Raw genomic sequence first — 126826 nt, 5'->3', positions numbered from 1 at the left:
TGTCAGTGACAGAAAAAGAAAAGGTGATTTCAAGATGGAGAAAGAGATTAAAAAAACCTCACCCCCTCACTCTCTCACACACCCCCTCACTCTCTCACACACCCCCACATCCTGGACCTCAGGATTCCTCAGTGTCTCATCCTCACATTTCTCTGCTGGGATTCAAACACTTGGAGGTTTTCTTTCTTCTTTCTTCTACTTTTCATCAACAAATAAAACTGAATTAAACAACTGAAAGAAAGAAGAAGAAGAAGAAGAAGGTAAAGTTCCTCATGAGAAAGTCTGGGTTAGAGATTTTAATCTAAATCTAAAGAATTTTATTGTTAAACCTGCTTTTAAAAAATATTGTTTTTGAAAATATAAATATTGACATTTTTTTTGCGTCAGTCAGTAAAAATCTGGACAATTAGCTTGCTATGCTATTGTAGTAAGTAATGGGCATTGTGTGTTTGTAGGGGATGCAGTCTACACTCTACTGTTTTGGGATGGGTGTGGTTTTATTCACACTGGCTCCGCCCGCCACTGCATTTTCCCGTGGTGCCAGCCACACCTCCTGCCAGGAAATGATTCCCCACCACATCCGTGCACATCCCCAGGACCCGCCGCACAGCTACGTCACCCTGCGTGCCTCCGCCTCATCTTACCTGCCTGGACAGTTCATCACAGGTAGCTGTTTACTAACCCACCGTTAACTCATTAGCTAACCAGCTAACTAAGGCTGCATTTATGCTAATATACTTTAAAAAAGATCTTACCTATCACATGACCGTACAATATGCTGCTGTAAACAGGACACTCCTCCTTCTTGTGTCCTCAGTGACTGTCAGAAGCTCTCGGGACTTTATGGGTTTCCTGCTCCAGGCTCGCAGTGTGGGCAGAGCCGGAGCTGGAGTTGAGGCCAGGGCCAGCGATGAAGTTGGAGTAAGAGGAGGTTCCAGGTCCTCAAGAATTGGCCCAGTGCTGGTGGGTGGTTCCTGGACCTTCACTCCTCCCGGCACCCACACCCTGCGCTGCCTGTCAGAGGGCGACACCCTCACCCACTCTGACAAACAGCTGAAGAGGAACCTTTCGTTTGTGTGGAGAGCTCCTGACGTTCCCATGGGAGACATACGGTTCTAGTGAGTACGAGCCAAAAGTTGTGTTTTCACCGCAGGAACTAGTATAAGGCACTGGGAACTTTCCCAGGAACTATGTGCAGGAACTACGAACTAAATGGAAGTACCCATTTCTTTGGCCAAACAATGGAACAGTTGGGGCTGATTATTAAAATATATAACGTACTGTACCAAACCGAACCATTCATCAACACAAATGTCTTTGTTGTTCCAGCATCACGGTGGTTCAGTCATACTTTGTGTACTGGGCGGGGATCAAGTCTGAAGTGGTGCGTGATGGGAGTCAGAAACTGTGGAATGGGAGGAAAACCACAGAGAAAGATGGAGGAACATTTGCAGAGCAGGAAGATGAATGGACTGGTCCGACTGGTACGTAAACATGCACAAATACTGAATGTACTTTTTGCAGGAAGAGGAATTTACTGTAGTGGTTATAGATATCTGAAACCACAAAAAAGGAGGTTTGCCAAAGCCAGTCAAGTGTTGGGATTTACGCAACCCGAAGAACAGGGACTGCACAAAAAACGAGTGAGACAGTTGTACTACCCTGATTCAATTTCTCGTTGGTCACTTATTAGTTGTTGGCAGTTAACTCTAGCATTAACCCCAGGCAAATAATCATAAATAAATGACATACAAAAGATAATAATGATGCTAACTGCCCTCTGTAATGCAACAATACCTATTTTTTTTGCTACGACTACAGAACCCACAAGACCACAAAACAGCAGAACCCGAGGCTACGACTCTCTGGAAACAGTCATTCGCCAAGAGATTAAAAACTTGGCAACTTTGACGACCCTTGGAAATGAACTCTGGACCAATCAGACAGTCAGTGAAAGGAACAAGATGGCAACTTCAGGATCTCCTCATTTCACCACCAGTGGCAGCGCGACTTATAGCAATGCAGCATTAGGTACGACAGAAGAAGCAAGCGTAATTTATACCAAGGACCCCATAAGCACCTCTCTTTTTACGACTGACCGTCATCTTTCTACAGCGTCTTCCTTCTCAGCTGAAGAGGCAACAGAGATGCTACATGCTACTACTCTTTTACCAAACATCACAGATCCAAACGTCACTAATCCTCTTCCCCTGCTGCACTTCCTCACTTCCTTCACTCATGTAAAGGATATTAAGATGGAAAGCAAAGAGTCACAGGAAAAGTTACAGGACTCAGACTGGCCCACTGTTGCTCAAACAAAATATACAACATTTAACCCCCAAAGTACCACCTCATCTACACCTTTAAACAATCACAGTTTCCACCTTGTAAATCCCCTGAGAACCAGTACCCACAACCCCATAGAAATTATTCAGGATCACACTAATTCAGTTCAATTCAGGACCCAGACTAGTTCATTTCAGCCCTGGGGGACAAGCCTGACTCAGTCCCAAACACAGAACTCCCACGTAAAATCTTTGCATTACAAACACATTTCTTCACCCAAATATTTTCTCCCCACACAAATCGCCACATCCAAACCTCTCCCCTTGTCTGTAACAGGTACTCATGGGACCCTTCTCTTCTCTGCCACCTCTCCACCCAAACTCTTTTCCAAGTACAAAACCTTGTCCCACAATTCCACTCTCCACTCCCCTCAGACCTCTGCTCTGCCCCAAACAATTTCAACCCTTATTCCAGAACCCCCCAACCATAGGCTCCAACCAAACACCTCTGTGGGTGATGTAAACAAATCTCAACCTGAACCAAGTCAATCTGGACCAAGGCAAACCAGTCCACCATATCCTGAGCGTCAAACAACTGACTTCTTCAGGACTCTACCACAACCACAACCTGTAAGTATTCAAAATCCACCACCAACATCTACCTCCAATCAAACACTGAGATTTCTCCAGATAAAACAGCCTGAATCTTACTCACTACCTGAGTCTATGAGCTTCTCTCCCAAATCATGGTTCCAATCTACTTTACACACTGGTTCACCCCTGGCACATTCCTTTGAATGGAAGAAGACTGAACCCCCACAAACCCCTCCATCTTTGACTCATCTACAGTTCACAATACGTTATGGCCCAATCCTCGCAACAAATCAGGGTAAAGATGTCATGACTCATGATCCTCAAGCAAAGATCAAAACCATTTCCCCAATCTTTGCCATTTCCTCAACTACTGAACCAACATTTTCTGGCTCTACCCCTCAGTCTGCTCTTCACTCTTCATCCTCCACACTGGCATCAACACGTCCAACCTTGAAGCCAACATTTTTCACTTACTCCAGGTTCTCCTCCGGGAAGCGCCAACCCAAAACAACTCCTGCCCTTTCCGTTCCCCCCTCTCCTTTTCCGATCTCAGTTCCTCCTCATGTCCACCCAGTTAAACCTTCTTCTACTCATTCTGTGGCTTCCTCAAACTCTTCATCACCCTTTGTCTCGATTACCCCAGTCCCTTTATCTAATCCTCCCTCATCTCCTTCTAACTTTTCTAAGCTGATCACAGCTTCAACCTTTCCTTCTTCACCCTCTTTAGTTTCTACTGCGTCCATCCCTCCTACACCTCCTCTAGTTCCCACAACATCTTCTTACTCACTGGGTTCCTCATATTCCATTGACTCATCCGTCACCCCTTCATTTTCAGGGTCCCCTCTGTCGACCTCCCCTCACCTAGGACCCTCTCCAGCTCCCCTTCGCTCTCTCTACAACTCCCTCTTACCCTCTCCTTCCCCTATGCCCTCCCAGAAACTAACACAAGGTGAAAGTTCGAAGATCCAGAAGCACCTTGTCCCATCTGATCCTGAGGCCAACCTCACCCCACCAACACAAAGAACAGTTGTTCACCAAATCCCGGATCCCCATCCAAAGCTCGATCCAAATATCAAACTAAATCGAGGTGATGAGTTAAAACCAAACCACCCAAACACTGATACTAAACAAAAACATCCTTCTAATCCCTCTGGAACCCCAGACAAAGAAGGGAAGTATCCGGACATTATCCCCAGACACAGTGCCTGGGAGCTTGGCATGCTGCTGGGCTGCTCAGCTGGCTTAGGGATGGTGCTGGTGGTTGTGGTTCGGTACATGTACCGTCAGGCCTGCGGTAAACGGACGGGGGTGACTCTGAATGACAGGGAGAGAGAGTACGAGAGAGGGGAGAGAGGGCTGATCCACGTCCAGGAGTGTGGCGATTTGGTCAGAGTCCGGAGAATCCGGGAGAACAGTTTTGTGCTTCTGGCAGAGTACGATATTCTGGCATCACCTGGAGACTAAAATACTGGCAATGTATGCAAAGGTACAATTTCAGGTCCATAAACATTTATAGAACCGTTTATAAAGCTAAAAACATAGTAGCTATTTAGCCTAGCATTGTTTTTTAATTAGTTTCTACATGTGAGATTTTAAACATAAATAAATAAACTAATTAGTAGTATTGAGGCTAAATAAAACCACTGCCAAGTTAATATATTTCCTCCATAAACGTCATGTTTATGCTGTAGATATTGATTATCCTCAGAGGATTAACCATTTCTGCTCAGAAGCTTTAGGCTAACATTTAGCCCCATTAGGACGAAGCCTAATTAAGTTGGACTTCAAGTTCAGGCTAAATTATTTAGCTTTATGACAAACTTTTTATAAGACTATAGCATGCATGGGTTCATCTTTTTCTGTAACCTCAACAAATGTTTTAAAATGAAAATGTAAAGGAGCGTGTGGTGGACACTGTTTTGTGATTGCATGTAAAACCAGGACTTGTATGCTAATTTAGCATGCCGCAGCACCAGTTTAGCTCTGTTTTCTTAATTGTCTTGATGAACACCTGCTTTTGAAAATAAAGTATTTTTTCCACTCACGTTCAATACCTCTGCCGATGTTTTCATGGGCGTAAGCAACTTCCTGTCTGTAACACAAATAATTACACTTAAAATGAAAGAACTGTTATTAAAAGTGTCCATTACTTGTATTTTAAATAGATATACGTGTAATATTTTGTGTTTTCCACAAACGTATTCTGTAAATAGCAGGAAAATTCGACATGTTATCCAAACACAAGAAACACAAAAAACAGTGTTGTTTTTTTCTTTTCTTTTTGGTTTATTTTTTTTTAACTCATATAAGTATTTTTTAAATAAACACGTAGAAAAGTAGCACAAACCCCGCCCCCCCCCATCATTTTCTCAAAAATATATAATACCGGCTCATCAGAGACACTGTAAACAGAGACTGGCAGTAAAGTGGAAAACATCAATTCTTCGTCTGTGACAACATTTGAAATTCAAATTTATATTCAAATTGACATTAAACCCTTGGTCTTACCCCGACATTCCTGCCTGCTCTCTGAGGTCAGCTAATCAGCTGCTACCTAAATCTAAACTTTTCTGTCGCTGCACTGCATGTTAGACCACGCCCCTTCACTGTCCACTTTTAAAATGCATCTTAAAACCCATTTTTACTCTCTGGCTTTCGACCCAGTATGAGACATTGGTTTTTATCCCTTTTCTTGTTTGTTCTTAGGTGTTTTGTTTATCTCTGATGTGCAGCACTTTGTTTTAAAGAGATTCATCAACAAAGTCACGGAAACTGGAGATGCAAACGGGCTGAGACTCACACGACTCATTATCCAAATAACGCATAAATCACTTTTCTCTCTCAGACGACTTTCAAAAACCCACAACCAGAAGAATAAATGAAGATTTTAGCATTTTAACACCACACGTGTGCCAACTCAATAACCTCATCAAACGTCACCCGGTAAAGCTTTGGCGAGCTTTAGAAGACTGAGTGGAAGCTAACGCTGCCGCGTAAAATCTGCCGTGTGGGAACACCTATTGCAATCCTTCAGAGTACAATACCATCTGTGGGTTTGCCGTAATTTTTGAGCGTGTTAACGTGAATAAAAACTCAAAGAATTGGCATAGTTCTCAGTCAAGGGCTCTATAGCGCCCCGACAGGTGAAAACAGAGGCAAAACTTAATTCCACCGAATTTCCCGAAACTTGGTGGGAAGATGTTATAGACCGAGATGAACAAAAAAGTCGACTGTAACCATGGACTCAACTTGGCCATTTTGGAATCTTGGCTTCCATTTTGGTGATTTGCAGGGAGACATTGATCGTGACTGTGTGCAGTCCTAGTTATTTGTAAAAGACTTTTACAAATCCCGAAACAAAAGTACAAAAGCCTCAGGCCTTTACACAAAAGGAACGTACCAACTGCTGTGGAAGAGATAAAGTGAGCGTTCAATTCTTTTCTTCTTTTTTGTACAATGACACACTTGACAACAGACCGCCTGTATATTATTTTACAGAATGAGCTCATTCAGTGAACGTTGCGGGAAAAGTTAAAAAGTAAAAAGACGAAGTCAGTGGCTCATATTTTGAAAGCTGGGTTGAAAGGAAGTGGCCCTTCCTACATAAGCTTGGCTGAACGACTGTTAAAAGTGCACTCAGCTGGTCATCGGTTTGCGTCTCTTTTGTTTATATCGGAACAGAATCCGTGAAATTAAGTTTCGCATCTTCAAACTGAAAATTTGTCTCAAGCTTTTTAAAAGTGTAATAACGGTTTGCACGTCCAGGGCCACCTTAGGTGGAGGAGAAAACCAAACGCCCAGAGAAAAACTTAGTGAGCAACGACAAAATCAAGTGAGAAAACAGGCGACTCCGTGGCGGCAGGCAGAGAATGTTTGAATGTAACAGACGTGCTTATGTTTAAAATCGTACAGTTTTTAAGCGAGAGCAGAGCGTCGTCTGCGTACAGATTTACAAACATAACAGTACAAATGTGTCTTAAAGGTAGAACAGAGAATCATCTGCATACAGGTTGACATGTGTGTGTAGATGTTTCAGCCTCATGTGCAGTTTACGTCATATACAACAAACCTCGTATAAAAACATAGAAACACGTGAATTTGATCGGGACACAAACAATACGCTAGTAAAATAGCGTAAGAAAAACACCTGCTCAGCTCCAGGAAAAGTTCTGAAAGAGGAGGTTGTTTTTTGGCTCCTCTTGTAACTTCACTGTCTCCATGGATCACCTGTCAACTTAACTCCGCCCCCTCGTCACAGGAATGCTGTCGACAAACACAAACCTCGTTTCAGAGAGAGAGAAAAATCTAAAATGACTGTTAACAGTCAAGACTTCACGTTTTATTTTTGTAACTCGGGGTCCGACTTCCTGTTTCTGTTTCCTTCTCTTTTTTCTTACCAATGTCGCGCAAATACTCACGTAACTATTGTGGCAACCCTCTGCATTTTTTTGAGAATTTGACCATTCACTGCAAAACAGGAAGTGCCCCTATAACTTCGGCATACATTGACCGATCGCCACGAAACTTCATACACGACACAAGAGACCGATCCCGAACATGAACAGGATGTCAGCCATTTTGAATTTAGCCGCCATTTCGCCACGAAACAGCAAGTGACCTCTTATTTATTATCACACTTTGGTCAACTTGGTCGTTTTTAAACGTGCTAGAGAAATAAATTCAGATTGGAAGACTTCCTGAATAATTCCCGAAAAAGAGGTCTTAATCCCATGGAAAATTTCTGGACGTTTACTGGGGATTTCCCCCCGCCCTTTGTGACCCCGTGCCACGGAGGAGAAAAAAGTTTCTGACGGCACTTTTCATCCACATTCTCGTCTCGTTTTCGTTCCATTAAAAAATTCTTTCACTTAAACCGACGTTGACGCCTGACAGCACACGTGATACCTGATCCTGTCAGTGTCAACAAATACTGACAAAACCAGCAATTAACGCACAAAAATAACCTCAATAAATGTAAAAAGGACATTTAAAAAAAAAAAGAACTGGTCCCAGTAACTCTGCTTATAGATTCTCCGTAGAAAAATAAAACTCCTTTTAAATATAAAAGTGAAGATGACAGAAGAAGTTTTTGTTGATTTTTGAGAAGAGGAAAAATCAAGGCAACTGGACTCTCCATCACCACGCTGAGGTCTCTCCGTTGATTGATTGGTTTTTTTTGTTTGTTTTTTAAGGCACGTGTGACAAATGTGTCCCCTCCACCTTAAAATCTGCTCTGTCCCCGAATAAAAACACTGACGTTCCACCATGTCGTCGTCAGACCGGCTGAAGGGCCGACAGTTTCACCGCCTGAACGGAAACAGAGAAGAAGAAGAGCAGAGAGTGAGGTTTTAACAAAAACAACAGAGGAGGAGAAGAAGAAAAAGATGAAGAGGAGGAGAGATCACCAGCAATTAAACACCACAATCTCCACCCACTGGACCTGCTGATGCACAAACTATCATGTGGATTTAAGCCCCACCCCTTTTTCATTTTAATTCGTCGATTAAAAAAAAAAGCAAAATAATTTTTTGTTTTCAAATTACTTCAAATAAATAAAAAACTAATAAAGTGAAGACTCTTATTCTGAAGGTGTCTTTGACGTCTCTACTCACTCAGCAGTGTTGGAATGCGGCCCTATCTCAACAACAGACTAGACTGTAGGAGAGGAGACAAGGTGACGAGGTTAGGAGTGGAATGTGACCCGGCGGAGAAGAAGAAGAGGTGGAAGAAGAGGAGAGCGTGCGTGCATGAGTGTGTGTGTACCTTCTGTCGACCCGTCATCCAGCTGCGGATCGTCGGCACAAGGACGGAGCCGAGCAGAATCTGAGACGGGTGGTAGATGAGCAGCGGCACTGAGATGAGGGACAAGTGCTCGTAGCCCTCGAACACGATCTTCAGCATGGGGATACCTGCGGAGGAGGGGCGGGGGCGGGGTTAACGGAAGCGAAGATTCCACAATAAAAGCACGAGGAATAAACGCCGATATTTTCGGTTCATTAGTGTCCTGGGGGGACTGGAACGGCACTGACGTTAGTTAGCGTCCAGATTCACAGTTTCCAGGTCGCCAGTTGAGGGGAAACTTAAGGGAAACTTAAGTGGTATTTTAAAGACATCAATGAAACCATTATTTTATTTATGGTCGTTGTTATTTACGAAGATTTCTCTGAACTGGAAGCTAACTCGACTGCGATATATTTTGCTCGATCCCTAGTGATGGACTTCCTGCCAACATGGCGGCGTAAACGAGTCATATGACGTTGAAGAGGCAACTTTGTTTTCATTCAAAACATTGAAAATGGCTGCCGCTGAAATTACTGGAGGACCAAACAACGTTTGTTTGTTGCTTTAAGACACAGGTGCGTGTGTGCATGTGTGCGTGCGTGCGTGTGCGTGCATACCCAGAGTCAGTGACTTGTGTGTGGCGCAGAAGATCACGGCCACAGTGTCTGCAGGACTGAATCCTGAGCCCGACCTGCAGTGACAGAGCATGAACAGCAGGGGTCAGTGAACCTCCCTCACTCTTTCATCATTTATAACACGTTCATAATGACACGTTCATATCAATATGTCCATAACGTGTCCATATTAATGTGTTCATAATAACACGTTCATATCAACATGTTGACAGAAGTTTGTTTCTATAGCCCATTTATAAAATGCTGTTCAGACAAATAAACAAACAAAGGTAAGAGTTATAAGTAAAAACATGAAACGAGTCCATTAAAATGAGTCTAAACCTGCAAATTAAAACTAATCCGTGTTGTTAATGCAGCGAAGAGAAGAGATCAGAGATGTGGAACACACACAGATTTGAACTCACGTGGTAGAAAAGGCGAACGTGAGCAGCATGAAGCTGATCTGGATGCAGAAAACTGAAAAAGAACAAACAACACTTTCTGAGCAACTAAACGACATCTTTAACCGACACTAGTTTAAAGTGTTCATCTGTTTATTATATCCACATGACACTGTAGACTCAGATTCATATAATTTCTTCATAAAAAGCATCTCATTTTTTTAAGATTTCTGTTTGATTTCCTTTCAAATTCACAGGCCGATACGTCCGTACGCAGACGACACGCCGCTCTACATCCCAGATTTACCATCTTTACTTTAGTTAAGTCAGTGCTGAGAATCAGAGACAGAGAGTGGACTGGACTCACTGATGAGGACCACCAGCAGCAGACTGGTCGGATCCAGCTCGATGTTGGGATTACTGAACGTCTCGCAGAACGTGGTGTAGATGATCATGAGGAGGACGGCGCTGCTGACGGCGCCAAACGGCGGCTTCTTCCTCTCCAGGAACTCCCTGAGGAACCGTCGACAAACCTGCACACAGGTGTGAGGTTTACACGTGTGAACACACACACACACACACACACACACACACTGACACACACAGACACATGCCTACCTGACCCACAATCAGAGGCACCACGACAGTCATGAAGAGCTGAGAGAAGATGGAGGAGAAGGGAACAGAGGATGACGAGCCGAGCTGGAGGAGGAAGAGGAGAGCACAGATCAGTCGAGCACAAACTTTAAAGGGTCATTCCAGTGAGTCTTCAGTTACAGGATCTCAATATAAAGAATTGACTGTTGAGTTAAATGCTAATGTTTTGGAATGGAACTGTCTGTGACGTGAACTGTCCCTTTAAGACTGAAGAAGAATGAAGAATTCATAACAATAATAATGATACTGATAATCGTGATGAAGACAATGATAATAATAATAAAGACGACGACAGCAGGCAAACTTACAAACAGCAGCAGCAGAACTGGAGTCACCACGATTCCCTGCAAACACAAATACTGATGAGTCATTACATTCATGCTTTCATATTATTAACACGTTCATATTAATACGTTCATAATAACACGATCATATTAATACGTTCATAATAACACGATCATATTAATACGTTCATAATAACACGTTCATATTAACATGTTCATATTAACACGTTCATAATATGTTCATATTAACACGTTCATAATATGTTCATATTAACACGTTCATATTAACATGTTCAAAATAACATGTTCATATTAACACGTTCATAATAACATGTTCATATTAACACGTTCATAATAACACGTTCATAATAACACGTTCATATTAACATGTTCAAAATAACATGTTCATATTAACACGTTCATAAACACTGACTTTTAAACACCTTACCAAGAAGCTTCCAAACGCTGAGTTAAAGATGGCCGCAGCCTGAAAGAACACACACACACACACACACACACACACACGCACTTGTTACCGTGACAACACACTGCTGTGTGTTATTTGACATGACACCATGAATGAAACAGTGGAGGTTAACGACATGTGAACGTGTGAGTGTTACCTCGTTACCACCGACAGCCCTAGTGAGGATCACAGCGGAGGAGACTGGAGGAGGCATGCAGCTCACCGTCTGTAACCTAGGCAACCACAACAGTCAGGTAACTAATCGACCAGGTTGACAGGAACTAGTTAGAAACATGTCAACTAAGTAGACAGTGATGAATCAGCAGATTCATTCATATTTATCCTCTTTCCTCATCATTTATCTTGAATGCTATAACGCCCCCTTGTGAAGAGAAGAGGAAAGACACTTTGCAATGCTGCATTCAATGACATCACGGCAACTTGATTTACTGATAAATTTGCCTCTTTTTAAACAATTCTAATTCTAAAAAACATGTTTAATTTGACTTTTCCAACAGGAATCTGAAGTTTGTGAAACTCGCTCACTCTCCCACACCAAACCCCATAGAGAAAACTGGGGATTTTAGCTCGTGGGGACACAGGAGCTGCTGGTCTACTGCTGCCTCGTGTGGTCACTTTGTGTCACTGAGGTCAATCTGAATGAAGGATTTCAAACGCAGAATTCACAAAATAAGACATTTGAACTTAGTGATGGAGGCAGCAGTGGATCAATAACTCCTGTGTGCTGTGATGTTAAAATCACTGATTTTCTCTATGGGGTTTGGTGTGGGAGAGTGAGTGCTTTACAAACTTCAGTTTCCTCTTGGAAACGTCTGACTAACAGTGAGATGGAGTCAAATCCTCAGCAGCAGGGGGCGCTCACAACACAGTCTACGTGTCAGACAACTCACAGAACCACACTTTTAAAAACACACACACACAGAAGTGACTGTTGTAGCAGTGAATGTGGGTCTTTCAGTGCGTACCTGGACTCATTTTTCCAGGTACAGTGGAGTTACATAAAGGACGGCATTCACACACACACATGCGCACACACACACACACACGCACACACATATACACACAGACCCTTTGAGCAGCCATTGGTCGATGGGCGTCAGCTCCAGCACTCTGAGCAGCAGCCACACGGCCAGCGGGAAGAAAACCAGCGTGAACGACTGAACGAAGAGATGGAGGCGAAAGTGAAGCAACGCACTGGTCAACTCCTGCACAGAGAGAGAGAGAGAGAGAGAGAGAGAGAGAGGGAGAGGGAGAGACTGTGTCTCATGTCTAAAACAGGAGCTAAAATCAGCTGCAACCTCCTTGATTTCCACACTAGCGCCCTCTACAGCCACACGCCCGACTCACCTCCGTCCTCAGCGACAGGCCGCTGTTGAAGAAGATGAGCGAGACGGCAAAGTACGCGACGGTGACCTCTGGCCTCAGCGGACCTGAGAGAGAGAGAGGGAGAGAGAGGGAGAGAGAGGGAGAGAGAGGGAGAGAGAGGGAGAGAGAGAGAGAGAGAGAGAGAGAGAGAGGATAAACAAGTTTATTGACCATGTGAACAGTCCAGTCCAACTTGTTCTATGCTGAGTAAACATGGAAAAACATGGCATCAATAATCCACTTTGTGTGTGTGTGTGTGTGTGTTTTAACTCCATTTAAACCTGTAATTATTCATATTTAGCCACTTGAGAACACGTTCACATCTTTATCTCACTGTTAGACTTTTCCCCAACAGGAAGCAGAAGTTTGTAAACCACTCACTCTCCCACACCAAACCCTATAGAGAAAATCAGTGATTTTAGCTGGCCGGGACAAAGGAGCTGCTGGTCCACTGCTGCCTCGTGTGGTCACTTTGTGCCACTGCGGTCAATCTGAACAAAGGTTTCTGAATGCAGAATTTTACAAAAGAAGATATTTGAACTTAGTGCCGGAGGCAGCAGTGGATCAACAACTCCTGTGTGCTGTGATGCTAAAATCGATGATTTTCTCTATGGGGTTTGGTGTGTGAGAGTGAGTGGTTTACAAACTTCTGCTTCCTGTTGGAAAAGTCTGTCTAACAGTGAGATAACGTGTATTTTTGTGATTTTACATGCATTATAATTCATATAAAGTGACACTTGGGACATGTACATGTACATCAACTTACGCTCACAAAGTCTGTGGTTTACAGAGAGCACCTGAACGCAGCACAGACGTTGTCTTATCTCCACAGTAGCAGCTGTAGTTCACTTATCACTGTTATCACTGTTATCACTGACGATCAGCTGTTTTAATGTCAATGAGCTTCCACCTGAGCCAGGTGTGAGGCGCTCTCTGACGTCACAGGCGTGGGAAGTAAAGGTGAATTATTAGGACTAAATAAACAAACACGTAATTATGATGCATCGGTGGCGCGCACACGGGAGCGCGGAGTGTAGGAGCATTGTTGACATTAGTGTTACTGCAACGTGTCACTGAAGTGCCAGGTACACACACACACAAACACAGTAATAAAGAAAACTTAAAATACCTCTCATGGTGAGGAAACCCATTCACAAAACCTTGAATTTTACGCTCTTTCACGTTTTAGACCTGCGTACACGTCCACTGTGGCGTTAATTTAAACATTATCACGATGAACAGGATTCACTGTGTAATTCGGCATAGGTTACGAGCACCAGGTGTTTCGTATTTTCACACTTTTTGATTGATTTGCTCTCAGCTCCTACAGTCCATCGTGCCTGTTAAGGTTAGACAAACAGCGAACTGAAGTATGAAAGTGAGACTTTTATTTAAAGACAAACGCTCGCTGATCAAATGTCCCTCGTGCCGATTTGTTGTGTGACTCGTGGCGGTTATTTTAACGTCTAAAGTTTGACAGCGGGACTTTCTGTGCGAGGATGAGGGAAGAAGAAGAAAGATGGAAACCTCTTCTTAAGTCAGTGACTCAGGCTTCAGCATCTTTTGGTGGATTTTACAGCGGGGTCTGGTGACGTATCCGGCGGCTAAACTCTCTCACCTCCTTTGACACCGACGCTTGGCTGCAGTTTGGCCGATAAGATGACCAGCACGATCCCGATGATGAACCACTCCTTTCGTATCCTCGCCAGGAGGCCCATGTTCGAGCCCCGGGCTTCACCGGGTCACCCGCCGGCGTCCCCGTCACTCCAATCGGACACAAGTTTCACAGCCGCGCCGCTCTTCTCCTCCGGAGCTTGTGTCAGAAAACACGCAAACTGTAGCAGCGTAGTCGTTTCCGGTCACGTGGGTCATAGGGAAGCCGTAAAGATGAAAGTAAAGGCGCAACAAGGATTTAGCCCCAACTACGGTAATAAATACAACAGCAACAGCGACATACTATATTATAATGTACTGTACTATTACTATACTACACAATACTAAACTAGATTATAAGTTATATTTTTATTATATTAATACAGTTATTTAAACTTAATAACTGTATTTATTTATTATGGTTTTAACCAGAATAAATAAATTCAGTTATTAATTTTAAAGGAATTAATAGAACATTAATCTTTTTTGAAATAAAAGTGAAATAAAGAAAAGACAGATTTGAAACATTTGAGGTAAAAAATGCTTTTATTTTGACATCAGTGTTGTGCAGGTGCTGAACTCCCTGATCAGAGACTGAGGACGAGTACACGCCAGCCACACCTGAGGGGGGCGGAGCCACACACGAGAACAGAGGCGGTCGGTATTTGACGAGTCAGTTAAGAGAAGCACCACATGACGTTTAAATCCCAACGTACCTGAGCTTTCTGCAGCAGAGACACGTCTCCTGTCTCACAGGCGACTTCATACGACTGAAGGAAGAAGTGAGACGCTCTGCTGTACTCACCCTGAGACACAGAGAGACAGACAGACAGACAGACAGACACAGAGAGACATTCTTAAGAACACGTTCACATCTTAACTTCACTGTGAGACAGAGTTTTCCAACAGGAAACTGAAGTTTGTAAACCACTCACTCTCCCACACCAAACCCCATAGAGAAAACCAGTGATTTTAGCTGGCGGGGACTCGGGAGCTGCTGGTCTACTGCTGCCTCGTGTGGTCACTTTGTGTCACTGAAGTAAATCTAAACGAAGGTTTCTGAATGCCGAATTAGACAAAATAAGACATTTGAACATAGTGATGAAGGCAGCAGTGGATCAACAACTCCTGTGTGCTGTGATGTTAAATTGTTGTTTTTCTCGATGGGCTTTGGTGTGGCAGAGTAAGTGGTTTACAAACTTCAGTTTCCTGTTGGAAAAGTCTGTCTAAGCTGACATAGATGTTATTATATGTGTGTGTGTGTGTGTGTGTGTGTGCGTGTGTGTGCGTGTGTGTACCATAGTGTAGTAGAATTTGCCCACACACATGCAGGCGTCCACCAGGTTGTGTTTCACTCCACTTCTTTGAGTGACTTCGACAAACTTCTCCAGACACTGAACAGCTTCCTGTGTGTTTCCCTCACTGACACACACACACACACACACACACACACACACACACACACACGTTTACCTTAACCATAACCACAGTTCAAATCTTAGTCCAAAACTTGAACCAGTTCCTCAGAAAATTAGGTTCTGCCTCATTAGGACCAGGTTTTGGTCTCCATGTGTGTGTGTGTGTGTGTGTGTGTTGTACCTCTCCATAGACTTGGCCATAGCCTTGAATGCGTTTCCCAGTCCCTCTGTGTCCTGCAGCGACTCACACATCTGTGCACACGTGCTGAAAAACTGGACACACAGTTCAGCTGTTTTAAAACACGCACACACACACGCACACGCACACACGCGCGCACACACACACACACACAGGTACCTCTTTGGCTGTGTCGTGGTCTCCTGTGCTCTGGTAGGTCAGTCCAAGTCGATACGCAGCTGTCGCTTCAGTCTGTCTGTCCTCAGCTGAAACAAACAGGTAAACAAACAGGTAAACAAACAGGTAAACAAACAGGTAAACAAACAGGTAAACACGAGTGTCTGCACCTACACTCTGTGGCCACACGGTGGCTCCTGTGCAGCAGCCGCAGGGCGTCAGTGTAGTTCCGGGCCTCCAGTGGAGCGTCAGCGAGTCGGTCGTAGATTCTCCACAACGTCCCGCGCACCCGCAGCTGCAGGAGTCGCCCGGTCGAGTCCGACCAGCTGCTGCCCCCTTCAGTCTGTCTGAGGCACTGCTCTGCCTGCTGCCTCGCCTGCTCCAGCTCTCCTGCAACACACGCACACACAGAAGCGGTTCAAACACACGGGGATCTATGCCGAATTAAAGACAACATGTTGTTTGTTATGGAAAGATGTGAAATGGTGGTCTATTTATGTCAAATACACGCATGTAAGATGATTAATGCCAAATGTAGTCATTTTCTCAATGGAGTTTTGTTTATTTTTACAACAAAAACTGAAAATGGTGGACATGAGGGTTCAGTAGGGTTTGTGTGTGTGTGTGTGTGTGTGTGTGTGTGTGTGTGTGTGTGTGTGTGTCCACCTTGCTGCAGGTACAGCTCAGCCACACAGGCCCGGGCCTCGGCGGCTGCCCTGCAGTTCCCCGCTCGCTCTCCTCCTGCACAGCTGCGGAGGAAGTGCAAACTCAGGGACCGGTCCTCCGGCGCTGAGAAGTACTGACCCAGGACCAGACGCTGCTCACACACCACAGACCAGGAACCTACACACACACACACACACACACACACAGGAAACAGTATGAGGAAAATCCTGCATCATTCTCATTTTTTAAAATGTTAAATAACAAAACCCCATTGAGAAAATTCCTCACTTTTACATTAAACCATGATACAGACCTGTATATCATACAACCTGACCATCTTTTTACATCTGACCATAACAAATGACACGCTCTCTTTAAATCGGCATACATCCCATAAATGAGGCAGCATGTTTTGTTTTGTTTTTATCAGTTTTCATTACACATGTGTGTGTGTGTGTGTGTGTGTGTGTGTGTGTACCGCTGCGCTCAGCTTGCTCGGCCCGGCACAGGTGAAGCCTCATCGTCTCCAGTTTCTCTGGCTGAAACTGCTGAGCTGATCCTGGATCAGACTCCGCCCTCTTCTGTTGCTCCACCTGAAGCAGAGAGAAGAGCTCAGAGAACGACCTGAGAGAGAGAGGGGGAGGGAGGGAGGGGGAGAGAGAGAGAGAGAGAGAGCTGTGCTGTGATTGGTGGAGGCCGCAGATCAATGAAAGGTAAATGTCAATCACACACCTGTGAAAACCTTCCTGCAGCATCTTCACACACACACTCTGTTTGTGGCTGTTCCTGAACCTGCACGAGAGACAATGACATCAGTGTGACAGCAGGGGGCGCAGTGAGCCTGGAGTTTGACTTCAATATCATTTAATATCATTTAATTCTAAAAACAGCGTAAAAGTCTGAACTCACGTGGCAATTTCTTCTTTCGAGCTGATCTGAGGGAATTCATCCACGTTCTTCACCCTGCACACACACACACACACACACACACACACAGTGAGGTCACTCATAAACACAACACTTCACCCAGAGAACCAAACAAAAAACACTTAAACACACCTGTGTTGATCACCTGATCTCCACTTCCTGTTCCTGTTGCTGATGTTTGTGGTCGTCGTCGTTAATTCAGGCAGAAACGAGCGTCCTTGTCCTTGTCCTTGTCCTCGTCCTCGTCTGTGTCTCACAGCAGCGTCCATCCTCACCTGTCAATCACACTGAAGCACACACACACACACACACACACACACAGTTTTTAAAAAATAATAATCTCAATGACACAAACTCTGGTTTAAAAGTGAAAAAGTGTGAACTTTACCTTGAGCTGAGAAACCAAATCCTCTTCAACACAACAGCAGAGTTTTCCCGTCGCCACGGCGACGCAGGACAGGCCGCATTCCAACACTGAAGGGAGCTTCACTTCTCCCTCGCTGCTGCATACCATTCAGAATCAACTGTCCTTAATCTAATCTAATCTCATCTCTATAAATAATGTTGTATATTTGTCATATTTATGTGAGAATTTTCACTATTGTAAATTTTTATTTTGTCTCGTATAGTTTGTGGGTTTTATTTTGATTTACTTTCACAGTGTTATTGTGTAGGTTTTTATTGTTATTTTAAATTCATGCGTTATCGTACAGGACAAAAAAACCCATTTTCACTCAACTTAAAAAAGACACTTAAATATGTAATAAAACTTTGTTTGACATGTGCGATGGAAACTGTGGCTCTGAATGTTTCTGTCTTTCAAAGAGTTTGCTAATAAAGTTCTAATGAAGACGGTGGAAATGAACGACAGCTGTTTCCTCTGTCGCTCTCTCGCTTTGTTGTTGTCGTACAAATTAGCTGCCAGCGTCCAACGTTTGTCATTAACTCATTAACATTAACTGCTGGTTCCAAACTTGATAATAATGTGTTTAAAACTGAGACTGTTTGTTTTTCTCAGTTTGTTTATGTCGATGTTTAAACATCTGACAGCGACACAGTAGCATAAACACTAGCATGAGTGCTTACGTGTGTGTGTGTGTGTGTGTGTCACGTATGTGCATCAGTGATGTTCAGGGTTGACCTCTGACCTTCTTCAAGACCATGTCATTTTCATTGAAGTTAATCTGACTTTTGTTTTTCAACAGAGCTAAATTTAGTTTAAAAGATAAGTCAGTGTGTGTGTGTGTGTGTGTGTGTGTGTGTGTGTGTGTGTGTTAGACACAGAGATAAGCCTCTACGTGACTTCAGACACATGATATGATTCCACACACACACACACACACACGTAAAAAAATCTACGTCAGTTTTTTCCTAAAATCACTGATTTTGGTCTAGCTAATGTTAGCGAACACTAACAACACATCGATACATGCTGATGACATTACCTAACATCATTCGCTACGTGATTGCTAACGTTGGCTAACATTATTTAACCAGCAGCATCTCGTGGTTACGGTTAGCGAACATTACGTACGATAACAGCATGAAGAGTAACTTGTACATTAGCTCATTTTAATTCAGTTGCGCAACTAATGTTGTACTCAGCTAATAACATGACTAGCATCTTGTAGTTGTGTGCGTATCTGTTTTTAAAGACGGCAAATATTCAGTCAAATTTCAAGGTCGTAAATATTTCTTAAAGGCAGCACAAAATATTTACTATTAGCATAGAGCAGCACCTGTGGAGGTTAACATAAGCTAATATTACCTACAATCACAAGCTAAGCACATGACTAGCATCTTTAAGTGGCTAATTTTGGCTAGTTCTAATATCATAACATATTGATGACTAGCATTTTATAAGTGACTGATATGACCAGCTAACCAGCATCTGGTTAACTTTAGCTAATGTCAAACTAGTGGTGACAATTAGCCTCTCGCACATTGGTTAAGTTTAGCAAACCATAGCTTATGTTTTGGGATGCCCGTGTACGTGGCTACAAACAAAACTCAGATGTAGTTTTTTTCAAAACGTTATCGTGAACATCTACGTCACACCTTGAAAAAGCTATTTTTGCACCAGAAAACTAATCTCACTTTGAAAAATGAAAAGAAGAACAGCTCACGTTAACCAAAAATGTTCCGCTAAAACAATGATTTATGTGCAAATTCTACTGTAAACAACCATCAATTCAGCTTCATCAAGTGTCGCTTTTCCATGTTTTAAGGAACATCAAAGCACATTTGATTAAACTCCAGTGGCACCAACATTTAAAGACGTGGAACACTTTCATCTGATTGACTTCCTCGTTGGAAACACAGTGAAATGGAACAAGCGTCATAAACACCGTCTGTCCTCACTTGTCTTCAAACGCTCCAGTAAAGTCGAATTTGTCGTCGGAGCGCGGCGATAAATTTAACGGCTTCGACTTCCACGGCGCGGTTTTGACTTTTAATCAACGATCTCTTAAGTGGCGAGTTTTTATGTGTGAGACAGTAAAAGTTCAGAGACATTTCATGTCCCAGTGTTTACGACATGTTCCACTCTACATGAATTAAGAAGAAGAAGAAGAAGAAGAAGAAGTTTGTTTCTTCTCCTCTCTCATGAGCGTCATTGTTATCAGGAGGGAGGAGAGGAGACGAGGTGTGAGGAGACAGCTGAGGAGACATGGGGACGTCAGCGGGAGGAGGAGGCGGAGCAAAGGGAGGGAGGCGGTGAAGTAGAGGGGGCGTGCGAGCATGTGCAGCCATCAGAGAGAGAGAGAGAGAGAGAGAGAGCGTTAAAAGTGACCTGGACGCTGCAGGACATTCACTCGTCTTTGTCCCTGAAATTAAAAGCTTGGACATAATTTTATTTGACATGACAGAAAAACACAAACAGGTGAGTTTCTTTTTTTAAATCAAAATAATTTTATATATATATATGTGTATATATACTGTATATAATAATAACCTTTAACCTTTAACTGAGGATTTTATCACCAGAAACTGTAAATTAATTCATTTTAAACAAATAATAACATAGAACACCACGTAAACGAGCTATAATGAAAGGTTTTGCTACTGTAAACAATAGATAACAGATTTGCAAAAAATGATTATAAATATCAAAAAGGACAAAAAGACACACAAACTATAAAATGTTTTGTGTTTATTATGACATTTCAAGACGCTCAAACTCTTCTTTGTTGTAAAATAAAAATGAAATGATTCATTAAAAACTCAGGTGTACATAAATAAATGTAATATATATATATATGGTTTTTATTTTTTTCCTCAGAATTGCCTGAAAACCCCAAACAACTTCTCTGCTCTGACAACCTTGAGAACTTCTGGAGTCTCTAGAACTAGAAAGGGTTCTGGACTCAGAACAGGTTCCAAACAGGGTTAAAGAATCTCAGAGGGTTCTAGGATCATATCTGAAGTGGACTACAGTTTTCAGACTCTCACCAGACTCCAGGTTCTTATTCAGAATCATTGCACAGGATTCAGAAAGTTTCGCAAATCAGTTCTAAAGCAGGCACCCCAGTTTGCTCTAGACCTACAAAGGTTTCAGGACTAACAGAAGACTAAAATCAAACCCAGAGACTCAGAAAAGGTTTTAAAGGATCAGTTCTGAGGCAAATTTGGTCTATTCTGGACCTACAGTGGGTCCAGGGAAAGTTTTAGGACTTCATTTTTGGGGACAGAGCTGGAGATTCAGGAAAGGTCACTTGAATCCCTTCTTAAACAGATTTCTCATTGTAATCTAGACCTGTGGTGGGTTCAGGAACTATTCCAGGATTCTCAGTTGACTCCAGGTTGTTTTTCCGGGAATGGTTGCATAAGATTCAGAAAGCTTCGCAAATTGGTTCTAAAGCAGGCACCTCAGTTTGCTCTAGACCTAGAAAGAGTTCAAGAACAGGTCCAGGACTCATTGTAGACTCAAGGTAGTTTTTTTATCAGAAGGTCAAAGCCAGGGATTCAGAAAAGGTTTTAAGGAATCGCTTCTGAGGCATAATTCACAGTTTGTTCTGCACCTACATTAGGTTCGGGGATTGTTTTTGGACTTAACCTACACTCTGGATTCTTTTTGGGGTCATATCTGGAGATTCAGGAAAGGTTTCTAGAGCCTTTTCTAAAGGAGACTTCTCAGTTTGATCTAGACCTGTGGTGGGTTCAGGGATTGTTTTAGGTTGCTAGAATGAGACTCATGTTGGGTTCCAGGTCTGCATCCAAACATTGGATGGTTACCACGTCGCTGCTGCTTGTCTGGTGTTTAAATTTAATTCATCCAGCTGGTTGCCATGGTAACTTCTCATCTGAGTCATCTCTGTCAGACATGCCTGATTTCCATGGCACCTTTGCACCTTTGCACCCTGAACTCGAGCATCACATCCAGACCTCAGACCATGAAGATCCAAACCTGGTGCAAGAGACGATGAACAAGCCGGATTCCTCCCTGGATTCTCGCCTGGGAAAGTCCAAGCACTTGAGCAAGCTCAAACACATGAAACACGACAGAAATCCCCAGTCGTCTTCCTCCAACTCGTCAACGAAAGGTCATACGCACACGCCATCGCCCCCTAGCTGCACTCAGGAGATGTCCATAAAAACTGCCTTCAAGTACATCAACACGGTGATGAGCTGCGTGATCTTTGCCGTGGGAATGATCGGAAATGCCACACTGCTCAGGATCATCTGCCGAAATAAAAGCATGAGGAACGGACCCAACGCCCTCATAGCCAGCCTCGCACTGGGAGACCTGATATACATCGCCATTGACATACCCATCACCATCTACAAGGTATGTTCTCATCACGGCGCGGTGTAAGACCTTCAGTTTCCTGATGGAAAACGTATTCTACGTATTTTAACCCATACAAACAAACTCAATCAACCTAAATAATGACATCATGATGAAGCTCACAGAGGCGATGGTTCTCAAATGTTCTTCCTCTGGTGTCATGAGTGCTTCACTCAGAAGGTTGAGTGTCACACTGATAACAGAACTAAAATATCCCAAGGAGATAAAAACCACACACACACACTCCACCAACAACAAGGTTTTATCAGAACAACATATCACCATGTGTGTCTGTGTGTGCAGCTCCTGGCGATGCGGTGGCCATTTGCCGACAGCACCTTTGGTCTGTTCCTCTGCAAACTGTTCCCCTTCCTGCAGAAGGCGTCAGTCGGCATCACCGTCCTCAACCTGTGCGCTCTGAGTGTGGACAGGTAATATACACTAACCCCAACATCAAGCTCAAGGGACTTTCAGACAGGAAGTGGTGAGCGTTGGCCACGAGGTTGAGGATAATGGCAAATGCAGGTTAAACAGAAAAACACTCGGGAACACCCAGAACTGATCAGTCATCTTTCATAGAGATTTACATGAACATAGTCTCATCCTTTGGCCTTCGAGGACTTAAAAACCTGCAACACCTTGTACTCAGGTATCGCGCGGTGGTGTCCTGGTCTCGGGTCCAAGGGACGGGCGTTCCCATGGTAACAGCGGTGGAGATCGTGGTGATCTGGCTGCTGTCCGCCGCGCTCGCCGTGCCAGAGGCCGTTGGTTTCGACATGGTCAGCTTCGAGTACAAGAACGAGACGTTAAGGACCTGCATGCTGCAGCACCCGACGACAGCGTTTATGACTGTGAGTGTGCTTGTTTACAGTCGATAATATTTAAAACAGCAAGGGCTCTCATTTGATTTGTAAATTGTCATATGATGTACTGACCCACGGTAGAATTCTCTTAAAATATCAACATGTCTTCTCTCTGTAATACAGTTAAACAGTTCATCAATCCAATCAGTGAAGAAGCAGACGGTGCTGGTTGAGTCTGGTTCTCTGTGGGTGGGGGGTTTGGTGGATTGTTTTGGTTTGACAGGGCGCGGTGTCTTCATCTCTGTTTACAACATCATTTCCTGTTGATGTCCCAGTAGTTCATGACTGACGTAAACAAAGTAAGTCCAGGAAATGGAAAGTGAATCTGGGTCAGCTGACCTGCTGTAGATCTTTAGATGATCTGATTATGATCCAGGGAGTCGAGGTGGTTCTGGATGTGGAAAGTTAGAATAAAACAGGAGACAATGAATGAATGAATGGTCCTCGGCCATTACAGTCTTGGTGTCAGGTTCACTTTGATTGTGGTCTTGACTACAACACTAGTTTTCTTTGTGGTTAAAAATGTTCCTGAATGATCTGATCTTCTTTGTGGTCCAGTTCTACCGTGATGCCAAGGACTGGTGGTTGTTTGGCTTCTACTTCTGCGTTCCTCTGGCGTGCTCTGTCATCTTCTACGGCCTTATGACCTGCGAGATGCTACGACACCAGAGAGGAAGTCTGAGGATCTCACTGAGCGAACACCTGAAACAGGTACACACAAATGTACATACAATGTATATATATACAGTATATATATATATATGTATATATATATACACAATTGGTATACACTCATCTAATCTGAATACTACTGAAACAACTTTTCTGCTAAATTAGCTTCTCTAACTAGTGTTTCTACACATGTAATCTCTCAAATGTAACATGTTAGTTAGCAACCGTGTACACTGATCTATATTTTCCAAGATGCGATATCCTTAATTGTCCAAGCTAATTGGTGAATGAGCTAATTAGCATTGCAGTGGACAGTTTGGAAGCTAAATTTAAGCGAAAACAGATAAAACAAAAAGGGTTTAATTCAAGAACCAGACATTTTCTGCTACATTAGCTTCTCTATCTAACAACATTTCAGTAGTTCTTTGGGTTTATTTTTTTTTCACTCACCACTGGGATTATTTTATATTCTTATACATATAATCTGTTACTATGCAACCCTGAACCCCAATCTATATTTTTCAAGATGAGACACAAGCTAATTAGTGAATGATCTGATTAGCATAATTTAAACTGGATTAAATTAAAAAATGTAATCCAAGAACCCAATTTTTTCTGCTACATTAGCTTCTCTCGCTAACAACATTTAAGTGTTTCTATAGGTTTATTTTTGACACAGCTAGTGGACAGAATAATTCTGTGTTAGCGTTAGCTCGCTGTACTTAAAAAACAAAGTGACAGACAGTTTACATGATACTACGTGAGCTACAGCTAAGAAGCTAACTGTGTGTTTGCAGCGTAGAGAAGTGGCCAAAGCTGTTTTCAGTCTGGTGCTCATCTTCGCCCTCTGCTGGTTTCCGCTGCACCTGAGTCGCCTGCTGAAGAGAACCATCTACAAATCCCATGATGCTCGGCGCTGCGACTTGTTAAAGTAGGTGCACAGATTAGCATTAGACTGTTTGACGGTGCATTTTCGCCATAGCTTCACTGTAACAAACGTCGTGTTTTTTTTGTCGCAGTTTCCTGCTGGTGTTGGACTACTTCAGCATCAACATGGCCACCGTCAACTCCTGCATCAACCCCATAATCCTCTACTTTGTCTCCAAGAAGTTCAAAAACTGCTTCAAGGTAAAAGTTTTCCCCGAGTCACTGTGACATCACAGCGAGGTCACGGGGTCAGAGGGCGCGAGACAGAGATAACATTAGATAACAGATGTGTGTGTGTGAGAGAGAGAGGAGACTGAAATATCTGGAGACTTTTGATAAATGAAGTGAGCAGTGACATGTTGCTTTAAAGGGGCATTCCACCGTTTTCACTCTTAAAGCTCAGCTAGGCGAGTTAAAGGTTCGTTTACTCAGTGTTTGCTGACAGAAGTGGTCAAAGCAGTTGTTTTGGGTGAAAGTGAATCATTCAAACGATGTGTTCACAGAATGGTTCAGTACTTCTGCCTCGGTCTGACACAGTCACTGAACTGAAACACCACTGAACGTGGTCATGATTGGGCTCACGATCGTCAGCTGTCGCTAAATACACCAGATTCCTGTTAAATGTTGACATTTTAGACATTTCCTTTGCTCTTGACTCTTCAGTGACGACACTCTCTGACCAATCAGTGGGCGGCAGTATGTTGACGTAACGTTTTAGTATCAGCTCAGCTAGCATCGTGACTTAAATATTGTGATAATATTGAATTGTGACTTAAATATCGCAATGATATCGTATTGTGACTTCAAAATCACAATAATATCACACTGTGACTTAAAAATCATGATGATATCGCATTGTGACTTGAATATCGTGATGATATTACTTTGTGACTTAAATATCATGATAATATCGCAGCATGACTTGAATATCATGATGATATCGCATTGTGACTTAAATATCGCAATGATATCGCACTGTGACTTAAATATCATGATAATATCACATCATGACTTGAATATCGTGACATCGCATTGCGACTTAAATATTGTGATGATATCGCATTGTGACTTAAATATAGCAATGATATCGCATCATGACTTGAATATCGTGACATCACATTGCGACTTAAATATTGTGATGATATCGCAATGTGACTTAAATATCGCAATGATATCGCACTCTGACTTAAATATCGTGATGATATCGCAATGTGACTTAAATATCGTGATGATATCGCATTGTGAATTAAATATTGTGATAATATCGTATTGTGACTTAAATATCGTGATAATGTCTCTGGCCATGTGACGTCTAACACTTTTTCGGAAAAAAAAAATCGCTAACTCGTCTGTTAGCTAAATTTTTTTTCTCCATGTAGCGTTTAAGCTATACACATAATAAACGTGATAAAACTTGCGAACTGGATCATTTGCGTCGTGTGATCTGATTGACGTTAGCAGAGACACAACGCAGTCCCACAATGCACTTCTTCTGCAACATGTGACACTGGCTCCAGAAACACCGTGTATGTTTGAGTTGGATGTTATGAGTGCAAGCTAGAGAATTGCATTATGGGATATGTAGGCTGTGGCATCTATTTAGCTCTTACTGATATAAGATTGTATTTGTTATTGTTTGGATTTAGCACTTTTTTTTATTGAGTGAGAGATCAGTGGAGTTCCCCTTTAATCTGACTCACCCACTGCCCCCCCTCCCCCTCTCTCTCTCTCTACAGTCCTGTCTGTGTTGTTGGTGTCACTCTGGCTTTCTCTCTAACAGTATGATGCCTCTTCACCATGGGACGAGTCAGCAGTACAAACACACTGACCACTGAGAGAGAGAGAGAGAGAGAGAGAGAGAGAGAGAGAGAGAGAGAGAGAGAGAGAGCGTCATCAACCCTGTAATATTTAGTATTTATTGTGTTTCATTTGTTTCAAGTCATTTATTATTAATGACATATAGAAACACATATAAATGTGAACTCATGACTTATTTTTGTATATAAAGTGTTTTCCTGCCTCTCCATCTGAGACTCACCAGCGCCCTCCAGAGGCAGATTGCCTTCATTAAACTCACTGTATGGAACCTAATGAGTATTCTGTTGTTGTTGTTGTAACTGTAAACATTAATAAAGTTAAAGAAAAGTCAGTGGGATTCACCCTCTGAGCACCAGCAGTATCACTACAAATGTTTTTGGTTTTTCCTCAATTGTTTTTTATTTTTATGTGATTACACATTAATGTTGATCAGTAAAATCCTGTTCTCAAAGCGTTTTAGAGTCTGTTTTTGTGTTGCTTGTGAATGTTTTTATTTGCTTTCCTGCCACGATTAAAAGCTGATGCTGCTGCAGATGATCTACCTAATAATAATAATAATAATAATAATAACAATAATACAATGACTTTATAAGAACATGTATCACGTCTTTATCTCACTGTTAGACAGACTTTTCCAACAGGAAACTGAAGTTTGTAAACCACTCACTCTCCCAAATCAAACCTCATAGAGAAATCAGTGATTTTAACATCACAGCACACAGGAGTTGTGGATCCACTGCTGCCTCCATCACTAAGTCCAAATGTCTTATTCTGTGATTTCGGCATCTGAAAAAATGTATTTGGATTTACCTCAGTGACACAAGAGAGTCTAGATTCTCTCCCGATAACTAAGGCACGTGATCACCGGAAACGCGGGAGCACGGGAGGGCGCGCGGACAGAACCGTCGTGTCTCCCGAACACGGAGAGTTTAACGTGATCACGCCCCTTTTTTACACAAGTTAAACTTTAACGAGAATCAACACAGAACCTAACATTACGATTATTTTCAGGTTGTTTTGTTTGTTTTTAAAAACATGGCTTTTATTTTGAAAGTGTCTTCGACTTTCCTGTGAAAGTGAAAGTTAGAATTGATCGAAGAAGAACAAAGGTGACGCACAACTTAACTGTGCGCGAAGAAGGCAGGAAAAAACACGATCTTTCAGGTAAAAACTAAAGGAAAAGTTAAAATCTGCGGGTGTTTATTATTTCCCCGCGCGCGCGGTGGGTTTGTGTTTGTGTGTTCGTGTGTCTGTTGTGCGTATGTTTGTGTGTGCGCTCAGTTAGTTTGCTGCGACACAACATCAGTCAGACATTTTGAAAAATTGTGGCTAAAACTTTTTTATCCATTTAACATCGATATATTGAATAAACACACACACACACAGACAGACAGATTTATGTGTGTGTCTAAGGAGAGATTCACACACACACACACACACACACACACATACACATATGTCCGCGCGCGTCCCTGGTCTCCCCTATCTTCTGAGGAAGTTGCATGTGAAATGCAGCGCGTGGTTATTAATGTCGCAGGGCGTCGGTCGCGTCTGGAGGACAAAGGTCCTGTTTCTAATTTAACTGCAGTTTGTGCACAAAGTCGTTTAAATGCTATTTTAACAGCAAACTGAGTCTAAAAAAAATCACTCACTCACAGGACATTTTCTGTCCCTGTTATGTTTCAAATGAAAAGAAATAAAGTCCACACAGACATTTTCAGGCTTTTCTGTGCGCCAAATGTTCTGTTACATGCTCGATACGGAAAAGCGTTAGAAATGTTTGAAAGAAAGAAAACAAATATGAAACAGCATGAATTCTGAGATGAAAGTCGAATTCTGACTTTAATCGCTGATTCCGATTAAAAATATCAGAATTCCGATTTTTAATCCCAAAATTCGAGAGGGGTCCAGCTGCAGACCTGCACTGTCAGGACCCTTCGTTGCAGACCTGCACTGTGAGGTCTCCTGCACTGTCAGGACCGGAAGTTGATTCGAAGCCTTTCAAAATAAAAGCGAGCATACCGGAAGCATACATTCAAAATAAAAGCGAGCATACTTGAAGCACGTATTTTTCATTCCCCATGTGAAGTGTGAAGGCGACGAGGTGAATTTTAATCTCAGAATGAATTTTTTTCTCTCTCAGAATTTCGACTTTCTGACTTTAATTTTTTTTACTGTATGCCTCAAAGGTTCCAAAATAAGAGCACACATTCATTGACAGTTCTTATTTCCATGGTGTTGTTCTTGATTTTAAGATAACCTTTAATAATAAGTTCTTCTATAAATAATAATACAAATATAGAACATTTACTGAAGACACTGAAGCAAAAATATTTTTATGATGACTCTGTTTCTGTTGTTTCTGTTGGAGATTAAGAGATAAAAGTTTTACGTATTTATAATAAAACATTAGTTTGCTCGATAAAAGTCTAATTTTCATTTTTCTAGTTTCTGTGATGAAGAAATATTTTCGAACCTGTTTTTTCAAATTTTAAAAAAATTTTATGGACTGAAAACATGTAACATGTAAAAATTAATGTGTGATGATTGAATTCATGTCTAAATGTTTGTGATTCAGCTGCAGAAATGAGCGCCAGGAGAAAGAGGAAGACATCGTGCGACAGCGCGGCATCTGAGCCAGCGACTCGGTAAACAAACCATTTAAAATAATAAATAAATAAATAAATAAATAAGTGTAGAAATTTAACATAAAGAAAGTCAACAAAAATCCACAAAAACTGTGATTTATTTATTTAATTAATAAAATAAATAAATAAATAAACAAATCTTTATTACTACTTGTAATTTATTTGGTAATTTTGTGGCTTTTTAAAAAATTATAAAAATAATACTTATTTTTTATTTTACAGTTTTTTTTATTAATAAGTTGCTTAATTTTGTTTCTACAAGATTTGTGTCACTTTCTTAAAATAAAAACAAAATCCATTCCAGCTGGTTTACACTGCCCCCATGTGGCAAAAAAAGTTTTACACTGAATTAGTAATTTTTACTGTTGACTCATTCATTCATATTATGAATGTTCATGTCCACTGCAGCTTAGAATTTTTTTTAAAGAAAACTCAAGAAAAATTGTTACTGTTTTTCTAATTCTGTGTTTTTTTGTTTTGAAAAAAAGGTGTTATTGTAATGTTTGTTTAATTGTTTTAAGTTAATGTAAAAGTATAAAATCTCTGACAGCTCACGGAGGAAAGAAGATGAGTCCGTGTTTCCCAGTGGTGACTCGTTGAAGAGCAACGCGTCCATGCACATGCCACCTAAATTCAGTGCTGAGAAACCAGAGAGGTAACCGAGGTTTACGCTTTGTTGTTCTGTAGATTACGTTTTTTTAATCGACATGATTCTACAATTCTGTGTTCACAATGGAGACTAAATATCACGTTGTCTTCATGTAGAGACAAAGTTCCAGGTATCAAACAACTTCTATTAAATCCAGAATGAAAACGAAATAAATAATATTTACAAATGTTTTGACTAAATATTCCAGGAACTTTAGGTACAAGAACATTCCCAAAGTAGCTACGAAGTCTCCTTCAGATTGTTGGATTCCTTCATGAACGCGAGGACAACTAATGTTTGTGAACACTGCCCCCAAGTCCAAAATACTGAGATCCCACTGACTCACCGTTTGTGCTGTTGATGTGTTACAGTTCACAGAGTGGTGACTCGTTGAAGAGCAACGCATCCATGCACATGCCACCTAAATTCAGTGCTGAGAAACCAGAGAGGTAACATTTACGCTTTGTTGTTCTGTAGATTACGTTTCCTTTAATCAACACAATTATTCAATTGAATATCAACACAACTGTGCTTAAAGTTAACGGGGGAGACTAAATATCAACTAATGTTAGGTTAACTTCTTGTGTACACTGCCCCTGGGTGGCTAAAATATTGAGATACCACTGACTCACCGTTTGTGTTGTTGATGTGTTACAGTTCACAGACGAGTGCCGCCGAGTCCGTGTTTCCCAGTGGTGACTCGTTGAAGAGCGACGCATCCATGCACATGCCACCTAAATTCAGTGCTGAGAAACCAGAGAGGTAACTTGATATTTAACAGGTTTACCATTAAAATGAGCAACAAATGAGAAAAATGTTTCCATTTCCCCACTGTATTTTCTGCTAATAATGCTATTTGCTGACTCATTTAGCTACTGTGGTTAGCCTTTTTGACCCTTGTTCTGGTAGCACTTTGTTTATCTGATTAAACGAAATATATTGAGGAAATAGAATCTACCATGTGATTCCAGAGATTTCTCAAAAAGTTTTGGATGAAGTTGCTACATCACTGGTTGTATTACTTACAGTGACCTGCAGGGGGAGCAACTCAGCCGTTCAGTGGGCAGTGAGAATTTGGAGGATCCAGTTCTCTTAACCTGGGATGAGTCAGATTCTGGTAAATACAAATATGTACCTATGTTGCTACATTTTGCTACTACATGAATTTTTAAGGACAACTTATTCTGAAAATAAAGGCCTTTGCACACCAACACAAATAAATTGGTGGTAAATTTGACAAAATTGTGAAGAAAAATTTAGGTGAATTTTAAAAATTGTGAACAAATTTAAGGTGGATTTCACAAACTGACTAACAGATTGTAAGAGGATTTCTCTAAATTGTTCGCACAAGTACCAAGAGTGCAATGGCTAACACTTCATTTTGGCACAAAGGGCAGTTACATTTTTGATATTTTTGTTTTAGATGTTAACTCTGTCTGAAGGGCCAAAATGAATTCAAATTTCACACCTATTTTTCTAAGTTTAAAGATAAAGAGTTTAGTTTGCCTGTGATTTACCACGTTCTTGCCAAACTTATGTTAATAATTATGTGGAATTTATTTGTTTCTTACAGTGGGCAATTTTCTTTCAAAGATAAAGCATCTTTTTAAAGACGAAATGAAAAAGAAATTTACGACGACATCTGAAGGTAACGGTGACCACTGGAGCTCCCTTGACAAAATCTACACAGAACTTCACATCATACCTGGAGAGAGTGAAGAGCCACTTGGAGAACACGAGTTCAGTCATCTTGAACGTAAACTGAAAGTATCGAAATCGTGTAAAATCACCCTCAACAATATCTTCAGACCTTTGCATGGGCAAGAAAAAGGCCAAACAGTAGTTCTGACGAAGGGCAACGCTGGCATTGGAAAGTCTTTTTCTGTGCAGAAATTCATTCTTGATTGGGCCAAGGGGGACGCTAACAAGGATTTAGATTTTGTCTTCTATCTTCCTTTCCGAGAGATCAATTTGTGTACAGATATGAAAAGCTTGCACATGCTCCTGACAGAGTTCCACCCTGCGCTCAACAATTTAAAAAATCCAGAGCATTATGCCAAAGCAAAGATTGCAGTGATCCTGGACGGTCTGGATGAGAGCAGACTAGACTTGGAGTTTGAGAACATAAAGAAGATCACATCTCTCAGTGAAGTAACACACCTAAAAGTTGTCCTTGCAAATCTAATCCAGAAAAACCTTCTTCCTGAGGCAAATATCTGGATAACTTCCCGGGCATCAGCAGCCAGTCAGATCCCCACGAAGTATGTCCACATGGTAACAGAGATTAGAGGCTTCAACGACGCACAAAAAAAGGAATATTTCAAGAAGAGATTTAGTGCTAACTTGAGTCTTGCTGGTAGGATCACTTCACACATTGAGTCTTCACATAGTCTCGACATTATGTGCCAGATCCCGATCTTCTGCTGGATTTCTGCCATTTTATTTCAGGACGTTTTTGACGGAGACAAGAATGTTGAAGTTCCTCAAACTCTAACAGAGATGATGGCACATTACCTGTTTGTTCAGTCAAAACGCAGAAGCACGAAATATGACACAATGGCTGCAAAGAAGGAAGTGAACTTTCTGGAGACTCAGAGAGAGTTTCTTTTGAAACTCGGCAAACTGGCATTTGTTCATCTGCAGAGGAACAGCCTGATTTTCTACGAGGAAGACCTGGAAGACTGTGGCATCGATCTAGCAGAAGCATCCATCTATTCTGGGTTTTGCACTACAGTTCTTCGGGAAGAAAATGTTTTTTCTCAGAGAAAAGTTTTCTTCTTTGTTCATCTGACCATACAAGAGTTCTTTGCAGCAATGTATGTGTATGACTTTCTCACCACCAAGAAAACAACGGAGCTCAATACAACGGAGCTTGGCAAATTTCTCCAACTGGAGGACAAAGACTACACTGTGCTCGAGCTTCTAAAACTCACAGTTGAGACTGTGTTGAAGAAGGGGAAAGGCCACCTGACGTACTTCTTGCAATTCCTCCTTGGCCTCATGGTTGAAGCCAATCGGAGAGTCCTTCAGTATCTTCTAAAAAGTCCAGACACAAGCCAAGATGTCGAGAAGAAAATCTTGACTTACCTCAAATCCATCCGGAGAAAGACTCTCTCTCCAGACAACAGCATCACCCTCTTCAGGATAATGGTGGAGATGAGAGACCAGAAAGTCAAAGATGAGATTCAGGAATATCTGAAGACAAAAGATTTTGAAATCAAGTTGACTCTCCTGCATTGCTCTGCACTGGCCTTCATGCTGCAGGTATCCAAGAGTGATCTGGACATACTGGATTTAAAGAGTTACAACACATCAGAGGAGGGCAGAAGGAGGCTGATACCGGCAATGAGGAGCAGCAAAAAGGCCATGTAAGTTTATTAAAGGGTAACCGTGACATCAAAGTTTAGTGGCAGTTTAGAAGAAGAGATGGACCAACCTGAGACACAGCAGAAATAAGAGCTTGAAATAAGTCTTCCCTCGCCCTTTTCTCCATTCAGTCATCTAAGTGAACAGGTGGCACACCTGATGCTGCCAACACCATATCTCAATGGTTTTAAGAACTCGTCTTATTGGTCAACATCTAAGTATCAGTGAACTTGTGTGGAAGTTGGCACAGTGATTAGCAACCGTTATCTCATAGGAAGAAGGTCCCAAATGCAAACACTGGTCCTTCCCAAGTTCTTTCTGTGTCGAGTTTGTATGTTCTCGTCTCGCCTCGCTCTTACTCCCATGGTGAAAACATGTTAAGGTAACACTCCTGAACAAGGCTCTGACGTTCAGTCTGGAGATGGTCCTCAGGTGCTGCTCACTGCTTCTAGGTCTAGGAAGGTTCCTAGTTGAGGATGTACAAACGCAGGGGACAAGTTTTCCCAGAGGGAAACATTCGCTCTTTTTATCACATAGAAAATAAAATGATCTCGGTATTTGTTGTAACATTCTTGGGCTGCGACAACCCTCTGAAGGTCCATCGCTGAGATTGGGTAGTCAGTAAGTTAGTGATGGGGATGACTCCTTCCTGTTTATCCTTCATACTCATCGATGTATGTCTTTAAATAGTAAAGACACATCTTAATAAATAAAAAATAGCACATCTGTCTTCATCATATCGTAAACCTGTTTTCCACCTCTAGACTAGCGGACTGCGACGTGACGACAGAATGGGTTGAACACATGGTCTTTAGTCTCAAGTTTCCCAGCTCACCACTAAGAGCTCTGGACTTGAGCAACAATGACCTGCATGATTTAGGAGTAGAGCAACTCTGCCAAGGACTGTCCAGTCACTGCTGTCGATTGAAGATACTGAGGTAATGCCAACATGCTTAGTCAGTGTTTCCCAAAGTTTCTTTGTGTGAACCCACTTTTCATAGATGGCGTTTACTTAAATGTCATGAACATGTTTTTGTTGCCTCTTGAAATAATAGCTGCAGTTGCTGCCGATTGACCAAAGTTCTACACTTCCTCAGGTTATCAGGTTGTCTCGTCACAGAGAACGGCTGTTCTTTTCTGGCCTCGGCTCTGACTTCCAACCCTTCTCATCTGAGTGAACTGGACCTGAGCTACAATCATCCAGGAGACTCAGGGATCAATCTTCTCATTGAGCTGAAGAACGACCCACAGTTCCAGCTCAGCAAGCTCAAGTAAATATAATCTTAGTTGTGTTTAAGATGGTCACCAGCTGTGGAATCTCTCTGTGCTTGGTGTGAGGAGTGGCAGTTTGTCAGACTTTATCAAACCAGCCAGTTTGTCTTCATTCTTAAAGTCTGTCGTAAAACACTCACAAGCAGGATCTGTCTTCTGACACTTTGTTTTGCTTGCCCCAAGTTTGTCTTCAGGTGTGGATTTAACTCTTTTTTTGCACAGTAGTGTCACTGGACCGACAGTAGTACCAGTAGACCTTGAGGGGCAGTTATGAGCCGGATTTGCTTAGCCTTCATCCACATTAAATACATTAACTCTGCTTCAGATCTGCTACTTGACAATTTGGGATTACAAATTCTTAAAACGGATACGTTTCAAAACACTGCAAGTCCACTTCGTCGTCAATCCCATAAATTAAATCCCAACAACTACAGACTCTTAAAAACAGCGATTGAAATTACAGATTCGCTGAGAATCTGAGATTCACTGAGAACTGCACCTACTGTTTGTTAAAGTATCATCAAGACTTTAATCCTTTAATCCTCCAACAGTGTTGACCATTGTGGAAGTCTGCAGATGCAACCAGGATTCAAGAAATGTAAGTTTCTTTTAAAGCCCTGAACATTTTACTGAAGGTTCAATGACATTGGCAGTTCCATCATTTCTCCACTGACTACCAATGAAGAAGTGGTACCAATTTAGTAGCGTTTGTGGACACCCATCCATAGTCTGAGTTGCATTTGGTTTCCTTAGTCAATTTATTTGAGCCAGCAGTGGCCATATGTTGTGATATTTGATTGTGGTCTTGAATTGTTGTCTTTTCTTACGTCCAGATGCCTGTGAACTCAGTTTGGACCCTCAAACAGCTCATAAGAACCTCCTGCTTTCCAAAAGCAACAGACAGGTGACCTGGGTGACAGAGGAGCAGTCATATCCTGATTATCCAGAGAGGTTTGATCAGTTTCCGCAGGTGCTGTGTCTGCAGGGTCTGAATGGACGCTACTACTGGGAGGTCCAAGTGTCAGAGCCCTTCAACGTTGGAGTAACGTACACAACCATTGGGAGGAAGGGAGACATGGACGACTGCAAGCTGGGCTTGAGCGAAAATTCTTGGAGTCTGAGTTGTTCCAGTAATGGTTGTTTTATTCTGCACTCCAACACAAAAATCAGTGTCGCCTCCCTGTGCCAGCGCTCCACTCGGGTGGGGGTGTATCTGGATTGGTCGACTGGAACTCTGTCCTTCTACAGAGTCACCTCCGACAAACGGGTTCACCTCCACACCTTCAGGGAAACGTTCACTGAGCCACTCTATCCTGCAGTGGAGCTTTCAGCCGCCCAATCTTCTGCATTTTTTTGTAAACTACAGTAATCTCACTTCCAGTATGTTCACATACAGTGGGTACGGAAAGTATTCAGACCCCTTTAAATTTTTCACTCTTTTTTTCATTGCAGCCATTTGCTAAAATCAAAAAAGTTCATTTTATTTCTCATTAATGTACACTCAGCACCACATCTTGACAGAAAAAAAACAGAAATGTAGAAATTTTTGCAAATTTATCAAAAAAGAAAAACTGAAATATCACATGGTCATAAGTATTCAGACCCTTTGCTGTGACACTCATATTTAACTCACATGCTGTCCATTTTTCTGATTCTCCTTGAGATGGTTCTGCTCCTTCATTGGAGTCCAGCTGTGTTTAATTAAACTGATTGGACTTGGTTAGGAAAGGCACACACCTGTCTATATAAGACCTTACAGCTCACAATGCAAATAAGAATCATGAGGTCGAAGGAACTGCCCAAGGAGCTCAGAGACAGAATTGTGGCAAGGCACAGATCTGGCCAAGGCTACAAAATAATTTCTGCAGCACTCAATGTTCCTAAGAGCACAGTGGCCTCCATAATCCTTAAATGGAAGAAGTTTGGATTGACCAGAACTCTTCCTAGACCTGGTCGTCCAGCCAAACTTAGCAATCGTGGGAGAAGAGCCTTGGTGAGAGAGTTAAAGAAGAACCCAAAGATCACTGTGGCTGAGCTCCAGAGATGCAGTAGGGAGATGGGAGAAAGTTCCACAAAGTCAACTATCACTGCAGCCCTCCACCAGTCGGGGCTTTATGGCAGAGTGGCCCGACGGAAGCCTCTCCTCAGTGCAAGACATATGAAAGCCTGCACAAGAGTTTGCCAAAAAACACATGAAGGACTCCCAGACTATGAGAAATAAGATTCTCTGGTCTGATGAGACCAAGATTGAACTTTTTGGCGTTATTCTAAGCGGTATGTGTGGAGAAAACCAAGCACTGCTCATCACCTGCCCAATACAATCCCAACAGTGAAGCATGGTGGTGGCAGCATCATGCTATGGGGCTGTTTTTCAGCTGCAGGGACAGGACGACTTGTTGCAATTGAAGGAAAGATGAATGTGGCCAAGTAAAGAGATATCCTGGAAGAAAACCTCTTCCAGAGTGCTCAGGACCTCAGACTGTGCCGAAGGTTCACCTTCCAACAAGACAATAACCCTAAGCACACAGCTAAAATAACGAAGGAGTGGCTTCGGAACAACTCTGTGACCATTCTTGACTGGCCCAGCCAGAGCCCTGACCTAAACCAATTGAGCATCTCTGGAGAGACCTGAAAATGGCTGTCCACCAACGTTCACCATCCAACCTGACAGAACTGGAGAGGATCTGCAAGGAAGAATGGCAGAGGATCCCCAAATCCAGGTGTGAAAAACTTGTTGCTTCATTACCAAGAAGACTCATGGCTGTACTAGCTCAAAAGGGTGCTTCTACTCAATACTGAGCAAAGGGTCTGAATACTTTATGACCATGTGATATTTCAGTTTTTCTTTTTTAATAAATTTGCAAATATTTCTACATTTCTCTTTTCTTTCTGTCAAGATGGGCTGCTGATTGTACATTAATGAGAAATAAAATGAACTTTTTTGATTTTAGCAAATGGCTGCAATGAAACAAAGAGTGAAAAATTTAAAGGGGTCTGAATACTTTCCGTACCCACTGTATGCTGTGGTTCTATGCAATTAGATTTGTGTCAATGTTTTCAAAGTACATTTGTTCTTTGTGCCATGTTTTTTTTGTTTGTGGGCGGGCCTTAGGAAGAGTTTTGGATATTTTACATCTAAGGTAAAGTATTTCAGCTAAAAGCTAATATGTTCACGGTGACAGTGCTATTAGCGGAAGTAAATGTATGAATCTTTTTCATGTAAACATGCAGACATTTACTAATTAGCTTCAACACAAAGCTGACGATGAAGTGTACAGTAATTGCTGAGTCATTTCACCAAAATGTCAATGTCATGGTTGCACAAGGCAACAAATCAGTCTGCAAATTATCTACTGCATGCTACATGTAAAAGCTAACAAAAGCATTTTAACTATTACGATACACTTTTGAGCTAAAGGTATATGTCACTCATGTTAGCGCATTTAGCCTTATAGTGTTCTATAACTCGTAACAAGTTGTGGTATATTTTACATCTAAACCAATTTGTAAGTATTTCAGCTAAATGCCAACATGTTCACAATGACTGCTGTTTAGAGGGAGTAAAACGTTTGAATCTTTTATTGCGTACATATGCAGACATTTGCTAATTAGATTTGACACATTACATTACATGTCATTTGGCAGACGCTTTTATCCAAAGCGACTTACAATAAGTGCATTTAAACATTTGGGTACAAACAAGAACTAGAAGTAAGTGCTTCATATCAGCCAAACTATAAAGTGCTAATCATAAGTGCGATGTATAAGTGTTTTTTTTGTTTTTTTTTTGTCCTCGCCGCCGTTGTCTTAGTCGAGTTAGAGTCAAAGAAATGTGTTTTTAGTCGGCTCCCCATCAACATGCTGTCCAGATGTTGATGGGGAGCTCGTTTAACCTTTTGTACAGTAATTGATGAGTCATTTCACAAAAATGTCAATGTCAAGACGACAAATCAGAAGATCATCCTCTGGAGACCATGTTTAAACCACACTCACTGTTTGCTAGCATAGCTAAAACTAGATATGCTAACAACATTTAAATATTATATAGTTCCAACAAAGGCCAACATGAGTGAAAAATATTTTGAGATTCTTACGAAATCTTATTTGTAACATGTTGTGGTATATTTTACATCTAATGTAACATGCAGTATTTAAGCTAAAAGCTAATATGACCGTGGTGTTGAGCCTGTAAATATGCTGACGTTTGCTAATTAGCTTTAACCCAAAGCTGACGATAGAACGCACAGTAATTGGCCGCTCAGGACGACAAATCAGTTGGCAAATCAGATGAAAATCATCTTTGTCCTCTGGAGACGAGGTCTGAACCAAAAATGAGTTGCTTCTAATGCAGCTATAGTTATTAGCTATTGTCCAGGAACAAGTCTCCTGAGGGGCAATTTGAGGGCTCTGTGGTGTAATGTGGATGGATCAGTCTGTTGCTGAATGAGCAGATGATGTACTAACTCTCAGCTAGTTGCTAAAGCATAAGCATCATAGTCAAAACTTTATACACATAACGTTCTGAAACGCACAGTTAACATAATGTAGATTAACAACTTTAATGAAAACTCACCCCAGAAGAAGATCGGAGGTGTCCAATTATTCTCAAGTCCTGCCACTCTGTAGTCCGCTAAATAATCCATCCATTTCTTGTGCATAAACTCTTGAGAAAGCTACTTTTTCCGCTAGCATAGCAGGAGTGAGATAGGCGGTGGCGCGACCAGAAGCCTCTGTCATCGTTAAGAAGTACAGTCAAGATTTAGTCTTCTGCAATGAGTTTGTCCTCGTCCGTCTTCATTCGACAGTGAAAACATGTGCAGCTTCTCGAAGCAGCAGTAACCGTGAGGAGCCTGAAGTAGCCACGTGTTTCATCTGCGACGTGCAACAAAAGTACTGGAATAGCCAACGAAATTCAAACCTTCAACATGTTCAGCTGAATTTGGTCATTATTGGGTTTATTCACATTTATGAAATATTCAATATTTGTGTGTGTATTTTCCAACACATACACTTAACACTTATTCACGTAATTTTAGTCTGTTTGTACTTTTTCCAGCTGTTTTCTCTGTACTACTTTTTGCTTTTCACATTGCATAATACTCTCTTGTAATAAACATTAAAAAAATAAAAAATAAAACTGCAAACTTCTGTTGGCACTCATCTACTTTGAATTGTCTGTATTATTATAATTATTATTATTATAATCGTTATTATGCTTCGTTGGTTTTGCCGACAGTGGAGGGCGGGGGTCGACAGCTGGGACTCGATGCTGCCAGGCTGCCCCGCCCCCAACCAACAACATGAAAGGAGGAAGGGGCGGGGCCTTGTCATCGGGATACAACTGGAACTGAGACAAAAATGTCAAATTTATTCACTAAATATTCAGTTTCACCTTTAAAATGATTTTTGATTTTTTTCACAAATTTAGCAGCTAAAGTTAGCACATGAATAAAAGTTAAAAACATAAAGCTTATATTTAGTGACATTTTATGAACCAAATGACTAAAAGTCAGACAATGAAATGATGAGGGAAGTTTTTAGGTGGAAAATAGAGTTTTCTCATACTTTTTCTCAGAGAATTCAGACATTTTGAAGCAATTTTATAAAAGAAAAAGAAACTACTAAAATAACTGCCAACATTTTTGATGATTAAATAAATAAAACCAGTTTCTGTGACTTCTCAGCTTCTTAAATGCTCCATATAACAAAGAAATCATTCAAACTCAATCATTGACAAACATTTTACGACCAAACTGTTCCTGCAACCAATAATTATTTTCACAATCTACACATTTGTAACACGTACTGTCCTTTAGTTTGATAAGCAATTTAAAACATAAGATAAATAGCAGTTCCGCCCACTTTTTTCCCACTTGGCCAAATGAAGAATTAATTTGAAACCAAATTTGGCAGTGTAGGGCTTTTATTTTCGAGGGAAGTGAGTTAGACGTCGACTTTTTGTTAATTTTATTTTTTGTCTTTGATCCACTGTCTGATGATCAGATAACGTCTCTGGAAATGAGTCCAAAAATCCGAAAAATAATTTTTGGGGGCCCCAAAAAAAGTCTCCTGCAACCCTTGTGTGGGGCCCGGACCCAGTGTTTGAGAACCGCTGTTCTCTGTATATGTGTAACAGTCAAAAAAACCTGAGTGATTTAAAATTCAGTGACGGACAAAAGAGCTAGAGAGAAAGAGAGAGAGGGGGGAGGAGGGGTGAAGAGCCTCTCTCTCTGCTGCAGCGGCCATGCTGCTCGCTCTCTCTCCCTCTCTCTCTCCCTCTGTCTCCTCCTCCGCCGGTGTGAACCGCCTGCTGCAGCCGCCGGTGCATCGCTGCATCCCGGGTTAGCGGAGTAGGTCGGACCGGGTTTGCGGGGAGCAGTTCTGTGCGGGGTCCTGCGGTTCCGGTTCAGTCCGACGCCAGCAGGGAGGAGCAGAGGAAGAAGAGAAAAGAAAGGAAAAGACTCCATAGCAACAAACCGGTTTCACGGCGTTATCGGTAGGTGCCTCCCTCTCTCTGTGTGTGCGTGCGCGTGTGTGTGCGCGTGGACTGATGGATGGAGTCAGTTCATCCATGATGAGCTGCAGTGGAACGTGAACGACGCATTTTTATTGTGATGCTTTTCAATTTCATTGTAAATCAATGAGCCTCGTCTTTATCTCTTTGGTTCTGCACGGATTTTTATTTATGTTTTATCTATTATTATTTTTTATTGATTCATAATTACACACACACACACACACACACACCATGTAAGATTACTACATAAATAAATAAACAAATAAATACTGCCGGTTCAGTAAGTGTGGTTGTATGTACTGACAGTGAGGACTGCGCTGTGCAGCGCCCCCTGCTGCTAAGAACCAGACTGAGACATAAAGGTTCATGCTCTGTGAAAACACAGCTGCCAGCAAGGAAACGAGAAAGATAAAAATATTAAAAGAAAAGAACAAACGGTTCACCGAAATGAACTTAAGTTTGTAAACCACTCACTCTCCCACACCAAACCCCGTGAGCTAAAATCACTGATTTAGTGGACACAGGAGCTGCTGGTCTGCTGCTGCCTCGTGTGGTCACTTTGTGTCACTGAGGTGAATCTGAATTAAGGATTTCAAATGTCGAAATGACAAAAGAAGACATTTGAACTTAGTGATGGAGGCAGCAGTGGATCAACAACTCCTGTGTGCTGTGATGTTAAAATCACTGATTTTCTCTCTGGGGTTTGGTGTGGGAGAGTGAGTGGTTTACAAACTTCAGTTTCCTGTTGGAAAAGTCTGTCTCACAGTGAGATAAAGATGTGAACATGTCGTAGCCTTAAAATCACTACCATTTTATCAGCCAAGTCTTGGTTTTCTGTCGTATTTGTTTGGCAGTAAATTAGTCGTACACGTAGTATTGTTTAATTTTTAACCGTCGACATGTCGCTACACTGTTATGCAAAATACCAGGTAGCCCGAAGTACGTTTGCATTTCCAACTTCACAACTGAAACTGGGGGTAACATCATTTCTGAGTTCCGATGTAAATGGAACACAGCATATGTATTGGTACAGTACAGCAGCCCCACCCCCTTTCTCTGAATTCTCCACTGTGCTCATCATATGTGAATACCAAACTCCCAAAAATGTCCATGTCTGAAAATGACTGTTGTCTTTTCTTTTTTTTTTGGCAGGGATTAAGGGATGTTAAAGTATTATTAAGGATTATCGGGACGGCACAGCTGGACTGCAGGAACTCATCATGACCGTTCCAGGTCGGGTCGGGTCAATCCTGTACCTTCAGTAATTTTTAATCAGTTTAACCGTTTCTGGATTGTGTCCATTCACAGTCATCACAGAGATAATTTCATGATATCACTTCCGTTGTGTGTGAAATTAAGTTTTAGGAGTGTACAATTTGATATGACCTAGGAACAAGTAAGGTCAAATTGGGGTAAACCTTTTGGGTGTATCCCATTTCTGCAACTGTTCTTCATACAGACCAACTGAACCAAGCGTCTTCACAAGTCTATATGTAGGACAGTATTGGAATTACAGTTGGACTTCAAAGGCTAGCAGTTTTATAAAAGGACTGCTGGTTCTACACCAATCTCTGGTTTGGGGGAAGGACTCCCAATAGACAAGCCAGAAACCAAGGACAAATAAAAAATTTTTACCGTTGGAAGATGAATCTTATGTAGCAGATACTCTTGGATTAAACTTCTGGACCGGTCTTTACCATGTCTCTGAGCAAGACCCTCGAGCTGGAGCACTTTGATGAACGGAACAAGATCCGCCGCGGACGCTCCACCCGGCCCAAGAGAGATGACTCGACAGGCAGTGGCGGAGGTTCAGGTCCCAGCTCCAGGGGTAGTAGTCTGGTTCCAAGCCCCGCCCACAGCGCCAACTGCAGCTACTACCGGACCCGAACACTGCAGACGCTCACCTCGGAGAAACGGGCCAAAAAGGTCAGATTCTACCGCAACGGAGACCGGTACTTCAAGGGTCTGGTGTATGCCATTTCCAGTGACCGCTTTCGCTCCTACGATGCGCTGCTGATGGAGCTGACACGCTCATTGGCTGATAACCTTCATTTGCCGCAAGGAGTGCGCACAATCTACACCATAGATGGCAGCAAAAGGATCAGCACTATGGACGAACTGGTGGAAGGTAACACCCGCTTCTCTCTGTTCACTCAGGCTTCTTCACGGTTGATTTAATTTCTACTTTGAACAAAAATAAAATTTGAAGAGTTGACTCATGTGATGGGATTTAGAGATGGCACTTAAAATGCTTTCCGTCAACTAAGTCAGGGAACTCTGGACGAGTAAGTTTGATTGCTAATGTTAATGGGACGAAGGGTCACTTGCCGTCCATCCATCCATCTCCTACCACTTTATCCTCCACATGAGGGTCACGGGGGTGCTGTGCCAATCTCAGCTGACATAGGGCGATAGGCGGAGTCACAACCTAGACAGATCCCCTGACCTTTGAAACTAATTCTGGCTTCCATATGTTTGAAGATAAAGTGCATTGATTACTCCCAGGGTTTGGACTTTCTTCATGTTAGGTAACTGGCTTTAGCTTCGTGTTCAGGTGCTACCTTAACTTAAAAGTCCCGCTCACCAACCAGAAAAAACATTTGGCAACAGAAGTAGCCGCCAAGGACTGTCATCCGAGCCTCGACCAGGCGACCCTCGAAAGGCTGACATCCAGACTCCCCTGTCCGATGGGCCTTACAGCTGTGAGCCGCTCGAATCAGACATGACCGAGGGAGCTGTAGCATTGTTCTCCTCTTCTTTGGTTGAAATGTGTCCTATTCCCTGCGTCCAGACTTGTACCACCACCCGATGGTGAAGTGGGATACTACAGGCCCCTTACGCACGAGTCTACCAGAGAATCGTATGTTGGGATTGTGAGGTTTCACACTGTGTCCGTGTAAAAAGGTAAATTCGTTAGTAGCAGGAACTAATAATTAGCGTGTTTAAACCATGGATTTCGCTTTTCGTGCCACTTTATTTGTTTTATAAAAGCAAATAAATTTTTTCTGTCACGTTTGACATGATGTAGCATCAGTTTGTGGAAATCTGGACAAACCAAACAAGAATAAGGACACTGATTCTTTAAATCCCTTGATATTTCTCACCGCAAATTATGTCACACATACAAACCGACCTCTTTACGTTACGTTAAAAGGGTCAATTATCGGACTGTCGCCTCGTCCATCGACCACGTCAATCGTCCTTTAACGTCCTCACTGTCTTCTTCCTCTGTCTGAATTATTTATTACTGTGTACATCAACAGCAGAGGCGTCGTAATCGCCACACAGGGACCAAAATGTGGGACACAGATTTTTGTGTACAGGGAAAAAAAAAGAGAAGATCGAATTACTTAACGTTTAAGGAAGTAAAAACAACAAAGACGTTTCACATTAAAATTTGACATTAGTCTGGAGTCTGCTCTTCCTCTTTGGTCTGGAACAGCTGAGTAACATTAGTGATCATCAGTATTGATCTGTGACCGGCTGTAATGTCAGGAAGCTGTAACGCGCTGATGCCGTACGATGACTGATGACGGACAACTCCTCATCCATGCCTCTGTTTTTTGGGACGGAAGCTTTTAACTGTCGTTATTTAATGACCTGATTCTCAGTGATTTTAGTCCCGTCTGAATGTCAGTAATCATTACCGGATGACGTCAGTAAAGATTACGGCGGTAAAAAGGTCCCGAACAATTACTCCAGGTAATATATAATATATGTATATATATGTAATAATAAACCGGCAATAAATATGTACGTTAATATTCCAAGTAGTTTACAAGTATTTTTTTGTGGATTTTCAAGCATGGATCGAGGCGATATGTCGATGGCGCACGTGGCGACAGGAAGTGGTGGCGGCGCAAAAATTCAGTTGTTTGTGCGTAGCCTGGTCGGGGATCATCGGGTTCGCTTGCCCTCCAGTATCAGGGCCCTTGTTGGCGCCCTGGGTTACTGGGTTACAGCAAGCCATAAAAATCTAAATAAATCCAGACGGCCTGATTATCTTCACGATAGTTGCTTTATCTATTGATTAATTTTAAAATAATTTACTCCTTAAAAAAGCAGGAACATGTGATGGACAGTATTTTTTTGTGTGTCTTTGTATTTGAATAAAACTGAGCAGCTGGTTTGAATTGCAAAGTGAAAGTCAGCAGGTGGGCGGAGTCAAGAGACAAGGTCAAACACACAGTGTGTGTGTGTGTGTGTGAGTGAGTGACACAGGTGCAGAGTGTGTGTGTGTGTGTGTGTGTGTGAGACTCAGGCCCGTTTTTAACCATATAAGGTAAAACAGCCGACGCTGCACTTGTGATAGGCTGAAAAATTAGTGGATTAATCAGGTTAACTGACCTGCAGCTGTCTTTTATAATCAAATATTAACTCAAAAATATCCATTTTTTTCCCCATTTGATGCATTTCTTTGTCTTATTTGTCAAATTCATGATATTTCTCATGTTTCGTTAGACGTTAACTGTCATTTTAGAGAGAGTTCATGGGAAAAAAAGGTTTAAAATTAAAAATGACAAAATAAGTCAAAGTGTTTTTGGAGAAATAGTAGCCTAGATTATTTTGTTCAATAAAATGTCAGAACATGGACATCTCAAATATCTGGTTTTATCCACGAACAGAAAATGATCCAGTTGTAAGATTTCTTTGTTAAATGGAGCAAAGAAAACTGAAAATATTCACATTTAAGAAGCTGAAAAATCGTTTGAACTCGACTCAGTTCCTGATGTGTTCTATTCTGATATCATACGTACAGTTTTTTTAAAAATCGCATATTCTGCGACTCTCTCTCTGTGCAGGCGAGTGTTACGTCTGTGCGTCTAACGAACCGTACCGCAAGGTCGACTACACCAAGATCTCCGTTCCGAGCTGGAAGCCCGGAGCCGGAGCCGGGGCCGGTGCCGGTGCGGCGAGCTCCACCCGCTGCACCACCACAGTGTCCACCGGGGTGTCGGCGGGCAGCGGTGGCACCACAAGTGTCGGCAGCAGCGGGGGCACCGGCACTGGCACCGGCGGCTCCAGGGAACGTCCCGAAAGCCGCGAGGGCAGAGAGAGCAAGGACTTCATCAAGCCCAAGCTGGTGACGGTGATTCGCAGCGGCGTGAAGCCGCGCAAGGCGGTGAGGATCCTGCTGAACAAGAAGACGGCGCACTCCTTCGAGCAGGTGCTCGCCGACATCACCGAGGCCATCAAGCTGGACTCCGGCGCCGTGAAGCGGTTGTACACGCTGGACGGAAAACAGGTGAGGTCCCGTTTGTTGTAAATCATCGGGACACACTTTTTTAAAGACAACGGTATTGCACCGTGACCCACATTGCAATGCACAGTAAATCGCAAATGTTTGCATAACTTAGCGACTAATTTACACTCATGAAGTTTGATAACTGACTTAAACTTAAACACAGAACTCCCAAAAGATCTCCTGTGACCCAAGTGTGGGTCCCGACCCAGGCTTTGGGAACCACTGTGTTAAATCATCAGGAAATGTATATTACTCCATGCTCACAAAAGGCTTTTATTTTGAAGGAGGCTCGTCGTATTGGAGGCTTTTATTCTCAAATGTGTCGTTGTTTTCGGACTCAGTCTGAATGAGTGTGTGAGGTTTCCATGTTAACCACACACTGCTGCAGTGTCCATTTGCGTGTGTGTGTGTGTAAGTAAACATCGTGATGGGGTTTCTGTTGCTTAATGTGGCTGCACAAACTGAAAAGATGAGAGGACACACACACATTTCACTGAGAGTGTGTGTGTGTGTGTGTGGTAGAGAAGAATGACGGTGAAATGGGAAAAGTGCAAGAGAGAAAAAAGTAAAAAGAAGAATTAACTAAAAAGAAGGAAGTTTCATGTTTGTGTGTTTGTGTGTGTGTAGTTGACTTGTCTGCAGGATTTCTTTGGCGATGACGACGTGTTCATGGCGTGCGGCCCGGAGAAGTTCCGTTACGCTCAGGACGACTTTGTGCTCACACACACTAACAAAACACAGGCTTTTGTCAGCGGTGAGACAAACACACACACACACACACACACACACGCACGCTCGCACACAGACACACAAGAGTCAAACATGGTTGTTTTCTCTCTCTCTCTCTGCAGAGTGTCGGGCTAAATCTCGCTCTGCTGCTCCACCCATGAAAACTACACCTCCCAAGATTCCGAGCGGTTCTGGTTTCTGCTCCTCAAAGACGCCGCCTAAAGGCCCGACCAGGACAAAGTCTCCTGGTCCAGGTGAAAACCAACAGGAAACCAAGAGGGAGCAAATAGAAACACTAACAAACAACCATCCCTTTAACCCCGAGTCATGTGACTGTGGACTCTTGGTCACATGACCTGACTGAACCTGAAGAGAGTCAGTAAACACAGAATCAGTCACAGAAAACAGTTCTACTGAAACCTGATGATCCTGAGAGTTACTTCACCCACCTCCATGACACCATAGACCATCCCTTTAACCCCGAGTCATGTGACCGTGGACTCTCGGTCACAAGACCTGACTGAACCTGAAGAGAGTCAGTAAACACAGAATCAGTCACAGAAAACAGTTCTACTGAAACCTGATGATCCTGAGAGTTACTTCACCCACCTCCATGACACCATAGACCATCCCTTTAACCCCGAGTCATGTGACTGTGGACTCTCGGTCACATGACCTGACTGAACCTGAAGAGAGTCAGTAAACACAGAATCAGTCACAGAAAACAGTTCTACTGAAACCTGATGATCCTGAGAGTTACTTCACCCACCTCCATGACACCATAGACACAATAAACCTAAACAAACTACCACAAAAATGTTATACAAATGATAACCCTAACCATGAGAAGTTAAAGTATATAACAGTAAACTATAACAAATTGCAACATCCGACTCTAAACTGTGATAAACTACAATGAGAGTATATTTAAAAAAAATTACAGTAAACAAAATACTTTTTTTAAAACACAGTAAACTACCAGACACCTCAGGAAACTACAATGAATAATCTTTTATTTTCCAGATTTGCATCTTAAGCTTTTTTTTACGTCTCTGTTCTCTCGTCTGCAGCCAATGAGGCGTCAGGATCACAGTCAGGTGGGAAGTCCACCAGGTCAAGCCCCTCCCCCACCAGCCCTGGGAGCCGACGCAGCCTCAAGGTTTCAACGATAATCGATTGATTAATTGATTGATTTTATTTAAACAGTTTTCTCCGCCTCATTTTCAAATCTGTTTTGTTTTCTCGCAGATTTCTCCTCGCAGGACATCGTCCACTGACGTGAACGGAGACGCCGAGCAGCTGGACGAGGACACCACTGTCGAAGGTGTGTGTGATCTTATTTAAAGGTGGATTTTAAATAAGTTAACGAGAGAACTTCAAATGTAGTGTTTTTCGCCTCAGCGCTGAACGGCTAAAAAAAATCTAGCAAAGCTAAAAACTCAGGTGTTGTCCACACACACTGTAGTACATATGCCAGGCCTGTGTGTGGTGCTGTAAAGCTGCCACAGAAGAACATCATGTATGACATCATCATTTCCCAAAACTAGCATATTTTTGGCTCCGTATGGATAAAAAGTCGGAAACTTTTACGTTTTCTCCTCAACTTATTCTCATGAGTACAAACCTGGAATATCCTTGATCCGCAGGGGAAACTACAAGTGCAGTTAAATACAATAAACTACAACTGCAGTAAACTACAATAAACTGCCACAAACTGCAATAAACTACAAGTGCAGTTAACTACAATAGACTACAACTATAGTTAACTACAATAAAGTGCAATTGTAGTTAACTACAATAAACTGCAGTTAACTACAATAAACTGCCACAAACTACAATAAACTACAACTACAGTAAACTACAACTGCAGTTAACTACAATAAACTTCCACAAACTACAATAAACTACATTTCACTGCAGTAAACTACAAAGACCTGAAATAAACTACACCAAAGTTGTAAATTAAAATTAACGACAACAAACTTCAAAGTAATTGATTATTAAAAGTAAATGACAATAAACTACCGCAAAGTTCAATTGTAAAAGTAGAACAAAAACACTTTGCGCTGTGTAGGAACTCAAGACGACAACGTCATCGTTTTACGATCGAGTTGTGAAAAATGCCAATGTAGCATTTTTTTTTTTTTTGATTTTTATGAAATGTTTTACGCCCAAACACTAGCGTGTTTTTATGGCTCCAAAAACGCTGATTTCCGTGTGGATAAAAAAGTCGCAAATTAATGCGAATTCTCCAAAAATCTCTTGTCTTCTTTTTATCGTCAGTTAACGGAAATCGATCGGTCTCTTCATCCATCATCAACGACAAGTACAAAGTCGGGAAGGTGATCGGAGATGGAAACTTCGCGGTTGTGAAGGAGTGCGTGGAGAGGTGAGCGAGAAAGTGTTTGTTTTTTTCAGACATAAATAGAATATTTGGGGAAACTGATTATTGATTAGATTGATTAGTGATGTCTGCGTTTTGATTGACAGGTCGACGGGTCAAGAGTTTGCGCTGAAGATCATCGACAAAGCTCGGTGCTGTGGGAAGGTAAAGCTAACGTTTACCGTTGCTATCCTACTGTAGCTTCACTGTTACCGTGTGTGACTCTGTGTGTGTGTGTGTGTGTGTGTGTAGGAGCACCTGATAGAGAACGAGGTGGCCGTGCTGCGGCGAGTCCGACACCCGAGCATCATCCAGCTCATCGAGGTGGACGACACGCCCACTCAGCTCTTCCTGGTTATGGAGCTCGTCAAGGTGCTTTGTCGTCATCATCATCATCGTCCTGTTTGTTTCTTCCGTTATATTGCATGTGTAACGCGTGTCTCTTCCACCAGGGTGGCGACCTCTTTGACGCCATCACCTCGTCCACCAAGTACAGCGAGCGCGACGCCAGCGCCATGATCTTCAACCTGGCCGGAGCCGTGAAGTATCTGCACCGCATGAATATCGTCCACCGAGACATCAAACCAGAGAACCTGCTGGTACACACACACACACACACAAACACGTTCACGTCTTTATCTCACTGTTAGAGTTTGTAAACGACTCACTCTCCCACACCAAACCCCATAGAGAAAATCAGGAGTTGTTGATCCACTGCTGCCTCCATCACTAAGTTCAAATGTTTTATTTTGTGATTTCGGCATTTGAAATCCTTTGTTCAGATTTACTTCAGTGACACAAAGTGACCACACGAGGCAGCAGTAGACCAGCAGCTCCTGTGTCCCCGTCAGCTAAAATCACTGATTTTCGAAGTATTTGTACCCTGCAGGTGTGTAGTTGAAGTATTTTTGAAGTGTCTGTACTCTGCAGGTGTGTAGTTGAAGTATTTTTGAAGTGTCTGTACTCTTCAGGTTTGTGAATATCCAGACGGCACGAAGTCTCTGAAGTTGGGTGATTTTGGTTTGGCGACGGTGGTGGAGGGGCCGCTCTACACGGTTTGTGGCACGCCCACGTACGTCGCCCCGGAGATTATCGCAGAGACCGGGTGAGAAGACTATTCAGCGCGTGTTTGTGTGTTTGATATTTATTCAATTATACGTAACACTAACGGCTTCTCTGTGTAGCTACGGTCTAAAGGTAGACATCTGGGCCGCGGGAGTGATCGCCTACATCCTGCTGTGTGGATTCCCTCCTTTCAGAAGGTCAGTGAACGCAACCTTTTCCCTGTAATCAATAATGAAAAAGAGAACACTCACACTGTGTTGTTTTTCCTCTTCCTCAGTGAGAACAATGTGCAGGAGGAGCTTTTCGACCAGATCCTCAGAGGGAAGCTGGAGTTTCCATCTCCAGACTGGGATGCCGTCAGTCTGCCTGCTAAGGTAACACTCGATATACACGTGAAGTTAAGTCTAAATTACATATTTCAAATGCCGAAATCACCAACTAACACATTTGAACTTAGTGATAGAGGCAACAGTGGATCAACAACTCCTGTGTGCTGTTATGTTAAAATCACTGATTTTCTCTATGGGGTTTGGTGTGGGAGAGTGAGTGGTTTACAAACAGTTATATGAAGGCGTGAAACATGGTCTTAAGACATTGTAGACTTTAGTTTAGATAGATTCAGGTAAGAAAAAACAAACCTAAACTATCCCTTCAAGACAGAACGTTTATTCAAATTTAAAGTAATTACTTGACAATAATCCATACATCCATGATTACACTGCAAACAGGAAGTCACTGTCCCCGATGTGTCCAAAAATGTAAACAAATAAATGACTGATAACACTAACAGCAGCCACGTTACTGCAGGCTGGTAACTTGTCACATGACCTGCTCCTCAGATGCTGATTAGTCAGATGCTGCAGGTGAATGTGGACGCTCGTTTCACCGCAGAGGAGGTCCTGTCACATCCCTGGGTGACGGTGAGCAAGTGTACACATACACATACACACACCAGAATAACCATTTAAATACAACCAGAAGGAAGTGAAAATCAACATTAAAGCAGAAGTCACTTAGTTTCTATGCTAAATGCCTGTGTTTGCGTTCAGGATGAAGCTCCCGTTGACTCCACCACTGTGAGCAGCACTGAAGACCAGAGCAGTGCAGACGCACTGGAACCAGAACACGACGACTCACCGATACTGGAGACCAAACAAGTTCCCTCACCTCTGGTCTGAAACGCCACCCCCGCCCCTCCCCCCTTTATCACCGGGAAACTTAACACAACAATTCATAAATAAATAAAATAAGATATGGAAGCTACATGTCCGGTCCAAGACAAAACATAGTTTCACCTACTGGGGATTCTTCTACAAGAGACCGAACCAGTTCCCTCACCTCTGGTTTGAAACACAGTCCCCTTCCTCATCTGGAAACTGGATACAATGCAATTAATTTTACCTGCAAACCAAGAGAGTTCAATCAAAACATCCTGTTTTCATCTTTTGGAAACAAAAATGACCATGAGGTCCAAGACAGAACATGGTTTCACTAACTGGAAACCAACAAAGTTCTCTGAAATCTGATCTAAAAGACACCAGAAACAAGAATTCTCTCCATGATTTTTGACCATTAAAACAACTCCCACGGTCTTCTTCTGAAAACCTTCTTCTTCTAAGGACCCAACCCGTTTCTACGTTTTTGATCAAGAACACGTCCGTTTAAACCAATGGAAACCAAACTTAGTTTGGAAGGACAGCCTCACCTTCTAAGTTCCTGTTTTTTTCCCTTTAATGAATTCGGGTTCATGAAACCCATTTTATGAACCAAGTTCCATCACCCATCATCAAGAATTTCTAGAACTTCTATTGTATTGGTTCTATTCAACATCAAATTGGGCTCCCACTCTGGTCTAGAACAGGTCACACTTTGTTGAACGGAAACCAAATAGGTTCCCCTTAAATCTGTTCCAGAGAACCTTCAGTATCTTTAACTAGCAACCATGAAATCTCCGACACCTCCCGTCCAGTTTCATCTAATTTTCTCGATTTACTGGAAACCAAACACGTTATCTGGCCTCCAGTCCAGAACCTTTTTAGTAGCTTCTGCTCAAAAGCATTCCTTGGTCTTCAAAGGAAAATCCACTTTACCTTCTGGAAACTGGACAGATCTCATCACCATGCTGTTTGCAGAAGAAAACAACTCAAGTTCCTCTAGTGTTATTGGTTGTGCGAGACACGAAATTAAGTTTCATCACCACTGAATGGAGGATGTTTAACGACATCAACACTGGAACACCATGAAGGTGCTAATGGACTGGTTCACCACCCAGAGATTCATGGGCCGTCATCAAATAGAACTTTCCGAACCTCTGATCGGAATGACTCAAAAAGTTCTGGAGACCATTTTCATGTGGTTTAACACAGGTGATTCAGTTATAGGACACTCCCTCTGGTTCAGGGATTGGATTCTTGGTAGTCCCTGCCTCTCTGCAACCAGGATGTCTTCCATTTATCTGGGAAACGTCCCATTTCTCCTGCCTTCACCTTCCTGCTCTCCTCCTACTGCCTGAAGGACGTTTCTTCTTCTTCTTCTTGGCGTCCACTAATAGGAGGAGACGTTCAATTACTGTGCCTGTTTACGCTGCTGATAAAATCCTCCCCCTCATGTCCCAAATCTCTGCGCTCCTCAGAACCTAGAACGTCTCATTTACTGTCCACATTCAAGTGGCTCGTTGTTTTGTCTATGTCCGTATGACATTTGGGCAAATTTGGGCAGTATTATGAAGACAGGAAGAAATTGAGAGTTTAGCTAATCCCCTAAAAACAATGTGTAACGATAGCGTAGTCGGACATTCTGTCCCTGAAATTGAAATTGCATAATTTGCTTGCTAGAGTTAACAATTTTTTATCGCATCTTGGCTCCTTGGATCTTCCCATACAGTTATTTTGTTTTATTTACTAAAATCTGGCTAAATACAAAAAGCGACAAATTAACATTTGGAAAAAAACAACAAGCCTTCTTGACAAAACAGGCTTCAACGTGGGATCTAAATTTAACAGAAAGACGGCCAAAACGTGTCATTTTCCATCTGCAGTATGAATGAGCTAACCGAGCTAGCTAAACTACAACCTGCAGCGTATGGAGGAGAAACACACTGTATATACTGTAAATATAATTGTCTGTTGTTGTACGTCTGTGTGAGTCAGTTGTGATGTCCGAAAAATAGTAGCAGAAAACAAAAAAACACAAAATAAATAAATCTCATCGTAGACGCTAGGAGTTAGCACAAAAAAAACCGAAACCTAGTTTTTCCCCTAAAAAAACCCACTATTAAATCTTAAAGTGAAAAAAATATATTCCAAGTTGCTATGGAGATATTTTCACACGGCTAGCTATCAATTCAAATATATATTTAAGCAAAAAAAAAAGGGGGCAGAAAAACAGGTTTCTGAAAGGTGTTGACAAGCGCTAACGAAAGAGTTCGTAGCTATGGCGGACATCTTTCTTTACGCGGTCTAGTGTCTGAGACGAGACATAGTGGGCTCACCCACCAATCACATCGCTCCATCCGCACGCCATCATTCATGCCGTCTGTTGATGTTACGTCAAACCCCGCCGTCCACAAAAATCACGTCCCCACACACGTGAACTGTCTCAGTGACGGCGAACTCCCAGATTTACGAATAATACCAACATAGTTTACGAGTAATTGAGGCAAGATTCTGGCAGACCACAGTTTGAGAGGATTAGTTGTTGATTACAGGGTTTTGAGGGTAAATGTGTGCTTGTATACAGATGATGCGACGCTGTTATTTATGTTTCGCCAAAACGGGTGCTTTTTTCAAATACAGTTTTTCATTTCCAAATAGAAATAGAAATTACCACAAGTGGGATAAAAGACCTAAATACACAGAAATAACTCTTTTAACTCATTATTTTGCAAAAATAAACAGGATCTTTGTTGAGAAACAGTTAAGTTGTGCGAGAACGCAATTTTTATGGTGGCAAAGTGTGTGTGCGTGCATTTGTAAATAAGTGTGTGTGGTTGACTTGCATATTATGAACGTGTGAGTATCAATGTGTGTGTGTGTTTACATTAATAGGGGGGTGGGGTCAAACAAAACAAACTTGAAACGTGTCAGTCGTCTTCGGGATAATGGTGTTGAGCTGACACAGTGTTGTGACCTCACTATGACCTTTCCATGGCCTTTACCTTTGACCCGAGCCACTGGTGAGGAGACGGCAGGAGGGCGGAGCTTAGTGAGCCGTTACAAAATTGTGTGAAAATAAGAAAAAAAATGACGTAAGTAAAATTTACGTCGGTGACCCAAACCGTTGCATGTTGTCAAAAAGTTTAGTCTTTCGCCGGGGTGTCAAAACAATGTCACAAGTTCAACCTTCAAAATAAAAGTGTTATGGTTGTAGCCGTTGTAGCATGGCTACACGTTGGCCCTTCCCGCTAACCTGAAGTGGCTGCCAACTAACAGTAACTACGGCAACTGCTGACCAAACTCGAAGCCCCTCCCTCTCCTCTGAAATCACCGGTGTGGAAATATTTTGCGTTTCTCCCGTGAGTTTTGTCAAAGCACAGGACGTAGACGTAACCACGACAACAACGCCGTTAACACAGGCAACTCTTCATAAACGTCCTAAAAATTAAAGTCATGCTAAAGCGATAATAAGCGCTACAGACGTGTTTGTAGCATCAGTCATGTGACCTTATTCCCCCCCCACCCTCGTGAAGAACTGCAGCTCAACTCTTCGTACCAGTGGCTCGACCTCTGACCTTCTATGCCTGCTATGAACCCAGTCGTCTTAATTATTTTCTCTTTGCTTTAAAAACCAAACGCAGCCTTCTTCTTCTTCTCTTCTGTTGATGCTGAGCAGCCTCACTCTGGGTCAACGTGCGCCTGAACGCAACATTCTGTAAACACGAGGTGCATTCAATGTCCAGACAAAAATAAATAAACAGAAAAGTTTCTTCAGGTTGAAGAACTTTTCTGTCTGACTCTGCCTGACTCAGATGCGATGTTTCTATTTTCCAACTAAAGACTCAAAGTTATCGACCCGGGGCGGCTGCAATGGTTCGGCCCTTTGAGTGTGAGAGTGTGTGTGTGTGTGTGTGTGAGACCATTTCACATCATGCCTCATTTTAGACCAGAGGTCTCAAACTCGTGGACCTCGGGCCACATTTAGCCTGCCATTCGATTTTATGCGGCGATTTATGTTTCGAACAATGTGTCATTCCATATCAGCACAAACAGAAATGGCCCTGGCCCTGGCCCTACTGGCCAGACGAGATGTTCACTGGCCCCCATGGTCATTTTAGTTTGAGGCCCCTGATTTAGACAGAAACTGATTTCTATAAAGTGCAGTAGTTGAGTTAAGACTTTAAACACGACTGGTTTTCCTAAAATGGAATCTCTTTATTTAATTGAAATGATTTAACATTAAAGACAATCCGTTTTATTTAATGTCGAACCCTGACCTTTGACCCTGGCAGCTAAAAATAACAAAAAACAAAACAATCTTCATTGAATAAATCCTGGCGTACTTTTTATTTTTGGTTGTTTTTTCTCTCTCTGTGGGATGATTTTAGGAAAACTAGGAAAACACGTCTCAGCGTGGACGGAGACAACGGTGTTTTGAGGACACGTTGTTGCCCACGGCAACGCTGATGTGTAACGTGAAGTGTGTCGATTTGAAACATGTATGTTTGTTGGGGACAAAAAAACAAAACAAACGATTGTTTGTATCATGAAAAGACTGAAAATAAAATGGATGCAGTGGCATCATGTGACCCTGCGGTGTCGGTGTTGTTGTCGCGTATTTGTTCTTTTAAAACACAACAAAGGTTTCCGAAACAATTTAAAAGTAATTTATAGCCATTTTATAACAGTAAAGTTAGTACTTGCAGCTACATTCAGCCCGCTTAATACCGAAGGTTGTTTTTTGCTAATATAGCGATGCGTTAAGGGTTCCAAGATGGCTGCCATTCCTACAGACTCTGCTACATTTACCTTTCACAGTAAACCAAGTCGTACAAATGGTATTCTTTAATTTTTAACCTTGAAAAATTGTTGCTATGCTATTTCTGTGCACAAACCCCCACGTGTAGAGCGTCATTAGCAACCGGTATTGCCAACAATAGCTAACCCGAGATATGTTTATATTTCCGACAAATGTAAAATAAGTTTTGTGCAATGATTTTTTTTTTTAATTCTGACAAAATTTTAGTTTCTGGAAGTTGTGAGAAGATGTTGATAGCAGATAGCATGTGGCTAACGTAATGCAAAAAATATATAAACATGCGGTGGAAAAATGAAGGCAGTAAGGAAAACCTTCTGAAGATATCCGTAATAATTACAAACTCTTAACGACTTAAACTACAATATATAACATAAAAATTCAAAAAATAAACTTCCATTAGCTCCTCCCACAGCAATCACCATCACCATTTAATAACTTTCAGACACTTACCTCTTACGATGTTTTTCTAATACAACATGAGGGGGCGCTCACATGGACTCACTTCGTACACATTTGCGGGCATATTCTGATTTTTAAAAATGATGAAAAAACTGGTTTAATATGAAATGATGAACATTTTATTTGGATTAAAAACTTGGGAATGTTTGGTTACACGTGAAAAACACACAGTTCCAGAGACGCCTCCGACACCACGTTAGCGAAAAAGTGACTGAAATTTTCAAAAATACAAACGAGAATAAATAACTGAATAAGGGCGAGTATAAGAGAACACTGACCTTAGTGTTTTATCTTCAGTCAAAGTAAAAATGGAGAAGATGAAGTGTTTGTGAACGCGAAGCAGGAGAGAGAAACGTCGCAAATAAATAGCAATAAATCGGATTTAGGCGACTTTAATTTTAAAGTTTGCAAAAAAATCCGTCATCAGTCTGTGGCTCACTTTGTATCAGTCATTAATTGATGCAAATTGTAACAAAAACCTATTGCTAATGTGTTTATTTTCGGGTGCTTTTTTCACACTCTTTTTTCACCACTTTTCCTGCAATGAAATTAGGTTAAAAGTCGACGTCAAGTTATTTAACAAAATAAAAAGAAAATTGTGCGCTGCAGAGTTGAAAAAAACAAAACAGCCAATGTCCCGATATTATATCGAGAATTTGGGCAGTGTCCGTATGGGGGCGGGACTGAAACTGAAGTTTATGTAAGTTAACGTTAGATTAGCATTAGCACATGGTGTCAGTTTTAATCTGGGAAAAAATAAACTAAATAAATAGGGATTAAAATGCCCCACATTTTGAAAAACGCGCACTGCCATGAAAGGAAATTTACGACTTTCTGTGAAATGATAAAAAAACCAAACACTTTTGTAGTGATGATTCAAACTGTGACTCAGCAGAATTAAAGGTTCATTACGTCGAGTGTGAATCTGCTGAGCTCAGCAGCTTCTGTTTCGACGCAGCGAGCTACGAAGAGCTGAAGTCGCAGAGTAAAAGCCGCTCATGCACCCCACTGAGAACTCCAACTCAAGTGTCCAACGTAGACAAACAGAAGAGTCCCCACTGCGACATCCACCGAAATGTCCCGTTGAAGTGTTCCACTTAAACATCCCGATCAAATATTCCACAGAAATGTCCCGCTCAGGCGTCCAACTGTTCCGTCCCACACATGTCCTACAGAAACGTCCCATTGAGAAATCCTGCTCAAATGTTCCGTTTCGTATTCCCACTCAAACGTCCCACTCAGATGATCAATTGAAACGTCCCACTTAGATGTCCTATAGACACGTTCTGCTCAGACATTCTGTTGGAACGTCCCTCTCAGATGTTCCACTGAAACATCTTGAAAGGACAATCTGTTGAAATGTCCTGCTCAGATGTCCCATTAAAACTTCTTGGACATTCCATTGAAATGTCTTACTTAGATGTCCCGCGTCCCACTGAAATGTCCCGCTCAACCGTCTTTATATTAAATCCTGTCATAACAAGTTTGTGGAGAAAAGAGTTCAAGATCTTCATGGTTTCAAAAAATCCACTGAAATCCACTTCCACGAAGGAAAAGATTGCAACGTCCGACACTGAGCGTTTTGTTAATCCCATCAGACATCTTTTTTGTTTCTGAAGTCAGGAATAAAACAAAAAACAGAAGCAAACCAAACAAACCAAGCTGCTTTTGTTACGTTTAAAATACTTTTAGACGGCCGTTATTTGTCATTTTCTCGTCAGAGAAGAGAAACGTAGTTTTTGGGGACGATCCCACGTCTCCCTCCCACAACTCCCACAATCCACTGCTCATTCACAGCCTCCACCTCAGTGATGATGTCACCCACCTGCAGGACGAGAGACGGGCGGGCGTTTAAAAACATGTCACCTGATCAAGTGACCACCGACGTCCTCGTGAATCTCGCTCACCTTCAGCATGATCTCGTCCTCGCTCTCCGCCACAAAGTCAAACAACGCCTTCGCCGCTCCTTTAGCCGCCACCCCAGCCGTCTGCTGCTGCTCTGTGATTGGCCGAGCTGCAAAAGAGGAAGAGGAAGTCATGGTTTAATCTGCCAATGAATCATCAAATGTAATCTCCCTGCGTGTGTATGTGTGTGTGTGTGTTACCCTGGCAGGGTTGTGTGAAGGCGGCAGGGTAAAGCCCCTCCCTCCCCTCCAGTCTTCCTCTCCTCCACTCTGCGTCAACGCGCTCTGTCACCAGGATCAGCGCCCCCTTGTGGAAGGACAGGTCGTCCACCGCCTGACCGGGGAAGTCAAACAGAGCCACCTCCCACTCCTCTGTCTACACACACACAAAATCAACAACTGCATGTGATTAAAAGTCAGATGAGGTCACGTGACCGTCACTGAAACAGACTAGTTCCTGTTACCACTTGACAAAAACAAAAAATAACATTAAAAAAAGAAAAACAACATGAAATACTTTAAGAAGAATCACAATTTAATTATTTAAGTGTTTTGAAAAAAAGGTTTACACAGAAAGTAGTCAAAAAAAACAGGTTGAAAGTAAGTAGTGTGTATTAAGAAAATAAATGTATTTAGGCGTTTTACAAAAGAAGAAGAAAACAAAACGTGCATTTTATTCTTCACTGAAGCAGAGCCTGCCCTCTGGTGGTGGGAGATAAGAATGCGGCGCTCACTCACCTGCAAATCCTGTGGCGTCTTCAGTGCTGTTTTTAAGACGACAAAAACAAAAAAGACACAGAGTTCACAGTGAATGCAACGCAAGTAGCTGCTAACTGTGTAAATTTGCACAATTCTACATGTTACGTTTGGTGAAAATGAACCTTTAACAGGAACAAAAGGTAAAGAGGAAAGTTTGTTCCTAAAACAAGCAGAAACCAGTTCAAAAACAAACAACACTGTTTAGTTAGTTACATATGTTAGTGTAGATATGATCTCATCAGACTTACATAAGACACTTAATACTATAAATCAATAAACTTGAGTAAACATACAGTAGAAATCTTTAACTCACCAGAAGACGTTTCTGTCACCGTCGTATCCAGCGCTGTTTTTGTCGTTTCCTCGGGCGACGTCACCGACTGAGGTGGCGGCGGCGGCTCCGTGACCTCAGTGAAGTTCAGCGGGAATATCCCTACTCGCCCGTGGATCTGGCCCCGCCCCCACTCCTGCCCCATGAGCTCGAGGAGAGCGATGACGTCGCCCTGGGAGAAGGTGAGCTCGTCCTCCTCCTCCCCCTCGTAGTCGAAGAGGGCAACGCAGCGCGGGCCGCTGCGACAGAAACACGGAACACGGGCGTCGTTAGAGGAGGCTGTTGTTTATTTAGTGTGTATGTGTGTGTGCGTGCATGTGTGTGTGTGTGTGTCAGACCTGACAGGAGCAGCATCTGGTTGTTCTTTCTGCTCAGGAGGCTGCACAGGCAGGATGGACTGAAAGAGGGGGAAAAAAAAAAATAAAAGGCAAAGGAAAAACATGGCTGCCTGCAGGGACACGAGAGAAAAATGCTGATTTTAACGAAAATCGAAAGTCAGTTAGATTTTCGTGAAACGTGTCTTCAGTTACACAGACTTTCAAAATAGGAAACTGAAGTTTTTTAAACCACTCACTCTCCCACACCAAACCCCATAGAGAAAATCAGTGATTTTAACATCACAGCACACAGGAGATTGTTGATCCACTGCTGCCTCCATCACTAAATCCAAATGTCTTATTGCATTAGTTCAGTGTTTGAAATCCTTCATTCAGGTTTATTTCAGTGACACAAAGTGACCACACGAGGCAGCAGTAGACCAGCAGCTCCTGTGTCCCCGCCAGCTAAAACCACTGATTTTCTCTATGGGGTTTGGTGTGGGAGAGTGAGTGGTTTACAAACTTCACTTTCCTGTTGGAAAAGTCTGTGTAACACTGAGATGAAGACGTCAACAGGTTCTTAAGATATCCACCATAAACAGCCTTTATTTTATAATCTGCACCTGGTGTGACATTATTCTAAGGTTTATGAAGCGTCTCGTTACCTGAGACTGTGATAGGTCGAGGTTCAGGTCCAGGCTGGGTTTACCCTCGCAGTCCTGGTGGACACCTGGCTCTGGCTGCGTGTCCATGGCCAGGAGACACTGAGACAAGCTGGTGACAGGAGAGGCGGGGGTTTGATCCTCTGGAGGTGCAGGACTGGGGTCGTCCAGTACGATCAGGACTTCCTGCTTCTATGGCACAAATTTTGAAACAACACAAAGTCAGACCTCAAATGTCTGATCTGTGTGTGTGTCTGTGTGTGTGTGTGTGTGTTTACCGTGTAGCTGCTGTAAAGTGGATGTCCAGGTTTTGGTCTCGGGGGCAGAGGTGGTCCTTTCTTTGGGACTCTTTGTTGCTGATTGGCTGTTACAGACGTGGGATGAGGAGGAGTCTGTGAGGGTGAACACTGACTGGCTGGTGACACTCCAGGGGCGGGGCTAGCCACGGAAGGCGGCGGAGCCGAGGTGGAGGTGGAGGTGACGGCTGGAGGTGGAGGTCGCTCTGGAATGGATTTGATCGGTGGAGGGCGAAGGGGGAGGAGCTTAACACTAGACGGCCTGAAGAAGATGGCGGAGCATGAGTCAGCATTTTCAACAGCAGGTCAACAGGTAATTTGAACTGTGAAGTGTTTTTAAGGTTAAAGTTTTTTATTTTTTCATTATTTTTCATTAGCCCATGACATTATTTTATCTGCCAAAGAAGGCACTAAGAAAAGACTGGTTTAACTTGCTTAAATTTAAACCTTTATTCAAATCTGAAGCTTATTAAAGTGTCAGACTCTGCTGAACATCGCTCCACTTCAGCTCACAGCTGACGGTGGTTTATCTCATCAGTGGGAGTCATGAAATCTCTGTCTTACCGTGGAGGAAGAGGAGGGTCAGCGCTGGAACTCTCTGCTTTGACTGATATCACCGGGTTCTTCCTCTGAGCTGGAGCTGGAGGTTTGGCCGGAGCTGGAGCAGCAGGTTTCAGGGTCACGGGTCCTGCAGGTTTGGCCGGAAGTGGGTTTGGATCTGGAGACGTTTGGGAAGGAGCTCCAGTGGGTTTGGGAGCCAGAGTCGGAGCTGCAGACGGAGGCGGAGCCGATTTTAGTCAATTCAGATTAAATGAAAAGCAAAATTTTTAGTGATAAATCAATCAAATCGACTTATAAATTAAAATCTCATAATGGCAGCTTTAATAAGCTGCTGTTTGAATCATGTTGCATCATGGGAAACAGCACTTGTATACACACACAGTGGGGGTCATTTTCTTTGCACACAATCACAGCACTTGTTTTTCACAATGCCGGGGTTGCACGTACGCGTGCACACACACACGCTTCAAATGTTTGCATATTTCAGCCACTTCACAAGGGAGATTTGCATCTCTAAGCTTTCAAACACTCCCTTGTACGACAGCTACATCCAGCTTAGTCCTCACACACACACAGACACACACACACACTCACCACTGGCTCTGCGTGGTGAGGTCACAGCAGCCGGTTTGGTCGCGACACTGAGACGAACACTTCCTTCTCTCACTGAAACAGTCAGAAGAAATGACAAGTCGTCGAATGTTTCCCAGCATGCTTTGTTGATATGCGACGGACTTACCCAACAAAATCTATGTCAGCTTAAGTCTATGACGTCTTATCTCACTGTTAGACAGATTTTTCCAACAGTAAACTGATGTTTGTAAACCACTCACTCTCCCACACCAAACCCCAGAGAGAAAATTAGCGATTTTAGCTCACAGGGACACAGGAGCGGCTGCTCTACTGCTGCCTCTTGTGGTCACTTTGTGTCACTGAAGTGAATCGGATTGCAGGATTTCAAAAGCCGAATTCACTGAAATAAAACAATGGAACTCAGTGATGGAGGCAGCAGTGGATCAACAGCTCCTGTGTGCTGTGATGTTAAAATCACTGATTTTCTCTATGGGGTTTGGTGTGGGAGAGTGAGTGGTTTCCTGTTGTTCTGATTTACTGATAAAACTAAATGAACAAATGGTGAAAATGAAGGTGCTTAAAAGACAAATATTAATCGATTGGAAGACACTGACCAGTTTGATTGGCAGTTGCCTGCGTCTCATCAGCCGGAGGCTCCGCCTTCGCTCTGCTGCTGACCTCCACTGAGGGTCGTGGGGGAAGGGTCGGGGAGCTTTTATCCAGGTTTCCTCTGGGGGCGACCGCGGGTCTGGGAGGAAGTCTGGGGTTTGTAGTGGATGAGGAGGAGGAAGACACTTCACTGAGGGAGTGGGTGAGTTTTGGTGGAGGGGGCCTGGGAGCGGGGAGAGGGGCGGAGACAGACGGCAGGAGTGTTTCGGTGGGGGACTGCGGCTTCGGTGCGAGTGTGGGTTTTTCGGCAGTCCTGACCAGCTGTGGTTCGGCCTCCGCTGACCCTGCGTCTTCCCAGAAAACTTTGCTGGACGGTTTTGGAGCTTGTGGGAAGTTCTTGGGCTTCGGTGCGACGGTGGGCGGGGCCGATTTGGCCTGTTGTCCCTGGAGACGAGGGCGTGGCCGGGGTTCGGGTCTCTTTGTCACGGCGTCTTTGCCGTCAGCGTCGCCACAGCTTTCATTGGCCACCTGCTGCTCGAAGGCTTGTATCCTCTCTTTCAGAGCCGCCATGTCCTCGCCGTCTTCCTCCTCTTCTTCCTCGCTCTCTGATTGGCCGCTGCTGCCGCTGTGGCATTCGGGGAAGCCCCAGTCGTCGGAGCTGAAGGCCTCAAGCAGCTCCTGCAGGTACTTCCCCTGACTGACTCCTCCTCTGGTGGCAGGTTCGGCTACAGCGCGGGCTGCTAACGTGGCCAAACCGTCATCACGCAGTTTCACCAAAGTCTGGACTTGGACTTCGCCGCCACTGACTGGCTGGAGGTTGAGCTTAGAGCGAGGGCGTGGTCTAGGGCGCCCCAAGCCGGCAGCAGGGTGAGGAGCTAGTGAGCGCTTGGTGTGAGAGCAGGTGGACGGAGTCAAACGTGAGAACAGGTCTGCGTCACTGCTGACGGAGGCGAGTGCTGATAGGCTGGTGGTGATGTCATCAGTGTGAGACGATGTGGGCGGGGAGGGGAAAGACGGTCGCGGCGGTCTCACCGGTCGCCTCACTACAACAACAACAACAATTATTTACAAGCAAACATAAATCATGAACGTGACAAACGCTGAGCGGCACTTACGCTGCACGCCGTCGTCTCCAGGGGCCGGAGCGGAGCCTGTGTCCGTCTGTGTGGCAATGGTTATAGTGGACGTGGGACGTGACGAGGAAGAGGAGGAGCAAGAGGAGGAAGAGGAGGAGGAGAAGGAGGAAGAGGGCGGCGGCAGCGACGGGGGCAGGAGAACCTGCTCCTGTGTCTTCTCTCTGATTACCTCCTCATAGGAAGGAGGAGGCTGAGAAACAGCGAAACCATCATTAACACACGATACAGACAACAAAAGGGGATTTTCAGCCACTAAACTAAATAATCTCTAATAAAATCCACATCACTTTAAGTCTAAGATATCTACAGAACATGTTCGCGTCTTTATCTTTGGTGTGGGAGAGTGAGTGGTTTACAAACTTCAGTTTCCTGTTGGAAAAGTCCGTCTAACAGTGATATAAAGTTGTGAACGTGTTCTTAAGATATCGTAGACTTAAACTGACGCAGATTTTTATTCCATCCGTCTGTGTATGAGAAGAGCATTTGCACCAACGTTTTGGAATAGTCGTCACACGTCAGCTGATCACCTGTATGGCCGGAGGGATGGTGGATCCCCAGATCTGTGCGGCGGGAGGAGGGGGAGGCGGGAATCCTCCAGAGGCTCCGGGGAACCAGGACACGGAGGTCAGAGGCTCTGCAGACAGGATGGTGATCTCTGGTCGCCTGGCAACAGGTGGCGACAACAGGAAGTCATGAAAAAACGCACATATTCAGATTCACAATAAGACACATCGTCATAATAATAATAACAACGATAATAATAATTATAATAATAATGATATTACATAACATAAACATACAGAAAATGTCAAAATTCACAGGGAAAAGGAGCAAAAACAAATGTACATGTACTTATAATTTGAATAATTAGTATAATTTGAACTTTTTTTAGTTTGTTTTTAAATAATACAATTACTTTTTAAGTATAAAACAGACTAAGCAGCGTCTCTCACCTCCTGTCTCTGTCCCGCTCTCGGTCTCTTTCTCTGGACGTCTCTGAGACAGACGTGGGCCTGGTGGACGCTGACACACAGACACAGACAAACGTCAGACAGACAGATGGACGCAGTCTCTTCCATTTAAAAGTGTCTTATGGTCAATTTATGTCAAACAACAGGTTTAAGCGGAAGAATTCGTCCAATTCAGGATTTTATTTGAACTCTGAAGTCGAGAAAACATAAATGAACTAAAGTAGAGAAGGAAAAAGTCTTTAATTATCGGACTATTATATGTTTAAATATGTTTAGTGTACATGTGATGTAGCACACACACACTTACACACATATATATATATATATATATATATATATATATATATATATATATATATATATATATATATATGTATATATATATATATACACACACATAAATATACACATATGTAACTCTTTAAAAACTGCTATTAGTGCACTAAAATCATATTCCCATGGTGCTGTTGTTGTTTTGTAATGTTATAGAAATATAATGAAATAAGTCCATAAATAAATAAATAATTGAAAACGTAAATACAGCGACGGAAAAAGAAAAGCACACAAATAATAAATAATAAATAAGAGCAAATAACCACCAAAATATGACAATGTCAAGCTGCAGTCCAATATATAATATATATAATGCTTTATTTACATTAATTAAAGTGTATTTTTTTCGTAAAATATGATAAAACAGAGAGAATACGACGCACTAGTTCTAACATATAATTCACATTGAAGCAACACATGAATAATAACATAATTAACTGTGTTTGTCAACAGATTTTTTTGGATTAAGATTCATTTCACATGTAAGGACTTACACAAAACACTCGATTGATTGATTATGTAAATAGTTGGTGACTAAAAAAGTGTTTTTTTATATATTTTCAAAGGTCGACCTTCGACCTCCAACACACACAGATTTTTTTTATGTCCAGAATGAAAGATTGAAAGACGACGAGACTCACTTCTTTTGATGACCGCTCTGATGGACGACAGTGGACCTTGACTGAGGAAAAAAGAAGAGAAGAGGAAACCATGAGTCACTTTGTCTAACCTCGTACATCCCTCTCTCTCTCTCTCTCTCAGGGATAAACACAGCTCGCTCGTCCGTCCGTTTGTCCTTCCCTGTCCACTCAGCTACATTTACGATGTCTTTTTCTCTTTGTTTTCAGTTTAAGAGACGACGAATAAAGCTACAGTTTTGGACGATGTGAACTTTTTCTGATCGTCCTGGAGCAAAAAAAAGACGAAACTGACTCAGGAATTTTTTCCTCTTTCGCTCACACACACACACACACACACACACACACACACACACACAGACACACACACCATGACTCAACCCTCCAAACTCACTGATGGAAAAACAACACTCCCTCATTTTTATTTTCTGTCCTCTCACTGTAAAAAAAACTGTGATAATAATAATAAAACACATTTGTACTGCACCGGTGACTTCACAGTTAAATCTCCTTGGTCATTTTTATAAAGTTGCTGAGTCATCAAAGAAAAAAAAAAAAAAAAGTTTCCAGCATCTCGTTTAATCACATGACGGCATTTTTTCAGGCGTGCCGCGACACATGTGGCACCAACTCCAGAAGCAGCAGTTTGTTTCACTTAATCTGACATTTACTGTCTTAAACGAGTGATTTGTTGTTTTGGTCCATAAAATGTCAGTGTTTTGCGCTTCCTTAAACATACAAAAAAAAAGGAACTTTTTAAAAGCTACTGTACATAAGGAGTCAGCCAACAAAATCTGCATCAGTTAAAGTCTACGATGCCTTAAGAGTATGTTCACATCTTTATCTCCCTGTTAGACAGACTTTTCCAACAGGAAACAGTGTGTAAACCACTCACTCCCCCACACCAAACCCCATAGAGAAAATCTGTGATTTTAGCTCACGGGGACACAGGAGCTGCTGGTCTGCTGCTGCCTCGTGTGGTCACTTTGTGTCACTAAAATAAATCTGAATGAAGGATTTCATTGGGTTTGGTGTGGGAGAGTGAGTGGTTTACAAACTTCAGTTTCCCTGTTTTCTGCTAAAATGCAGAAAACTCCTCACCAAACTGAGACTCCCCTTTCCTAATAAAACACACACACACACAGTCTTTAAACCCTTTGACTTCTTAGGCTGGTTGCCATGCCAACCAGCTGGCAGCCCAAATACTTTCAGGAGTGTGTCAGACTCTGAGACCTGAGGAAGTGAAAAGGCTGAGAGGACACAAAGGAAAGATTTTTTTTTTTAAATGAAAACAGTCCAGATCAGAGAGTCTACAAAAACCATATGGTTACATGTGGGTCACATCAAACATGCAACTCCTGCTACAAATTATTCATCGTACTCAAAGACAAAGACTGAACCCACTCTCTGACAAGCTTCGGTTCTAAAAACACACCACTGTTGCTATGGGGGTGTGTTTTAGTGTGGACAAACATATATATGAGACTTTTGTTTTGAAAACCACACGGTTGCGTTTTAGTGTGTAAAGTCACACTTTTATTTTGTTTAATTGTGAACCAACAGAGCCCGAGTCATTTATTTTGAAAACTACAGTGTTATGTATTATTGTGGATAATCATAATTTTAAACGTGACTTTAATTTTGAAAACTGCTGCGCCGGTTTTAGTGTAAACCAACAGAAAACGGAGACATTTATTTTGAAAACTACAGTGTTGTGTATTAGTGTGGATTAACAGAAATTAATACTTTAATTTTGAAGTTTTAATTTTGAGTTTTGTTCATTGCTGTTCTTCATTAAGGGGATTATCTGTTACTAAGCAACCGACTGCTTCCCGTTTACACAGGGTGGACCTGGCCATGTGACGTGTGTTTTCAGGCGTGTTAGTGTGGATGCAGCAGCAGCAAAATAAATAAAAAAAGTGTCTCACCTGAGACGATGCTCTGGTTTACGTCTGCCGGGACGACCTGCGGAGAGAAATCACGATTAACACTTCTGATCCACTGACACAGACAACACCGCCACCTATAGAGGCTAAATGGGATTAAAACACAGAAAGCAGAAGATCTCAGTCCACACTATTGTGAAGATCAAAAAAAAAAATCTGGACGACAGGACTGTGCGTGAGGACTCACAGGACTTGTTTCCTTTTCTTCCTCCCTTTCACACTGATAAACCGCGTCGGCTCGACTTCCTGAAGAGTTTCGCAAAAACTAAAAGTTTTGGAAACTTAATCTGCCAACACTTCTTTTCCTCCTTTCTCCAGATGAAATGAAAACCTCTTTTCTTTCCCCTTCTTCTCCCCTTTTTTCCCTTCTCTGGACGTCACAAAGCCCCGCCCACCTGCTTCCTAAATGGTGGAGAGCTCACACAGTGCCGGGCTGTGATTGGCCGCTGTGGTGTTTCTGCTGGAGTCATCAGCAGTTTGATCACTTCCAGATGTTTGAGCTGCAGCAGGACGAGAGAGCTGCGTTCAAACACGCCGACGCACGACTCAGCAAAAACTCGCTGCTGCTCGTCGTCTGTGGTTCAGAGGTCAGAGGTCAAAGGGATACGAACATGGACAGGAAAACTAAAGCTTCCCACGACAACGTCTAACAGCTGCCACCGCCTGTGGAGCCAGGACTCCAGGAGGCACTACTTCCTGCTCATGACGTCATGCCAATGAATACATGGAGTTGTGTTTAAGTGTTGACAAACAGTCACCAAGACTTTTATTTTGAAAACAGTGTGGTTGTGTTTAAGAGTAGAAATCCAAACGTTTATTTTGTTTCACTGCGGACCAGAAACTGAGACTTTTATTGAGAAAATATTTTCAGTGTGACTGAACAGACTTTTGTTTTTAAAAACATGGGTTGCTTGTTTGTGTTGACTAACAGAACCCGACACATTCATTTTGAAAACCATAGGTTTCTTGTTAGTGTGGACCAACGCACTGAGACGTTTATTTTGAAAGCTAGAGGTTGTGTTTTTGTGTGGACCAACAGAAACTGAGACATTTATTTTGAAAACCACAGGTTGCTTGTTAGTGTGAACCAACAGAAACATAGACATTTATTTTGAAAACAACTACCAGTTGCAATTTAGTGTGGACCAATGAAACTAAGACATTTATTTAGAAAGCTGTGGGTTGCTTGTTAGTGTGGCCCAACAGAAAACTGAGACATTTATTTAGAAAGCTGTCTTTTGCTTGTTGGTAAGGATCAAGAAGAAACTGACACATTTATTTTGAAAACCACAGTTAGCTTGTTTGTGTGGACCAACAGAAACCGAGACATTTATTTTGAAAAATTACCCTAACCCTAACCCTGAAAAAAAGGTTTTGTTTGGATAAACAAAAAGTGGCCATTTTATTCTGAAAACTGCCGTGATGGGTTTCATGTGCTCAATGCTTGGTGTGGAAAATCTTGCGACATTTTGAATGATGCAGCTGCCTTTCATAAACATAAGCAGACTGTGGAGGAACTAATGAACCTCAGACACCAGAAAAATTCATCTTAGACTTTTAACAGTCGTTAAATCCACACACACAGAGCAGGAATGTTGTAAACCAACACGAGAATCTAAGATTCTCAATCTAATCTGACTCTGTTTCTGCTGCTCCTCAGTTTGTTTCAGTCACACACGCCGAGTTTCTGACACGTTTAACTTTAAATGATTTAAAAACACAATGGCTCAGCTCTTGTTGCCATGGTGACTCTCTGAGACACTTCCCTTTCTGGTGAACCGCAACCTGATATCACCTGTGTTTTACTTCCTGTCTTCTGTCCACGAATGTTTTCAAATGTCTTGTTTTTGTACACAAACACAAAATTCATCAGTTTTTAATGATTTCTTTGTTTTATGGAGCAAAGAAACCAGAAAATATTTAAACTATTTTTACTTTAAACTATATTTAAGAAGCTGAAAAATCACAGAAACTAGAAAATATTTAAACTATTAAAAAAAGCACTCAATAAGTTGATTTTGTAATTGATTATTAATCAATTTAATAGTTGCAGCCCTGTTTTTTTTTTTTTACTCCATATAACAAATAAATCGTGAAAACATCATAATTTCCTGAACCAAACAACTCATCGATTCATCGGACAGATGAACCGATTATGATAGAAATCGTTAGTTTCAGCCCTGACGATGAATAGTTAAATAATTCTGTGAACCTAAAGTGAACACTTGAGTCATCAAGTTGACAAACATCTTCAGACTGGGATGCTGTAACGTTTCCAAAGATATAAGCGGTGATTAAGGTGAGGATGTCTCCTCGATGACTGCTGTCAAATTATATGCTTGTCTCGTTCACACACACACACACACACACAATTATAACCAGTGTTTCCCCGACGTTTAACTAATGGCTTTAAGGCTTGGCACAGGCCTGCACCATTACAGCCAAGACGGGATGTGTTTCTGTGTGTGTGAAAGAGAACTTTGACCCAAATGATGACATATTCGCCTGTTGATGCATGAATTTATGGCTTCAGGTTTCAGAGGGTTACACCCACCCACCCACACACAGGTTTTTGCACAAACTGAAACTAGTCGAAAACTAGAATTAGGTTCATAAAACACACAAAAATCATAGTATCTGAATAAATCAAATCGCCATTGGGAGCTGGGACCAAGATAAAAACTGATTTTAGCCACTCAACTAAAAACTCAGCTCATAAAATCTATGTCAGTTAAAGTCATTGATGTCTTTATCTCACTGTTCACGTCTTTATCTCACTGTTAGACAGACTTTTCCGACAGGAAACTGAAGTTTGTAAACCACTCACTCTCCCACACCAAACCCCATAGAGAAAATCAGCGATTTAAGCTCGTGGGGACACAGGAGCTGCTGGTTACTTTGTGTCACTGAATTTTAATGAAGGTTTTCAAAAGCTGAAGTCATAAAATAAGACATTTGAACTTAGTGATGAAGGCAGCAGTGGATCCACAACTCCTGTGTGCTGTGATGCTAAAGTCACTGATTTTCTGAGCGAATGGTTTACAAACTTGACTTTCGCTCCTCATTTTGAGACTTTGACTAATCACAGAGCGGTTCAGAGAGAGAGAGTGCCACCTATTGGTTGTTCTACTAAGTCTGCAATATCTTAAAAATATGTTTGACGTTTTCCAACAGGAAACTGAAGTTTGTAAACCATTCACTCTCCCACACCAAAGTCCTTGGAGAAAATCAGTTACTTTAGCTTGCAGGGACACAGGAACTGCTGGTCCACTGCTGCCTCGTGTGGTCAGTTTAGGGAGCTCAATAAAATAAACTGTAAAACAACTATTTATTATCAAACTGACTGACTAATCCACCAATCTTGTCGTACTTTCACCTGAAATTTTAACAATTCGATTTGGCTTCTTAATGCTACACCAAACCCCCTTTAAAATTGTAGCATGTTAAAATGTAAACGCTAACCCCAACTCACACATGTGATTTATTTCTATATAAACAACACAGACTTGATGGTTAAGTGACAAATTTATACTCGGCACACAGAAAAGTAAATTTGACGTGTATTTTAAGTCCAGCCTGTTCAAAAGTTTTATCAGCACAGTGTTAGATTTGACAGGGATGCTACAAATTCCACAGAGCAGGAGGATCCTGGAGGATTATCCCTCTCTGATTTAGTGGATTATCCAAATATAAATAAGAGCAATCCATTGCATTATTGCAGTAAATGTAAAAAAATATGCTTTTGGTGGATTAATAAAGAAAAATAGTTTGTTCTGTTGCTAAACAGGACTTGAGTAAACATTACTCAGTGATGCAACGTTACAAACATAGTGTTTTTAGTGGAAAACAGGATCATAATAAAGTGTGATTGTCCTGGACTGACAGGAAAAATGCAGGCTCCCCCTGGTGGCACCTTAAAATAAACCACCAGATACGAACTAAGCATAATTTTCAAGTAACTCTCAAGTGCAGTATTTACGAATTTTCCCTGTTCATGAATATCAGAAACAGAAACTCACAATTACAATCATATACTGTCCCAGGAATATTCCTGATGTTATGTTTTACGGGAAAGTTTCAAGGTCGTAAAACATTTTCTTGCTAAATAAAAAGTCTGCCAGTAGGGGGCGATAGTTACAAGTCATTAAGTTTCGGTGAAAGGCCCTTGTTTGCATTAAAAACGTGCAATTTGACACGTGACATCTTCATTTTTCACCACTTATTACTTACTATTATCAATTTCAGCTGGAGTCCGTGTGAAAAAATGTATGATTTTAGTTAATTGTGGGGTTTTATTTTACCTCCGGAGGTACGGGGCTGCCGCCGGACCACTTGTTCCCGGGTGTCCCTCATGTTTTCCTCCTCTTCCTCGGACCGAGCCTCGGCCATGTCGCTGCTCCTTCTTCGCGTTTGTCCCGGTTTGTCGGGTAAAACGAGCTGGGTCAACACTCCTCCTCCTGCTGCTGCTGCTGCTGTTGTCTCGTCGCTAACATCCACCACTACCACCACAACAACAACATTAGCTCCGCGACCCGCGACAAGTTCACCCGATACACCGTCAACTTCCTTCGCAGGCCGAAGTCGAGTCCCGGCTCGGACACACACTCCGGCGTCGTGTTCGGCAGCGACGGCGGCGTTGACCTCTTTAAAAGCCGCTGTTTGTGTAAAACAAAGCGTGAAACTGGGCAGAGTTTTGGCTGGAGTTTCCCTGTCCTTCCTCCGCCTCCTCTACTCTACCCGGCCGCGGCGCGAGCTCAGCTGCTGCACGCGCACCGGCCCCGTGACGTCACGGACTGGGAGAAAAAGGGAGCGCGAGCAGACAAAAAAGAAGGAAAAGTAAAATGGAGGGAAAAACAATTAGCATAGCAAACAAAAGCGTGTCAAATTACCACAATGACAGATAACAGTTTGCTATAAAGCGCTAGATCAATATTTGTGCGTTAGAAGGTCAAATAAATGACGCAAAATGACAGTAAAGAGAGATAAATGACCAGAAAGTCACAACATACTCATAAAGACATGTTTAACAATCACAAAATTCACAAAACATAAAAAAACCCACCTTAAATCTGATCAAATTAATAGATTAACATGATAACAGTTTAGTTTAAAGCGCTATATAAATCTTTCATGTGAAACAGTCAAATAAATGTCCAAAAATGATGCTAACAAGGCAAAATGACAGTCAAGAGACATGGATGACCAGAAAGGCACAACATAATCATAAAGAGATGCTAAACTATCACAAACAAACAAACTACCTTAAATCTAACAAGATCATGTTTGTGATTGAAAAAGAGACAGTTATTTACAGGTATATCATGCTAAACAACCTCAAATAGACTGAAAATGAGAGGAAATGTGACACTAAATGACCTTGTGTATAATGACAAAATAGAGACAAACATTTTAAGAACATAACATAAGAAAAATGACATAAAATACAATGACAAAATTGCCAAAACAAACCAAAACAAAAAAGTTTCAAAACAAAAATGAACAGAAATATGACACATTACGGTCACACAGAGGTTAAATATCCACAAAAATGTGCAGTGGTGACTAAATGATGGCGTTTATTACATGTGTAGAACAGAATAAAGCCAAAGAAACCATGACGAGACAAAAATAAAGTGATTACAGAGAGTGGGTCACGATGAAGATGAAGACACTGTGCTGTAAACAGTTATTAACATGTCGAGACTCGCAGACGATGTCATCTATAAATAAAATATGTGATTTTCTTTATTTGTGCTTCATTTCAACATGTTTTCATCTTGATAAAGCAGAGTAAAAAAAATCCCTCTTGAGTTTGTTCCTAAAACAGGATTTGACTGATTTCTCACTTCACAAAAAACCCAAAACACTCATATGTAGTTTCACTGTTTTGCCACTAGAGAGCAGCACTGGTGTTTCTATCTGAGCAGGAGCGGGTGAGACAATCCACCACTGACCTCTGGTGGATAACGTCTGACATTGAAAACAAAAACGTAATTGCTGTAGTCCCCCTTTTTTCATATTAATCAACACAACACCCCATTAAGAAAATAACACGTTTTAATAATACCCGTCCCAGAGACACATATATCACATCATGTGGACACTATTTTTTTAAGTTTTGAAATACAAAGTGACGTGTTGTCTACAATTTGGCATACATTACTGACACCAGGTTGTATGTGTTTAAGTGGAAACTCTATTTGAATTAATTCGAAATTAATTAAGCACGAAATATTATGTACTGATGTACTTTAAGTGTCTATCTCTCTTGCTCTCTCTCCGTCTCTCTTCGGGGCGTGTTTTATTATCCTTGTGGGCGGGGCTTCAGTGTTACCTAGCAGCCAGCAGGAGTGATTGACAGCTGAGCGGATTAAATCCTCAGTGAGTCTCAGCTCAGTCTGGACAGGAACAGCTGAGCTCTGGACAGAAACCTCGGGATTTTATCTTTGTTTGTTTGTTTATGTTTATTTTTTGTTTATCCGTTTATTTCTTAGATTGACAGAGTTTTGGAGCCACTTTGTTATTGGGGTTTTCATGGAAGAAGAAGCGACAATAAAAGAGACAGAGAGTCCAGGAAAGTGTGTTTTTATCTAAGGAGGAGCTCACTGCAGGTGCAGGTCAGTCCATTATTTATCTGTGTTTGTGTATGTGTGTATACTTTATATATCTGTGTATATAAAGTAATATAACATGAGTAAAAATAATTATATTACACTTTATACATTAAATATAAAATAAGAATAAAAAAACATTTTACAAGTGTGCGATGGTGCATTCAAGTGTATTTCAGGACAAAATTGTTGTCGATATGACTTTAAATAGATCAAATTTTCAATCAAATAAAACTTCATTGCCCCTTGCGGCTGGAGAAAGTCCACCCCTTCACGTTAGCAAATAAAATATGTGTCAAACTGTAAATAACAAACTTTCATATGATTTTATTGACTTTTTCCCTCAAAAAACATTGAATTTATTTGGGTTTACGGATGTTTCTTTTGAGAAGATGAGACATTTGAGGTGATTTAATGACAAACGAGGTGTTTGAAGTGTGTTTGTATTCATGGAAAAACAACAACTGTCGACTTCATCTTCTCTGTGAGGGAAAACGAACAGCTGGTTAAAGAGCAAAGATTAGAGAAGCTATGAGAACAAAGCAACTGTGTCAACAAACAAAAAACGACGTCCAGAGCCTTTCGTCCAAAACAGACTGCTCTTCGTCATCATCTTCATTATCATCGTCATCATCATCAGGGTTTAAATTAAACCACAATCAGATAAAATGAAAAAAAAATAAATAGGTCAGTAGTGTGTGTGTGTGTGTGTTTAATCCTTGGTTTGTGTGATGGCATGTGACATATCACACAAGTGTGGGGACATTAAATCAAGTGACTCACTCTAATCTATAATCTAATCTAATCTATAAACCTTATGTCGTCTTAAATCTATGGTACCAGACTTTTCCAACAGGAACCGTTTATGTAAACCGCTCACTCTCCCACACCAAACCCCATAGAGAAAATCAGTGATTTTAACATCACAGCACACAGGAGTCGTTGATCCAGTGTGTGAAGTGTTATTTTTGTTAATTTGGTTTTTGAAATCCTTTGATCAGATTGACCTCAGTGACACAAAGTGACCACACAAGGCAGCAGTAGACCAGCAGCTCCTGTGTCCCCGTGAGTTAAAGTCACTGATTTTCTCTATGGGGTTTGGTGTGGGAGAGTGAGCGGTTTACAAACGGTTCCATTCCTACTTTTCGGCAGGTGTTTGTCCCTAACACTGTCCCCATTTAATTGTTGTTTTGAAGATTTGTCCTTAAATGTAGCCAATGACAAACACACACACACACAGACACAGACACATACACACTTGTTGATGGAGGTTTGGGATTAACATCTGTGTCTCATAAACACACAAATCTGTCCTTCACCATCTGGGCATCTAATCTCTCTCTGTCTGTCTCTCTCACTCTCTCTCTCTGTCTGTCTGTCTGTCTGTCTCTCTCTCTCTCTCTCTCTCTCAGGACAACAGTCGACAGGCTCGCTTGTCCATGTGGTCTCCACAGCAGCACAGTGGTACGTACAGTATAGTGGTCATTTCCCTGGGAATTCCTGGAATGTCCTGGAACGCCCTGGGTGCAACTCAGACATACTCGGACCACACTTCCTGTTTCCTCATAGCCACTGACGACCCTCACTTCCTGTTTGGTCCGTTGGCTGTTAATGCTACGTCGGAGATAAAACAGAGACAGAGAAGAGTTTCCTTCTGTTCTCTGGTCACTGAACAACAAGCTCAGGAAACTTTATTTTTTGGCCTGACTCACACATCATGTTTTATGGTGGGCGGGGCTGACACCTGCTGCTGTAGGTGGCTATCGAAAGTTAGCACAGCAGTGTTTGCGTGGCCTTCACCACTGCCAGGATGACGGCCTGGTCCCAGGGCGCTGTTTACTGTCTCTGCTCCTTCCTCACCATGTGAACCTCTGACAGAAGTGTCCTCTCTGTGCGCCCCCTGCAGGCCAGCAGCTGCCCGCTGAACCCAGGGAAGGGGGTGTGATCCTGGGGTGAGAGCAGCAGCGGACGTCCTCTCCCTCCACACACTGAAGTGGAACATGCTGTAGCCACATAACAGCTGGTCAAGATGATGGCCTCAGTGGTTGTCGGGGGCAACCGGAAGACGTCTCTCACACTGAGAGGAGTGGACCCGGAGACCTGCATGATCGTGTTCAAGAACCACTGGGCTCAGGTAATACATGAATGAATGAATGAATGTGCAATCCATCCACACAATTAAGTAAGTGTTTGCCCAATCAATCACCGGACATTATGTTGGTTTGTTGGTTGGTCTGTCGGTCAATCAACCAACCAAAAGATCAACTAGCCAATCGAAGAATAGATCAACCAACCAACTAATCAGTAACCATCCAACCAATTACCTGATGAACCAACAACCAACCAATAGACCAACCAACCAGCCAGCTAGCCAACAGAACAACCAGCCAAACAACCAACCGACTAACAGTTAAAAAAAAAAACCAACCAACCAATTAACCAACCAATAGAAACACCAGCCAACCACCCAACAGAAGAACCAGACAGGCAACCCTCCCACAGAGAAAACACTTCACTGTCGTTTTTTCATCCGATGTTCTATTTGTCCTTTCTGTCTCTCAATCACTTCAGTTTGTCCCTTTTCCCTCATAATGAATTGGCAGACAACGCCTGTGTGTGTGTTCCTAATCCAGACTTTGGCTCTCAAACATAGAATCCATTTAGAACAAACTTCTCTCTTGCTCTCTCTCTCTCTACACCCGCCAAGAAAACCAACACACACTTTGTACAAGAGTATTGTGTGTGTGTGGTCATCTCAGAGGTCAAAGGTTAACAGAAGTCCAGACAGTGCATTGCATCTTTGTCCTTTCATTCATGTATTCACCTTCCTAGAATTAGGAGCAGCAGGCAGCCACTGAGCAGCGCCTGGGGAGCAATGAGAGTTGGGTACCTAACTCAGGGGTACCCCACACCTTGTGGGGACTCAAACCGAGAACCCCCAAGTTACAAGCCAAGTTCCCTTTCCAGTATTTATATAATTAGACATTACAGAAATCAAATGTCAATCCAAATTTTAGACAAAAGTGTTCCATGAATTGATTTGTCAACCACAAACCCTCTGTGAATGTTCTCCCTGTCACCATTTTCCCCAAAGACTATTCTTCCAATCAACCAACCAACCAACCAGTCAGCCAGTCAGCCAACCAACAGAACAACCTGCCAACCGATTAACAGATCAACCAGCCAATTAACCGACCAAAAAAACAACCAACCAACCAACCAAACAAACAACCAACCAGCATCCAACCAACCAATAGAACAACCAACCAACCAAACAACAGACCAACCAGCCAGCCAACCTAAGGATACCTAAAACTTTCTACAAATTGATTGGATGCTGTTCCCGACAGGAGCTTCTTCTTCTGCCAACACAACCACAACAGCTCAAACCAGAGTCACATGATGTCTTCAACTCTGGCTTTGGCTCCTCCCACCCTGACAATCTAACAATTTCATCCTGTCTATTTACTTCCTAGTCCATGTATTGTTCAAAACTGTCAGGAACCTCAAACTGCAGAACCATTTTCTGGTTTCCTTAAAAGGCAGATGATTGGCTTCTGGGAGAAAGGGGTGGGACATGTGATGTCTACATGGACTTTCCCTTCAAAGTAAAGTAAGTGGTCTCTCTCTCTACATCCTTCTTTTGTGCAGGTGGTAAAGATCCTGGAGAAACACGAGCCAGGTCGTAGCAGCACCGGCGCGTTGAGTTTTCTCTCTGGTCATGGTGGTTCCGGAGCCTTACGCCTCGGTCCAATCCCGGCAGATGAAGCCAGTGCCGTCCAGAACTACGTGGAACACATACTATTCCTGCTGATGGAGGAAGAGGCGGGGAAAGGTTAGCTCGCAATAAAACCAAACAAACTCCAGAATTCTTCAAGGTGCCACAGAGTCTGACATGTCCTGGTTTCAGGAGGAGCCATGGGTCCAATCCTGGAGTTTGTGGTTCTGGAGGGTGTGATGGAGAGGCTGTTCCTGTGGAGCCTGAGGAGGCAATTCACCGAGGACATGAAGCTGGAGCAGCTCAGGATGTACCAGATGCTTCTGTCTCAGGCCAAACAGCCTCTGCTGCATCATAAACCGGTTCTCCGGCCTCTCATGATGCTGCTCGCCTCGTGTGCCGGACCTGGAACCGGTGAGGAGCCAGGGACGATGAACCCTCCGCTAGGTTTAAGGGGTTCACGGAGAAGTGTTTTCATGCTGCGTTTCCTCGGCAGATAGTGGCGGTGTGGTGGAGGCGGAGCTTGTCCTCTTGCTGTACCAGCTGTGCGTTGCTCTGGTCAAAGATTCATCAGTGCTCGAACTGTTTTTCCACACGAGTGAAGACCAGGGAGCCGCCAACTTCCTCCTCTTCTCCCTGCTCATACCATACACACACAGGTACACACACACACAAGTGTATATATACACACACGCACACACAGGTGTATATACTTAATACTTAATAAGTATTCACACAGTTAAACACACAGATACATACTCATGTACTTATACACACAGTGTATGTTAATGTATACGTACTGTATGTGTTTGTGTGTGTGTGTCTCAGACAGGGTTCAGTGGGTCAACAGGCCAGAGACGCTCTGCTGCTCATCATGTCTCTGTCTGCGTCTGAGCCTCGAGTCGCTCAACACATCAGTGAGAACACGTACTTCTGTCCTGTAAGTACACACACGCACGCACACACACATGCACACGCATGCACACACACTGATGTCACTCATATTTTTATGAATCAGATCTGTGTTTAAATAATTCTAATAAGTCCTTCCTTCCATTCATTGAAATCTCATTATCACAGTTATGTAATACACTAATGAGCTCATACTTTTCCTCAGGGACTGTGTGTGTGTGTGTGTTTGTGTGTGTGTAATGACCTGTTAGCATATGCTATCTGCACACAAAAATATTAGGGAAAATGGTTGAAAAACATTATTCAAAAAATATAAATAGAAACACAACATTAACACAATAACGTTGTTGGTGTTGGCCATTTTGGCTCCATCACTGCCAGTTACTGCTTTGTTCAGGTAAAAGACCAGGCATGAGCCATGTGTGTGTGTGTGTGTGTGTGTGTGTGTGTGTGTGAGATTTAAACTCATGTGACCTCACTCTGACCTCAATCTCTCCGCACAAGGCAGATTAGTAAATCAGTGTGAGATTGGCTCGAACACAAAAGGGATTAGTAAATCTGCACGTGATTGGTATTGTCGTTGTGGAGACATGCAGATGTTGACCATCACAGAGACTCTTGCGGACATTTAAAGACACTTCATGACATAAAAGACTCTCAGAGACTCCGATATTCAAGACTCTACAAGACTTACATGTTTTTAGAGTCTTCGAGACCTCCAAAACTCAAGACCAAAGACTCTTGCAGACATTTAAAGACACTTCACGACCTAATAGAAACTCGGAGACTCTTCAGGACATATCTTCCTTAAAGATTCTCCAAGACCCTTTTAGACAGAATACTTTTCAAGACTCCCCGAGACCTTTGAAACTCTTCAATACCCTAAAAGTCTCTTCCATATTTACATATTTGACAGGAGCATTAACTGTTGTGAATGTGCTGTGTACAGGTGTTGGCCACAGGTCTCTCTGGTCTGTACTCGTCTCTTCCTGCCAGGCTCCGGGTTTACAGTGAAGACTGGCATTGCCTGGAGCAGGCCGACTGGCAGCAGGTAACCATGACGACCACAAATTTTTTGAAAAAAAAAAAAAAAAGATTTATCTTTTCAAATTCAACGATATTTGGACAAATAACGTCACTGTCACCTCGTGTTCGGGGGTCCACAGGTTCCGGCTCTCGTCCACTTCCTGCATTCACTGGACTTCTGTAGTGCCGTTACCAGGGTAATGTAAACATACAGGCTTTGAACAAAGGCACAGCCAATGAAAACAAACTAGTGTTGCTTTATCTGTGTCTTGCAGGTCGCTCATCCCTCCGTCCGCTCTCAGTTGCTGGGTTACATCTACAATGGCTTCCTAGTTCCGGTCCTGGCTCCTGCTCTGCACAAGGTACTGAACGACACCTCTGTGTTCACTGATAACATGTGTTCATGCGTTCAGACATGCACAAAGGGCTGTACGTGAGAGCGCTAATGTGAGCTCCACCCATTCTTCTCCTGCCAGATACTGTAGTGTCCGAGTGAGTTCCAGAGCTCTTGTGGCTGCACTTCTCACCGGAATGTTCAGAAAATTCTTCTTGTTTATGTTATGAACATGTCGAAACCAAGGCTGCGGTTATCACGTGTAAACATTAAACATTACTATCATGCGTGTATCGACGTTCTTTGGCGTGCTCAGCTGACGGTGGAGGAGGTGATGACCACGACGGCGTACCTGGACTTGTTCCTGCGCTCCATCTTTGAGCCCGCCCTCCTCCAGATCTTCCTGTCCTTCATCCTGCTGCACACGCACGACAGTGTGCAGATCCTTGACACACTGGTCAGCCGGGTCAACACACCTTTCCAGGTAACACACACACACACACACACACACTGAAGGCTGATGTCATTATTCCATATTTGATGAAGTAAGACAGACGTTTTGTATGTCCATCAGTTGGGTACGGTGTCACTGGCCCTGTTCAGGACTCTGATTGGTCTCTTCTGTGAGGACGTCATGCTGCAGCTCGTCTTCAGGTCAGATTTGAACTGATTTTGGTCACACTGATGCTAGCTGCTATGATGTCATCTTTATCCGTTTTATAGTTTGGTACAGTACGGCACGTATTTTCTTGCGTTCTTGAGTACCTGAAATAACCAGCCCCAACCGTTCCATTCTTTGGCACCCTTCCCTTGTGGTACCAAAGTAGAAGGTGCGGTCACGGCAGAAAAACGTCACTCCCTTATTCCTTTATTGCCCACAGTCTAAATAAAGAGCTGCTGGATGTCCTCTATTGTTCTCAGTGCCCGACCATGCCAAACATTTGTGTCCTCAGGTACCTTATTCCGTGCAGCCATCTGACCAGGAAGCAGCTCTCATCCTTAAAACAGAGGGACTGCCACGCCTCCAGCGCCACCTCCTTCCTGCTCCTCATGCCCTCCTGGTGCCCCGTGAACCTCCACAACACAAACTCCCACTCTGAGCACATCCACTGGGCCAAAGGAGCAGGTGAGGACACCTGAGACACCTGTACCTTAAAACCTTCACGTGTACACGTACCAACTTATCTTCTTCGTTTGTGTTAGACCTGTCTGTATCGGACAGCATCGGTTACTGGCGCGGGTCGGACTTCCTGATGGATGTGAACTACCTCCACTACCTCTTTGATGCCCGACAGGCCATTTCCACTTCTCACAGGTCAGTGTGTCTGATATTTAAAGATCAAATCAGGGAAGGAACTTTGCAATAAAGTGGTTCTTCTGGCCACTGAAGAAGGATTATGTCCAATAACGTCAATACTGTCCATGTACCACACCATGTACCTTATCTTAGCTTTGTCCTCCAATCTCGGCACAAAAGGTGAGGTCACACCCTGCAAAGTTAGCCAGTCCATCACAGGGCCACATAGAGACACAACAACACTCAGCACTCACACCTGCGGTCAATTTAGAGTGTCCAATTTGCCTAATCACCCAAGTTTTTGGACTGTGGGAGGAAACCGGGGAGAACATGCAAACTCCATGCAGAAAGGCCCTTGTTCTGACCGGGTCAGGAACCCGGGGTATTCTTGCTGCAAAGGCAAGAGTGCTAACCACTTCACAAGCCGTACAGCCCTCTAGTATTTCATTTGTCCAACTTCTGTATGTGTGATGAGTTTTGTTTGTTTCTCGCAGGGCATGTCGGCTCTGGTCAGCCCCGTACGACGGGATCAACCCTTCGCCTGAGGGATCCCGATCAGACACACCTGGGGGTGACATAAAAGACGGCGAAGAAGAAGAAGACGGCGAAGAAGAAGAAGAAATCATACAGCAAGTCACAAGTCTTCCGTCCTTGGCCATCTCGCCGACCCCCTCTTCTTCAGACAAACAGACAGGAACAGTCAGTTCTGCCCTGGAGTTGGAGTGGGATGATGACATTTTTGCAGATGATGAACCTTCTTCATCAGCGACCACAAACTCGGGGCTCGCAAATGGCGGCGTGACTGTGGGTGCATGTGTGCCGGTGCCTGCTCCTCCTCTACCTCCTCAGCACATCCAGGAGATGAGACGCAGTGCAATCAAGTTGGTGAACGGTTCATACGTAGAGGAATCAGAGTTTCAGGACGACGTTCTGGTCTACGATCTTGTCGCCCAGAAGGACACAAAGGCAGCCATTTTGGAGCGAATCATGGCAGCGAATCAACGCCGAAGCATCAAATATGGCCACAGAGCATCCATGACAATGACGTCGACAGTTGCGGCGATGTTAGCAAAGAGCAGGGGCGAATATCACGGAAAGGAGGTGGAGGAGGAAGATGAGAAGAACAGGTCGGATGTGCGAGGAGAGCAGGAAAGACAAGCCTTCACCAGTGGATTCAACAAAAACAGTCACATCGTCGAGGAATGTGATAACGCTGAGGACGAGCAATCATCTCAGAAAAGCTGCAGCCTGAATAACTTCACGACTGTCAATCACACAAAACAACAAAAACAACATCTGACACCATCCCACCCACTGACAAACACGTTACCCAGCAGCCACAAAGAAGCTGAGCAACGTTCTACTTTCCTTTCTGAAACCACTGCGAGGTCTCTCAGTCTGCCCGACAACAACGGCTTCCTGTCTCAGTACCACGAGCTCATGCTCTCTCTTGGGGCTGAGCCAGACTTTGACGACATCACCGACAACATCAGCACATTCAGGAGGCGGGTCCGAGCCCTCAGGCAGAAACTGGAGGAGGAAGACGACGAGGGGCTTGGAGAAGAGTCATTCTTTAGCTCCTCCTTGGATGACAGCGAGGAGGAAGAGGAGGAGGAGAAAGAAGGAGAGGAGACGAGGAGATATGGAGTTCCTTTTACAGGTTTGTTTCTGTTCACAAATGAAGTGATTTAAGAAGCTTTGAGGGGGAAAAATTCCTGAGAAAAACCATTAAGAGGTTTTTCTTGCATCAGCGCTCTGATACCAGTATAACATGGCCTTTAATGTCCAAGCTACAGCTGGAGAACAAGGGTTCTTTTAGAGGACAGTCTTACATTAGAGAGTTTATGATGCCACAACACATTATCATGATTATTTTCACAATGAATGTCAGAACCTCAAAAAGAAACCAGAAAATATTCACATTTAAGAAGCTGAAAAATCACACATACATTACACTAAAACATTTATCACGTATTAAACCAAGCACATGTTCATTCGCACACTCTGACCTATGGTTTTCCGATGGTGTCTAAGGTCCCTTCATCAGTGTCCTGTTGTCCCGCCTGGAGAACCTTCTGGAAAACTCCATCGCCGTGAACCTGCTGGTCACAGGGATCCTGGCCCAGCTGGCGTCGTACCCACAACCTTTGCTGCGGTCATTCCTGCTCGGCACGGACACAAAACACAACCAGACCAACGTACGCACGCTGTATCAGGTAATCACGTTTACCTAATCTTACTTCTTATTTGTCAAAGAGAGCTTCGTTCACTTACTTATTTATTTTTGTCTGTGTAGGTGTTGGTGTCGGTTCATGATCAGATTGAGCGCTACGTGGCGTCCAGACCAGAATACCCAGGTCTGGTCGCTCAGGCCTGGAGGTTCTTGTTGGCCAAAGACCAGGACAGCAAGTTTAGAGGTTAATGAACTCAAAAACCAAGCTAAACTAGGTGGTACGAGTGGGTGCCGCCCGCCACTGCAGGCGGAGCTAACTGCTACGCTAACAGATGAGTCAGCAGATTTGTTGTTTGGTGTTAAAACCCGAAAAATGGCACCCTCTGCTGGACCATGTGTCCATCACTTTAGGTTGTACATTTCAAGCTTTAACAGGTTTTTATAGGTTATAGTTTGGACGAATAAATACATTTGGGAAGCTTCTGCTAAAGGAGCAAGAACAGGGAACAGTTTCTTCTTAACAGTATTTCTTGTGATATAATGACAAAGGCGTAAGTCCACCCTAAATCTTTTTTTAAGAAAAGTTTAGATGGAATTTCAGATGATCTGGCAACTATACAACAAGCAGTTTTGTCGTCATATTACTAAAGTGGCAGCAGATTTACAAGCTAGTTTGCATATTCTCTCTCTTAAAACACAAAGACTTTGTACTTTCTCATGATTTACCTTTAGTATCACGTGTCCTCATGTCCCGCAGAGTCCCTGGAGTCTCAGGGCGGCGCCAGCGTTGTCCCCCAGGAGCCTCGTCTTCCCAACGGCTCTGTGAGGAACTGTGTGGCCCCGCCTCCTGTCAGCGCTCTGCCGCCGTGCCCTGCGATCCCACCGCAAGCCAAGAGCCGAGTGTTCGCCATCGTCCTGTATGCCGAGTTTCTCAAAGAGCTCGCCGCCGTTGCCCAGGAGCACAGCGTCGCTCTGGACTGTTCTGAAAACCAGAGGCCCTGAAAAACAACAGCACTAAACACAAATAATCTGATTCACCGACCAGATTATGGAGGGTCTTTGCATAGATTTGTACAGTACATATATATATATTCCTGGCTGCACTTGAATATTTCCATTGTATTTATGTTAACGAAAGTTATTTGTCTACACATTTGTCGGGTCAGTGCAAATAGTTTTCTACACTTTATTTCTTTAATCTTTAAAAAATAAAATACCCGATGATGTTAATGGTCTTAAACCATATTCCGACGGGATTAGTTTTACATGGAGAGGTGAAGGTAAAGCGTCTCAGGTCAGTGTGTTTATGTTGACGTTAAAAGTCAGATTTTAGTCAAAGACGAAGACAATAATTCGGTCACGTAAACACTTCAGTCTGATTATAATCAAGCTAGTCTTAGTCGGACTAACATACCTGGATGATGTGAGTCATAGTCCGATTAATATTTTAAAGACCATACGTTAAAACCAGCACATAAAACACAGTCATGGAGAAGTTTCATTCTCATTTTTGGAATCATTTTCAACTTCCTCTTAGTTTTCTTTTGCCAACTGTTTCAAAAATAAAAAAACAAACAATAATCTATCACGTTACACACCACAGTCAATATTATACAATGTAACATTTTTCCCTCGTTAATCTGTCGTGTCATATCGTTGCCTTACATCGACCAGTGACAATCAGACACTCAAATGTTTCTTCCATTGAAAATATCTGATTTATTGTTGTTTATTGTTATCACGTGTAAATCATGTGACTTGTCTTATTTGTGGTGCGTTCAGGTCAAATATGAAACATGGTACACTGTTGTGGTTTGGTTTTTTTAAGAAAAATGTGTTGTATAAATAAATCGTGACCTTTGACCTACAGTGGATCAGAGTCTGCGATCTTCACTTCCTACGTTTCATGTCAACAACCAAAGCCAGGCCTCGGGGTCACGCAGTGCTGCCACCCGCCGGTAAATCTCTACTCAGACATACCTTATGTAGATTATTGTTAAAGTCCAAACCTGCAGCTGCAGCCATGAAGATCTACCTCCACAGACATGAAGAACATGTTGTGAGGCTCCTGCAGCAGAGGAGAACCTGAGGAGAACCTAAGGGGGACCCGACTTTACAGCTGATTTCACGTTGACTGCTCTGAGCGTGAAGCTGCGTTCCTCCCCAGTTCCTGAATCTGAGCTTCATGATGTGAGCTGACACAGTAGGTGTGGTGGTGACGTCTGCGCCTCTGTCTGTGGTTTGCTGGTTCCTGTCTCTGTGCATACAGTGGCGACACATGATAGAAAGATAACGGAGACCTGCTCCCGTCAGCTGGAGAACCTGAAGCCAGTGGTCTGGATTTTGGAGGAGCAGATGGAGATGATGGTGATGATGAAGGTCTACCTGCTGCTGTGGACTCTGCTGGGTGAGTGTGTGGAGAGACAAAAACAGCTGTGCTTTAAATGTATGGGGGGTTGGAGTTGGCACCTGTCTCCATGATATTATCATAAATGTGTTTTTTTTTTTTTGCTGATTCATCTAAAGCCACGTGTTTTAAACAGTTACCAAACCGATGCTAAATATGGATAACTTGAGTTTCCCAAAGGTCTCAGGAGAAGGAACTGAATGTTGTCCCACTTCTTTGATGTCCTACCTACTTCCTGTCACCGTGAGTCACTTCCCCTCTCTGTAGGCAAAACCTGTCCAGTGGTCTGTGACCTTTATGGCACATCGCGTCTCTATTGTTGTTACTGACGTTGGAGTTTTGAATCGTTTTCTTGTTCGAACCATGGCCTGCTAGAAAAACCAGCATACTCCAGCATATTGCTGGTCTACACTGGTCCACCAGCATCATTATGCTGGTCTATGCTGGTCCATGCTGGTCTATGCAGGTCCACGAGCATAAAACCAGCATAGACCAGCAGAAACCAGCATAGACAAGCATGGAAACTATGCTAGTTAGTGATTTAGCTATAACGTTAACACAGCCATGTAGTCTAGGTGATGTAAGGCGTATACTGACTACAAAAAAAGTCAAGATTTTTTGAATTAATATGCACAAACACTGTTTTTGTGAATACAGTGTAATGAAATTCTTTAATGTGAGCTCTGTTTTTTTTTAGGTTATCGTGCCGATGATTTGGCAACCCATACCAAATATTCTTAAGCTGATCTTAATCAAATAAAGAATCTGTCAAATGAGGAAGAACTGGACAAAATGTAAGAGCGTCAGTGCGGATCAGTCCCCAGCTTAAAAGCATTGTTTTAGCTTGTTACTCGTAATTTAAGCTTCTTTTAGATTTAGAATCAGACTTTTATTTTCTTCTGCCAACTTTCTCTTTAATTTGAGGCACAAACATTTAGAAGATTGGTCCAGAAATTAGGCTTATTTTACTTTCCTGAAATTAATGCTCAAACATGGAAACACGGTGAAATGAAACAGAAGCACAAAGTATCTTTGACAACCTGACCCTGAATCTATAACCACTTTAGGGGACAACGAGTCAGCAGAAAAAAACCCCAGCTGCAACCACAAGGTGTTATTTTCTTCTACAAAGGTCTGCTGGATAGCATTAGCACTGCTAGCACCTGTCTCTATCGGTACTCGATCTGCCTTCCTGTTTTTACCACTCCACTCTTGATCACACCTCACCACGTCATTAACTCTAACCACCGTGAAGTTTTTTTGGAAACTGGAACGCAGAGTTTCTTCTTCTGGACGAGAATGAGGAGCTCGACGCAAGGCCAACAGCAACAGGAAGTTCACATTTGATCCCTGTTTCTGTTTTGCCGCCTTACATTGGCCACAGCGCGGCAGTCTGGACATGTTGTGAACATAAGGACACAAATGTGTTGCAGATGTTGCTCCAGACTTTTTAATCCAAGCGAGGCTATAGATGAATGCCACAGTTAAACCTCAGGAACTTCAGGCCAGACTCCACCTCTTGCCACAAGGTTCTGGAAATGTTCCAGAAGCAGGGTTCCCACACGTTTTTACACATTTCCAAAACATCCATGACTCAGCTTTAGTAAGACAACAAAGGTTGACCCCGATAGTGACTTTAGGGCCCATATAGGTAACTTGGAATGTCTTTATTTGTCATTCCAAAAACTACACATAATTACAAACACCCTTGCCTTTAGCTTAGCATCCTATACGCGGGATATCCAGGAATTACTAACCACGTACTTCGAGAAGAAGGACTGTATTGATTAAAATTGAAGATAATCTGTGTTGTTTTGATTTGGAAAATGTAAAAATTGGTGACTTTTACTGACCCGTAGGTGCGGTCATCGCTTTACCAACGAGTGGCGGCAATATCGAAATGGACGATGAGGATCTTTCACTAGATGGCAGCGGTGACTCGGGGTCGTCTTCGTTGTCTTTCGCAGGTGAAACTGTGTTGTCCTGCACTCACATACTGTAGCGCTAACTTGCTAATGCTAACTATCAAGTCGCAAGTTTGCTCGCATGAACGTTTGCGTCGAACGCCGTCGCAAATTGTGCAGATTTCAGGGTGATGCGTGGAGTTTAAATGTTTATTGTGAATGCTAACTTTTACTTTCTTAACCCTGCTTTTATTCTGAAATGTTACTTGAACGTCGTTTTGAAACCGTGAAGCTGAATTTTTCCCCCGTTCTCTCTCTCTCTACCAACAGCCAACACCACCAGTGCCTCCTCAGCTCTCATCGGCGCCCCCTATCTGGTCTACGTTCCCTTGGTTTTGTACATGTCGGCGCACTGAAGACATTTGTGTCACCTGTGTTGTGACTTTGTTTGTCTTCAAATAATAATTGTTGTTGTTTTTTTAACTCCAGTTACTGTGGATTTGACCGTTTGCAGACGATGTAACGTGTTATCTGTCAATAAAACTGTTAAAAAAGTGAAGAGTGTCTGGAAACCTGTGCACAAATGAGTAAACACTGATCCCACCTTTTGCTGTGACTTCTTTTGTCCAAATATCAGCTTTAAAATAAGTGAAATTTCAAGTTTCACACACAGAGCAACACACATTCATATCACCTGTTGGTTTGTGAGCTGCCATTTCAAAACCTCCAGTTTGGTATGTTGTCTGCGGCCATCTTGGATCTTAGTCACCATATTTGAAAGAGTGTGTGGAAGTGTTTTAGCCCCACCCAACAAATTTACAAATCTGACATCATGTTCATGTTCAGTTTGTTGTTATACACTACTTTGCCACTAGATGTCACTAAATCCTCCTCATTCTGAGGATTTTCCCTCTCTTTGCCAATGAATAAATAAATTATATATATATAATTTATTTATTCAAAGGAATATATGTATATATACATATATACATCCATACATATATACACATATATACATACATATATATCTATATCTATATATGTATATATATATATCTATATATATATATATGTGTGTATATATACATATACACTGCCTGGCCAAAAAAAAAGTCGCCACCTAAAAAAAAGGGTCACATAGTTGGACCGCCTTTAGCTTTGATTACGGCACTCATTCACTGTGGCATTGTTTCCATAAGCTACTGCAATGTCACAAGATTTATTTCCGTCCAGTGTTGCATTCATTTTTCACCAAGATCTTGTATTGATGATGGGAGAGTCAGACCACTGAGCAAAGCCTTCTCCAGCACATCCCAAAGATTCTTAATGGGGTTAAGGTCTGGACTCTGTGGTGTGTGAAAATGATGTCTCATGCTCCCTGAACCACTCTTTTACAATTTGAGCCTGATGAATCCTGGTATTGTCATGTTGGAATATGCCCATGTCATCAGGGAAGATAAAAATACATTTATGGAATAATCTGGTCATTCATTATATTCAGGTAGTCAGCTGACCTCATTCTTTGGGCACATAATGTTGCTGAACCTAGACCTGACCAACTGCAGCAACTCCTTACCTATATGCTTAGTTAAATCCAGGTGGCGACTTTTTTTTTGGCCGGCAGTGTATATTCCTATACATATACGTATATATGTATCTGTATATATATATATATATATATATATATATATATATATATATATGTAATAAATATGTATATATTTGTTTCTATATAAACAAAGTGAGTTCCCATATGTTTCATTACTGCAGAGAAGTGAAGGTAAAATTCATGTATCAGATTTTAAATGTGGAGGTGATGCATTATTTAAACTGTTTCACAGTTTGTTTGAGCTCGAGCTCAAACATCCGGTGTTGATGTGGAACTGCGGTCGATGACTGAGTTCCTGAAAACTGACTGAGACTGAGAGAGAGAGATTTACAGGTAGAGAGACACAGAGAGAGAGAGAAACAGAGAGAGAGAGTGAGAGAGAGAGAGAGAGACGGGGGGTGGGGGGTTCAGACAGAAGTACGTGGACAACCATAGTCTAAATATGTTGTTCTGTTGGGGACCGGAACCAACTTAGACCGGAACCTTCCAATACCAGGACTAAAACAGACCATGATCCACACAGTCCAGAACTAACAGTGGCCAGAATTAATACAGACCAGAACTATGAGGGACCAAAAATGATTGAGACCACAATTCACTTACACCAGAGCCAGTTGAGACCCAGAGACCTGGACCAACAAAAACCATAACTTACATCGACCACATACAAACTGAGATCAGAACTAACTGAGACCAGGATTAACACAGACTAGAACTAACTGAGACGAGGATTAGAAGAAACCAAAATGATTGAGACCACAATTCACTTACACCAGAACCAGTTGAGACCCAGAGTAGAGACCTGGACCAACTGAAACCATAACTAACAGAGACTAGAACTAACTAACTATCAGAACTAAGTGAGACCAGGATTAAAAGAGACTAGAACTAAGTGAGACCAGGATTAACAGAGACTAGAAATAACTGAGAGCAGGATTAATAGGAACCAAAATGATTGAGACCAGAATTCACTTACACCAGAACCAGTTGAGACCAGAGCAGAGACCTGGACCCACATAAACCATAACTCACATGGACCAGCTGAGTATTAAACAACAGATTAATAATGAACCACAAGAACAAAGTACGTTTACTGCTCGAGTATTTGAAGAGTTTGGAATTTTTCACTCATCACTGTGAAATATGAACAAAGAAAAAGAACAAAAACACAAAGAGAAGGAAGTCAAACAACAAAAGTGAGGCTGTTAGGATGGAGGAGCGACGAGTGGGGGCGAGAGACACTGAGAGAGAGCAGGAAGAGAGAGAGAGAGAGAGAGAGAGCAAGAGCACGAGCTCCGAGAGAAGAAGTGAGAACACGCGTCGAGCAACGAAGGTGTGGAGAGAAAAAAGAAGTCAAGAAAATTAAACTTCATTCATGTTCAAACTTTAACAAAGAAAATCTGAGAGATGAAGATGTGGAGTCGCCTCTTCTTCCTCGGTGAGTTCAACATCAAGAACAGTTTTTCATGGATGATGGATTATTAGTTTTTTGTTGTTTCAAAGTTTCCAAGGCCTTGAAATATTTTATTGTTTGGTCTTAAATTTTCACTTAAAGGTACGTGCACAATGTTTAATGTTGTTCCAGCGACGTGTAGGAAGTGACACGTTAACGGCTTCATGTTATTATTATTATTATTATTATTATTATTATTATAATAATTATAATAGGTTTATTTATGACGAGACAAGAAGACTAAAAATAATGATCCTGGTAAAGCAAATTCTTGGCAATCTCGGCAAAGCAAGTTCTAGAAATAATCCTGAAAAAGCAAGTTGAAGTCATGAAGTCGTGAAGACCCGGTGAGACCTAATCAAGACCTAGTCCTGCCTTGGTCTTGGTCTCTAACTGTTGTGGTTTTGGGTCCTTGTTTCTCCACTGATGTCTTCACCACAGATGTTTTTCACGATTCGTTTCCTCCGTCTATGTCTCAGTTCTAGCTGTTCCATCGTTTTGTGGAGGACAAGAAGAATCTGCTAGGTCACCGCAGAACCAGACTGGAGAAGGTACGTCATGAGGGTCAGGGTGGGTCAGACTGACACCCTGAGGTCAGACTGTCCTGTCCTGAACTCTACTGTCCATGTCCGGTCTCTGCTGTCCTGTCCTGTCCTGCTCTGCTGTCCGGAACTCTACTGTCCTTGTCCGGTCTCTGCTGTGCTGCTGTCCATGTGCTCTATCTGTATTCTATTTCCTGTCCTGTCCTCGATGGTTATATAGTGTCCTCAACTGGATTGAAGTGAACAAACATGTCCTGCACTCTACTGTCTTCTTCTGTCCAGTCAAGTATTCTACTTCTCCATCAGTTGGTTTCCTGTCCTGCTCTGTAGTTAGTGTCCTCAACTGAACTGTAGTGGACAAAGTGTCCGCCACTATTCTTACTGTCCTGTCCACTTCTGTCCTCCACTGTATCTTCCTGATCTCTCCTCCTGTCCTGAAGTAGACTGACTTGTCCTGCTCTGTCCCTTCAGTCCTACTGTCCCATGACCTGCTGTACTGTCATGTATCATTATATCACGATCATGAACAGTATACAGGGTCACGAGTCGAGTCGTGCTAGAACGTTAAGCCTCGGTGGCCTGTGCTCTCTGAGTGACCTTGTTTTTTGTAATTTTACAATAGAATATAAAATTTGGTCCTGTTTGATATAGACGATGGTATCATCAGCGTATAAAGAAATGCTGTAATCCTGGTTTTGGAAATAAAGAAAGGCCACTGGCAATATTAATCCTCAACTGAACTGCAGTGAATATGTGTCCTACACAGTCCAGTCCCACCATCCAATAATCAACTGTTCTGTCCTGTCACCTCCATTGTCCTATGTCCTGTAGTTAACAGAAATGTCCTGCCTGTCCTACTGTCTGTCCATTTCTGTCCTTCCCTGCCAAACTGTGCAGTAGTGAGTGGGAGACTTCAGTCCTTTAGTCCTGCTGTGATTGTGATGTCTCAAACTGACTCTCCGTGTCCAACATAGACATCGGTGTTAACATGGCGACGGTGTCTTCACATAAACCTGAAAGCAACGCTATAAACCAGACGCTGCAATCTCCTAAATCCTCCAAGTTTGTGAACACAACATCTTTACCGGCTGAGAACAACACGGTGAGAGCCGGCGTTCGCGCTAAAACACACGTCTCCATTTTAAAGCTGTGATCTGACTTCAGCGCTGTCTTCTGACCGCTCAGGTGTCTAACACGACAGAAGAAGGTGTGGGCAGCGAGACGCCGTCACCAGTGGACGCCACGGCCAGTGTGTCAGGCGGCACGACGGAAAGTGCTGCCACTGACATAACCATGGTTTCTACGGCAACGCAAGGCACCTCGTCAAACCCAGGTAGCTTCAGAGGTTGTGTGTCTCAGTTTGTCTTCCTGTGTGTCAAACCACAACTGGCATGTGATCTCTGGTTTCTACAGACTCTCAGACACATTCACACCCGTCGAAGACGTTCAACACACAGGAGCGCACGTTTCACAGGGGCTAAAACATGCTTACTTGAGTGAATGAGTGAATGGGCAAAACTGTGCTTTCATCAATATTTTTTTTTAAAAGTACTGTATAAATTCAGACGTTTTACTTTGGTGCTTGATATTTTTATGGAACTGTACGTTTGTCTTTCTGTTTGCAACTTCTTGTCTACAGTTTTTGACGGATTTTCAAGAAATCCTAGTGTTTATAAAACACAAAACTGTAAAAACAAAAACATGTCTCTGCCAAAATCGTCGGATTCAAAAATGATCCTGGAAAGGCAAGTTCGAGAAATAATCATGGCAAGAAAAAAGTGCTATATACATTCAGACGTTTTTGGTGCGTGATGTTTTTGTGGAACTGTAAGTTTCTCCTTCTGTTTGCAACTTCCTGTCTACAGTTCTTGACGGATCAGTCATGTTCCGGGTCACCAGTTGAGTCGTGCTAGAACGTTAAGCCTCGGTAGTCTGTGCTCTCTGAGTGACCTTGTTTTTTTGTAATTTTTCAATAGAATATAAAATTTGGTCCTGTTTGATATAGACGATGGTATCATAAGCGTATAAAGAAATGCTGTAATCCTGGTTTTGGAAATAAAGAAAGGCAAATAGCAATATTAATCCACAAGATTATAAAATCTGAGAGTTTCCTGACCTTGTTGCCTTCATTTATGTATTTATTCTTTTAGTAATACCTGGAGAGACGAGCAGTTCATCTTGGGGTAAGGACACTTCATACTACTTATCAATCCCTAAAGTTGTGTTATCTCTAAATTCTGTCCTCGTCACTCCCGCCACTCATGCAAAAATAAAATCTAACCACCTTCCTTCCATCTCATGTTCTTCAGGTTACGTGATCATGGTGTTGATCATTATGGTCATCATTGCGCTGTGTGTAATCCTTCTCTGTCTCAGGAGAGCGTCCAGGGTAGGTCAACAAAGTTGAATTTGTCACATTTCCGTTAAAACTTTCCGTTAAAACACGACAACTAAAGTGGTTCCGTTTGTCCAGACGTACTCGTTTGACCTTCACCGCACAGAACCCATTATCAGCCAGTTCTCTGAACCCACCGGCACCTTCGGACCTGTCTACGTGGACGATCTCGGTGTGTGTTAGTGTTGTGTCCTTTTGTACGATTTAACATTGTCGATTGTCTCCTGATATTCAAGATGCTTTATTTTTGCCTCGTATCTCAGACCGACCGAAGGATCCAGTGATCACCACTGACCTTTCACTTCATTCGATCACCAACGGTACAAGTGCAAAGTCAGACGGAGAAGTGACGAGAGAGAACGCTGCTGCTGAATGTACGTGTTTTTTGTTAGCATCTTTAGCGCTCCAGGTTAAAGGTTAAAGTTACACCATGTCGTTTCCCTCCAGCACCACGCGAGCAGTCAGATTCAAACGGTCCGGAGACGTCACCCGTCAGGAACAGCAGCCCATCGCCGGGCGCAGACGACCCCGCCGACCGGGCGCCTCCTCTGTCACAGAGCAGCACAAACCTGTTCCTCAACGACGCAGTGGAGCCGCAGCAGAACGAGAACAACAACAACCCATGTGAGATTCTGACACATTACAAACTAGGGGCCAGTTTCACACTTTCCTCTAAATTGGTGGGAATCACAAGACAATTTCAATAGATCAGGGATCAGCGAGTGAATGTGGTCGAGGGCCAAAACATGGTGTCTTCAGCAGGCAACGTGTCTATAATAAAATGATCATTTTCCCTTTTCTTTATCAGCGATTAGCTCCTGTGACCCATTTGTGGAAATAAACCTGGATGAGCCGGCATGGTGTGATCAGCTCCTCAGGTCTCCCAAAGCGTCCTCCTCTGTCCTCCCTTTCTCTACTTTCTCCTTCTCGTCCTCCTCCTCTTCTTCTTCTTCCTCTTCTTCTTAACACCTTCAACGAAAACCACAAGATGACCATGAAGACAGAGATTCAGCCTCAGAACCATCACGTGTCACCATGTGTTTTATTCTTAAAAGTGAAAATAAAATCAATGTTTTTTTGTTTCTGCCAAGTCCACATCTGAATTACCGGTACTAGTACTGGTCTATGCTGGTTTATGCTGGTCTGGTACTGGTCTATGCTGGTCTATGCTGGTCTGGTACTGGCCTATGCTGGTTTGGTATTGGTCTATGATGGTTTGATACTGGTCTATGCTGGCCTATGCTGGTCTATGCTGGCCCTATCCGTATGCTGGTTTGGTGCTAGTCTAACAATGATGCTAGTGGACCAGCATAGACCAGCATGGACTATCATAGACCAGCATAATGATGCTGGTGGACCAGCATTGACCAGCATGGACCATCTATGCTGTTTTTTCTAGCAAGGACTCAGCTCTCTTTGTGTGGATCTTGAGAAATCTGGTTCCAGGGCACAGAAGAGTCATTATTTCATGTCGACTTGAGCGCCCCCTACATGTTCATATTCACACCGTCATGAGTCAAAAACTTTCAGAAAGCTGTTTTCAAAAGTTCTGATGTTTTTTGTTTGTTTTTTCTTTAACAAAAAAATAAAAAAATAAAAAAAAATAAAAAAAATAGGTTCATAGTTAATTTTATCAGTGTCTGGTAAATTAATATTTTAGACGTATATATACACATATAAACAGTACTGTGCTGAAGTCTTAGGCCACCATTAGATTTGTAGTTTTAGCAATGCTATAACAACAATAGAGGATAATTATTTCTATTTCACTTTACTGGAACACATCCAGAAAATATGTATGCATTTATTATTTATTACACTTGAACAATAACACAGCTCTGTTAATACTGTAGTGGAACCTTAACTAATGTGACTGATAAATCCCATGTTTTTCCTACTATTTCATTTAAAGAAATATCTGCTGTAAAAAACGTCTTTTACGCCAGATTTATTCAAGACATGCTTGAGCATCACATACAGAAAAAACAACAGAGCTGGTGGTGCCTGAAACTTTTGCACAGTACTGTATATCTATATATATATATATATATATATATATATATATACACATATATATATATACATCTATATATACGCATATACACATATAAATATATGTGTATATATATATTAACTTCATTTTCCAGTTAAATTCACACAATCAAATGTGTTTTTTGGGGAATTATGACATTTGTCATAATGAACATACAGTTGTGAGGACAGCGCCCCCCGGGAGTCAAAGGAACCATGACATGTGATGCATGAGGAAAATGTGCAATTTATTTATTCAAGATCAGCATTAATTGACAGAAATACTATAAATACTTTTACATTTTTAATAGTATTTTATTGGTACATTTCAGACGCTAAAATAAAATGGTACTAAAAATAGAGTGCATTAGCTTTCTTAACCACTTTTTTTTTTTTTGCATACCTTTTTTAATCCCTTTGTAGGGAAATTCTTTACCCATCCTATAATAAGGAGCAGTGGGCAGCTACACTGCGTGACGCACTGGGGGGTTGGGTACCTTGCTCAGACGTACCCCAGTCCTTTTTAAACCTGGTGGGTACTCAAACCGGCAACCCTCCAGTTACAAGCTCAGAATACATACTTTAATCTCAAAATTCTGTAGAGACTTTTACTAGGAAGTTTTTATGACACGCGTGAGTCAGGGATGCACGATATATCGGAGTTTTTGGTGATAACTGATACATATACGTGTATACAGTATATATACATGATCTTCATTTGGTTTCTTCATTAGGGGTGGAGTGGCTCAGTGGTTAAGACCCTACCTTGTGTACAAAAGGCATCATGGTCGCAAGTTCGATTCCACCCCTGGCTAATTGTACTTGATTCCATTGTAAGTTGCTTTGGATAAAAGTGTCTACTAAATGACACGTAATGTTTCTTTGCTGTGATATTGCTTTTATTTTTTTACGTGTGTCCCTAATCCTCTTCCGTAAATAATCCCGGGTCTTCTTGATAATTATTACAGTGAAGAAACTTAAGTAGATTCTGATTTTGGTGAAATATATGACCTTTTTTGAATATTTTATACATAATTTTACACGCTGGAAGTCGTAAACGAGGGCCAAGTTTTCTTATAATACTACTGTATGTGCACTTGTTCTTGGAGAACACACTAACATTGTTCTAGTTCAAAAATAAATATACGTCTACACAGTAGACAGTTACTGTATGCCTCAAAACACGGGCCAGATCCTCCAGAGCAGTGGTTCTCAAACTGTGGTACACGGACCACCTCACTCTCGCTCACGCGGCTCACGGATAATGATCAGTATTTTTCTCAGGTGGTTCTCGACAGAAACAGTTTGAGAACCTCCGCTGCAGAGCGTGTATTCATCGACCGGACACTCTTACGTCGCCAGCGTTACGTCATTTTAGAGCCCCACCTCGTGGTGGATTTAATCCAATCCAATCCACTTTATTTGTATAGCACATTTTAAAAACAATAAAGTTACCAAAGTGCTGCACAACAGTAATTTAAATGTCGATTTAAATGTTAAATGATGTTACACGAGTGTGTGGTCAGAGGTTGCGTTTGGCTCGGCGGTGAAAGCAGAGGGAGAGGATTACAGACGAGCGAGTCAGAGAGCGCTCTCTTCTCTGGGAAGCCTGACTTCTCACATTCTGACGCACTCATAGAGCTTCTGACCTTATGACACAAGGCACAGTGACACCACACCAGAGCTCCTCCCACTGAAGCTAAAATTACTAAAATTACAACGGCTATGCTAACAGCTACCAGTGTGATGTAGACGCCGAGCCTCCCCTCACTGTCTGGGCGTGGCCTCAGAGTCGTCGCCTGAGCTTTGGGACGATCAGTCGCTGCTGTGAAAGGACAAAAAAAAGACATTTAATAATCCGTGTGTCATTCGTTCATTTGTTTTTCAAAATAAAACTCACTCTCCCACACCAAAGCCCATAGAGAAAATCAGTGATTTTAACATCACAGCACACAGGAGTTGTTGATCTACTGCTGCCTCCATCACTAAGTTCAAATGTCTTATTTTGTCACTTCGGCTTTTGAAAACCTTTGCTCAAATTTACGTCAGTGACACAGAGTGACCACACGAGGCAGCAGCAGACCAGCAGCTCCTGTATCCCCGCGAACTAAAATCACTGATTTTCTCTATGGGCTTTGGTGTGGGAGAGTGAGCGGTTTACAAACTTCAGTTTCCTGTTTTTAAGCTGTTTTTAAGCTGCACAATCACTATTGTTTGAGGCGACACATGAACATTCTCACGGTGTTTATGTGTCACGTCGCAGATACAACTGAGACATAACCCGTGTGGATGCGCTGGTTGCATAAATTGGCCTGTTTCTGAGATATTTCACGCGGTAAAAAAGAGGTCCATGAAGGTACCACATGTGGTTCCTTGCCCGGTAAACAAAATGACGTCTTATAAGAATATGCAAGAAAAACATAAATAAAGTAAGAGGAACATTATTCTAGAGCATTGTTTAGAGATATTACCGTAGAAGCAAGAGAAGACGGAGACGTGATACGATTGGCAAATTTCACAATAGCGCGTTCCGAGACGTAGTCGGATTTCTCTCAGACTCTGAACTCACCGCTGACGTTGACTTCGCATCTGGCAAAGTCGGCGTGGCGGCCGACGTGGACCTCGCACGCGTACGTGCCCGAGTCGTTAAGCGTGACTCTGGACAGGTGGAGAGTCACGCGTCCCTCCCTGAGACAGTTTCTATCACACCGCACCCGTCCTGAGAACTGCTCGTCCTGAGAGTCCGGCTGCTCCTCGCCTCGGTGGAGGTAGTAGAGGGTCTTTACATCGCCGCGGTTGCCGAACACGTCGCAGATGACGAGAGTGGCGCCGTCAGATTCACGGGTGAATCTCCACTCCAGCGTGATGTTGTCGTCCTCCCGTACATTATAGTGTTTCTGAGGTACGTCCACTACAAATGTCCCCACTGAGGAAACAGAGGACACAGAGAGGACACAGTGAGGACACAGAGAGGACACAGAGAGGACTAATGACCTTTATTTTAGGAGATGAAAGTGTGAACTAACCACAGATATGTGACAGGATGAGGAGCAGCATCATTTGAGGTCCCATCTTCTCAGTAGTCCCAGTGACCTTTGACCCGCCTCAGGTGAACGACCTGATCCTTAGACGTTACATCCACAAGATTATTGTCATGTTTTTTTATCCTTTAAACTTCAAATGTTTGTTGTGCAGTTTAAGGAATTATGTCAAAGTGTTTTGTCAGGTTCACAGAAATTGGATAAAATGGATCAATTTCAATTTGCATAAAATCTGCAAAAATGTTCTCATGTCAAAGGATGATGATCCTCAGACAGTCACATGACCCAAACCACATTTGAACAGCAGCTATTCCTGCCACTAACAGGGACAGTGCCACCCTGTGGTGTGACTGAGCGACTCCACCACAGCACAAACAACGCTCACCCGGAGGAGGGGCAGGAGGAGGAGCCAGGTCAGCTGCTGCTGCTGCTGCTGCTGCTCCAGCGGGAGGAAACGCCTCCTCAAACCAAAACCTAATCTACAAAGACAGTTCGGAATGTCAGCGTTCCGGTTTTCCGATCATTTGATAATAACCTGACACAAAACAGTGTCTTGCAGTTGCCTTGTCAAGATCTTACTTAAGTCTTTACTTGGTAACGTCACGAAGCACAAAACGTTACGTGTGAGTGACACTTTTGTTAAACTGACACAAAAACATTTAAAACAACAAAAAACGACAGGATTAGGTTTAGATGAATCGCTTGCTTAATCAGTGTCATCTTTTAAATCGCTTCTTAAAACTCATTTTGACAGACTTGGCTTTTATCTCACTCACGCTCTTCTTTCGTTTTATTTGTTTTATTTAAAAAGTTAAAGTTAAAAGTGGGTTTTTTACTTTTTACTTCAGACTTTTCCTCTTCATTCCACCCCGTGTTGTGTTTGCTTTTTAAATGATGTATTTTCCTTTTACTGTGAAGCACTTTGACCTTGTACGAAAGCTACAAATAAAGTTTATATTATTGTGTTTACACTGCAGTTTTTGTTTAAGTTTGAAGAGAGAGAAAAAAAGACGAAAGTCGAAAACTTTCATGTTAAAAACTGGAGTTTAAGGCTATAAACTGTGTCACATAGACATCAAATAAGGCTGAAAAACAACATGGAACAATGTGTAAATAAGCAATAACATTCTATTTAGACCTTTACTTTGTGTAATATTATTTTGCTCTGTTGCTCTGCCCAACACAATGACAAACAAACAAACGTAGTTTTAAAGAATAAATTCAAAGCTGTTACCTGAATAGATGATGATTCAAGTCTGAGTAAAACCCGCTTGGGTGAGACTCTGGTTTTATACCCCACGCCTGTTTACCTGACCTGGTGCAGACAGACGCGGTCGTTCCGGTTAGACTGGTTTGTTTAGCACTTACATGAAACATTAACGGATTTCTCCCTCCTGCCGAGAAACGAAAGTTAATTCAACTCTTAAATCCACAGTGACAGGTGATCTCTCTCTCTGTGTTCAAGGGTTTCTTCCTGCAGGTGATCCGGTTTCTTCTCACCATGTTAGAGTTCAGGGTTTCTGTCAGTGCCACTGTCCTTAATATTAAATATAAAAATAAAGTTACCTTAAACTTAAATTCAACTAACACCCACGAATACACCTGCAGCAGAGAGGAGGAGCCGGAGGGTCAAACATGGAAGGACAAGCCGCGACATCAGGACCATTCAAACTCAGATGGACCCCAATTTCATCCATCTATTTACTACCACTGTATAGAGACAAACAACCATTCACTGTCACACCTACAGGGAATTTAGAGTGTCCAGTTTACCTTAATCCCCATGTTGCATGTCTTTGGACTGTGGGAGGAAACCGGAGAGACATTTGGGGAGAACGTACAGAAAGTGCAGAAAGACCCTTGTTCCAACTGGGGCTCGAAACCGGGTCTTCTTGCTACAAAGGCAAAGAGCGCAAACCACTGCGCCAACAATGCTATCAAACTGTGAGGCTACAGAGGGCTGGAATCTTTAAAGGAAAATGAAAGGTGTTCTCAGAGTTTCTGTAGGTGGGGATACAATGGGGCTTCCAGATCCAGGCGGACAAAACCGGTGGTGGCCAATCGATCTGACATCGTGGTCGTCGATAATCAGCGGAAGAGGACAGTGATGATGGTGGTGAACACTAGAGGGCGTAAAACCAACAAATCCCACAAACAACTATTCTGGGAATACTGTGTCCAGAAGAATATATTCCTGTGAACAGATAAGATACTTCACAGAAAGCTCAGGCTCCCAGGACCCGAGCGTGAAGGAGACACAAGGCCACCCAAATGTGGAATTTATATATATATCATATCATATATATGTGTGTGTGTGTGTGGTCCACTCTACACATGTCACTTCATCATTGAATAAGGATACTCTATTTCTATTCAATGAATGTGATGTAGGTGAAATTCAAAGAACGAAACTTTGTCTGAACTGTGATGGGAAAAGGAACTGATGATCGGATTTGGAACTCATGAATGCAGTCAAACAACATCACTGATGCCAAGTGTCACTCCCTAAAACTGGTCTCGGGCCAACAAAAGTTCTACAACTATATCTCTGATGGAAAACGTGTGAGTTTTCTTTCTGTAAAGTTCTGCGATATTTAGCGCGTGGAAAAGAATATGTCGTTGAAAGTTTACGTCAACAAGTTTCCAGTGAGTTACACGACCAGTGTCAACGAAGCGATACTGATTCAATTGGGCGTCAACAACAATCACAGCCATCAATAACATACAATAGCAGAGGACAGTGGGAGGAGCCTACTGGTTGTTGCTTTTTAAAACTGTTGTTGGCATCAGAGTTTGCTTTACTGGTTACACCCAGGTTTGTCCATGAACCATAAACAACTTTGTTTTCACGTACAGGACACTTTTTTTTTATTCAGTCCCTGTGATGGACTGGCGAACTGTCCAGGGTCTGACCCCGCCCCTCGCCCTATGTCAGCAAAGATTGGCACAGCCCCCGCGACCCTCATGTGGAGGAAAAGGTGGTAGCAGATGGATGCTACCAGATAGGACATTGCATACAGTCTTTGATGATATGTATATTCACTCAGTGGTCGTCTGCACTGATCCTCTGTCTTTACCATCCATCCATTTTCTACCACTTTGTCCTCCACAGGACGGTCATGGGTGGGCGCTGGTACCAATCCAGACCCACCCTGGAGACATCACCAGTCCAATTCGAGTGTCTAATTTGCCAAATCTCTCAAATCTACATATTTTTGGACTGTGGGAGGAAACTGGTGAACCCGGAGAAAAGCCACACACGGGGAGAACATATAAACTTTATGTAGAAAGACCTTTGTTCTGACTGGGTCACAAACCCCAGTCTTCTTGCTGCACCACTACACCTATCATGTGGCTAATAACTATGTCCTCGACTGTACATGCATATGTAATCATTGTCTTTATGTAGTCGTTGGTCATCTGCATAAACATCAACACCAGAGGGAAAGACGTGACTTATTTAAAAGGTTGTTTAATGGTAATGGAAAATAATTCAGAACAAATATAAGCATGTTCAGTTAACCCAGTCCATAGAGTGCAGTGGGAATTGGGTACCTAGCCCTTGACCTGTCAGGATTTGAACCGGAAACTCTCTGGGTACAAGGCCCTTTTACACCAGACCAAAAATTAAATAAATAAATGTAACAAAAAGAGGAGGAGTTTCTAGAAGTTGAACCAAGGGTTACTCATCTTGATTGTAAGTCAAAGTAAAACCAAACTCTAGAGTAATTGGACCAGTAATCCTCGCAGGGGGCGTGTCTAGCAACAGTAGGGGAAGCAGCAGTAACCAACGGGCCAATGAAGTGAAGCCAAGTCGTCTATATATACATTCAATGATCTCTATATACGATTATTATATACGAATTAATCGTGTGTGTATACATTAAATGATCTTTTGTTTATAGAATCCCTGAACTTCCGCCAGTGATCAGTCAGTGATCTTCTGTATATACAGTCATTGATCTTCTTTATATACAGTCATTGATCTTCTGTATATAGTCATTGATCTTCTGTATATACAGTCATTGATCTTCTGTATATAAAGTCATTGATCTTCTATATAAAGTCATTGATCTTTTGTATATACAATCATCGATCTTCTATATAAAGACATTGATCTTCTATATAGTCATTGATCTTCTGTATATACAGTCATTGATCTTCTGTATATAAAGTCATTGATCTTCTGTATATAAAGTCATTGATCTTCTATATAAAGTCATTGATCTTTTGTATATACAGTCATCGATCTTCTATATAAAGACATTGATCTTCTATATAGTCACTGATCTTCTGTATAGTCATTGATCTTCTGTATATACAGTCATTGATCTTCTTTATATACAGTCATTGATCTTTATATACAGTCATTGATCTTCTGTATATAAAGTCATTGATCTTCTGTATATACAGTCATTGATCTTCTGTATATACAGTCATTGATCTTCTGTATATAAAGTCATAGATCTTCTATATAAAGTAATTGATCTTTTGTATATACAGTCATCGAGCTTCTATATAAAGACATTGATCTTCTGTATATAAAGTAATTGATCTTCTGTATATAAAGTAATTGATCTTTTGTATATACAGTCATTGATCTTCTATATAAAGTCATTGATCTTTTGTATATACAGTCATTGATCTTCTATATATTGTAAAGACATTGATCTTCTGTATATAAAGTCATTGATCTTCTCTATATAAAGTCTTGTATGAGACATTAGGGGAAAAACAGCATCATGAATCAAATGTTTTCACTGGTTCACGTTGACGTATTCGTCTTTTTTGGCAGATTTGATAAAACCAGGACTGAAGGTGGATCGTAGAACAGAACAAAGAACCAGGAGACCTGATGTTACTGCTGCAGCTCCTGTTACCACGAAACCCAGAGCAATGTAGAGGCCGATCTTCCCGCGACTCCTGGGCGGAGGCGTCTCTGTGGGTCTCTGAGGCTCAGACTCGTCCACAGCTGCTGGACAGACGCGGGACAAGAGTCAACAAAACAACAACAGGAAGTACGACTGACTTTGACTGAATCGCCTCACCTGTGACGTTGAGTCGACATCCTTCAGACCCGCGGCCGTAATCCGTCCACACTCGACAAAGGTACAGGCCCGAGTCGTTGGTCCTGAGTGTGGACACGTGGAGTCTGATCCGTCCTTCGCGGAGGACGCCTCGTTCACACCGGACTCGTCCTGAGAACTGCTCGTCCTGAGTCTCTGAGACCTCAACGCCCTCGTGCAGGTGATAAAGTACTTTGTGGTCACTTCTCAGGGAACAGACGACGTACAGGACTCGGGGACTGCTGTTGGGTTTGGTTGTGAACGTCCACTCCAGTGTGACGTTGTCCTTCTCCTCTGCCTGATAGTATACCTGAGACACGTTCACCACAAACACACCTGCTGAGGAGACAGAGACATTACTACGTCGTCAGGTTCAGTTCATTTAAGTGAATAAAGACAGTGAGTGAAGGGAACTGACCACGAACACACGGACTCAGCAGGACGAGCAGCAGGATCCAGGAGATCATCTTCTCCTGCGGAGAGGAAACCCGGGGCCAAGTGTCGGCAACTGCATTTCCATGAAAAACAAACAATCACATCATATTGACAAGAACAAACACAGGTTTGCACAGTGACAGTATGTTAGAGCATTAACAACAGAGAAAAAAAAGAGAGTGAGTGGTTTTACAAACGTCTGTCAAACAGTGAGATAAAGACACAAAGCACGTTCTTAAGAAACCTTAGATTTAAGTTAATACTCAACATTCCATGTTGCATTTACACGGCGGAGGTTAGTACGAGAACTTCGCTGTCACGTTAAAACACATTCAGCATAAAAACATCACAGTTTAAGTTTAAGATGAAATATCCACGGCTAACGTGATGACAGGTCAGGTCAGGTGAGCGATACCTGGTTCAGTCTCACTGACTTTAACCAACATTTAAAAACAGACATTGAAATTAAAGCTCTCTTACCTTTGCTGCCTCTTCTTGAGAGATGAGAAAAAAACATTTGGATCTTCTGTATACAAAGGACGAGGGGGCGTGGCCTTTCGTAGGCTCAGCCAATCCCGTTTACTTGCTCAGGTGTCAGACCATAGACTGTCGGGTTAAATCAGGTCAAGAAATGAGTTTCTACTGCTGCTTCAGCAAAGTTACATCATCACAATCGACAGACTCTCTCAGGTATGTTGTTGTTGGGGATTGTGTGAGTAACCTCCACGATACTGGGAGAAAACACCGATGTCAACGACATAGTTATGATGTCGTAAAGGAACTGAATAAACTGTCACATTAGCAGACGTGTCAAATAGAGAACATGAATAAAAAAACAATAGAAACGTGAATAAAAAAAAATCTATAGAAACGTGAATAAAACAATAGAAACGTGAATAAAAAAACTATAGAAACGTGAATAAAACAATAGAAATTGAATAAAACCATAGAAAACAAAAAGTGGTTAATTCATTTATTCACTTAGAATCAATTCAGCTGTGACTTCACTGGATTCAATAATCATAATTTATCATCTTTTTTTTAAATGAACACTGAAGTAAAACTTTGACTCAAACTAAATAAAGCGAGAGTGAAACACGACATCATTTTATGATCATTACATCGTCCATGAATCTGGCCTGAAATAAAAGAACTGGGGTCACGACCCTGGAACACGCGGCGCCTAAAACTTTTCCTTCTCCGTGGACATTCTCCCATCATGCCATGCTTCCCTGGTGTTCCTCAGCGCCTTGGTTCTTTTCGGGTCCACCACCACGTAATCCACGCGCGTGCGATGAGTGCGCGCTCGCTCCTCATGAGCGTCCACCTGCCGGCCACCGTCGCCGCCTTCAGCCGTGCAGCGTTTCTGCAAAAGGAAAAACGGGATTTCCCGACAAATTGTTAAGCACAAGTCAAACGTGCCGTCTACGATGTCTTAAGAACACGTTCACGTCTTTTATCTCACTGTGAGACAGACTTTTCCAACAGGAAACTGAAGTTTGTAAAGCACTCACTCTCCCACACCAAACCCCATAGAGAAAATCTGTGATTTTGGCTCGTGGGGACACAGGAGCTGCTGGTCTACTGCTGCCTCGTGTGGTCACTTTGTGTCACTGGGGTGAAACTGAACAAAGTCTTTTATATGCTGAATTCACAAAATAACACTGGAGGAATGACTGACAGATGCAGCAGTGGATCAACAACTCCTGTGTGCTGTGATGTTAAAATTATCGATTATCTCTATGGGGTTTGGTGTGGGAGAGTGAGCGGTTCACAAAGTGACACAAACTTTCCTGTTTCCTGTCAGTAAAGGCCGCGTAACAGCGAAAAGAAAGTCGTAAAAAAACATTCCTAAGATATTGTAGACGTAAGTCAACATAGATTCAATGAGCTAAGTCATTCTGGTTCTCAGCAGCAGGGGGCGCTCCCTGCACAGTCAGTACAGACTTTATACAGCCAGCCAATTTACTCAGTTATCCAAAAACTGGACAATTGTAAACATTAAAAAGCATCAGAAGGAATAATGAAGCTAAATATGAGCTAACACAGGTGTGAGAAGATGAGTGAGTTGTTGCCCTCTAGTGGCTAAAAAAGAGTGTTGGAAATAGAGAGGGAGAGAGAGAGGTTACTTGTCTCGATGTCGATCGCCCAGTGTGGAGGTCGAGGTCCAGGTACTCGACCTGTTTGTCGCCTCTGGCTCGCCGTAGCAACGGGCTGCTGACTCCGCCCTCTGAGGCCCTGTGCATCATGAGCCTGAGAGACTGTGCGCGCACACACACACACGCAATAAGAATAAGAAAATATTATGAAAAAAAAGTTTCAAATTTTTAACAATAAAAGTTGAAAACTGTGGACATGTAGATATTTTGAACCTGTAGTAACAGTTGTGTGGCCACTTGAGGGCAGCAGAGAGGCAGGAAGTTTGTAAACCACTCACTCTCCCACACCAAACCCCATAGAGAAAGTCAATGATTTTAGCTCACAGGGTCACAGGAGCTGCTCACAGAGACTGGTCTACTGCTGCCTCGTGTGGTCACTTTGTGTCACTGAAGTGAATCGGATTGCAGGATTTCAAAAGCCAAATTCACTGAAATAAGACATTTGAACTTAGTGACGGAGGCAGCAGTGGATCAACAACTCCTGTGTGCTGTGATGTTAAAATCACTGGTTTTCTCTATGGGGTTTGGTGTGGGAGAGTGAGTGGTTTACAAACTTCAGGTAACAGAGTGGGCGGAGTCTTCGATCGCTCACCTGCTCTCCCGCACTGACACTGAGACTGGAGGTCGTCATGGCAACGTAGTTTTCGTCGGGGTCGTCAGAGTCGGAGGACGGTGACGAGCTGTGAGACGAGCCCGGTGTGACTGAGGGACGGGAGGACAGACTGACACACACACACACACACACACACACACACACACACACACACACACACGCACACACACAGATTAACTGATCAGAGAGATTTAAGTGAAAAAATCCACATAAATCTTGTTTAAACTGAATATTTTTTGACCGAGAGACAAGACGTGACACACTGATGAGTCGGCAGATTAACAGATAATGAAAAAAAAAAGTAGAGGAGATGACGATGCAGATTTATGATGATTTAGACAGAAAACAGTGAAAAATCAGGACAAATCATTTAAAAGATGTTTTTTTTTTATCTCAATTCTTTCATTTATAAACAAAGATTTTGTAAATCGACTTTTATTACAACATCCATTGCAGTTCTCCCTCACCACCACACGGGGGCAGCAGATCGCTGACAGAGCTTTAAATACATCACACACACACACACACTGCAGCTTACTCTCGTGTGAAGGTTCTGGTGACAGGTGAGCGTACAGGGGGCGGGACTTCCTGCCAGTCCTGCTGCACCGCCGACATGTCCAGGGGGGGTGGCTTAACTGGGCGAGAGAGAGAGAGAGAGAGAGAGAGAGAGAGAGAGAGAGAGAGAGAGAGAGAGAGATCGTGGTCATGACGCAGAAAATTGTGAAGTTACGATCTCAGAAATTCAGATAATTCAGCGCTTCTTCTTCTTCGTAGACGTGTGACGTGTTCATATTCACCTTTGCGTTGTGGTTTCAGGTTGCGGTGGATGGGAGGGGGCGTGGCCTCGCACCCTGGGGTCGTGGTGTTCCTGCGTAGCAGTGGGGAAGCGGGAGTGGCGGGAGTTAGCGGGGATGTACGGAAGCCCATGTGGACGGGTGGCGGCACTTGCCTCCCCAGAGACGCCGGGTCACCTGTGACCGTGCCAGAGGTCACGGGGGTCATCGGGACGTAGGTGCCATCGTGGAGTTGGACGCAGGAGTCAGAAGGTGGAGGGGGAGGAGCTCTGGAAGACAAGACCACATGTGAGTGGCTCACTTTAAAGGAATAGTCCGGCTGATCAGTTTCAGGCTACGATAAACTGCTCACTCTCCCACACCATAGAGAAAAGCAGTGATTTTAACATCACAGCACACAGGAGTTGTTGATCTACTGCTGCCTCCACACTAAGTTCAAATGTCTTATTTTTGTGAATTCAGTGTTTGAAAACCTTTGTTTTCTTTTTTACGCAGACCAGCAGCTCCTGTGTCCCCGCAAGCTAAAATCACTGATTCTCTCCATGGGGTTTGGTGTGGGAGAGTGAGCGGTTTACAAACTTCCGTTTCCTGTTGGGACGTGAACATGTTCTGAAGACTTTATGAGGTGAGTCTTCTGTTAAGGTACTAAAATCAGTTTTTCAGAACAATTAATCCAAAAAAATATTTTTTTCCGACTTTTTTGGGGTTGCTATACAATAAGTCATTGACTTGGTGCCAAGGGGTCACATGACATGGAAGTGATTGATAAAATTTTTTATTTTTAATCATTTTAAAACAGTATCATATCTGACCGACCTTGGAGCCACAGGAGGTTCAGTGGTGGTGGCGCTCATGGGAACATAGTTTTCATCCACGTCGTCGTCTCCGGGGCAAACGCTGCTCAGAGGAACCAGACCTTTATTCAGCTGACAGTGAGACAGGGACAGAGACATCAGAAGCTGACGGACACGGACGGACATTCACATTTGGTGATATCCGTAATTTGATCGTCAGGAGGTTCACACTCACAAAGTAGCTGCTGAAGCTGTCGCTGAACTCGAACATGCTCACTCTGTCAGACACAGACTGAGGGACGAAGACCGACTCGCCACCTGGAAAACACAGCACAGAAATGTATGAGGTGACGCGTGAGATGGCTACCAAGGCTTTGAAGCAAGGCTTTAAAGCAAATACAGCTATATGGCCTCTTTTAGCATGAGATATAACATAACCGTGTTGTACTGTCTTGTAACGTAACACCACAAAGCGTAGCATCATGTAACGTAAGTGTTGTATTGCATAATGTAATACCAAGACTCATACGTCTCATTTAACAGTCTACGATGCTAACAAAGCTATTTGGCCACGCAAAGTAACAAAGTGTAGCGTAATGTAATAAACTACCAAGACACGCGTGTCCATCTCACCTGTGTGAGTGCGTCCTGGTACAGTGACAGTGTTGCTCCTCGGCAGAACTCCTCCCTCCACACACCCGTCCCTCCTCTCTGACTGGGAGGAGGAGCGGGGGAGCGTGGCTGGTCCCATCCCCAGAGTCCAAGTCTCTCCTTGGGCCGCGATCACCAGGGGCTTCGGTGGACGAGGAGGAGGAGGAGGAAGAGTGGGGACGCAGGCGTGGAGCTCTGTATGGGTTAGGGAGTCCACACTGGGGGTGGCGGACGGCCGGCGAGTGTGCGGTGGTTGTGGGGTGGAGGCCGGGCGGGGGATCTGGTAACCGCCGTACGACACAGGGTGAGGGTGTGCGTCCTCGCTGAGAGGAATCACCACGGGACGCAGGTGCAAATCCAGAGAGTGTTTCCTCGGGTGAGGAGACGGGTGACAGCGTGGTCTTCCGGCCCGCCTCAGTGGGTCTGAGGTCACGCTGGCATCCAAGGACTGACTGAGAGAACCCGGCATGGAGGGGACTGTCCACGGAGCCGCCTTACAGCCGGAGGACAGAGGAGGAACGCCGTTAGGAAGCAGGGAAGGAGAAGAGGAATTGGAGGAGGAAGAGGATGTGGCAGAAGGAGGAGGACAAAGGCTGTCGTTGTAGTCGGTGTCAAGAGAGGTGGACGATCCTGAAGGAGGACTGGAGACACCCAAGAAAAGAAGGTTTAAAGGGATGCTCAGAACAACACAACAGTGGTTTGTTTTGTTTTTGTCTTTAGCAAAACATTCAAACACCACATTCCAAAAACAATCGTACGACCAGCCATTTTATCTTCCGACAATGCTAGCAGCTACTGTAGCGACACGTCAAAGCATCGGTGTGTGATGCTAGCAGTTACTCCAGCGACACCTTAAAACATCAGTGTTTTATGCTAGCAGCCACTGTAGCAACACGTGAAATGATCGGTGTTTGATGGTAGTGTTTGACATGTCATGGCTATGCTAGTAGCTACTGTTGCATCTTTGTAATGTAATGTAATGTTTCATGTTAGCAGCTACAGTAACTGCAGTTAGCAATGTTGCTATTAAATTGCTAGTGTAGCCAGAGACTGTGGCATCAGTATTTGACATTAGCAGCTACAGGGCACAGACAAAAAAACAAATAAAATATGAAATGGAATTTCTCAAGAATAATCTCCACTTTAAAAAAACAGTTCACCAAAGCGACACCTGCAGGTGAGTTACAGACTAATGTGTGAACCTCACTGAACCTCACATTTCACATCCTGTCAAACAGTTTTGGAAAAGTGTGGGCGTGATCAAGGCTGAGATCAACCGTTAATCCCAGACACGTTCAAACCTGCGACTCATGAAACTGATTCACCTGCAACTGCTTTTTTTTCAGTCTGTGGGAAACGTTTTACTTAAATAAAAACAATTCATCTGTTTATTGATTTATGATTTTGTTGACTATCATAACTGTTATTATTATAAACTGGTCGTGGCATGTGATCACCTGATGTGACTCTGACACTGTGATAGCCACAGGTAGTCTTCTTCAACGTGACCACCAGGCTCCAGGTGTCGCACGTTCACTGGGTCATAAGGTAGCGGGACTGACACAGTTGCCGTAGAGATGCCGGCAGTGCCGGCGGTTGACATCGCAGTGGCGACGGCGGGAGGGCCACAGATGGGAGGTCTGTCTGAAACAAATAAGAACACTGTCTATTCTCATGGTTTCTCATTTACAGGATATGAATTTACAGCTGAGAGGAAAACAAACACAGCACCTACCTACCATGCTAGCTACCTTGCTATCTACCTAGGTACATTAATACCTATCTAAGCAAGTAGCCACCTACCTACCTGCCCCTTACATTCCTAGATTGCAGGCTACTTAATTAACAACCTACTCCCCTTGCTAAATAACTACCTAGCTAGCTACCTAAATCCATACCTCCTCCACCCACTCATCCATAGATTGGACCGTACCATCATCAGTGGGGTTGAAGCCACACAGCAGACAGATGGACGACACCCAGCGGTTCATGTCCTCCTCAGACTCGGCCACCAGGTACCATGTCCTCTCCTCTGTCTTAAGGTCAAACACAAAGCTGCTCTCCAGTTCCTTCTTGGTGAAGGACAGGCCGGCGTCCACCTGAGGGACGGGGGGGACAGTTGGACAGACAGAGGCAGAAAGACTGAAACACTGACTGCAGCAAGAAAATGCTCACATTCAAACTTTATTCAAACATACTCTAAACAAGGTTAACATTTATTTGGAGCAGTGATGTGATCGTGAGCTCAGTCATGATAACAATGTGACATCACCATGGAGACCAACAATCTGTTGTACCTGTTCACACAGGTTCAGGTTGATGGTTCCGATGGGTCGGCGGGACTGTTGGTTCTTGTAGTACTGAAGGACATCAGGTTCTCCACTAAGACGACCACTTCTTAGCACGAACCAGCGACGCTTCCACGCCTGGAAGACAGAGTTTTAACTTATGAACAAGATTTTTTATGTTTATTTGTGGACATTTATTTAACGTCTGGTGAAGACAGAGCTAACGTGTGGGACTTTTACATTATACAGTTTCAGCTCAACTTGGCCCTTCTTGTACTAGCTCTATATAATGGAAAATCACCATTGGACAACTCGAGATTAGCCGGAAAGAGCAACATTTTTTATGTAGGACTTACTGTCTAACTAACTAACTATCAAAGATAAGTCGTCTTTGTTTTTGCTTCATCTCCTTGTTTTGTTGTTTTTCGGGCTGTCATACTGTTAGCTTGTGTTGCTAACATGAAGCTAAACTCACAACCATAATTTTAGAGCAGCCACTGAGCTAACGTTACGTCCCCGTCATAATGTTAGCGGCAGTTTGCTAACATTAGCTGCCTAGCATGGTGAACTTTGCTGATCAAAAGTGACAGTAAGTTGTAAAACTACATAAGTAAAGAGGTTTTAATGCACTTTAGCACAATGTTGTAGATAATGCCATGTTTTTTGCATTGATTTGATGCCTCATTGGCGCCTCCTACAGGCTAACATCTTCATTACACCCTCCAACACTTTAGTTTTATAGGTTATAGACTTGATTATGAGGTCAATTACGGACCCTCAAAGACATTATCTAGCCCCTTAACCTTACCTTAACCGTCATGACTAAGTATCTAACCAATTCTAACCCTAGCCCTAAAACCAGGTCTTAGCCACCTCGAAAGCCCTTTAAAGATGTTAGGACCAGCCAAGATGTCCTCACTCCGTATGGTTTATAGGAATTTTTGGTCCTCACAAAACCACAAATACAAGAACAAGCACACACACACCTGAGGTTGATGATGATGTCATGTGCTGAGCATTATGGGTAAGGTCATCCCCCATGAGAGAGCAACAAAATGACACCTCATGTTTTAGACATTAGTCACAGTGTGTGTGTGTGTGAGTTACTAAAAGGTGTGAAACCGAGCATGAAGATTGGTTTAAATTACATGACATGTAGTATGCAAGCACACACACACACACACACACACACACACACACACGTGTGTTTTATGATAAAAGTACACAGCAGTTAAACACCGTCAAGCTCATTTCCCCAAACATTTCTCTCCAAACACGGACAGGAAGAGGCCATAGCTGAAGAGGAAATGCCGCACCGGGATGGCAGAGTGTGTGTGTGTGTGTGTGTGTGTGTGTGTGTGATGATCACAGACAGAGCAGCACGGCGACTGTAAACAATGCAAAATAGTTTTTCTTTCTTTCCTCTGGTTTGAAGCAGTAGGAGGCGCTAAAGTTCCTCCTGTTTTCAAAATAATGTGAAATTATCGTGAGCTAGCTAAACTGACAAACAAACAAAATATGAGCGACCATGATGGTAGCACGTCATCGTCCAATTCGTAACCACAATGACTTTTTAACACTGTAACCAACTTTCCGACTACTACTTCCCACAGTGTTACAATGACATCCACACATGGTAAACACGACTTCGTAAACCACAGCTACGACGTACAACATTGCAATCACAACTCCCGACATTGTACACCCAACTAGCTATATTGGAACCATGAGGACTTTCCACATCGCAAACACAACTTTTGTACACCGTAACTACGATGTACAACATCGCAATCATAACTCCCGACATCGTAAACACAACTTCAGACATCGTAACCCTGACTTCCTGTCTTGTAACCGCGTCTTCCGACATCATTTACATGAATTCCAATCATATTTGTCATGTAACCAACATCGCAACTGCGTCTCTTGATGCTAAATTTATCACGTCATAACAAAATATGTTTGTAGCCATAATAATAAATAATGTTTTTCCACAGTTCAGCTATTTGTTTACTGTCAGATTTTTAAAGGAATCGTCTAGTGGTCAGAAGAGCCACAACCTGCTTTGTATTAAAATCACTTTAATTATTGTGATATCAGATCAAAAAAGAGAAAACAATAATGTTAACCTTTTATCCCTAAAATACCTTCTTTTGTCTTCTTGTTTTCTTTCCTCTCTTGACCTCTGACCCCGACAGGAAGAGGGCACAATGGATCTAAAACAGCACTTCCTCCTTCCTGCTCCCCCCCAAAACCAAACCAAAATTAACACAGACCTGAGGAAAATAAACAAAAGCGATTTTACACTCTGTTTCAGTTCCTCGTCGTCTTCTCCAAACTGGGGTCATGTGACCTGACCACACATACAGTCTGATGGCGCTGGAATTTCCCGCCGTAAAACAACATCACAGCTTGTTTCCTTAAAGGATCCACTTTTGGTTCTGCTTTTTGTGTCACTTCACTTTGTTTTGGCTGCTGTGACGTGATTGGTCAGACACTGAATATGACCTGAAGGTGACTGAAACCTCATATTCTAGTCAACATCCATTAGGGGGCGACACAAGCGAATGTAAAATTGATGCTAACCATAATGTGTAACATTAAAAACAAATAAAAATTTGAAAAGTACATAACAATGTTTTTAAAGCTAGCATTAAGTTAAAATGCGCTACCCTTTCCTGCTAATGCTAAAATAAAACAATGTAATATATAAACCAAATATAAAACCAAACATTGTCACCATGGTCTAGAGATTATATCTAACGTGGAAGTTTCTGAAACCTTGTAGTCTTCTCAACATCCATCAGGGGGCGACTCAAGCGTCTGCAAAATTGATGTTAACCATACGTGAAACATTAAAAACTATGATTTTTTTTTTTTTAATTTTAAAATCTATGAATAATAATACATTAGTGTCATAAACGTGAGCATTTAGCTAAATGTTACAGGTCCAGTGACATTTTGTCAGGTACTTGGTCAGGCTGATTTTAACAGTTAAGACCTGGTTTTAGTCATAAAGTTGGTGTTTAGCTTGAGTTTAGAGAGCGGAAGAAAGAAAAAACAGCGGGAATAAAAAAGACAAGTAGAAGAAAGAGGGAGTGGGTTTGTTATTGATTTAGTGAAAGTGTCTTTTTTTTTGTTAGGGCTGGGTTATAATGTCTACGATGACCTCACTGAGAATGCTGTACAAGAATGTGTGTGTGTGTGTGTGTGTTTCCAAACCTTGCAAATCTTCAGGAAGGCCTGCTCCTCCAAGCAGACCCAGCTGAGAGCGATTAATTCATTACATAATTCTCACACACACACACAAACTTTGTCCCACTACTCACCACCAACACACACTCTGTTGCAGTTAAGACGCTGCATATATATATATATATATATATATATATATATATATACACATAAAACTCTGAGTCTCTGGTCTTTGCTCTCCACCTGCTGAACATCAGCCGCTCATCACCTCATCAGTAACTGCTGTGCTCACAGACCAGCAGGGGATTGTGGGTAATGGAGTCCTTTCTAACTAAAGTTCCTGACCTTTTCCTCACAACAACATATGTATGTAGCAAGAAAGAAAGAAAGAAAGAAAGAAAAAGAAAGAAAGAAAGAAAGAAAGAAAGAAAGAAAGAAAGAAAGAAATGTGATTAGCTCAACTCACTGGCAAGGCCTGCAGGGTGTGTGAGAGAGAGTGTGTGTGTGTGTGTGTGTGTGTGTGTGTGTGTGTCTCTAAGCTGTGCTGCAGATTTAAATAGTTCCAGAAGTAACTGGATTTTTACGTAAGATTTAAGACACACTTTCAAAATAAAATCAACCCATTTTCCACTGCAGTCCCACACACCCTACCCTAAAACATTCAAACTACGACTTCTCTCATCGTAACTACGAAGTCTCTCATCGCAACTATGAATTGTCTGATCGTAACTATACAACTTTCCGTGTCGTAACTTTAACCCCAACATCGGACCTGTCTCGCATCTACACCTTCCAACGCCTTAGCTACGACTTTAAAAAAAAAACAACGAAACTACAGCTTCCCGAGCCTTAGCTACGACTGCTACCTCTATTGTTGTAGTTAAACATGCAACAATAATTCTTAGAAACAGAGTAAGTAACTATGTACGAACACTGGCGAATAAACACAAAACAAACAGATTCACCGCTTTCTCCCGACATCATGAGCTTTTATTTTGTAAAAACAACAGTAAAGCGATAAATAAAAGGTGGAGTCGCGACGCTGAACAGCTGCTTCACCACTTTACGATATTTGACGTTCATTTTACGAGTCGAGGGAGTAAACAGCGATAAACTTAATTAAAAAAAACTGCACAGGTATATTTTTTTTACGCAAACTGTTTGTCGTTACCGTGGTGATACTCACGTAACGTCGTAACTTTTTCTCCGGTGGTGATTTTCGCAGCCAGCCTTCGCAAACCATGTCCCCCGCGCCGCTCATCACTAATCAATCAGTCAATCAATCAATGAACTGAGGAGCTGATGGACGTCCAATCAGTGGATGAGGATTCCCAGCCTCGACCAATCGAACCAGATCAGTTCACCGGCCGATCAATCGATTAGTCAGAAATCAGCAGTTCCACATGAAATCAGCAGAGATTCCAAACTTCTTCCATCCCACATCTTCAGATCAGATCCAAAAAATCAAGTAATCCAAAATCAGCTGATTTCAAAGTGATGATCTGATCAGTGATCGATCAGCAAGTTTTCATCCACGAGTGAAGGAGCTTTTTCCTCTGTCGACGACTCACAGTCATGGTCACACCTCCTTCGGAGAGGGTTTATACTTCCCAGCAGTCACTCTGTCCTCCCTCCCTCCCTCCCTCCCTCCCTCTCTCTCTCTCTCTCTCTCTCTCTCTCCAGAACACAATGGCTTCAGCTCGGACATTCCTTCTCTCCTCTCCTCCCACTTTTCCCTCCTCCTCCTCCTCGTCCTCTTGACAGGAAACTCCCCCTGTGAATATGTTTAGAATGTGTGTGTGTGTGTGTGTGTGTGTGTGTCTGTGTGAGAGAGAGTTTTCTCTCTGAAGTTTCAGAAGAAAACACAAAAACATGTCACTGCACTTTTTAACTTACTCTACATCTAAAGGCAACATTAGTAATTACAAAAAAGAAGAAGCTTAATTTAAATGATATAATCATAATACAAGTGTTAAATAGTGTAATTTTGTCACTTTATCTCAAAAAAACCTCACCATTTTTAACAGGAAACTGAAGTTTGTAAAACACTCACTCTCCCACACCAAACCCCATAGAGAAAATCAGTGATTTTAACATCACAGCACACAGGAGTTGTTGATCCACTGCTGCCTCCATCACTAAGTTCAAATGTCTTATTTTGTCAATTCGGCATTTGAAATCCTCTGTTCAGATTTACCCCAGTGACACACAGTGACCACACGAGGCAGCAGTAAAGCAGCAGCTCCTGTGTCCCCCTGAGCTAAAATCACTGATTTTCTCCATGGGGTTTGGTGTGGGACAAAATCAAAAAAACACAAAACAAAACAAAAAACAGTTAACTCATGACATCATTCAGTGAGGCTGATGAGACGAGTCAACTGACTGAGATAAATTTACAGGCCAATGCTGGCATCTAGTGGCCAACATTGGTCCTGCAGGCTGAACATTTTTTACCATAATAATGTGTAACACAAGCAAAAAAAAGGTGATCTCAATAAACATTTGAAAATCAGCTGATATTGATATGCATGACAGAAAAAACATTGTTTTAATTCACCAATCAATCAATTCAAACACTAAACACTAACACTAAAAAACCCTGATAAAGTGTAAATAAATATTAAAGTGTCTCGTGTTAAAAACCCCAAATCCCAGTTGAAAAACTGTTGCACTGACATTGCATCTGCATGAATCCATCTCCCTGTCATCACTCCCTGGTATACATACATGCATACGTACTGGTTTACATATTACATGCAAATGTACGGCACAAATGTGTTCCGTATATTTGTCGTGTGCCACATTCACTGCCGCCGACGCCCGAGCAGCAGCGGCGCTGAAGTCTGAGAGAATCTCTGCGGTCAAGGTAAACCTGGTTCCTGTTTGAAAAGTCTGTCTAACAGTGAGATAAAGACGTGAACGTGTTCTTAAGACATCGTGGACTCTAACTGATGATGTGATGATTTCATTAGGTTCAGGCTTGTTTTCAGTGAGCATGAACCTTGTGGCACACATGCATAACCCCCTTAATTTCCTGTCTCTCCAAACCTCTTCCTTCTCTCACTTCTGTGTTGCTCTTCAGTGACCCTCGACCTTCGCTGTCATGCTCCTCAACTCGTCCTTGGCCCTCAATGACTGCCAGACTGCGTTCACTTTTTTAACATGCCTGATGTGCAACACAGGCTTAGAGGTCTTCGCCGCCTTCACTGTCACCAACACCATCGTCATCCTCCCTCTGTCCGTGCTCGTCATCTACATTGGACTTCAACAATGGAGACAACAGCGGACAAACGCGGCGGCTGCAGCAACGAGCCCCTCCGACCTCTTCACCTTCCACATTGTTGGCATTGAGACCTTGAGCCTGATAGGAGACATCAGCTACTGCATTGGTAACTACTCAAACAACACACAGCTGGTATTAGCTGGGTTTTTCCTCCTCTGCATCGTCTTACCAGGACAGGATCTCTTTCATTGCCTGACCTGCATGGAGCGCTACCTGGCCGTCCTTCACCCCATCACCTATCTGCACCTGAAGAGGACGAGCGGAGTCTGGATCACAAACATCTGCATCGCCTGTGTTTGGTTCATGTGTGGTGTCTGGGTTCTTATCGCGCACACGCAAATGCCTTTTTACCCTCTCATCCCGTTTTCTGTTTGGTTCGGGCTCTCCTTGTTCTTCAGCTTCTTCTGTAGCCTCTCCGTCCTCTGGACTCTCACTCGTCCAGGACCTGGGGACGGGGACAGGAACAGGGTTGATCGGTCAAAGCGGAGGGCGTTTCACACCATCACGGCCATAACGGCAACACTAATGATCAGGTTTGTCGGATTTCTGATGTGCTATATCACATTCGGTTACTTCGGATACAATGACTTCCGCGCTTGCCTGGCCATCAATGTGGCCTTCTGGTTCTGTCTGCCCAGCAGTCTGGTGTTACCTCTGCTGTTTCTGCAGAGGACCAGACAACCGGCCAGACACTGAATCCAGATGCTGTAACGTGTCACTCAGGAAACACATTATATTAACGACCTGCTAAGTGACCTGAGCAGTGTTGTTTTTAGCAGCCATTCTGGATTTAGTCTTAGTTTTAGTCTTTTAGACTAAAACGCTTATTAGTTTTAGTCACGTTTTAGTCATTTCTATATGTGATAGTTTAAGTCACGTTTTAGTCATTTCTATGTGATAGTTTTAGTCACGATTTAGTCTTTTCTATATGTGATAGTTTTAGTCACGATTTAGTCTTTTCTATATGTGATAGTTTTAGTCACGTTTTAGTCATTTCTATATGTGATAGTTTTAGTCACGTTTTAGTCTTTTCTATATGTGAAAGTTTAAGTCACGATTTAGTCATTTCTATATGTGATAGTTTTAGTCACGTTTTAGTCTTTTCTATATGTGATAGTTTTAGTCACGTTTTAGTCTTTTCTATATGTGATAGTTTAAGTCACGATTTAGTCATTTCTATATGTGATAGTTTTAGTCACGTTTTAGTCTTTTCTATATGTGATAGTTTTAGTCACGTTTTAGTCATTTCTATATGATAGTTTTTAGTCACGTTTTAGTCATTTCTTTATGTGATAGTTTTTAGTCACGTTTTAGTCATTTCTATATGTGATAGTTTTAGTCACGTTTTAGTCATTTCTATATGTGATAGTTTTAGTCACGTTTTAGTCATTTCTATATGTGATAGTTTTAGTCCAATTTTAGTCGACGAAAACTCAAAAAAGTTTTAGTCAGTTTTATTTAAAAAAAGAAAGAAAAAAAAGAATTTGTCAAAAGTATAGTCTTTTGACAAATCCATTTAGGTCAATAAGTATTGGAGATTACTGTTGGGCAGAAACCTTTAATCTCCATATTCCCACTTTTCAACAGTTTTTTTCATGAATTGATGCCGACTTCATCATACAACAGTGTCACACATAAGTTTGACATGAAATTTCCTCCGCCGGTGGTGCGCCGCGACCGACTCTAGATCGGCTTGGAAGGGCGAAGGTGGTTTACAGCGAACCCCCGCCCGGACCTCGCCGCTTCCCGGGGCCGCGGACATGTGCACTCGCTGCGGCTTCTCCCGCCCGTCTGCACCCGGCGCGACTGTCGATCGGAGCAGACCTCAGTGCGCCCCGACCACGTCGCGTCATCAGGGCGAGGAGCGTAAATTGTCTTGAAACATGGACCAAGTCATTTTTAGGTTTTGATTGACAGATTACGCGCACAATAAGATGAAATGTCGTGCACTCTGAACGTCTGACAAACCACACACTGACATTTACGAACGAAAACTCACCCACGTCTCGTCATGTTTTCGTTGTCAAACATGAGATGTTCCTCTTGTCACCGTCTCGTTCACATCATCATGAAAAAAAGGGGCGTCAACAAAATAATTTCATCGTTGACGAAAACAATACTGTTTTGTAGTCCTGTTTGGAGTTCTTTTTAGAATCCGTTTTGGTGTCGCTTTGGAATCCAGTTTGAGTTATTTTTGGAATACATTTTGGAGTCCTTCTGAAATCCAATTTAGAATCAATTTCGGAGTCCTTATGGAATCCATTTTGGAGTTATTTTGGAATCCATTTTGAAGTCTGCCACTAACCCAATTCTAGCTTAGTAGCATTAGCTATCACTGTTGCTTTCCTTTTTGTCTGACATGCTTGCTAAGCTATGAATATTGCATATTGGACAGAATAGATGTGGAATGTTATTGACTGTGGAGCCACTTTCAGTCTGCACCTTTTTTGTCAGAAATGTTGTTGCTGTCAGTTCCTGTTTGGAAAGGAGTTTTGCCGCCAGTTTAGCCGGTTTTCACTGAAAAATACGTCCGCCATGTTGGATGAAACTATTAAACTGATTTAGTTGGATACCATGGTTTTTATTGACTTTTTCAAATGTTTTTTTATGTCGGTAATTCAAATGTCATCAGGACTACATCATTTTTCCTTCTCTGCCAATGTTGTCGTTTTGTGGTGTGATGTGTGGTGTAGAGTAGAACATATTTAATCTTTTAAAAATATTTAAATTGTGTAATTTAAATAGACTGAATTTTTGGCTGTAGAAAAATATTTATATTTAACTGCAGCTATGTGCTAACAGCAGCTAAAATACGAGTTGTATTGTTTTTGGGTTTTTTTTACACAAAAGCAAATAAGCACCTGTGAAGCAACACAATAAAGACATGAAGAATATCAACACAACAGACTAATGTTTCTTTATCAACTTTTAGTTTTGGGCAAACAGAACAGTTTGACGCACACACACACACACACACACACACACACACACACACACACACATACAGGTGTGTCCTGCTCGTCAGTCACACTGATTTGAATAAACACCTGTTTTAAAACAACAGCTGATTTGAATCGCGTCAAACCGTGAAGACAGAATGAGGACGTTTTGTCCACAGAATTCGGCTGCGTACAGATTTGAATGTGGTGCGACTGCACTGCTGTTTGTTCATGGTCAATTCTTTCTGAACTGTCTGAGTAAACAAACCTGACGACAATGAGAAATTCTCAAAAATAGACGTTCGTTAACACATTACAATTGTATTCAATGTAAAGTTGTGTCATTGTATGTGGTGTGGTACCTTTTTTTATCATTGTCACAAAGCATTTACAAATATATGGTCTTATTTATTATTAATTGGTTTGTTTTCTTGTTTTTCATTCTAGATTATTGTTATTATTCATAGTCTAAGTGTTAAAATCAGTGTATAGGCGTTTAGGTTTGCAGCCGTGAGTGACGGCAATTAAAGGCCATCAATAAAAGACAATGCAGAGTTAAATGAGGGTTTGTTTACGTGTTACACAACATGCAAAACAATATCTTTAGAAGTGCATGTGTAAAACACGCAAACACAAGCACACAGACGGATGAGAGCCTCCTGCACAGGTCAGTGACTTTTAACCAGTTTATTATTGTGACTGTAACTACTTTAAATTCAAGCACGTCTTTCAGGAATACAAAAATATATACATCAATATAATTCTGGATTATATTAGTCAATCTTACTTGTTGTAGGTTAAGGAGCTTTTTTTAAAGAAAATGGATTGACACGTGTTGCATGGAGGACCGAAACAAAAAATAATTATTATTAAAATAATATATACATATGAATATATACATATATGTATATAAATAAATACATATATATGTATATGTATATGTATATACATATATATATGTGGACATAAAGTTAGACTAAAATGAGATATTAAATAGATAATTGCCGTTTTTTTAAAAGTGTGGTTGTATTTGAAAATGTCAGCTAAAGTCTATGATGTCTTAAAAATACGTCTTTTAAGACTTTATCTCACAGACTTTTTCCCACAGGAAACTGATGTTTGTAAACCACTCTTTCTCCCACACCAAAGCCCATAGAGAAAGCACAGCACACAGGAGTTGTTGATCCACTGCTGCCTCCGTCACTGAGCTCAAATGTCTTATTTTATGACTTCTCTCTATACATCTATATATATTATATATGTATAGATTATAATCATTATATTATAATCACGTTTTTCTACTCCATATTTCTGTTCTTTTTCCAAAGATGTCGGTTAACTCGTCTTCCTCCTGTAACGCTCCTCTTCCTCCTCCTTACTCCTGGTGGTCACCTGACATCATACTTTATCAGCAGCTCCAGTGTCTGTGTATGAGAACGCAGTCGCCCAACACAATGGCCGTCATGGCCGCCTACATCCTGCTGGTCCTTCCTCTCAACGTCCTCGTCCTGTATCTGATTTACCAGTGGTGGCGGTCGCCCTCCACTACGACGATGACTCACTCCGACCTCCTGAACGTCCACATGTCCATCATGGAGCTAATAAGCGTCCTCGGATCCGTCCTCTCCAGTTTTGGTGTCTACACAAACACCGCAGTGTTGGTGATAGAGGGAATCGCCCTTTGCCTTATGAACCTGATTGGAGTGATGATATTTCACGTTCTGACCTGTGTAGAGCACCACCTGGCTGTCGTCCACCCCGTCATGTATCTGGGCCTGAAGAACGCGAAGGGGATCAGAATGAGGAACATCACCATCGGCGTAGTTTGGCTGATCAGCTTCGGAGGATGTTTCAGCCTGTTCCTTTCTGTGGAAATCTTTATAGCCATCACTTTATCTATGTTAGGCTTCGACCTGGTTGTCGTCTGTTTCTGCAGCCTCTCTGTCCTCTGCGTTCTTGTCCGTCCTGGTCCGGCAGACAGGTTTGGACATCGGCAGCAGGTTGACCAGTCAAAGCTGAGGGCGTTCCATACCATCACAGTCATACTGTGTCTCCTGTTGTTCAAGTTTGGAGGGTATATACTCGTCTTTACTCTGTACACCACACACGTCGTGGACACAGCTACAAAGTGTTATCTGTGGATATCGCTGTTCTGGTTCTGTCTGCCCAGTAATCTGGTCTTACCTATGCTCTTTCTGCACAGAGCACGAAAACTATGCTGTTGTAAAACACGTCAACAATCACACTGAACAGAGAACATGAAGGTGACTTTATTATAACACCTTTAAAGGGCCATGCTGGAAAGACCAGTACAGTTTCCTGGTCCACCAACATAGACCACCATAGACCAGCATTGACCAGCATGAACCAGCATAGACTACAATAGACCACCATAGACCAGCATGGACCAGCATGGACCAGTATAGACCAGCATAGACCACCATAGACCAGCATGAACCAGCATAAACCAGAATGAAACAGCATAGCCCACCATAGACCACCAAAAACAGGAATGGACCACCATAGACCACACATATTGATCCAAAATGGCCACCTCTGTAGAGCTGACCCGGCTCCTGATAAAATATTAAAGGCTCATTCTGGGGTTAATGTAAGACACTGATTCATCATTTCATGTGATTGTGTACGTACTACAATAATTATATTATCGTAATTATTATTTTTTTTAAAATTGAAGTTAATTTCTGCCAAACACACTAAGGATAGATGTTGTTAGCTGAAACTAGCAAACTAACTTAACTAATGTTAGCGTTTTGGTTTTCGTGTTTGTTTTTTTGCTGTTGTTGTTGTTTATTTTCTTAGCTCTTTGCTAATATTAGCTTTCATAATTTAAAATGTTTTTGTTTGTTTTTCTTTAGTTAACTAATTTTACGAGAAAGACCAAGGATATATTTTATTAGCTGAAACTAGCAAACTAACTTATCTAATGTTAGCTTTCAAGGTTTAAAATGTTGTGGGTTTTTTTGGTTGTTGGTGTTTTTAGTTTTTGTTTATTAGCTATCTTGATTTTGGCTGTAATTAGCAAACACAATTGATTCACTGATGTTAGATGTGATTGTTTAAAATGTCGAGTTTGTTGTTGTTTTGTTATTTTAGCTAACTCCACTTTCTTCTCCTTAAAAAAATGAGGATATTTTGTTAGCTGAAACTAGCTTAGCTAATGTTAGCTTTGATTGTTTAAAATGTTGTGGAGGTTTTGGTGTTTCCTGTTTTGTTATTTTCGCTAACTCCACTTTCTTCTCCTAATAAAAGGTGGGATGTTTAGTTTGCTCTAATTACAAGATAGTTTGCTAATATTTTTGTGTGTGTGTGTGTGTGGTTGTTTTCAATCTAACTCCATTTTCTCTTCTTCTGTCCAAAGACAAAGCATTTTCTTTACTTTAAATTTAACTTATATAATGTTAGCTTTAATGATTTAAAATGTTGTGTTTATTCAGTTTGCCCACATTTACTGGAGCTGCAGCTAACATTAGCCTACATGCTGATCGCTCCCAGACATAAAATTACTTAACAATGTTCAAACTATGGTCTTAAATTATAAATGTTTTATAATATGCAATAATTTTTATCAAACAAATGCTAACTCTAGCAGCTAACATAAGAAATAGGTTTTCTCTGCATTTATTTGTAACAGTATAAACATAATGTATATATATATATATATACATATATATATAATCATAATTGTTTATCAGAGAGTTTTGCTTAGAGTGGAATAAACACAGGTTTCGTTGAACACACAGCAGTCTTTGTTGACTTTGTGGAATGCTCTTCTAAATGGAGAATTTAAATATGTGTTTGCATAAAATACATCGCCTTGTGTCTCACAATTGTTTGATTTGTATATGTGCCGCTGTGTTATGTCGTAGAGAAAACATTTGTAAAATACACATTAATTAATATTATTTTGTGTTTTTCACTGTTGACAGTTCAGAGAAATTGACTGTAGCTGACCCACAATCCTGTTATTATTTTCACAAAGTGTGATTATTATCATCATTATTATTATTGTTGTTATCATTATCATTAAGGTTATCATTATTACACGAGTGACAGCAAATAGAAGCCCACAAATAGAAGTCGATGCAAAGTAAACGTGTGATGTTTATACAACATGCAAAACAGAAGCTATAGTTGTGTATATACAGTTCAACACAGAGACAAAAGCACACAGACGGACCGGAGTCTCCTGCACAGGTGAGTGTTTTAACAAACCAATATCACATTTAATATGTGTCAGTAAAGTCCACAATCATATATATATATATATATATACGTATATAAATGTTTTTTGGTTTATTATATATAGTGTCAGTAATATTTAATCACGTTGAATAATTTTAATAAAGCCATGGATTTACCCATGTTTGTACAGAGGATCGCCACGACTTATGACATTGCCATTATATATATATTATATAGAAAACTTTCAAAAATCTTTTAAAAAATCTTACTGTTAATTATTTGGCAAATAGCAAACTGAATTCACCTTTTAACACCGAAATTTGAGCTAAAAAAAAAATCTTTCTATTCAATAATGAAGGTAAATAATAAGAAATAATAATGTGCTTTGCAATTTTTTCCCATTGTTTTTGTTGTACGACAGGAAATTTGAGTAAAATTTCACGGATCACACTAATAATTATAGTGTATTTTAGCATTAAAAATATAATTTCTCTTACAGAACATCTACGTATACTACTGTATTAACAAAAACATAAAAAAGGATTTTGATTATTATTACATTTTGATTATGAATTACCAATGCTGTTAATGTAGGGCACACACACACACACAAACACACACACACACACATACTGTATATACATTAGATTATTTGTAATCATCATAATTTAAAGTCAAGAGTATTTTTGTTGATAACATTTTAAACTGCCCGTCTGTATATTTTGTGTTTCACATTTTACTGCTTTTTTGTCGACGGTTTCTTCTTTTAATAACATTGTTTTGGCTCTTTATCTTTCTGTCCCCTCCCCCTTGGTCCAAAGACATGCAGACCAACGACTCTTTCTTCTGTGAGCCCAACATACCCATTTTTGTCTTCAGCAAAATGCCAGAAGACATTGTGATATATCAACAGCTCAACTGCATGTGTTTGAAAATAGGATCTCCCTACATCATCGCCATCACGGTCGCCTACCTCGTTGTCATCCTCCCTCTCAACGTCCTCGTCCTGCACCTGACGCATCAGCAGTGGTGGCGGCCGTCCTCCGCCGCGGTAG

General features: G+C 42.2%; 11 protein-coding genes across 18 annotated transcripts; 6 read left to right on the top strand and 5 right to left on the bottom strand.

The window, feature by feature from the left end:
* Nucleotides 1-465: 465 nt before the first annotated feature.
* LOC131456452 (uncharacterized) lies at nt 466-4418 on the top strand. The gene is made up of 4 exons (XM_058624798.1): nt 466-666; nt 818-1118; nt 1330-1484; nt 3607-4418. The coding sequence occupies exons 1-4, from the start codon at nt 486-488 to the stop codon at nt 4341-4343; spliced, it is 1374 nt and encodes a 457-aa protein (XP_058480781.1). The 5' UTR covers nt 466-485; the 3' UTR covers nt 4344-4418.
* A 726-nt stretch (nt 4419-5144) lies between these two features.
* slc10a7 (solute carrier family 10 member 7) lies at nt 5145-14311 on the bottom strand. Of its 5 annotated transcripts, none has more exons than XR_009239906.1 (13): nt 14087-14311; nt 12451-12533; nt 12172-12308; nt 11240-11315; nt 11065-11103; nt 10641-10676; nt 10294-10377; nt 10043-10208; nt 9700-9751; nt 9278-9351; nt 8643-8788; nt 8100-8186; nt 5145-7142 (listed from the first exon to the last, which is right to left on the bottom strand). XR_009239906.1 is itself a non-coding variant. In XM_058624645.1 (13 exons), exons 1-12 carry the CDS (start codon nt 14184-14186, stop codon nt 8514-8516), a joined length of 1014 nt encoding a protein of 337 aa, XP_058480628.1. In that variant the 5' UTR covers nt 14187-14311; the 3' UTR covers nt 5145-8186; nt 8492-8513. The 5 variants fall into 5 exon arrangements, 4 of the variants coding, with proteins under 4 accessions (XP_058480628.1, XP_058480629.1, XP_058480626.1 ...); XM_058624645.1 differs by adding an exon at nt 8492-8534 and having other exon boundaries at nt 5145-8186; XM_058624646.1 differs by lacking the exon at nt 8100-8186 and adding an exon at nt 8492-8534.
* Nucleotides 14312-14648: 337 nt separating this feature from the next.
* ttc29 (tetratricopeptide repeat domain 29) lies at nt 14649-17971 on the bottom strand. The gene is made up of 12 exons (XM_058624633.1): nt 17876-17971; nt 17620-17774; nt 17470-17523; nt 17293-17352; nt 17039-17184; nt 16561-16737; nt 16069-16284; nt 15898-15983; nt 15721-15812; nt 15420-15543; nt 14838-14927; nt 14649-14742 (listed from the first exon to the last, which is right to left on the bottom strand). The coding sequence occupies exons 2-12, from the start codon at nt 17754-17756 to the stop codon at nt 14668-14670; spliced, it is 1257 nt and encodes a 418-aa protein (XP_058480616.1). The 5' UTR covers nt 17757-17774; nt 17876-17971; the 3' UTR covers nt 14649-14667.
* A 2275-nt stretch (nt 17972-20246) lies between these two features.
* LOC131456350 (endothelin receptor type B-like) lies at nt 20247-27007 on the top strand. 2 transcript variants are annotated; one of them, XM_058624625.1, is made up of 9 exons: nt 20247-20368; nt 20768-22273; nt 22577-22704; nt 22923-23124; nt 23695-23847; nt 24606-24739; nt 24828-24936; nt 26516-26583; nt 26624-27007. In XM_058624625.1, exons 2-8 carry the CDS (start codon nt 21671-21673, stop codon nt 26561-26563), a joined length of 1377 nt encoding a protein of 458 aa, XP_058480608.1. In that variant the 5' UTR covers nt 20247-20368; nt 20768-21670; the 3' UTR covers nt 26564-26583; nt 26624-27007. The 2 variants fall into 2 exon arrangements, with proteins under 2 accessions (XP_058480608.1, XP_058480607.1); XM_058624624.1 differs by having other exon boundaries at nt 26472-26583.
* A 499-nt stretch (nt 27008-27506) lies between these two features.
* LOC131456309 (NACHT, LRR and PYD domains-containing protein 5-like) lies at nt 27507-35875 on the top strand. 3 transcript variants are annotated; one of them, XM_058624554.1, is made up of 11 exons: nt 27508-27717; nt 29132-29201; nt 29752-29856; nt 30222-30299; nt 30508-30612; nt 30879-30967; nt 31424-33218; nt 33981-34154; nt 34314-34487; nt 35040-35086; nt 35322-35875. In XM_058624554.1, exons 2-11 carry the CDS (start codon nt 29140-29142, stop codon nt 35855-35857), a joined length of 3165 nt encoding a protein of 1054 aa, XP_058480537.1. In that variant the 5' UTR covers nt 27508-27717; nt 29132-29139; the 3' UTR covers nt 35858-35875. The 3 variants fall into 3 exon arrangements, with proteins under 3 accessions (XP_058480538.1, XP_058480539.1, XP_058480537.1); XM_058624555.1 differs by lacking the exon at nt 30222-30299 and having other exon boundaries at nt 27507-27717; XM_058624556.1 differs by lacking the exons at nt 30222-30299; nt 30508-30612 and having other exon boundaries at nt 27507-27717.
* A 6482-nt stretch (nt 35876-42357) lies between these two features.
* Nucleotides 42358-56175, top strand: LOC131456322 (serine/threonine-protein kinase DCLK2-like). Its single transcript, XM_058624582.1, has 15 exons — nt 42358-43133; nt 45808-46250; nt 46878-47004; nt 47102-47233; nt 48050-48138; nt 48228-48303; nt 49263-49368; nt 49470-49527; nt 49615-49734; nt 49815-49961; nt 50334-50467; nt 50547-50624; nt 50705-50801; nt 51267-51347; nt 51477-56175. Exons 1-15 carry the CDS (start codon nt 42704-42706, stop codon nt 51603-51605), a joined length of 2247 nt encoding a protein of 748 aa, XP_058480565.1. The 5' UTR covers nt 42358-42703; the 3' UTR covers nt 51606-56175.
* A 780-nt stretch (nt 56176-56955) lies between these two features.
* Nucleotides 56956-72679, bottom strand: LOC131456310 (SH3 domain-containing protein 19-like). The gene is made up of 17 exons (XM_058624557.1): nt 72197-72679; nt 67878-67914; nt 65953-65993; nt 64961-65030; nt 64535-64670; nt 63987-64197; nt 62877-63914; nt 62284-62355; nt 61693-61897; nt 61111-61390; nt 60836-61024; nt 60192-60250; nt 59836-60092; nt 59502-59527; nt 58965-59139; nt 58767-58873; nt 56956-58684 (listed from the first exon to the last, which is right to left on the bottom strand). The coding sequence occupies exons 1-17, from the start codon at nt 72282-72284 to the stop codon at nt 58577-58579; spliced, it is 3099 nt and encodes a 1032-aa protein (XP_058480540.1). The 5' UTR covers nt 72285-72679; the 3' UTR covers nt 56956-58576.
* A 1611-nt stretch (nt 72680-74290) lies between these two features.
* LOC131456307 (FHF complex subunit HOOK-interacting protein 1A-like) lies at nt 74291-85391 on the top strand. Its single transcript, XM_058624552.1, has 18 exons — nt 74291-74512; nt 75919-75970; nt 76413-76640; nt 78158-78341; nt 78417-78638; nt 78721-78883; nt 79053-79164; nt 80086-80187; nt 80303-80359; nt 80438-80524; nt 80813-80980; nt 81071-81150; nt 81450-81622; nt 81700-81811; nt 82288-83453; nt 83828-84009; nt 84090-84210; nt 84724-85391. Exons 3-18 carry the CDS (start codon nt 76536-76538, stop codon nt 84966-84968), a joined length of 3279 nt encoding a protein of 1092 aa, XP_058480535.1. The 5' UTR covers nt 74291-74512; nt 75919-75970; nt 76413-76535; the 3' UTR covers nt 84969-85391.
* A 5788-nt stretch (nt 85392-91179) lies between these two features.
* Nucleotides 91180-95841, top strand: LOC131456360 (uncharacterized). Its single transcript, XM_058624640.1, has 10 exons — nt 91180-91324; nt 91819-91890; nt 92856-92983; nt 93067-93214; nt 94032-94064; nt 94191-94270; nt 94355-94448; nt 94540-94650; nt 94724-94900; nt 95085-95841. The coding sequence occupies exons 1-10, from the start codon at nt 91294-91296 to the stop codon at nt 95240-95242; spliced, it is 1032 nt and encodes a 343-aa protein (XP_058480623.1). The 5' UTR covers nt 91180-91293; the 3' UTR covers nt 95243-95841.
* A 1081-nt stretch (nt 95842-96922) lies between these two features.
* LOC131456377 (uncharacterized) lies at nt 96923-100611 on the bottom strand. The gene is made up of 5 exons (XM_058624662.1): nt 100583-100611; nt 99734-99827; nt 99334-99431; nt 98877-99233; nt 96923-98132 (listed from the first exon to the last, which is right to left on the bottom strand). Exons 3-5 carry the CDS (start codon nt 99377-99379, stop codon nt 97804-97806), a joined length of 732 nt encoding a protein of 243 aa, XP_058480645.1. The 5' UTR covers nt 99380-99431; nt 99734-99827; nt 100583-100611; the 3' UTR covers nt 96923-97803.
* Nucleotides 100612-105808: 5197 nt separating this feature from the next.
* LOC131456323 (GRB2-associated-binding protein 1-like) lies at nt 105809-116964 on the bottom strand. The gene is made up of 12 exons (XM_058624583.1): nt 116530-116964; nt 112158-112286; nt 111794-111959; nt 111318-111504; nt 109843-110501; nt 109445-109527; nt 109232-109341; nt 108419-108684; nt 108160-108256; nt 107601-107730; nt 106979-107110; nt 105809-106215 (listed from the first exon to the last, which is right to left on the bottom strand). The coding sequence occupies exons 1-12, from the start codon at nt 116602-116604 to the stop codon at nt 106033-106035; spliced, it is 2217 nt and encodes a 738-aa protein (XP_058480566.1). The 5' UTR covers nt 116605-116964; the 3' UTR covers nt 105809-106032.
* Between the last annotated feature and the right edge of the window lie 9862 nt (nt 116965-126826).

Source organism: Solea solea, chromosome 3, assembly GCF_958295425.1.
Source record: "Solea solea chromosome 3, fSolSol10.1, whole genome shotgun sequence".
Taxonomy (NCBI): domain Eukaryota; kingdom Metazoa; phylum Chordata; class Actinopteri; order Pleuronectiformes; family Soleidae; genus Solea; species Solea solea.
This window is presented reverse-complemented; position numbering and strand designations above follow the sequence as displayed.

Coding starts and splice junctions, on each gene's coding strand:
- slc10a7 (XM_058624643.1), bottom strand. CDS start 14,186: ATGGGCCTCCTGGCGAGGATACGAAAGGAGTGGTTCATCATCGGGATC. Junction 11,316..12,171: donor GACCAATGGCTGCTCAAAGG/GTCTGTGTGTAT, acceptor GTGGTTGCCTAG/GTTACAGACGGTGAGCTGCA. Junction 10,378..10,640: donor CAGTTCTGCTGCTGCTGTTT/GTAAGTTTGCCT, acceptor TTCCTCCTCCAG/CTCGGCTCGTCATCCTCTGT.
- LOC131456360 (XM_058624640.1), top strand. CDS start 91,294: ATGAAGATGTGGAGTCGCCTCTTCTTCCTCG. Junction 91,891..92,855: donor GCAGAACCAGACTGGAGAAG/GTACGTCATGAG, acceptor TGTCCAACATAG/ACATCGGTGTTAACATGGCG. Junction 94,065..94,190: donor GACGAGCAGTTCATCTTGGG/GTAAGGACACTT, acceptor CATGTTCTTCAG/GTTACGTGATCATGGTGTTG.
- LOC131456310 (XM_058624557.1), bottom strand. CDS start 72,284: ATGGCCGAGGCTCGGTCCGAGGAAGAGGAGGAAAACATGAGGGACACC. Junction 65,994..67,877: donor AAACCAGAGCATCGTCTCAG/GTGAGACACTTT, acceptor TTTTTTCCTCAG/TCAAGGTCCACTGTCGTCCA. Junction 63,915..63,986: donor TGGAGACGACGGCGTGCAGC/GTAAGTGCCGCT, acceptor TTGTTGTTGTAG/TGAGGCGACCGGTGAGACCG.
- LOC131456377 (XM_058624662.1), bottom strand. CDS start 99,379: ATGGGACCTCAAATGATGCTGCTCCTCATCCTGTCACATATCTGTG. Junction 99,234..99,333: donor CATCCTGTCACATATCTGTG/GTTAGTTCACAC, acceptor CTGTTTCCTCAG/TGGGGACATTTGTAGTGGAC. Junction 98,133..98,876: donor ATGCGAAGTCAACGTCAGCG/GTGAGTTCAGAG, acceptor GTCCTTTCACAG/CAGCGACTGATCGTCCCAAA.
- LOC131456452 (XM_058624798.1), top strand. CDS start 486: ATGGGTGTGGTTTTATTCACACTGGCTCCGCCCGCCACTGCATTTTCC. Junction 667..817: donor GCCTGGACAGTTCATCACAG/GTAGCTGTTTAC, acceptor TTGTGTCCTCAG/TGACTGTCAGAAGCTCTCGG. Junction 1,119..1,329: donor ATGGGAGACATACGGTTCTA/GTGAGTACGAGC, acceptor TTGTTGTTCCAG/CATCACGGTGGTTCAGTCAT.
- LOC131456322 (XM_058624582.1), top strand. CDS start 42,704: ATGTCTCTGAGCAAGACCCTCGAGCTGGAGCACTTTGATGAACGGAAC. Junction 50,468..50,546: donor GAGATTATCGCAGAGACCGG/GTGAGAAGACTA, acceptor TTCTCTGTGTAG/CTACGGTCTAAAGGTAGACA. Junction 51,348..51,476: donor TGTCACATCCCTGGGTGACG/GTGAGCAAGTGT, acceptor GTTTGCGTTCAG/GATGAAGCTCCCGTTGACTC.
- LOC131456309 (XM_058624554.1), top strand. CDS start 29,140: ATGAGCGCCAGGAGAAAGAGGAAGACATCGTGCGACAGCGCGGCATCT. Junction 34,155..34,313: donor TGTCGATTGAAGATACTGAG/GTAATGCCAACA, acceptor ACACTTCCTCAG/GTTATCAGGTTGTCTCGTCA. Junction 35,087..35,321: donor GCAACCAGGATTCAAGAAAT/GTAAGTTTCTTT, acceptor TCTTACGTCCAG/ATGCCTGTGAACTCAGTTTG.
- ttc29 (XM_058624633.1), bottom strand. CDS start 17,756: ATGGACGCTGCTGTGAGACACAGACGAGGACGAGGACAAGGACAAGGA. Junction 15,813..15,897: donor ACCACGACACAGCCAAAGAG/GTACCTGTGTGT, acceptor CTGTGTGTCCAG/TTTTTCAGCACGTGTGCACA. Junction 14,743..14,837: donor CTCTGCTGCAGAAAGCTCAG/GTACGTTGGGAT, acceptor CGCCCCCCTCAG/GTGTGGCTGGCGTGTACTCG.
- LOC131456350 (XM_058624624.1), top strand. CDS start 21,671: ATGAGACTCATGTTGGGTTCCAGGTCTGCATCCAAACATTGGATGGTT. Junction 23,125..23,694: donor CGACGACAGCGTTTATGACT/GTGAGTGTGCTT, acceptor TTTGTGGTCCAG/TTCTACCGTGATGCCAAGGA. Junction 23,848..24,605: donor TGAGCGAACACCTGAAACAG/GTACACACAAAT, acceptor GTGTGTTTGCAG/CGTAGAGAAGTGGCCAAAGC.
- LOC131456323 (XM_058624583.1), bottom strand. CDS start 116,604: ATGAGCGGCGCGGGGGACATGGTTTGCGAAGGCTGGCTGCGAAAATCA. Junction 108,685..109,231: donor GAACCTCCTGTGGCTCCAAG/GTCGGTCAGATA, acceptor CTTGTCTTCCAG/AGCTCCTCCCCCTCCACCTT. Junction 107,731..108,159: donor ACCAGAACCTTCACACGAGA/GTAAGCTGCAGT, acceptor TGTGTGTGTCAG/TCTGTCCTCCCGTCCCTCAG.
- LOC131456307 (XM_058624552.1), top strand. CDS start 76,536: ATGATGGCCTCAGTGGTTGTCGGGGGCAACCGGAAGACGTCTCTCACA. Junction 80,981..81,070: donor GGGTCAACACACCTTTCCAG/GTAACACACACA, acceptor TATGTCCATCAG/TTGGGTACGGTGTCACTGGC. Junction 83,454..83,827: donor ATATGGAGTTCCTTTTACAG/GTTTGTTTCTGT, acceptor ATGGTGTCTAAG/GTCCCTTCATCAGTGTCCTG.